This window comes from Botryllus schlosseri, chromosome 6, assembly GCF_051294905.1.
Source record: "Botryllus schlosseri isolate E-star chromosome 6, Bs_hap1, whole genome shotgun sequence".
Lineage (NCBI taxonomy): Eukaryota > Metazoa > Chordata > Ascidiacea > Stolidobranchia > Styelidae > Botryllus > Botryllus schlosseri.
This window is the reverse complement of record NC_137241.1, coordinates 3,814,416-3,937,534: the sequence shown is the minus strand read 5'-3', so window position 1 is coordinate 3,937,534 and position 123,119 is coordinate 3,814,416. Positions and strand designations below refer to the sequence as shown.

Sequence of the window (123,119 nt, the reverse complement as noted above, 5' to 3'; positions counted from 1 at the left end):
TTGTGACACAAATTCCGGACGCTCTTTAGCGCCCACTAGTGGATTTTAAAATGAGGTATGAGCATTGTCGATCAATATGACGTCACACCAGCAATGCTTTGTCCATCGACTAGAGGTGGTCACGACTCACGACCCGGTTCAGGAGTATATGCAGTTGTGTGTTGTCAGAGTTAGCGGTAAAGCTGCTGAAGGATGACGAATTCGAAAATGCAAGGAGCGCAATTGTACATCGTTAAGTCATGTTCATGTCACACCGATAAATTTATTTATCAGCCTAATGCCGATGCCCACTGCACCACTGAGCTATATAAACACCGCACATCGAGTGGTTTACAATCTTTTATGGTCGCGACTCCACTTCCAATTTGCTGTGGTTCAGCTTCAAATTTGATAAGCTGATTACTAGTTAGGTCGGCGCATTTGCCCGGACTTAATAATCACGACCTATTTTGGAAACTGATTACGTTCAACATATTCACGAACCTCAGAATAACGGCAAACTACCCCGGGTTTACAGCCACTATCTTTGAATAGAGCATCCAAATGGTCTAAACCAGTGGTTCCCAACCTTTTTTGACTCATCGCCCCCTTTTCAAACTCCACACCGATAATCGCCCCCCAAATATTGGGAACCGAAAAATGGGCATACAGACTGAAATCACCGGCGAGTTGACTACGAAAAAAGGTCAACTTTTCGGCTCGACCTCGAAATTACACTTTTCCAGCTAAATTTTGGTGAGTTGACTAACAAAAAAGGTGATTTCTCCGACTTTATTCCAAAAGGGCCGTAACAGAACTTCGTCAGCTCCCCCCCAATACGTTGGTCTTGACCCCCTCCTCCATAGGGTGATAAAGCAAACTTCTGTACCCCTCAGATTCAACTCCCGCGATACCTCTTTTACCGCTACTTCTCGACACAAATTGTTGGACTCTTTAGTTAGTGGGCCTAATTCGCGCGAAGCGCGAAAAATTTCTATCATTCATGTTTGAATCGGTCAATATGATCGGGAATTGCATATATATTGCTGTCAATTTTTATCCTCTCTCTGCTCATATGTATTCATATTAACCGGTAAAGCTGAGTGAGGTGTCTTGGAAAATGTAGGGCCCGTAATTAGTAATTGAACATATTCGGGCGGACCCGTGGGTATAATGACTTCGTTACGTAATGACATTTCGTGGCCTGTCTGCTATGTCAAAAGATATTCAAATCGCCCATACGTACTAAACTAAAAGACGCACACGATTTCAAATTGGTATTTCTGCACTGGCAATTAATTTTTATCTGCGAGATAGCATTTTTTGTGGGGTTCTGATTGCCAGGACAGTAACATTTGGCGCCAGCCATTTAGGCACCTATGGACAATTAAATATATATGTATATCGTATATATATCGAAGTCGGTCAGCATAAAGGCAGTCTTTTTCCGCCAAGGTTTTCTCGTTCTGGCACACTTCTCGGAGTCGCATGTTACATGGCCTGAAACTTCATATGTCTTGGTGCGTCATGGTGTGATAATGGCTGACGCCGAGATGCCCATTTGTATAACTCATGGGTATAAATTCTTGGAGGAATGGTATCCCATAAGCAAGAAAAATGTGACCACGAAATGGCGCGCAGCGCGAAATTTTTTTGGAAAAGTTACCCAAATTTCCAAAATAATACTCTATAATTAATGTTAATTCACGAAAAAATTGTGGGCCCCCTTTGAGCTCTGGCCGCCCATGCCCATTGGGGGTTTGGGTGTGGCAGTTACGGTCATGTACGTTAATATAGCCATTTCAACGCACCATCGCCCCCCTATCGCCCCCTTCGTCCATTTCACCCCCCCTATCACCCCCTTGGCTATTTTCGCCCCCCTGGACCGACAAATCGCCCCCTGGGGGCGAAATCGCCCACGTTGGGAACCACTGGTCTAAACCGACTCTATGAATATACCGTTATCTTGTAATTTCTACTACAATTAAACTGATTTCTGTAAATGAATGCTATTTTTATTATTTTTGATCGCAGTTTTTGCGAGGGTGGTAGTCCCCATATTAAAACTAAAATATGTGATGCTAAATCACGCGCAGCGCGAGGAAAAATGTCATTTAGGTAGCATAACTCTGCCCAAAATAATATTGTTGATCTTGATTTACGAAAAAAAATTATGAGCTTACTTCAAGCCTTCAAAATTCCGGACATTTAGGCATATTTTAGAAATTCCTCCCGGACGCAGTTTTAACAGTGAAATTCCGGACATGTCCGGGAAATTCCGGACGTATGGCAACCCTACTGTAAGCTGCTATCCGTAGACCAGGGACTTGCCGTATACTATCGCAGACTAAACGGACAGCTCCTCATCCTGCACCAATAAAGGAGGAGTCATCAGATCCCGGGCAGTGAGGTCATATTGTGAATTGTGATTTCGGAAAAAGGCTTGGTAATGTATATTGTGTAGGCCTACGCACAGAATAAGCTATTCACGATTCATCACTACCTAAAACAGCTTTAGCAATGGCAACTACGTTCTCTCCAGGGACAATTCATGAATTGGCCAATGATCCAGACACTGACAATACCCGAGACGCTAATAAAACCTCTCGTCATGTCCTCATGGATAGGTCGATAAGTGACAGGCTACAATCATCGCGTTGTTGCTGACTTTCCCTGTCGATGAAAGGAAAGTGTTATGTTCTTGATCTTGTTTGAACAATAACTCATAGGACGAGGTTTCAATATGAAATCAGTATATTGTACAGCAGAATAACTAGAGACAGGCGACGCGATCCAGAGTGTAGTCAGACGAAAGACGTTAAGGTTAGAGAACAGAACACAAGGGTATAAATACAGGCACGAGGGAATGATGATTGACGGTAATTATACTAATCCTAGACAAATAAGAGAAAAACGACAGCAACGTACGTAAAATGCACGGACATAACAGTCCTGCCCTGTAAGTTAAAGCGTAGGCTACAAGTTAAATTACTTTGGCCGATAGAAATCAGTTTGTTTCCTAATTCTAACCAATGATTGGAAACTACCACGCCCCTTAACGCTATATAAAGATGGGTTCGCAACAGAGATGAGCATGGATTAGGATTTGAAATTGCCGGATTTTGTTCTGAATGGATTTGGATTGGATTTACCGATTTTCTGGGAGATTGATATGCCGTGTGGCGAATGGTGACAAACTTTATTCAGGTCAGTTATTAATGTACTTGAGAGGTGCAGCCATATGCTAAGTTATCTTAAATCAAGAGAATTGTTGGTTGCGAAGGAAAAAATTTCAATTCCTCCCTAAATGACCTTCACGGTCTTATCGATCATTCCTATCTAATACCGAATACTGTGCAAGCGTATTTTCTGTACCACCACCACTGCCGTGTGCTATGTATTTTGGTTGGATGAAAATAAAGACTCTCTCTCGCTCTACATGAATTGGCATTTTGTCTGAATTTCAAGTTAGAATCGGATTAGGATTGGATATGGATTTGAATATTCAAAAGCCATGGATTTGGATTAGGATTTGTCGTTTCGGATTTGGGTTGGATTACGACAGGGGTTCTCAACCTGGGGGCGCGGGAGGCTCTCAGGGGGGCGCGAGAAATTGACAAGGTCTGTATAAATTGTGACTAAACATGTGTTTCACAATCATCCTGGAATAACGACTGTTGAAGATAAAACTTATTTCGTATTCTAGAAAGCTTGCCAAACTCAAACTCCAGCAGTCGCGCTCAACGGAGTATAGGCTGACTTCAACTTCATTTGAGCAAATTTTTTATATTCTTTGAAGATTTAGAGCAATTCCTACGTGTAAGTCATTCATTACTTTATAGCTTTGGCAGTAGCCTAAATCTCGGTGCGCTAGGTACCGCGCAAACAAGATCCCGCGCCTGTCACGTTACCATTACGTTAACTATTGAACGTTTGGCGCTCACGTTACCATTGCGACATTCTGTGAACAAAGGGTAGCGATGAGCTGACGTTTCTGATGACGTAATTGAAACGTCAACTTTAACCACGTTGGTCCTGACCAGCAGCACCGTAACTGCCGCACCCCAAACCCCCCAATTGGGGGGGGCCCGAGCTCGAAGGGGGCCCAAAATTATTTCGTGAATTAGCATAAATCATAGAGTATTTTTTAAAAATTTATGCAATTTTTCCAAAAAATTTTCGCGCTGCGCGCGCATTCCAATAACCGTTTATCTATATTATTGGGTATTGGGCCATTACCGCGCCACGACTCACCAAGATATACAATCAAGTTTTAGGCCATATAACATGCGACTCCAAGAAGTGTGCCAGAACGATCGGCAGCGAGAAAACCTTGGCCGAAAAGGTCTATGCCCTTATGCTGACCGAAGACTTCGTTATATATACAAAATACATATAGGTTTAATTGTCCATAGGCGCCTGAATGACTGGCGCCGAATGTTCCTGTCTTTGCAATCTGAACCTCACAAGACAAATACCATCCCGCTGGGAAAAAATTTATGCCAGTGAAGAAATACCAATTTGAAATCGAGTGCGTCTCTTAGTTTAGAAGACTACGTTTGGGCGATTCTATATTTTTTTATATAGCAGACTGGAAGTCACGAAATAACATCATGTAACGAAGTCATATCAACGGGTCCGCCCGCCCGAAGATGTTTAATTATTATTTACGGGCCCTCCCGTTTTCAAGACACTTCACTCAGCTCTACCGGTAAATCTAATCACGTGAGAAGAGAGGACAATAAATTGATAGCATAATATATATGCAATTGCCGATCTGATTTTATCATAAGTTATCGAAAATTTTCGCGCTTCGCGCTGGCTGACCATACAGTACAGAGGATTTCGTGACAAACGCGAACAACGTGATGGGGGTGTCGTTTTATCACCCTATGGGAGCCAAAGACCCACGATTTTGGGGGCCTGACGAGGTGCTGTTTCGTTCCTGCCAACGGGTAGGCCTATACGCCCGAAGATGTTTAATTATTATTGAGTGGTCCTACCTTTTCAAACACACCTCACTCAGCTCTACCGGCAAATCTAATTACGTGAGCAGAGAGGAAATAAAAATTGATAACAATATATGCAATTCCCGATCATACTGTCCGGTTCAATCATGAGTTCTAGAAATTTTCCGCGCTTCGCGCGCTTAGGCGACAAAAGCTGATTCACTAAACAAACTCCCAATTAATATGATGAATAGCGGTACACAGTGTATAGCCATAGGGGGGTCTGGGGGGCGAAGCCCCCCAGAAGTTCGGTCTATATCCCTATGGGGGGCCCAAGACCAAAGTTTTGGGGGGGGCCTGACGAAGTGCTGTTACGGCCCTGCTGACCAGACATGGGGTGATTACTTCATGAATGTAATCGATTGCGATTACGATTACTTGTGAATCCCGCGATTACGATTACGATTACGATTACAGCAAAATCAGGAAGTAGTCGATTACGATTACGATTACATTTCAAATGTAATCACGATTACTCACGATTACATTTGTTTTCCTTCTTAGAGAACTAATTTCAGAAGACATATTGGGAGACAATATAAGGCTTGCGATGAAAAGGTCTAATGAGATAACAGCTTTCTTTATATATCATGCGTCATTTGCTTGTTACGTCATAATGTACCCATTGCCCAACTCTATGCAGGACTATTCGTCGCACCCAACGATTTGCATTCTTGCCAGGTCCGTAACTACAACACCTCAAACTCCCGGAAGCGAGCTTTAAGGGGACTCAAAAGTATTTCGTAAATCAACATAAATTATTATAGAGTATTTTCAAGAGAGTTTTTTAACTAGAAAATTTTCTTCGAGCTTCGGGCTTGATTTTGAAATGCATACCTCTCCCCCTCAAGAAAAAAAGCATATGCATAATTTATAGGAATAGGCATTTCGGTGTCAGTAGCCGCGCTCTGTGGGCGTGACGAATAGTCCGGTACTTCCAATCCGAGCCCAACAATGCAAATGCCACCCACAGAGGAGTGAATACATAAGAATTTGTGTGTGCGTCTCACGAAAGTTTTTTTTTTATCTGCTACGTTTGGGCGACTACAGTATCTTTTGATTATATAAAAGACGGGAGGTCACGAACTAACAACATACAATAAAGTAATTATAACAACATACCAGATGCTATAGTTATGAATTAGGTGCCCCAGCTCTACGGATAAATCTGAATGAATAGCAATATAATGCAATTACCAATATTATTGACGAAATATTGTCATCAACTTGAAAACTGACACCCTATGAGGCCCCAATACCCAGGGTTGTAATGACTCGAGTCTTGACTCAACTCTCGAGTCTGACTCGAGTCGCGATTTTTCGGTGACTAGACTTGACTCAAGTCATATTTTTAAATGCGTAAATTGACTCGACATGCACTCGATTCATTTTGCATGACTCGAACCAAGTCATATGACTCGAGACTAGAACGGCCAAGACAGACATTCCATGTAACTTCGAAGAATAGTAAATGTTACCACATTATTTGTATTTCGTCTATCAGTTCTGATACTTGGAAATACGGCCGTAAACTGTGAAAACTGATGAAGATTACTATATTATGAATACGAGCCATTCTATATCACTCGAGCGGAGTTGGAAAAAGTGGGTTAAATCGGATTGACCTGAAAACTGATCTGTGAACATAACGACTTGGACTCGTACTCGAGTCAACCACTATGACTCGGACTCGACCCTATGCTAGCTGACTTGGACTCGGACTTGACTCGGGGATGAATTGAAAATGACTTGACTTGACTCGAGTCAAAACTATAAAAGTGAGATTGACAATGTGACTTGGTTACAACCCTACCAATACCAACGTTTGGAGTGGAGGACGAATTACTGTTTTGGTTCTGATTGTACCTACAACCAATGTTCCCTCTAAGCTGCGCACGTGCGCAAATGCGCAGTGCTGAAACGGTCTCTGCGCACAGAAAATCTAGGCTGCGCACAAAAAATCCGAAGTGATGACTTTTTTTTTAATCGTTGCGCACTCTTGTCCAAGGCACCGCGCAGGCGCTCAGACTCGGGAAAAATGAGAGGGAACATTGCCAGCGGTAAATAGTGCTGTCGCTGAAGTCTGAAACCGAGGTAGGCCCACAAGTGCGGTCTGAAAAGGCAAATATTGCGCTCCGCGAAGCAATAAGAATTTGCAATCGTGTGCGACTCACGAAAGAGATTTTTCTTTTACTATGGTATCGTACGCGTGAGCGATGCTGATATCATATAAATAGCGCAATCCTTTGTGGGAATGGCGAAATAACATGGTTTAACAAAGTTATAAATAACAGTGGGCCAGCTCGAAGTTAACTGCGAGAACCCTACCAATAGTCTTCTCCGCGTGGCATGAATATTGTGTAAGATTTACTGTACAATTACATGCCGCGAATTTTCGAAGTCATCACTTCCATCAGGCGAATCTGATCACGTATGGTGATATAGGATAATATGCAGAATATGCAAGTACAAGCACCAATATTGTTGAAAAAATCCATCCCTTTGCAAACGTTGATCGGGAAATACAGCAACTATATGCACGTAGGGCGTTGCATTAGATCAGCTTCTCAGCAGCACAAATTTGTGATTTTATTCGATTCGTTTGAACGGGTATCTTCTGTCGATAAGGTCATACACTGATCTTGTTCTTGCTTCAATCAGACTTGAATATTCGTATCATTATATCTGACTGTATGTCTTGATAGTAATGAGTGCATTGCCGGTATTAAGACGTCACATCAGTGTTTTAACGCGATAGGCCTACATCGATCGCATGTATTGATTTCAAGTGCGTTTTCGTGCGTACTGTATGTCTGTCTTCTAGTAATACATAGTATGTCACCATATCGTCGCAGTGGAATCAAAGTGACTTATGTCCACATTTCAATATCTTTTGGCATAGCAGATAGGAGGTCACGAAATAGCATGAAGTCATTATACCAACGGGTACGCCCGAAGGTGTTAAATTATGCTTAGGGGTCCTGCCCTTTCCAACATATCTCACTCGATCAGTTTTACCTGTAAATGTGATTACGTGAGCAGAGACAGGATTAAAATTGATAGCAATATATGTGTAGCGTCCCCGATTCGGCGATAACTGCTTAGCGGGGACGACGTAACAGAGTGTTCGGGTTCCGGAACCTCTCCTGGCGACGGACGGTTGTTACTACACCACACGAGCCCAGCGTTGTACCATATAAATCAGTTTAATTTCATAATCCAAGGCGAATCTTCAATACAGCCAAATACGCCAGTGTACTGTACACTAGTACACAATACACACAGACAATCGTTACTGCTCCATCCCTAGCCAAAAACCACGTGCCGACCGCCGAACTTCAGCGAATATTCTATGCGATTCTACGAAGGAAGCGCGAGTATAACAAATCAAGTGTGACGACACAATGTAATTACTGGACTGTTACAAATCGAATACCAGGGTTTTCACACTACCCTCACCTTTCTTGATTGGATTTTCCCTACAAAAAAATCCAAATCACACAACAAGACCTACCAACTAACCAATACTGCAAAGTAAAAGCTATCATCGCTAGCTCATCGAATCACATACAGTATTAGGCCTAGTATACAAATCTATAGCACTTCGTTCCACTCAACCGATAGAGAAAATATTAAACTACAATGTCTGTTTCGAATTCGTCATCCCCGCACAGTCCGATTTCTACAACTCCTTCACGTCACTGCACCGATTCGCTCCTTCGACGTTGTCTGTCTCGCTCCCCGAATGGTCAGCCTCAGACACTCAATAAAAATCCCGTTGGTCGCGAATGGGAGGAAGGATTTCCGCAGCTCGCACCAACATCCCTGGGCAACTGAACTCTCACGTGCCCTCAGCGCAACACCATTCTCACGCTTAGTTAAGAAAACTTCGGTAGACGCATCATTCTCCTGCTGCTCGGTCTCAGGTAAACACGAACCGTTGCTCTCAACGACCAAAACCGGCCGTATCGTCGAATCAATCCCGTCCGCAGCAGTGTTACCCCGGCAAATGTCCGTTTTCCTGCTTTCCTCGTCGTCACGACAGCCAGAACACGGCAGCTTAGTCTCAGGCATGCTTGACTCCTTGCCTTCCGCGACCAGTATCGCGCATGTCGTCGACGCAACTCCATCAGCAGTGCCATCCCAGTAGGTGTCCGCTCTCCCACCCACGTCATCGTCACAGCAGCCACCACCCTGTTGCTCAGTCAAAGGCAAGCCTGACTCCTTGCCCTCCGCGACCGATAGCTCACGCGTCGTCAAAGCAGCTCCAACAGCAGTAGTGCCATCCCAGTGGGTGTCTACCCTCCCACTCACAGCGTCATCAAGACAGCCACTACTCTGTTGCTCAGTCCAAGGCAAGCCTGACTCCTTGCCTTCTGCGACCAATAGCGCATGTGTCGTCAAAGCACGTCCATCAGCAGCAGTGCCATCCCAGTGGGCGTCTACTCTCCCACTCACAGCGTCCTCAAGACAGCCACTGCTCTGTTGCTTAGTCTCACTCTCCGGCAAGCCTGAATCCTTGCCTTCCGATTTCCGCTTCGAAATGCTCGTTCTAGCCGAAAGAAGCCCTGTCCGGCTGTCGCGTACACGGTCAATCCCAGCGGTGACTCCGGCCCCTTGGTCCCCTCGCTTCATCCTTTCATTGTATCCGTTAATGCACGCCTGTACCTTGTCCGACAGCTTCTGTAGAACATCCCTACGCCACTGCTCCGTCATGGCAGTCTTCCAGTCCATGTCGTTCCAACCGAACCGTCACTTTAAGAAAAGGTCCTGGCGTGCTCGCCAAGTTTGTAGCGTCCCCGATTCGGCGATAACTGCTTAGCGGGGACGACGTAACAGAGTGTTCGGGTTCCGGAACCTCTCCTGGCGACGGACGGTTGTTACTACACCACACGAGCCCAGCGTTGTACCATATAAATCAGTTTAATTTCATAATCCAAGGCGAATCTTCAATACAGCCAAATACGCCAGTGTACTGTACACTAGTACACAATACACACAGACAATCGTTACTGCTCCATCCCTAGCCAAAAACCACGTGCCGACCGCCGAACTTCAGCGAATATTCTATGCGATTCTACGAAGGAAGCGCGAGTATGACAAATCAAGTGTGACGACACAATGTAATTACTGGACTGTTACAAATCGAATACCAGGGTTTTCACATATGCATTTCTCGATGATATTTACCGATTTGATCATTAATTATAGAAAATTTTCACGCTTCGCACGTTTAGTTGGAACAGCCACTATACGAAGACCTGACACAGATGATTAGTAGCGGGGGAAAGCGTGCAGCCTGAGGGGGGTCTGGGGGCGAAGCGAAGCCCCCCAGACGTTCGGTTTATCACCCTATGGGGGCCTGGTTGCGCACTGTTGTCCAAGGGCCTGCGCAGTGAGTTGGCGTATTAGCGCAGACTCGTGAAAAATTAGAGGGAACATTGCCTACAACCCACGCTAACATGGTGTATAACTGGATGGCTATGGCAGCAGGTATAAATGTCGAGTGAAGAATTGTGAAATAACGATTGGCGCCCGTTTTAAGTAGAGTCATATGAGAATAAAATAAAGTGAACTTAAAATTCTACCTTCCACTTAATACAGATACTGCAAGCTGCCGCTACGAGAAACGGCAAAGAACGTCTTGGTTATGATATATATCAGCGCGCAGCTGTTGATTTTAGCCTTCGTAATGTTTTATTTGACGAGTACGGTCCGGTGTGCGTACAATACATACGTATACTACATAGATAGGCCTACTGGTCGCCAAGCAGCAACGGTCAAACTGCGTTTAACTAAGCATAACCAAACAGCAATACACATAAGTTACTATTTGAAACTAGGCAGAGTGGTGTTCAGATTATTATCTTGCGGAGAGGTAGTGGCGTCTGGTGTGTGTTGATAACCTGATATACAGCATGGCTTACACTGTTCTAACAATCAGACAACAATGTACATCGAATATATATTTACTACGTGTGGATACTTCTTACGCAAGGACGAGCAAAGCTAATACTTCTGACGTAATAACGAGCAGTGGGGTTTGAAAATCAACCGCTTGCGCTATCAACAACCTGGTATAATATCTCTTCCTTGTTCACGAATGTTCGATTATGTTATTTTCATTGAACAAATAAAAAGTAATCGCTCTCTCACAAAGAAATCGATATGTGAAGTAGTCGATTACGATTACTTTGGATTTTTTTTTTGAATGTAATCGATTGCGATTACGGTTACTTGAAAATGCTGTAATCGTCGTAATCAATTACGATTACTAATCGCGATTACCCCATGTCTGGTCCTGACCACGTTGCTATAAATGCTGTCTTTCAAACTAGACCTCTTAATGCAATAATACCGAGTCACAATACTTCAGGAACAATGAGTTTATTGCCAATAAAAGATAACAAGTCGTTAGGCCCAGTTCTACACACAGTTATAAATGGCGCAAAGAGTGGAAGGCAAGCATTGTGCAAAATATTCCAACACCAATATTGCAATTTTGTATAATTGATGTACTGAGCTCGGAGGTATAATTAATATTACAGAATACATGCAATCAAACAAAAATCACAGGACTAACATATCAAGGTATAACCAACATAGCAATATACTACGACGCCAATGATTCAAATATAAGACACACTTTCATATTAACCAGAGGTGTTAAACTAAGTACCGTTGATTTTAGTACTCAGGTTTGGCTACTTGCACTACTTACTCTAGTGGTGATGTTATACCACTTCTACTTCACGTGCTATTAGGAAAAACTATACCGACTTTTTCATTTCGGATTTTGTATGTTTAAATTAGTTTTGTGACATATGGTTGTCGTTCGCACAATGACTTGTCACAATTTAATCAGTAAAACAACAATAATGTCAGCAACTGAATTTATATATTCTCGAAAAATCGACGTAGCATCATATTAGTCACTAACACGAAAGCAACAGTTTCAAAAGTGGCTACCACTTAACAACTGCTAAAAGAATGCGACACCTGGTCCGAATCGAAGTTTTCAAACTACCAGCTCAAGTACTTTCAATGCCTTCATTTCCAACTATACTAGTTTTAAGTACCAAGTAAATTTAACATGCCTTGGATATTGCTAGCTCTACTTTTGCAACAACGCTTCACCTCCTTAGACAGCAGAGCTACGACAAATTTGACTAGCAATTATTGTTGGATTGTACCTAGATGTGTCTAGATCAGTGGTTCTCAACCTTTTTCACCTCGCGGACCGGTAAAATTTCAAAAAAAATGACTGGCGGACCGGTGAACTTTCAAAATTGAATTAAGCCAAAATGTTAAGCATGCAGCCGTTTTTTGCAGTTATATGATGCTAGAGAGTGACATTTGGAGGGTTTTGATCGTGATTAATTATATCTTCACGATGGCATCCATGTGATTTTATGGTAGTCAGTCTGCTGAGTCGATGTAAAATTGCCTAATCCAGATAAAGCGTGCTACCGCCGAGAGTCGTTTACAGTCTTTCGTGCCGAAGGCCGTGGGTTTAACCGACCACGCCAACTCGAATAATATTCTTCTCCTTGACAATATCGATACAAGAAGCGTTTCGAAGTCGAACCAAGCACCTTGTCGTGCTACCTTGCTCATTGCCCACTGCCACCGGACGCATAGGCTAGTCTGGCAACTACGAATACAATGCGTGACGCAAGAAAACACCTTACAGTAACTATACAGGCAATCCGTGCCGAAAAAGCACTTCGTCAGCCCACCTCAGAAAGCGTTGATCTTGTGCCCCACAGGTCGATAAAGCCACAGTTGGGAGGATGTTTTCACCTGTACTTGTGAGCACATTCATTCTACTCATTGTAAGCAAAGAGTTTAAGTAGCTTAATCGCGTCAATAGCGAAAATTTTCCACCATCCATGACTGAATCGGTTTTCTTGTTGCCGTATTTTTGGCACTTCTTTCGGAGTCCCATGTTAGCCTAATCTTCATTATTATGTGTTGGGACGTCATGGCGCGGTAATGGCTAACACCCAAATGCCTATTTCTATAACTCATGCGTATTTCTCGGAGACGGGCACCTAATATGCAAGACATTTAGTGTCACTCAGGGTGGGTTTCAAAAAGTTGTCTTAATTTAGACCTGGCTTAAGGCCAGTGATTGACTTGCTCAAGACGCCAGACGTCGGCGGTCTTAATTCGGTTTCAAATGTCAATTTGGCGCCGCGCTCGGCCAAGTCCGTTAGTTGCGAGTAATTACTGTCTACTTCGTCGCTGTAGCGAGTTCAACACGGAACCGAGGCCAGTTGTTATTGTTTTGAGTGGCTTGCTGATGTCGTATAGTATGGTAGCGATGCTGTGAAGGAATACGGAATTGCTCGAGTTGTTGAAATTTACGGACGGATGATCAGAACGGAACCCCGAGGAAGTATCTGGCAAATGATCAGCACGTTATCGCAAAGTATTCGAAGAAATAGTGCGGCTGTGATACCGATTTTTGAAGACACAACTGCCCAGCATTTTGGCATATTAATTGATGAAGATTATGCTCTTGGAGATGCTGAATATCCACTGAGGACTTATTACTCACGCCACTATTATGCCCAAGAACTTTGACCGAAAAAAGTCACTATTGTTTTCATGCATATCGTTACCCTCTGGCAGAGCGCAGTGCTTTGTGTTGAAGAAAATATCTCGCGCATTGGCTATATTCAAGGAAGAACCTCAGAATATCGATATGACAATAGCCTGCTTCTGCCTTTACAATCATAGCAATGCTGACAAGGCAGATGGAGCTGAATTTGATGACATACTGCAACTGGAAGCGTTGACCGCACTCCCACAGTATCGACTCCTACAGAGAAATCTGCACGACAACGCATGATCTACATATTTTTGCAATACATTTGATTACATTTCAAAACATACTCGTGCTTTATTTCTTGTGACACGTTAAAATGAGGTAAAATGTGCATTATGGCTTTAAGTAAGTTCAAGTTCATAAATTTGGACACAAGATAGCGAAGTTATTGCAAGGGGCTTGGAAAACCGGAGCAGGCGAACATGAACGGCTGTACAAAAGACATGTTTTGACTCTAGATTCGGCTAGCGTCAAATTAATGTTGTTCAGCATCTTCTATAATTATTAACGTTGAGACCATGCTCAACTTGTTTCATTCTCTTCTGCTTTATCACTGATTTTCAAATCTTCGCTGCTTCATAGTTGACTTCGGGCCTGGACTTCAGTGAGCTGTTGGTAGAGATATAACTGATAAATTTCGAACGAATTTTTTAAATTTTATACTGTTGCTATCCATACAAAACTCAATAGTCTATTGTAATACATAGCATCAGCAAACTATACGAATGTTAATAGCAATAATATTAAGATAATAATTAATAGCAATAATAATGAGATAACAAACAGACAATTGATGGCCTAGTAATGAATGCAAACTTACCTTGATTTGGATGGAAATGTTGCCCAAACAACTAGCAGATGCAGCTCCCAACTGCTACTCCATAAGTTGGCACATCAGATGGGTCAGCATCTATCACAAAACAACTTATCAAGCATGGTATAAATATGAATGGAAATGACATACTTACAGCCCAGTGTTCGTATCATGGTGCGAGGAACTGGATAAAGCTCGAGCAAAGTGCTTTCAGAAAAACCTTAATATGAAAGGAACTGGATATTGGTATGCGCATTCACACTCACATATACGGATAGATAGATAAATACCTATTTGATGGCTTGGCATCACTGCTCGTTTGATTTTCTCTGTGTTCCAAAAGAATGGTGCTATCATTTGTTTCACAGCCTGCAGCTCACTCTGGTGGCACATTGCACAGCTATATAATAATTTTTACATGGACTGATTATGCTACTATGTCGATACTATGACTGGGTAGCAAATCTGTGAAAATCAATGTTGAATTGACATATATCTAAAAACATTTGGATTACTGAAGCGTTAGCATGTACTGCACTTTGAATATTATTGGCATATATAGCATGTACTGCACTTTGAATATTATTGGCATATATCACTTCACATCAATGGCCCCTTTAAGCTGCATACATGCGCAAATGCGCAGTGCTGACACGGTTTATGCACACAGAAAATCTGAAGTCATGACCCTTTTTTAGTCGTTACGCACTGTTTTCCGAGGGTCTGCGTAGTGAGTTCTTGAGTGTACGCACAGACTCGTCAAAAATTAGAGGGAACATTGCTTCACATCTATAGCAATTCACTAACAACTTCATGCAAAGTCATGTCATTTTTCTTTCCGAAACTTCTGGATCTTTATCCAGTATGCTGAAATTCGGTGCACGTGCAGTGAACGGAATATCAATACAATGCTGGTTGAATAGACACATATTAATCAAAGTTCCATGTAGTCGGCACTATTCTAGAAAGTAGCAGTTGAACATATTTATGACAATGCTCATAGGGGTGGAGCGAAAATGGATATTGAGGGGAACCCTGCTATCAATCACAGTTGCGTGCAAGTGGTGCAACATTGATTAGGCTCAACAAAATGAGCATGATACATATTTTCCATTTTCTGGTGATGCGTCGTGTGTTCACTTTTTGGCTATAACCACAGCATAGCCAAACTGTCAAAACGTCAACGTGCCTAAGTTAAAAGACGTAACCAGTCGAGAAAACTATAATGATGAGTTGACGTAGCATGTAGGCTATCAATAAAGGATCTGTTGATCTGCCGCAACCTAAAATCTCATCTTGGGGCTTCTTCGATACATGCACTATATTAACTGATGTTCCCCATGACCACTGATCAGCATCATTACCCGTAGCGGATTCGTATCGCTGACCTTTCTTTGCCAAAATGGGCGGGATTCGCAAGTCCAACGCTAGGCACCTTTACGCCTTACCCCAAATATCACTTCCCGTGTCTCGTAACCATAGTCATATCATATTCGTAACCGAATCGATTGGAGCCAGCGAACGCGGGTTATGGTGGTCATGGGGAACATTGCTTGATACTATATGGTGCGGTTATGGAAGAAGTGCTGATGTGTCCTGTGTGCCTCAGGGCTATGGCTATCCATTTGAATTGAAATCCGTTCAGCATACGAAGACCCCTGCAGCATTCCACTGTAAATCCCACTATAACGGTATATGATACCAACTTGTCACGTTTGTGATATAAACATTGTTCCAAACTGCCTGACATCAATATAAAATGATCTAATCTGATTTGCCAAGCTATACATCAGAAGAACGGCCAGTATCCTTCAACAAACAGCACAACAGTTATCAGCACTGTTGACTTCAGCCTACCCCCTAGCTGGCTTGGATATCTGTCTTAACAAAGCGCACGCTGGAGGGGAAATCCCCTCAAGTCACAGTTTTGAAACCGACTTCAGCCTGAGGGGTGTAGCTTAAGCCCGACGACGGGCCTAAGTCGACTATTTGAAACCCACCCTAAATCGCGCAAAGAGCGAAAAGAAATCGAAAAATGTTGGAAAAAGTTTCAAATAAATACGCTATGATTTATGTTCATCATGGTTGTAATGACTCGAGTCAATTCGTGTATTGACTCGACTTGTTATCGAGTCGTTGCACATGACTCGGACCAAGTAATATGACTCGAGACTGGGTCTACCAAGACAGGCATTTCATTGCAATTTCGAAGAATAGTAAAGTTATCACGCTAATATTATTTCGTCTATCAATACTAGTAGGGCCTACTTGAAAATGCTACCTGAAACTGTTAAAAGTGACGAAAATGAGAATATTATGAATGAGAAGCATTCGATATCACCGAGTAGAGTTGTGAAAAGTGGGTCTCACATGACAGTAACTCGAAACTGAAAAGTCCACACAATGACTTGGACTCGAGTCAAAACACTATGACTCGCACTCGACAGTCTACTCAGTGACTTGAACTCGGACTTGACTCGGTGCTGAATTGAAAATGACTCGACTTGACTCGAGTCAAAACTAAAAAAGTGAGATTGACTTGTGACTCGTAACCTTATGACTTGGATACAACCCTGATGTTCATTTGCAAAATAATTTCGGGTTCTTTTCAAGCTCAGCCCTTCTCCAATTAGGCGGTTTAGGGTGCCCCGGTTACGGTCCTGCACAAAATGAATGAATCGAAGACGAATGCTCGCGCAAACTACGCTGTTTAGCGATGAGTCAGCTGGTAACTGTTCTGTACTTGTCGCTCGCATGTCGTCAAATGACACGTCTTGAACTTTAAGTCAAATCGAACATGTTTCCAGCCCTAGTGTTACCTCAAGAAGTTCTGAATCAGTTTAAAATTTGATTTTTTATTTATTTCATCAATAGGACAAGGCTTTTACATTGAATCTTGAATTTAAGGTATAAAATTGTAATTTACCTGGCGGACCGGCAGGAATGTCGTCGCGGACCGGCGGTTGAGAACCACTGGTCTAGATAGACAGGACATTAGTAATGGAGAAGCAGGGATACTTGAAGAAACACTTGGCAGCAAGCTAATGGCAAGATATTAATACATAACAAATGAAGAAACTGCGTAGCCTGTGTTAGCACCATCACAAGTAAAATCTTTAAACACTTTACCAATTTACGATACTGTAGGGTTACCATATTTTGGGAATCTGAAAAGAGGACACTTAATAAAAATTTCCGGACTTACAATACAGCAGTAACATCCGGTAAAATTGGTAAACATATTGCGAGTTTGTAAATTGTTGACTGTAAGAAGAAGGTCATCTTTCCGACTCGATTTCTGAATTACACACTTTCTATGAATATTCATTTAGATGACTAAAACAAAAGGTCGTTTTTCTGGCACAACTCCTGTAAGACCCACCTAACCGGTACTTGAGCTTGCTTTATCGCAGTTAAATTTAACATACATCTACGCAACATTTTCAAAACGTGGACAATGACATTTGGGCGTCCTGCTAGGACACTTTAAAAAAGTAATCCTCTTTCAAAGGGGACATATGGTAACCCTACGATACTGACAAATAAAGAAATGCAAAACTGCGTAGCCGATGTCAGCGAAATCACTTATTTACAGGTTTCCTAAGTACAAATATAAATGAGCAAAGGTAGCAGTAATGTCATGCTTGGTTAAATGCAGGCAATTACACCAGTACATATACAGATGGTGCCTGGATGTCCGCTGTTCACCTTATAAGGTGGCACTTGGATGTAAGAACTGTATGACGTCTTCTTTGAGACTATTAAACGTAACTTTCAAGCTCACTAGTCCACCTCTTTCTTCTCAAATGAGCAGCAGCTCATCAAAGCACACCATTTATCATACCTGAAATCAAGAAGTCACAGTTGGTAAGTCAGAAATAGATGACTAGCTAGCACTATATCACATCAATTTAATGTACAAGAGCTGTGTTGGAACAGCTAAACAAAAAAAAAACAGAATCACATGTTGAGAATATGTAAGAAATGGTGTTGTGGGATCAACAGTGTTAAATTCCCCACTATTTCAATCTGGATGATTTCACGAGTCCCATTAAAACCAAGTTTGAAAAATGCATATACCTCATCCACGGCGAATTCTTCACTAGTGCGTCCATCCTGTGGTCTTGATGATTGCTGCAAGAAGTTCATTGTTATATTCTAGGTCATGGTAGGACAGTAAACCTATACGAAGAACTTGTAATAAGAATCCAATGTATTTAATCCTGTTCAGCAGAATTACTTTAGACAAGCAAGCACCACGCCATTACTATCCAGAAGGCATATAAACAAAGGAGAGTAGATCACAGAACAGAGGGTATAAATACAAAGCAAGGCACACGAGAAAATGATGATTGGCGGTAATTACTAAATAAGATATGACACCAACATGAATGCGCGATCATAACATTAATTGTTATTTAATGCACCAGCACCTATGACTGATTTTTTTTTTATAGTCGAGGGATATCAGAATGATTAACCAACAGCAAACTGTACCTTCTTGAGATAATGAGGGTAGGACTTGAAGACTTCACCGATGTGCGTTTCTCTTTCTCCGTTACTTTGCTGTGGGTCTTTCTGCATATAGCTACAAGAAGATAGGGTTGGAGCTAAGTTAATTACACCTTGTACTGTCTGGGAGCGTTTCTCCAACTTCAATACTCACATATCAGAAGGCTATAGATCATTTCATGGTCTTTGACGCGATGCTTATGCTTTCCTTTTTGTCCGTCTTTGGAATACTGAGCAAGTAGAAACTTGGTTGAAATTTTGTCCAACACGCCTCGAATTGTGGCGGTCACAGTTTGTCCACCAACCAACGACAAATATACGATACCTGGAAAACCAAGAAATCCACAAAAAATTATAAAAACAGGTGGCAACAGCACTCTGTCAAATTATATCATGACCAATTCTAGTTGTAACAGTATTTTTACAGTGAATGAAAAACTACACCGAGAGTCATTTAACTTGGTCAGCTGGGAAAAATGTTAGCAATTGTATATCGAAAATCAATGGGTTTGGTAATTATAACAGCTACTTACTGCGGCATATTTTGCTCCCCCTGCTGAAGTTCCTCATCTATGCCTTTTAATTCATCCACACTAGTTGCAGGTTTCTTGATTAAATACTCAAAATTCTGCGTGCTTGACTGCGATTGCATACGCTTTCCAACATCTTGTCGAACGAGATACGCTTGATTTTCATCTACTTTCTCCGAGATAGTTCGAACACAAATCAAGATTTTCTTCATGATTTCTAAATAAAATTAAAAGTCATCTATACCGCACATTTGACAAACGTACATTAAAATCATCAATTATTGTGTAACGACATGGCCATGAATGTCTCAAAGCTCGACCCCTTATAATATAAATTTGAGTTCTGGGAAGCGTAATATGTAAAAGTGAATCAAATGCCACTTCCTATAGAAATATGAATCTCAGAACATACCGTCATCCGAATAGCCGTTTCGCCTGTGGAATACACTGTCGGTAGACATTTCGAACGAAGAGCAACCTAAAATAAATAAATAATAATTGATAATGAATATTTGATAATTTTACAAAGCAAGTCAACATCTCAGTCTGAGAAGAAAATGTTGAACAAACCTTCCAAAGTTGTCTCTACTTGGTGCCTCTCGGGACGTCTTGGTGTTGAGGTGACTATAGAAAGAAATACATAGTCACCTATCGAATTATTTTTCAAATTGTAATTCAACAGACCTGCCCGCTTTTTCTTGGATAGGAACTGCGAAGTTCGCTTCGAAGTTGAGGCAGACACAATGAAACATCAGATAACATAATTGTTGGGCGGTCATCCGTGAACGAGCTCTCATAGGGAGTTGAATCAGAAAGAGTGGCAGGAACAGCCGTTTCTGCATGCAATGGAGTGACATCCTCAAATTGATCCAACATTGTACTGTTACGGCCATCTGTTGATAGAGTAATTCATGTATTAAAGCAGGCATGAGAATGATGAAATGTTGACTTGGACTGGGAGCTATTGTAAGAATGAGCAGAAGATTTCATCTTATTTATTGGCTGGGAGAAAAGAGCTTGATTCGAAAATTGACATCACACAAACATTATGATGCCAATACCATGTGATTCATGAAACTCAAATCCAAAACTGAATAAAATCAAACACTAATTACTTGATACTGGTCTATTAATATCTTCAAACTGTAAAATTTCATCGTTTTTGTTAGTTCAAGCCTGCTTGATTAACCTGGTCGCAGCAGTCCATCTCCTTCTGTAAGCAACGGTAATCGGTGTCTTTTTCGACATTTAGGCATACTGAACTATAGCTGCTTCAATAGAGTAGAAAATTAATGAACCTATTAGAGTCCACGGTTTGCTGTGTGCATGTCACGACCTCATGATCAATAGAAATCTGCATTCTACCAAACACTAATATTTTTGACATGTTCACAAGGAACACTGATTGGTGATGGTCAGACATGTCATTGTGGATAAGGAAGCATACTTGCACATGCCATCAATTAATAAGGAACAGATGAATACTATACTCGAGAAATCACGCATGTACCTACGGCTGACGATACGACCGACAGAAAACTACGGTCTATCAAGTAACCGTATGCCTGAACTATGTTTTTATACGAAGTATAATTATAAATTAGCATGCAAAGTTCAGTTTACGGCACTCCGCTATAGCTATATGTTCTTGCTTCAACATCAGTTAACCGCGATTAATCCGCGAACTCGACTACGCACCGCACCCTCAACTACAACCAGTAGAAGCGGAGTTATGTGAGTTTTTCGTTGATAATCGCGGATTATCCACCGAACAAGGATACTCCGAAGATTATCATCGAAAAACTCACATAACTCCGCTTCTACTGGTCGGAATTGACTCAAATTTGTTTTGCAACGTCTTTGAAGACTGCTCAACAATTTCACGGGGTTGGCAGAAAAATTTGGAATTTTTTTTTTAAATTTTCCATAATAATCTTTACTTGGATCTGCGGAGTCCTATACTTGTTAGAATCGAGTGAAATTTGGTGAGCAAGGTTTTCTACTGCAACCTGACGATTCAAGAGGCGACCGGCTTGAATCGAGAAAAAAAAGTTATTTTTGAACAGCCCTTGCACAATGAATGAAAAGTAATAGAACATAACATAAAAGGACAGACGACAAAATGAGATAGCATATGTAACGGAGGGCGCAGTCGACAGGCCTATATCATATCGCGGCGCAGCTCTCAAGCTCTGACTAGTATTTATTCAGTACAATCACTATAGTGCGTGTCGCGGGGTGTTTTATTTATGCGCTTTTGATCCGAAGCAAAGAAGTGATCGAAATATTCGGGACAGTGACCGCAGTGAAACTTATATTAAACTTGACAATCACTAGTTCCCGCATTCTAGACCAGATGGCAATGAGGCCATGGCCAATAGCCATGCTTTATATTCCTCAACCTCCGTTATCATATCGAACGCATCTTGCCGGCGACGGCGTTATTGGTTGTGAAATTCGAGATAGGTGCGTAGGCCTATACCGGCGTCCACGTGACCGGGTCGGAGCGTCCGATCAGATCACGTTCTCCCGGAAAACAGGTTCTCAAATTAGTTTCTCTCATTGGAGGATCATATCACCTCTAGGCCACTACACAAAATGTAAATAGCGACAAGAAACTCACAAAGATGCCGAATTACAATAATTTTACCAAGTGCCTTGTAGCTCAGGATGAAGTGCGGACGAGAGTGGGAGTGTGAATGCTCGATCGCTTGCGTGTGTGATTATCTCTTACTACTATCTCTCTCTCTAGTAGTTTCCCTAAACGCATGAGCGATCTCGTCTTCTCGTTGTTGTGATTGTGCGACGTGCGTGCATGTATGTATGTATGTATTAGCACCCACGTCTTGTGAGTTATTGGAGCAATAGGGATTAGGCTAGTCCAGTGGTTCCCAACCTTTTTCGACTCATCGCCCCCTTTTCAAACTCCACACCGATAATCGCCCCCCAAATATTGGGAACCGAAAAATGGGCATACAGACTGAAATCACCGGCGAGTTGACTAAGAAAAAAGGTCAATTTTCCGGCTCGACCTCGAAATTACACTTTCCAGCTAGATTTTGGTGAGTTGACTAACAAAAAAGGTGATTTCTCCGACTTGATTCCAAAAGGACCGTAACAGCACTTCGTCAGTCCCCCCCCCCCCAATACGATGGTCTTGACCCCCTCCTCCACAGGGTGATAAAGCAAACTTCTGCACCCCTCAGACTCAACTCCCACGATACCTCTTTACCGCTACTTCTCAGTACAAATTGTTGGACTCTTTAGTTAGCGGGTCTAATTCGCGCATAGCGCGAAAAATTTCTATCATTCATGATTGAATCGATCAATGTGATCGGGAATTGCATTATATATTGCTGTCAATTTTTATCCTCTCTCTGCTCATATGTATTCAGATTAACCGGTAAATCTGAGTGAGGTGTCTTGGAAAATGTAGGGCCCGTAAATAATAATTGAACATATTCGGGCGGACCCGTGGGTATAATGACTTCGATACGTAATGATTTCGATACGTAATGACATTTCGTGGCCTGTCTGCTATGTCAAAAGATATTCAAATCGCCCATACGTCTAAACTAAAAGACGCACACGATTTCAAATTGGTATTTCTGCACTGGCAATTATTTTTTCTCTGCGAGATGGCATTTTTTTGTGGGGTTCTGATTTCCAGGACAGTAACATTTGGCGCCAGCCATTTAGGCGCCTACGGACAATTAAATATATATGTATATCGCATATATATATCGAAGTCGGTCAGCAGAAAGGCAGTCCTTTTCCGCCAAGGTTTTCTCGTTCTGGCACACTTCTCGGAGTCGCATGTTACATGGCCTGAAACTTCATATGTTTTGGTGCGTCATGGTATGATAATGGCTGACGCCGAGATGCCCATTTCTATAACTCATGCGTATTATTTCTTGGCGGAATGGTACCCCATAAGTAAGAAATAAGTGACCACGAAATGGCGCGCAGCGCGAAATTTTTTTGTAAAAGTTGCCCAAATTTCCAAAATAATACTCTATAATTAAGGTTAATTCAGGAAAAAATTGTGGGCCCCTTCGAGCTCTGGCCGCCCATCCCAATTAGGGCTTTGGGTGTGGCAGTTACGGTCATGGACGCCAATATTGCCATTTCAACGCGCCATCGCCCCCCTATCGCCCCCTTCGTCCATTTTCGCCCCCCTATCGCCCCCTTGGCTATTTTCGCCCCCCTGGACCGATAAATCGCCCCCTGGGGGGCGATATCGCCCACGTTGGGAACCACTGGGCTAGTCGATGCAACTGTTCTTTTGTATTTCAGTTTGATCATTTATTACGGTATTTAACCTATGAATAAATGCAAAGTTGCACATTGCGCAGCAATGGCCAATACGCTAGCGGCTTGCTCTGTTTCTCACCTGCTCCCAGACGGCATGGTTGCTTCACAATACCAAACTCCGTTACAATCCAACAGTCGATCGAGGATGATTTTGGGGGGTTCCAGGGCGGCCACGAGCAGAATAGAATTTATATTTTCGCAATCAGTAGGCTACCGCGGTAGCTTTCAATTGATACCCGTTTTGTCAAATTTCGCGTTCGGCAATCGGGTCAAAAAATTCCGTCAATTGCCTTTAGTAATATCTGCCAGGGTTGTAACCAAGTCACAAAGCTCCGAGTCACAAGTCATTCCCACTTTTATGAGTCAAGTCCGAGTCAAGTCCGAGTTCAAGTCATCGAGCAGAGGTTCGAGTCCGAGTCATGGTATTATGACTCGAGTCCGAGTCCAAGTCATTGTGTTGACTGCTCAGTTTCCAGTTAAAGTCTGTTTAAACCTACTCTTATAACTCTGTTTGGTGATATCGAATGGTTCGCACTTATAATATATACTACTTTTCCTCACTTTTAACAGTTTCTGGTCGCATTTTCAAGTACCAGTACCAATAGACGTAATCCCAATAGGGTGGTTACTTTACAGTTCGTCGAAATTACAATGAAATGTCGGTCTCGGCCGGCTGAGTCTCGAGTCATATGACTTGCTTCGAGTCATCCGCAATGACTCGAGTCCAAGTCGAGTCAATACACAGATTGACTCGAGTCGAGTCATTTCCGTATTTTGAGAAATTGACTCGAGTCAAGTCGAGTCATCAAAAAATCGTGACTCGAGTCGAGTCATTACAACCCTGATATCTGCTTCTTAAGAAGATCTCACCAGGAGAACAGGATTCCAGGTTAAGTATAGCCAACCAGCTAAACCTATAATAGGCCTACTATGGTTAGCTACACCTCTACTCCCAGGAACATAATATCTCTGCAGCCGGAAGTACAGAAGAACCACTTGAATAGCTCGTAGAAGTAGAAATATTTCGTCACCTACCAACTCTGAGTCGGCAATAATAATAATTGCGTAGGGATGGTGTGAACCTCTGAAAGGTTCAGGTTCGTGTGAACGCGAACCTTTTTGAAAGGTTCTGTGTGAACACGAACGTGAACCTCGTGACGTCATATTGCTAATTCCAACCCTATCTTCCAATGAAGTGATAGCCTATATTAATGTACATTGTACACGATGCCTAGCGAAGACTCGGTCCACATAATGCCACAATGCTGAAGTACATATCGGCGTTTTAAACGTTGCTAAATGTATCAACCGCGGTAATCAAAGGATATAATAATTGCATAAAATCAATGCATTCCGTCGCTTTGCCAACAATTTCGACGAGGACTTACCAAGGAATATAAGCTTACGCCTGAACGGTCTTAGCCAGACCAGACGGTGTGTTCGGAGTCTGAGTATTGCTACATTGATATTGAGCAGAGTGTACAACGGGTTTCTATACTCGCTACCGAAACCACAAACAACAACAAGATATGCAGCAGTAGCAAGCGCCTTAATCGTACGGTAAATATATGAAGTCAAGATTGACCCCGTACGCCCGTTCGATTTTTTTACATCAGAAGACGATATGAATGTCATTGATTGGTTGAATAAGCATCATTCGCTGACTACGTATATATCGCTCGTGATGTTGTGTGATTGCGGGTCAAGCTCACAGCAGAGAGTCACTAAATATTCACAAACGGAAAGCTGGTTATTCCGAGAAAATTTTTGCAACAAAACAAGTAAAACTTTTAAGGTTGTCGAGGTGCATGGTGCATGCTCGTTTAGCGTTGATTTTTTATGCTGCCAGCACCATGCATGAAGTGACCCGCAGTTGAAATGCAATAAGTTTGAGTCAAAGATCTTATAATGGAGTGAAAATTACAATTTACCAAAAGGTTCACAGTGCAGAACCTACCAAGGTTCTGTTGTGAACGCGAACCTCTAAATTTCCGAGGTTCACACACAGAACGCGAACGTGAACCTCACGTTCATACCATCCCTAATAATTGGTGGTTTCTTCTCAAAATTTATTCACGGGCTCCTTGTATTGGTTTATTAGCAATTTTTATCAGTTCATTACACCACGAAAATGCCATACAAAAAGAGAAAGGAAGATGTCGAAGCGACTTGGAGTAGTCTTTTGAATCAGACATCCAACTTGGCCTATTTAGGCGATGTAAAGAGGAGGCATGCACACTGAACGAAAAGTCAAAGAAGATAGTATCGAAAAAAGCAAGCGACAAAAAATGGTGTGGCATGTCATGGAAGACGAGATCGATAGGCCAGGTATCTTGAGGATGGAACAGTATTTATTTAGTAGTAATTGCTGGTATTTCGACTTGAATGTGGACATGCATGATAGAGCTATGATCTTTTCGGTCGAACATATGATATTTGGACGACGTGGACGCGCGTATGTTGTTCTCCTGCGCTTTTGAGTCCGAGGTAATGAAGTCATCGAAATATTCGGGGCAATGACCGCACTGGAACTGAAACAAAGTTGGTGTGGCCCGTACGAAGCGTTCCTGCTCGAAACCTAGGTCAGTTGACGTTGGTCAAGTTGCAAGCTTGTAACTTAGTCGCTCTACCACAGCTCCGTACATATATACAATTCACCTACGATTTATCTCGCTATTTTGATTGCATTTAATTTTTTCGTTATTTTGTTGCCCAACTTTCCGCTGTTCAGCCCGTAACAGTTCAGTGTTCAACTTCTTTATAAAACGAGAATCAACTTATTACTGCATAGCTTTTGCACTCCATCAATAAAGTTGACCGAATGAACATTGTAGCACATAGAATCTTATCACTGTGTGTTATATTTCGATTGCGATTCTAATTCAATAAAACTGTCTGCCTGTATATCATCATTCCCTGATCACCATCTCATGCTACAAAAATCAATTTTTTTGACAGGACAAACCCACTCAGAGGCAGACACAGTTAGAAAATAGACAGGAATATTTGGTCTCGGCCGTCAAGCAACAAAGAAAGTCAAACGGTAAAGAAGTACGAAGCGGTGCATGCTGACGTCGTGAATGCGAATTTAAATTGCAAAATGCAATCAACGAGAACTGAAACTTCATGGAAATGAAGCAGCATATACTGCGGCCATGATGCGAACGGAGAATCATCAGTACAAGCTAGTTTTCTTCATTATCCGTAAAAATTCCGCTTCATTGATCTCTCCGTCTCCATCACGGTCAGCTTCGTCAATCATCTCTTGTAATTCTTCATCAGTGAGGTTTTCCCCTAATTCTTTCGCTACTCGTTTCAAGTTTTTGAACGAGATTTTACCGGTTTCGTCATCGTCAAAAAGCCGGAACGCTTTCAAAATCTCTTCCTTCGAGTCCTTTTCGCTCATTTTTTGCGTCATCATTTGCAGGAACTCGTTGAAGTCGATCATGCCGGCGCCGTCCTTGTCCACCTCGGAAATCATTTTCTTGATTTCTTCCTTCTTCGGTTCGAAGCCGAGCGCACGCATCGCGACTTTGAGCTCTTTTACGTCGATATTTCCGGATCCGTCAGCATCGAATAAATCAAAGGCTTCGCGAATCTCTTGCTTCTGTTCTTCCGTTAATTCGGCGCGGGCTCCGCCTTTTCTCTTTTGGCCGACGGTCTTTTTGTAACTGCTCGCCATCGCTAAAGGGCGTTGCTGTGTTGGAAAACGTCGACTCGCTAGTGTAAATAAGAAACTGGAAGATATCTTATGCATGTTATCGATATTGTTCATACAGGTATTGCCTTGCGAGAGATTTGTATGATATTGGATGTGGTGTTGATCAATTATTCATTATCTCTGCGCGCTGTGAAACTATTTCACACACGAGTACACTACGCACAAACCTCTCGCTAGACGCAACAAAATATCAAGGTTGGTTTTTTCATTTAGTAAATTTAATTTTTTCCGATAGCAACACTTTACACAGGCATTGAAATAAACTCTAGTATCAATTTTAATGATTCAAGTAGTGAGGAAAGTCAAGTAGAGAGCAAAGGCCATCTGAATTGAAACACTTTTTGCGCTTACAATAAATAATTTGTAAAATATATTATTGCTTCGTTCTTGTATCACAACAAAAGGGCTTCGCATATTCATAAAAGCAACATTTCTTTAAAAAATTGGACCAGCCTGCCACGTAGTCACAGTAAATTATGTCATTTTATGGTGCCAACATACCAAATCATGTATAATCAAGTTTAGCAGCCATGACATCTTGTTTGTAGTCAACAGTTGTAGGCCTATATAAAGGTATCTGCAGGTTTTCAGATTTTCCTCCGTAAGCATGACATAATGAGAGTGAGACTAAAAACTCAACTCAAATATAAATACTTGACTTGAAATTGAATTACTTGGGTACCTGTACTCCCGAGTGGAATTGGTGGCAAACGTCACGCGCAACTTTTCATTTAATTCTTCAATTATTCTATGGAAGAAACCCTTCTGTCACGCGCAACTTATTGACGAAAACAACCACTGATTACAGTCTGGCATGTACTGAATTTTGTCTAGCCCTAGTAAAAAGGCGTGTAGAATGGTTGTATGGATGCATTGAATGTTGAATCAGTAGTAGTAGGCTATAATAATTTCAGAGAACTTATTTCAGTTAGTATGCAATGCGATGTTCACTCTTATTATATGTTCTCCCTTGTTATATCAGCAGAAAACTAGTTATCTATTATCCGGCATCAATTAAATAAATAAAATGGGCTGTAAGCAGGTATTTGTGTGGACTAATACCTTGACATAGGTAGCAGAACTTATAAAACAACACAACTCCAGGAATATACCATAGCTGTAGGGTTACAATGGTGCAAGATTGACGTGAGGAAGGGCATTTCTTTGTGATGCAAGGGGTAGGGGAGGTGTATCTAAAATGGCACAGCAAAGTAGAGATCCCAATAGGCCAGGAAGGTTGGTGTGAGTGTGATTACATTGCATGTCAAAGACAGTCAGTCGTGACATGCAAAATAAGGTCAACTACCATAATGATAGGGCTGGGGGTTAGCGTGTTTAGGGTAGGGGCTGAGGGTCCTTAGGGTTGTGATTAGCGTACTTTGGGCTCACGAGGGGTTAGTCCGTCCAAATTACCCAACTGTAACCCTCAACCCTAATGACGAAAGTAGGCCTATATGCAACACTGTGCTTTTGGTTCTTGCCTACATGCCAGATGGGAAACAGTGTTTTTGACAGGCTTACAGCAATAACTTGCGTGCCACAGAAGGGCTTCTTGCTCTGAATAATTAACGGTAAATCAGCAGAAAATTGCATGTGAAGTTACCAACAATTCCTCTCTGACCTTTATGGAACACGGAATTTTGCTTATGAAACCAAGGATAAACTAAACTTAAACCTTGTAGCATAACTACGTCCTAGGAAAGAACCCAGCAGTTCGCTTGTTTGGAATCGGTGTCCTGTGCTCACACTATATTTTATTTTTTAATTATTTTTTATTAAATTACTTCAACTTGGAAAATCATTGGTGCTCACCTGATATATCAGGCAAAAAGGCCAGCGATTCCAATCAGGCCAGTTCGCAAAGTGCACCGACCCTATGATAATGATAGCAAACCTTCCGACTTTCTAATTGCAACATGGGTATTGGACTGGTGCCTTATCATCCCTTGCCTATGCAATGCGGTGTTCATTCTATACGCAAGACACCAATCCTCCTCAGTCAATCACCTCAACATTTAGTATTCGAATTAAATATGTTACAACCCACAGTCCGTACAATATACGCCATACGGTATTCATTCGGTACGGAATGGTAGCAGTTCGTATAGGTGAACACAAGTACAAGACGATTGGATTGAATTAAATTAAACTTACTTCCCTATAGTCAAACACACACACACGGAATTTAGTTCGGTACCAATGCCAGCGATATCGGACCGCACAATGTGACAGTACTGCAACCGCAACACAGAATCTACAAATAGCCCATAATCCAATTTGCTGAATTGACCCGGACATGTGATCATCAGGATCTTAACGACAAAATTAATCGCTACGGGCTATCACAAATAAATCCATACGTAGGCAAATGGTCTTCTGATCGAGAATCTAAGTTTCCGCTCATTTTCATTTTCCTGACAACAAATAAAACCGTTGGTAACGAAAATTTTGATTGGATATCGTTACCTTTGACCCCACCATATATGGCTCAACTGCGTCGCTGCAGTGCGGTGTCACACAACTTCAGATTATCCGCGACCACCTCTAAATTTGGTAAGGTGATTACTAGAGAAAAAATTCAACACCTTCGCCCATACCTACTCACGGCAATCATTCCACATTCTTTGGATAACCTTAGATTGAAAACATGTCTATTACATTGTTGGGATCAAGTCACTACCTTCGAGTCACGAGTCATCTCCAGTCATTGCACATTTTGACTCGAGTCAAGTCAAGTCAATCGATTTTCAAAGGTGACTCGAGTCAAGTCAAGTCACTCGTTTTTTGGAGGTGACTCGAGTCAAGTCAAGAGTCAAGTCACAATTCAAGTCAAATTGAATTTTCGAAGTATGAGTGATCATTCAAATTCATTATATTTTACTAGCTATGTTAAAGAGATCAATTGGTCATTTATCTTGAATCAAATAACGAATATAAAGTTATATATACATGCAAAAATGCGTTATATCGCTCACGCACACGTCGAACTGCTAATAAAATACGTCAGTAACTGAATAGCTACATCAGGGGTGTCAAACATACGACCCGACAAATGATTTCATTAGGCCCGCGAAGAAATTCTGAGTATATGTTGAAATTGCGTGATTTTATCCAACACATTTCTCGAATTTGTAGTAAGAAATATTACTAATAAATATTCCTTCAAGATAGCAAATTCCGAGTATGTTCATAGGCCACATTATAACCACCCGACAGCGGAGTTGTGATTGTAGCCATCGTCTGGAAAAAGTCGCTGACATTGACACCCAATTCCGAGAATGCGAAAAAGTGCATATATTGAGTGATGAGTTAGTAACATTTTGGAATCATTTGACTGGTGCGGCCCGCGAGTGATCTGAATATTTGAATTCAACCCGCGACGTCAGTTGAGTTTGACAACTCAGAGCTACATGCTACATTCTCTTATGATCAGCCAAAATAGAGGATCGAATACGAAGCCTTGAGAAGATGAGAGAAATTGATATCGTACAATATACACTAGCAATCTATCTATTCTATACACATCCGTGAGGATATAAATGCATAAAATATATTTGTTCGATTTAAATCATACAAGTTGGTAAAGGTGAGCGCCGTGCAATGTAAGGACAGAACCGTCCAATAAACAGCGATACGTTGCTATTAAATTAATCTGCTACTACGACAATGCAAGCTGTGATCATTTCGTTTGCGGTTAGTGTATCTGTGATGTAACAAAACAATGTAGGATCAGTGATATGTACAATCAGTGAATGACTGGTTGCTCTCACAAGTTACAACGGCATATCGTGAATAATCCGAACATGCACAAAATACATTGATTTAGTCGACACCGTTTACTTGATGACTTGAAATTGAGTCGAAAATTTTGCTCCGAGTCACGAGTCAATCCACATTTTTGAAGCGCCGAGTCAAGTCAAGTCATTTTTGCAAAGTGACTCGAGTCAAGTCAAGTCATTCGAAAAAGTTGACTCGAGTCAAGTCAAGTCATGACTCGAGTCATCCCAACACTGGTCTATCATAGTTGATTGAGTCCCTGAAGTAGCAAAGTAGCGTAACCTGGTAGATTGTAGGTAATTGCTGCGTTATACTCAACTTGGACGTCAACTTCTTGTAAGTTCTTGAACCAAGAGATTGCTCGATACAGAATTTATTCGTAGACGTTTGCGGTGTAGCGTAATATGAGTCTATAGTTTGATACGAGATAGACTCGATAGTTGTGCAGTCTCTCGGAACAAGAGAGTGGCTTCGTGCAATATTGCGTAATTAGTAGTTTATATAGCATGCACATTGCACACTGTGTAGTACGTGATATATTTATAATAAGCTCCATGCTCATTATTGGTTGGGTGTTAACTTAAACCCTTAAGTTGCCGAGCAATTGCACTATAAACCGTTATGCCAACTCCAAGTTGTTTCGACACCTTCCTATCTTTTCATTGTATCGCAGTCTTGTGATGTTTTTGAAACGATGAAAATATTAATAAACCTGATTGATTGATGCCAAATCCAATAACCTACACAGTCATCACCAGAGCTGGTCATTAACGAAGTACTTTACTTGTGGTACTTACTCAAGTAAATCTGATTTCCACTACTTCTACTTCTACTTCGTAAAATTTTTGATCTACTTACAAACTTCTCGCTATTTTCAGTTTGTCAAGTAGAAGTAGTGTAATCCTCTAATCCAATGGTTCCCAACGTGGGATATTTGGCGGTCTATAGGGGGGCGAAAATAACGAAAGGGGCGATAGGGGGGGGGGGCGAAAACGGACGAAGCAGCCGAAAATAACGAAGGGGGCGATAGAGAGCGATGGCGCGTTGAAACGGCTATATTGGAGTCAGTCGAAAAAATGACCTTTTCTTTTAGTCAACTCCCGAAAATTTGCTGTAAAAGTGGAATTTCGAGGTCGAGCCAAAAAGTTGACCTTTTTTTAGTCAACTCGACAGTGATTAGAGTTTGCATGTCCATTTTTCGGTTCGGTTCGGGGCGATAATCGGTTTAGAGCCTGAAAAGGGGGCGAGTCGAAAAAGGTTGGGAAATAGGGATGGTGCGAACCCCTGAAAGGTTCATGTTTGTGTGAACGCTAACCTTTTTGAAAGGTTCTGTGTGAACGCGAACGTGAACCTTGTGACGTTACATGACGACATATTGCTAATTCCAACCCTACATTTCAGTGAAGTGATATACAAAATACCTAGCGACGACTCGAGCCACATATTGCCACAATTTTGAAGTACATGCTGACTTTTCAAACGTCACCAAATGTATCAACTGAAGCAATCGAATGTTATATTAATTTCATAAAATCAATCTTCCGTCGCTTTGCCACAATTTCGACGAGGACTTGCAACTGCAAGGGAATATAAGCCGGGCCGGACAATATATTCGGCATCTGACTTTCTACATCGACAGTGAGCAGATTGTAAAACGGGTTTCAATACTTGCTACTGAGATTACCCCATAAACAAGTTATACAGTAGCCTAGCTAACACCCCAATCCCACAGATTTGGTTTGTATTACACAATAAACATATTCAAATCAAGATCGATCCCATACGCCTGTTGGATTTTTTTTACATTAGACAACGACGTAGGCCCATTTTTTATCACAATTACAATGATTGGTTGAATAAGCATTATTCGCTGACTACATACTGGTTGAATAAGCATCATTCGCTGACTACATACATGTAGTGCATCTCGTTCTTGATGTCGTGTGATTGCGGTTCAATCTCACAGCAGCGAGTCACTAAATATTCATAAATGGAAAACTGAATATTTCTAGCAAACCAAAGCAAGCAAAATTTTTGGCAATGTGCATGCTCTTTAGTGTTGAGTTTTTATGCTGCCAGTGCCGGGCAGAGAGTGGTCCAAAGTTGAAATGCAAAGACTTTAAACCAAAGATGTTATAATGACGCGAAAATTGTAATATATGAAAAGGGTTCACAGTGCAGAACCTACCAAGGTTCGTTTGTGAACGTGAACCTCTAAATTTATGAGGTTCACACACAGAACGCGAACGTGATGAACCTCACGTTCGCACTATCCCTGGTTGAGAACCACTGCTCTAACCAGAAAGATAGCCTGACGAATTTTGGGGCTGTTTTCGCGGAGTACCATAACATTTGATCTTTGTAAAAGTTAAGTGAAGACCAGAATTTTCGTCGCGCTTCGTTCACGCTACATATATGAAGTGACAAATATGTTTTCACGAATGTATCGGTGAATATACTTTAGGTAGCGGGTTGTGTGGTTCCGTTCACGCCGGATTGTCGCCCATATCAAATATTTCATCATAGTAGCCTAAATATGGCCCATACGTTTTAAACAACCGTTTCACAATCTAGCAATTCATATCGTAATCTAGCAGCCCATGGCGTGTGTCCTAATCTGGAAAAGTGCGGACTCAGCTCCGACTTTTTTGTGCGTTAGACCCGCTTTAGCAGAACACCGTTCAAACTTTCTGGACAAGACATGAAATATATTTTCCGCTTTTTGGAAGTAGTATTGGTATTTCTCTTTCAATTCCCAGTATCATACTTCAAGTTCAAGTTCTAATTAGTTTCAATTTTTTTTCTGGGGATCATGCATGATGAAGTATAAACGGTAGTAGTAAAAAAGTATAAAAGTAGTAATGCCTCTATTTTCCGAAAATATGGCTTCACTATATGACATTTTTACGATCTGATAAATTTTTATTAGCGTATACTAATCGCTCAAAGTGTTAACACCGCATCCGATACAATTTCTCCGTATTGCTCTTCGACTAAACTACGGGCCTTATAATATGGGGGCGGGCGACATGTCATGATATGCTCTAAGACGGGGTGTTCGAGTAAACCAAGGATTAGTATCGCATTTTCATATCAACACTATCATTTGCATCACATGATGCGGACGAATGGTTATGCTGTCAAAAAATTGATACTCCCTGGGATGCATGATTAAGAATCAAGCTCTCTACACCTTCCACATTGCTCAATTTACAGCTTTCGACCGTCCATGCGAACGAATTACGACCGTTTTCGCAACTACTTATCAGAAACCCACCCTGGCCTACGCGCAGTAACCGACCCTCTCTCCCGCGCACGTGCGAAGTTCTCGTCATAAGACATATTTTGAGCAGATATTATCACACCTTGACTGCGCAATGCGCATTCCTCGAGGCTCGATGTAGTGTCTTAGGACCAAGCAAGAAAGACATGCTCTGGAACTCCGCGCTGTAGGACCACAGTCACCAGACATGATATCTGTCCCTGGAATGTGTACAAAGGATGCACGACCAGAGAATACCTTTACACGATGTATGCGATATCTCAATATATGCACAATGATATCTGCACAAACTTCTGAATCTGTAACGTTTGGAGACCCCGATTCACAGTTCCCACACGGTAATAGCAGTTTAATTCACAGAGCATAGTTTTACAGCGAACCTGTTGAAGTGTTCGGTGTTCACTGTTCAATGCTCAATTGCTCATTGTTCATAAGGGCTGTTCAAAAATAACTTTTTTCCCGGATTCCAGCCATTCACTGATTAAATTGTCATGTTACCTTAAAATGCGCTGCACACCAAATTTGGTTCAATTTTAACAAGTATAAGACTCCGCAGATCCAATTAAAATTTTTAATTTATCGGAGAAAATTAAAATAAATTAATTTTTTTTCTTCCGTCATCCTCATGAAATTGTTGAGCTGTCTTCAAAGACCATGCAAAACAAATTTGAGTCAATTCCAACCAGTAAAAGCGGACTTATTTGAGTTTTTCGTTGTTAATTCTCGGATTACCCACCGATCAAGGATAGCATACATAACAATATATCTATAGTTTTATGTCAGCCTGCAACAATAGCAACAAAGTCAATTAGTCAATACCCGAAACAAGCGAAAAACTTCGACAAGCCATTGCCAGTGCTTTGCCATTACGAACAACTTTTAAACAAGTGACAGGTCCACGTTGTTCACAAACTTTTGCAAAGTTCATGTATCAGCTCCACAGCAGTCACTGTCTCGCATAATTCAACTACCTCACCTCTGAATCAAAAGCCCACAAACTACCACGTGATCAGGACGGATCACAAGAAAACGCATCGCTCTATCTGCTCTACTGGACAACTATCTGACAGCCCTCAACCGTTTCCAGTCCGCATTCAAGTCGAAATACAAGCAATTTTTACTTCACGAATGCTAGTTAGCCCTCAAGATTACCGTCCTCGATCTGACATCAACCTGGCCTAATAACGCATGTTATCCCGTATTTCTTTCCATTCAGTGTACACTGTGCAATGTGCATGCCTGTTGTTAACATCGCCTAGTTGGGTGTATGATTTCAAGGAATACTCCAATTCCTTCGGAGACCTTCCTATCTTTTCATTGCATCGCAGTCTCGTGGTTGAAACGATGAAAGCGGTAATAAAGTGATACTGAACGCTCCCAGCGAACTGAAACAGCAGCAAGCGACCGCGCACGATTTAAGGTAAACTGAACACCTCGCCAAAAAGCACACGTAACAAGTAAATAAATCAACAAATCCTCTAATGTCCGACGAAATTAAGTGTTATAAATTCAGAGAAACGGTTGACTATTAATACTGCAAACAGAATCCCGCAGCTTCGCAACGGAAGGCTCAGGCATTCTTCGCGACCTTCACCCCCGGTATAAATGCCTCGACATTTGCCTTGCAGTAGAAACACTCTCTTGAGTTCATTAGCTGATGACGTATACACGCTCTGGAAGGAAATGAATACCGTGAGCCAAGGCGGGAGTACCAGACCAGACTTGGACGAATGGAGAGTTCTAGTTGTCTAAGTAGACGGATTAGACTGAAATGAACTCGCGGATACTCACTTGCAGGAAGTGTGTCCGCAAGGTATGAACGTGACGGATAGTTCGTTTGCGTAGCATATCGGGCACAAGTTGTCCTCATCCATGGGCTGTAATTGCACGAAAATCGTTGGCTATCAAACATAATCGCGGCGAGTGACTTATAAAAGTAACGTGTAGAATTGCTGAAGAGTCAATACACGCCAATACGCTTGGATAGCAGCGGAATTCGCGAAATAACTATCGAAGCATACATATATTCATATCGAAACACCATTGTTGATATACACTTTTATTTTCCATTCTCTACTAGTTGCTGACGATAACCCCCGACGGGTGTCAGCCGAAAATATTCGGGTTTATCTCCCCGCGAATATATTATTCAACTGTGCACCGTAAGTTCAGTGCTACCAAGAGAATCTTTAGGCGATGGTGGCGGTGCGTAATTCGTACAAACGAAACACGTCAAATGTAAGGGACCCTTATATAGAGTTACCATACGTCCTCCTTTCGGAGGATTAGCCCTCCTTCTTCACGTTTTTGAAAATGTCCTCCGAGGACGCCTAAATGTCCTCCTACTTGGCAATTCGACCTGCTTTACAGCTTTTAGAGCTGAGATAGTGGATGGATTCGAGCGAAAATGGGCATAAATGACGTTAAATAGGAAATTCGTGGTTCGAATGAAAGTGACGACCTTTTTTTTAGGCAACTAATCAGAATATCGTTGAAAATTTACCATTTTTTCCGGATTTTACTCCAGTATTCTAAGTTCAAAAATTTTGAAAAAGTGTTTTCCTTTCCCGATTCCAAAATATAGTAACCTTATACAATGGAATAGTGCATTCATATTGAAATATGAATTTACTGTTCAACGATACAAAAATAGAGGCGTCTTTCCGTGAGGATAAAATAAATCGAAAATGGCCATCACCTTTCAAGTCGAAAAACACAAATTTTGACATCAATCGAATTGGTTTCAAGTAAGGATTAGATTTTTGCTCGGTTTGTGATGGGAATTAGCGCGACGTGTCATTGCTAATTGTGATTTGTATATTAAACTTTGAAATATATCTACACCATCGTCCACATAGGATATGCGCGCGACGTTTTGTAGAACGTCACCAAGACACGCTGCAACACAACACAGTACGTCACAGGCATATATAAACGGAATAGCCATTACCTCCTCATCCGCGTCTGTCGACTTGGACAGCTTATGAATGCGCAGGACCGTTTCCATAGCTTCCTGGTATTCTTTTTCAGAAACTTCTTCGCCTGAAACAACAGGGATAGGACATTTGCATTTTTGTCCTCGATGTTTGTGCGGAGCATGATGCACACACACACGATCTGTGCAAATGCATACCACGAGTGCATGATGTGGTTATGCCGCTGGACAAGGAAGGCGCAGAAATAGCCTTGTAAGGCTATGCAAGTCTTGCTCCACCCCTCAATGCTAACCCGGAAATGTCGAGCGGTCAAACATACTCAAGGGGATGACCTACTTGTACTATTTACTCAACTTTTTCTGTGTGTAAGCTACTTCAAATTCTACATAAAGTTTAGTTATATCAAATTACTTTTTCGAGTTCGGATTTTGTAAAGTATATAGTCGTAATGGTATGAAATTATCATATAGCAACTGGGATAAATAGCTTCTGTACCCCGGTATATGAATTTCTTTTCGAAAATTGTACCTATTTGTAGTGCCATTAATCGATTACAGTAGTATTTTCCCGGAGAAGCTATAACTTTAAGATTTCCACCCCAGAGTCCCGGGTCCAGAGGATAAAATAGCGCGAATGAGATAAATCTGGTTTTCCCGGATCAAGATGCCCGGACGTAGCAACTCAATCGCGTATTTACAGAGCTTTTCAGGATTCGCAGTGAACTTACGATTTTTCAGAGAGAACCCTTCCGTCGTCATATTTCTGGGCTTTAAGACGGCGCTGGACGTGCTCGGCTTGTCCTCGAAAAGCGTCTGAGATATGTCCGAGAAAGGATCATCGCTGATCAGCGCTCCGATAGCTTCGATGTTAAAACCTGAGTCTTTTAACAGGACAGATGTGGCGCGTTTCGTCCTGAAACAGGAAAAAGTTTGAGAATCAATCGGCGTTAAGGTCATGAACGCATCGTAAATAATGCAGCAGTAACTCTAAACTCCTCAGCTGAGTATCTGTGACTGACTGCGCTACTACACGAATCGTTAAGTAACCTCATATCGTGAAAGCTGCACCGAAATCAACACTGGTAGAGTATGTTGCTTCAGTCAGTCTCAGGGGTTCCGCTGGAAATCAAGACCGCATACACAACTCATCATACATATGATTCGTGATAACACGCCCGTCTGGACCGTCATTGGCTGCAGGCTATTAGGCACGATCAGCATTCCAATTGTGAATAGTGGTACGTCGTGCGCATTGGCGTACGCAGGGGAGGTTGAGATTCGTTGGGCCGATTATATCTCCAATATCTATAAGCTCATTTGCAATTCAGCAAATCGTATCACGCTGTTGCGTTTCGACGGAACAATACGATGTCACTTGCTAATGTGAAGCCTCGCATTTCAAATTAGTATCTGAAATGGAACAGTAGAAGCCAAACTGATTTGCAATGAATATTCAATATACTGTTTTCGATTTGCGTGAAATCGCAATGGTTTCGTTCTTCTAACACTCTGTTTATGTACAGTTCAATCTGTGCACCAGCAATCTACAGTGCGGTGATGTATTGGCTATTTAGTTTGATTTTCGTTTTTAGGGTTCCTCGAAGCCTTACAGATCAGCGTAAGGTTCCCTAGGTTACTGAAGGTTAAGAGCCAATGCATCATCGGAACCGTCAATAAGCAATTACCGAGTCATTACAGTCTTATGTTCCCATTACGCTTCTCGGCTATGCTGTTTTCTTCACGCTCGGTCAAGTTCAACGCAACGCGTAGTCATACGCACGTACGCAGATCTACTTACTAATAGGTCGCGTATCATATTCGCGAATTGATATCGCTACGTAGCGTGTTTTGTATTGAAATACGGCTCTTCAAAGGAGCGCGGAAGAATGACAGAATCGCGAAGCACAGTAAGAAAAGTCGCGGCGCAAACAGATCAGGCTCTAGATAAGATAAAGTCTGCGTAGAACGGAGTTATTTGAGATTTTAGAAGAGGATAATCACGATCAATTGATCATTCAAGTGCGCGATCGCGCTGAAAGGACAGACGATTAATTTTTGTGCGTCAACGAGAAGGCAGTGTTTTTCTATTCGCCAAAAAGCATAATTCGACCTAGATAAGTGAGCTTTGCTGAAGATTGACTTATCAGGAAAAGACGCTACATTTCACAATAAGATGTTTAGTATACCTATCACGACTGTAGATGATACAGGAACCTCTCAAAACTATTTCCGCAAGTCGAAACGCGTTCTAAATGTAAATGACTGTACTTAACGTAGCTACGACACTCTTACAAAGCGTACAGGTGTCAGGCGTACGTTCAGGTTCTGATTGCGTGTATTGCATCGCGAAATCTTGATGCGACTGAATAATATACTCGTATTGAAATAAACCCGAATATTTTAGGCTGACACTAGTCAGGATAAACCATCAGCTACTAGTAGAGAATTGGAAAGAACATTGTATATATCAACAATCGTATGGCGAGTGTCAGCCGAAAATATTCGGGTATATTTCAATATGAATATATTATTCAATTGTATATTGAAGTTCTGTACCTCAAGAAGCTCTTGAAAGCCTGCTACTTCATGCAAATCTTGAATTCATCAACAGATACCTTTATGCCAGTAGGATATGGTTATTATATTGATGGAACGCACGCGATCGTTTGCACATTGTTAGCTATATGTTCATTGCATCTCGTATAGCGTATCGTATATTATATGTGTCTCGAGCGTATGAAATCGCAACAGCAATAGTTTTACATCAAATTGCAGAGGATATGATTAATTGTTTATATATGTTCCATTTAAGTGTGGAGAGTAACTGCGCATTGTCACCCTACGCGAATCACTAGGATCCCCCCTCCTCCCCCCGGCAGCGGCCATACAGTTTCGATCAGGTGGTAGTGAATCGAGATGGTAGTTAATCGAAAAGTCAATACCGCAAATAGGCGCCCGAGACGTTGCTAAATTATTAATCGAAAGAATATCATATTTCGTTGGACAGGGATTTAGTGCCGCCGACGACGCGGCGTTGACGCTTTTGTATCAAGCGTGAAAGCCGTCGAGCACTTTATGGTTTAGCGAGATTTCGTATGTCGGAGGTATGGGGTAGTCGAGTCGAATATCGATAGTTGCAGGAAAGGAATCGCACACAAATAGAACGGGATCGTCCAAACTTGGATTAATTAGCGAAATGTCGCTTATCTAATCTAATTAGCGAAATGTTTCTATGTTCTCATTATGATTAAATTTCTAGTTCTGTAAATGCTACGGGGTGTCAAGTACTGTATGGTGATAAACGAGCTAAGCTTCCCGTATAGACATTTGCAACTCTCATGCACATGCTTTTGAGAATGAACTATCTTTTGCTCTCAACTTGATTAAATGTTGAAGTTCTCGCGGATCTAAACAAATTTGGAAAAAAAATTGTGTATCTATAATTTTAATTCTAATAAATAATTTTCGTTAAAATGCTACATGAGAACTGTATAGTGCGAAGCGAGCCAAGATTTCTCCACAGACATTTGACATGAACTGAGTTTTATTTCATTTTTCAGTTTTTGCGAATTAATTCAGCTCCGGTAATTCTGATTTCAATCTAATTTGTAAAAAACCGCGTAGCTATGATTATAATTCTACTCTGATTTGAAAAAAAATGTGCGGCTATGAATCTTAATTCCTATATAATTTGGATGGGCTGAACACTTTCTATTCGTACCAAGTTTGGTATCATCTGACTGAGACGACAATATCTTGAAGATGGTATTATATTGTCAGTTTTGACATCTATTATATACACGAGCGACCCCTGTCCTGTAATATATAGTGGGAGTGGAACAGCTGGCCATGGTTTCACCTCTGATCACCGATATTTTACGTCCACCATATAACGTGCGGTAAAGATGCGCTTTGTAACCGTGATTCGGTTGGGTTTATTTATATTTGATGAGCAAAACTTCGAACCGCGTTCACTGTCCACCCGACACTGACGCGATTTTACGAGGGACCAATGGAGTCATCCGCTAATAAGTCAAGATATCGAGTGTATCATGATCATACTGCCCCGTGGAGGTTGGAATCCCCAGTGTGACATTGATACACTAGCGATATGACGTCATGCATTAGTGAATCGTGTAATTGTAACACAGGGTCAAGCTTGTACGCCATTGTGGGCGTAAAACACATAAACTTCCCGGCAGCCGTCATATTGCAAATGTTAGGAAGTTTGGCGTAGATATATGAGCAATGCGAGCATGCGGCGTTTTAGCAAGTGAATTTAACTTGGAGTTAGGTTGAAGGGTTAGTTTGGGGATTAGAAAGTCACAAGCTTGAGTGTCGCATGCTCCAATGTCGTTTTTTCATTGTGCCGCACGCTCAAAGGTCAAGCAACCACAATGAGCATCCTCTCACATTCAAACGAAAACAGGGCTCGGTCTTTGTCCGTCCGTAGTAACTCGATTCCGCAACGCATTTAACGCGACGGAAAGCAACTCCAGCCCATGTAAACGTAGGTCAGTTCTAGATTTCAAGGAAGCAACGATGTTACTATTCGCAGCCACCGTTTTCTCCATAAATGATTCAGTAAACGGGCCTTCACGGGTTTTACCACGAAAAAAAGCGCTCCATATGGTCGACTTGGTCGTGCGACGAATGACATCGATCATTTCACAGTGGAGCAGGACGTAGCATAACATCGTATCATACTCATATCATTAGTCATGGTAAGTGGGTTCAACTGCACTGTGTCCTTTTAGATATGTTGAATCGCATAGATATATTTGTAAAGAATTGATGCTGGAATACCTGAAGGTGAGGAATGAAGTATAAATGAATCCTACAATTGAGCCAGTTGGTGATGTTACGACTCAAGATCAGGGAACGACGATAGGGAATCACTTGGACAATTTCCATCCAGGTAAACCAGATGTTGATTTGTGTCATGTTTCAACAGCACAGAATCAGTCCGCTAGATTTCGTTGACTTTATTGGTTTAAAAGTTATTTATTACACCAGCTGCACGGGAAAACGTGAAATGGACAGCAATAAACACAATGCACGCGACTGGTGTCACCTCGGTATCATTAACATTCATACTGCAACAAAATATGCATGCACATTGCACATGTACTGGACAATTTGCATTGAGCAGAGACAGCTGTTCCCGACCGTTACAGTTATCAATCATTTTTGAGCACCGATATAGCACTGATGAAGCGATGTGGATTGTGGAATAAGCAGTAAGCACCCTTACTCAAGGTCGGAGTCATGAATTTACCGTAATCGCGCATAACAATACCATCTTGACCGCCTCTCTGGCTGGACGAAATTTATATCGACACCAACTCCCTACGGGGCAAACGAAAATGTACACCGATCGACAATTAGGTTGTATTGGAAACAAACGTGTTTCTGAAAAGAGTTGAGCTTTAATATATCCCAATTTCTGTTGGCGACGAAAGCAAATCATATAGGCTAGCTCCGAATTAAGTCGCTGTTGCTTAGAGAGCGTTGATAGCCAAAGTTATAAGGCCGATGTACCATCCTATGTACTTGAAGAGCTTCTTGGAGGTACTATAATTTACAAATGCATATTCTGTGTCAGTATGTGATCCAGTTTTACCTTACAGGTCTGACCACGTTGGTTAGCTTCACCGTCACCATACTGCTTATCACCATCTACCTATACTACGAAGATCTGCTGCAGTTTCTGAAGAAAAAATGCACCAAGAGGCGCCCGGTAGCTGACGGCGTGGTTGACAACGCCGCTAAAAACGGCGTGAACGTCCCGGGCACTAGCGCAACACTATCGAATGCTTCCTTAGAGCCGGCGGTGGCTTGCGAGTGCGGTCAGGTCCACATATTAAGGAAATGCCTTAACGAAAAGCAGCTGCAGCCGTACCAAACACTATTCTGCCACTTAATATCGAGGGAAGAGAAGGAAATGAAATACGGTGCTGTCGTGAGCACATTCGCCAAAGATCACCAACAGGAATTGCCTCAAAGCTCGCGACTACGCGAAGATCGTACTTGGACTGAGTCAAACAGTACAGAGTCAATATCCGATACAGGGGTACATCAGACGACCAGCAACGTGCGATATACTAACAATGCTAACCCAGGAAACAGTTTCCAACAAGGAAGTCACAATGATTCCACAGTAGCTTTCTTAACTAGTAAAGAAATTTATCAAGCTGACAATTGCACGGAAGTGTGATGTGAACCAACGGTGATGATTCAATCGAACTCTACTCATCTGGCTCTTTGCGTTTTGAGTTGTGATCAACTTCTTGCCTTATAGTTCAAACTTTCGTACATAGAACTATTTCAGCCGTTATGTTGGATTACATAAAATGCAAAATCTCGGCGGCTTCAGTTTTAGATATGATCAGTGTGTGCATCATCGCGTGATGCGGTCGTAAGCCGAGAAAAATAGATGTCAGCTTCGGATCATTTGCGAATTACTGTCTACGATTTACAGGTCAAGCAGTTTGGGGCTGATTGACGGCATTATCGTTCGCTTCCTATGAACCTTTATACTTGTAGAGCAGCGTAAAAGCAATATGCCTAATATGGCACGGATGAAAACAGTAAGGACGACAAGATTAAATTATTACCAACGAAAAAGGAATTGTGCATCTAGTTGTGAAAACAGAGGTTGGAGCTTTACACAATAGATCCCTATTATATATATATTCTACCCATAAGAAATAGAATAAAAGCAGCTGATATGTTAACTTACACCACCAAGCCATACTACGTACAATGTGTGGGTTTACGGTGACGCGCGGACTGGACATGAAATTGGATATAATTTGGGAGCACGTAGAGAAAATAGCAGTATTCAGCAGCAATATGGTAGCGCCTCCCCTACGATTCATAGCCCTACAAGTCAGAGAAGTTGTTCAGATTCAACCGATCCCATTACAAATACTTTAGCCAAGATTTCATAGTTGTTCCATAAACACATTAATATCTGATCGACTAAATTATTCGCGTTGTTAATCAGAGAAGACGTAACGTATAAATAAGTAATACACTTTCCTGTCCATCTCATGAAATCTCCCTTCAATAAACACACGAATACCCTCAATTATTGAACAGGACGGATGGTAAATTGAAAAACCGCAAGTTTATATCAAGACGAACTTGAGAACCCATCGTAAATAATATATCTTGTTGACGGCGGCGCTTGCAACAGGCACATCAGCGTCGAATTAAATCGTGTGATTCCCCGCGCCGACTTGATCCGTCAACACTCAACAGTCATTAACGCGCGATTAAACTATGACCGCCATCCAGCGCAGCAGCAAGCAAACAATTAGGATTACATATGGGACGAACCGATTAGCCCAAATACTAAGGTATATGTTACATCAACGTTGCAGTTCCCAATGACCACGGTCGTAACCAAGTCACAAGGTTCCGAGTCACAATTCAATTTGACTTTTATAGTTTTGACTCGAGTCATTTTCACTTCACTACCAAGGCAAGTCCGAGTCCAAGGCCTCTGGAACGGGTTGAGACCCGAATCATAGTGTTGAGACTCGAGTACAAGTCAGAGTTCATTGTTGATTATTGAGTTCAAGACGGGAACGACTAACTTCTGTGAAACTCTTGGGTGATACCGAAGGCTTCACATTATAATACATTCATTTTCTCATTCTGAGCATGTTTAATTGTTTATTCAAAGAGATAAAATATGGCTTATGCGCCTATTCTTCCAGTATCGGTCCTGATACACGAGAATGAAATCATGTAATAAAGAATGCCTATAGTCATAAACTTTGTCGAGCTGTGCGCAATGAATCGAATACAAGTCGAGTCAATACGAAAATTGACTCAAGTCGAGTCGAGTCAGCGAAAAATTGCGACTCGAATCGAGTCATTACAACCCTGTCGATGGCCCGCATAGTAATAATTTACGCACGCAGAAAAGGCCGTTACTGTATGCTAGTCGGACTTCTGGCCTAATTATAGTGACTACTATTTCCTTCCATGCTCATAAATGAACAGTGAACACACTCACAAGTTCAAACAGTATACCATTAACAACAGTCAATTACAACGTGAATACTAATAGATTACAGAGATATTCGAGCATTTTAGATATAGGTAATATGCATAGCATAGGGGAGAGAGTGAGAGTGGTGACGATAAGCGCCTACCAAGCAGTCGGATCCGGTTCGATTCCCGTCGGAGGTTCATTTGGGCTCCTCTTCTCCCGCTGTTGCCGTTCTTACAGCGAAAAAAAAGCCCAGAAAAAAGACCCGAAAAAAAAGAAAGCACTCACAAGGAATGGAATGAACTAGTAGAAAGGGCCGCGGCTTCAAAAAGATCACCATCGAAAAAGAACTGTGACATCGGGCACTCTAGGCCAAGGTGGATGTTTGAGTAAAGGATCGCCACTGATGCGTGTCGTTCGACATCCTCCTATCCGTTCGTTACATTGCATTGTGTCTTATCGCCTTGTACATTGTGTGTAGCTTGTCGAGATGAAAATTATAACCCAATGTATTGTATTGTAGCAAGACAGCAAGCTACTGCACAAAGCCTTGTACTATTGTGACGAATCCGAAATACAAATTGATTCCCAGTCCGACAGCAAAGCTCAGTGCGCGTGCCGGTTGTGGTATCCTCGCCAGATAGATCACAGTGTGCGCAAATCGTACAGCGACAAAGACCTGCGTAGTGCACACAGCCGTAGCAGCGTTTATAATTGAAACAGTACGTAGCAGACTTGGACAACTCGATAATTCTAGTTGACTGATTAAACTAATTAGGTCGAAATGTCGGTAATCTAATTTGGTTTTCCTGAAAATTCTAGAGGAGAACTGTGTAGTGCGAAACGAGATAAGCTTGCTTTACAGACTTTTGCTATTCTCATGCTTACGTGAATGAATTCTGATTTGATATGATGTGAACTTCATTAAATTTCCAGGTTTTCGCAAATTCAGTAATTCTTATTCAAATCAAATTTGGAAAATACTATGTAGCTATAAGTCTAATTTGGAAAACTGTATAGCTATCTAATTTCGAAAGTTGAAAATTTTAAAGTTGTCCAAGTCTGGTACGGAGGTCCTGGTTACTAGGGATGGTGTGAACGTGAGGTTCACGTTCGCGTTCTGTGTGTGAACCTCGGAAATTTAGAGGTTCACGTTCACAAACGAACCTTGATAGGTTCTGCACTGTGAACCTTTGTCATATATTACAATTTTCCCTTCATTATAACATCTTTGGTTGAAATTTATTGCATTTCAACTGCGGGTAACTCTATGCATGGCGCTGTCCACATGAAAAAATCAAATACTGGACGAGCATGCACCTTGACAATGGCCAAAAGTTTGCTCGAATATGTAGTGACTCTCTGCAGTGAGCTTGACCCGCAATCAATCTCACAACATCACAGCGAAACAGCGAAATACACTACATGTAGGTAGTTAGCGAATGATGCTTATTCAACCAATTAGTGAAATTGATATCGTTGTCTGAGGTAAAAAAATCTACAGACGTACGGGGTCAATCTTGATTTCATACGTCTATTGTATAATGAAAACCAAATCCGTGCGATCGGAGTGTTGGCTACTACTGTCTAACTTGTTATTGGGTTTATATCGGTAGCAAGTCTACAAACCCGTTTTACAATCTGCAGAATCAACGTAGCATTACTCAAACGCCGAATACATTGTCCGGTCTAACCTAGACCGTAACCTTATATTCCCTTGCAAGTCCTCGTACAAATTGTTGGCAAAGCGGCGGAAGATATTGATTTTATGGGATCATATGGTTGCCCCAGTTGATACATTTGGCGACATTTAAAATGGTAATATTTACTTCAGCATTGTGGCATTGTGTGGCCCTAGTTGTCGCTAGGTATCTTGTACATTAATATAGGCTATCACTTCACCGAAATGTAGGTTTGGAATCAGCAATATGACGTCATGAGGTTCACGTTCGCGTTCACACAGAACCTTTCCAGAAGGTTCGCGTTCACACGAACCTGAACCTTTTAGAGGTTCACACCATCCCTACTGGTTACGCTACCTTTATAAGGACCCCGGCGGTGAGGGGATCTGGGTTTGTGGAAAGGTAAAACGGAGTCACGATGAAGAACGGTACCAAGTTCTCCAAATCGTTGAGATGCGCCGACCTCGCCTGTGATAAACTGCACCATCAATTCTCAGTGTTTTTATCAATAGTAACGCTGTATTCCGGTATCCGTCTCAGACTACCGGTATATGTACATCAGGGCTGTTCAAAAATAACTTTTCATCTGTTTTCAACGGTTGGTCGATAAAAATTGTTTGGTTGCTTAAAATACTGCTGTCTGTCACTCGTCAGGGTTAATCGTCAGCAACTAGTAGAGAATTGGAAATTGTACATCAACCATCGAATCACAAAATATGACGTCAATTTCAAACATTTTGCTGACGGTTCTGACGAGTGTCCGCCAAAAATATTCTGATTACAATGAATATACTATGCAACTGTATATTTCACTTCTATACGCCCAAGAAACTCTCCAGTAAATTTGAAAAGAAGTTATTTGTGAACAACCCTAACATGCATTCAGAACACCCACCCTTTCAACGTGCGGTTCTGTCCTAGTCAAATACTGTCGCCTTTCTGCGTTGTCACGAGCCAGAAATTTAGCGTCCTCGCTCTTAAACGACTTGAACACGAAGCGAAAAATCGCAGTTATAGGCGACATCAGCATCAACTTCACCACGAGCATTCCTCCATATCGCAAAAAATCCACGTACGCCTCGTTGTCGAAAGTGAACACCGACATGGTCGTAAAATATAGCTAATCTGAAGTGTCGCGCCGACTTTGTCGAGCGCCTCAGCTATATCAGTCATCAAGCACCGCAAATTCGCGCAGTCATCAAGATAGTGATATTTGTGTAATAAATTAGGTGTCGTAAAGCAAACACGACATCTCGCTGCGCCTAAACTTTGGGTTATCTGTTTGATATGCGAGGCATAGTCGGAGAGAATCTTCAAAAGCATTGTTATCTCTCTCCCCGAATTTAATTGCGATTGCGTATGCGGCAGATCGGTGAATGGATAATTGGAAATCGATAACTCCAAGTGCGGCTTTCTTACGTCACAATATCATCGAAATGAAAAATATACAAATGTCACCCTCAAAGGTCATGTCGCGATTGCCTTCACGAGCTCACTCGATACCAAAAGATTTAAGTTAAGACGTAATGGTGGTTTATTAACAAAATCGCTGTCACCAAACTGCACGGACGATATGCATAGCCATATATACGTTCACGATTATTCCCGGCACATAGGTTAAACGGCGTATAGTCTGTCGGAATCTCTTCAGATACGCGACGGTGTGGATGACCCTCGTAAAGGCGAACACCTGACAGAATAGTCACTTCATAACACTAGCGTCGGAAAAGTTTCTGAGCAGACAACACACCTTGAACAGATAAGTGGCCATGCCAAGGTCTGGCTTCGTGGCGACGTAGAGAAAAGACAGCAGAATAAACGGGACTATGTTCTCCAAGTCGTTCAAATGCGCCGCCCTAAACTGAGCAACATCCTTATTTTAATCTGATCATTCTCAACTGAAGGCAAAATAACTCGCAAGTAGCATGGACCTACCCGCTCAAGTCTTGGCCTGAAGTGCTTCGATTTATCTCGGATTTTGGTGCCCGTGACCGATTCCTCGACTGTTATTCCGGACGCAAAATACCGGCATATTGTAATAATCGGTGTCATAAGCACTAGTTTTAGTAAGGCAAGGCCTCCGTACTTGAGGAAAGCGGTAAAAACCTGGTCGTCGAGCGAATAAACGGCCGACATCCTAACATTGAAAGCGAAAATCTACTAAAATCGATGAAGAAGTCATCTTTGTTTACAACAGCACGCGGGAACTATGAAGTTCATTATTAGCGCATAATCGAATCTTTTTGTTACTTATTGCAATATCTCGAATCTGCATAATCTCATTCTAAGGTTGCAGACATACAGCATTGGCATATTTTAACGACAACTTTCAAGACCTTGGCGTTTTTGTAAATAGAAAGGTTATTCAATTTGCTTCCGAGATTAGCATGAATTTTGTTGAAAGCAGTTTTAGCAGGATAGCTATTTACTTCAGGACGAATGTGACTTCTCATAAATATACAAACGAAACTGAAAACTTTCGGCTGACACTCGTCAAGGGTTATCATCAGCAACTAGTAGACAATTTGAGGAACCATTGTATATCAACAACCGTGCCACCAAATATGAAGTCACCAGCATGAAATTTCGACTAATCGCGGCTAAGATATAGTTCAAGATAAATGTACTATTTATCTACTATTTTACACGAACTCCTTCTGTAGGCACAGGGTTGGTTGGGGTATTTTGATAAAAGTCGACTCCAAGGCACCCAAGTAAAAGTGTGAACGGCCTCTCCTCTCTATTTAATTGTATATTGGAGTTCTGCACCTCCAAGAAGCTCTTATAAACATACGAGGTCAGACACTACTGGTTGGAAGCTAGTAGAATTCCAGTTTGAATATAGGATTTAAGGCGCAAATATATGTTTTTGAGATTTGTATCTTTTTAAGGCATTTATTTTGATGCAGGAAGGACTATGGGGTATTGGAGGACCATGTCTAAAAACCCAAAACAACGGGTGTGCCTGAATTTCTGCAATAATACGTGGGACCAACGCGTAAAGCAGCTATACAATATACATTGATACATGACAATATAAAATGCCATTTCGTAAATTTTGACAGAGATTCTGGCATATATTCTGTACGAAGAGCTGGTCATGGCCTGGTCACCCTGCCTCATTCCCACAAAGACGGAGCACTGTCGTTAAAAAACAACCAGCCGACTAGAAGGAAGCAGTATATTTGCTGCGAGATATTTTTTCGGAAACACATTCCCTTCAAAACGAGTACTTGATAAGTTGCACTATCATATACAAATTGATGATCAGCCCGGCAATAAAACCCAGTCCCCTGGCGGGCTGCGGCACTTTCCCGACGTACGCGATGGTGTGTACGTAACGAGCAACCGTGAATACCTGGAAGGCAACCCGTGATTGTTGGTAAGTCATTACCAAGTGTGACCGATAGGGTTGTTTAAAAATAAATATTTCCATCACTGAGTAGAATTAAAGAGTGTTCTCTCCAATTTTACTTTGAACCTGGTGAAATTGTTGGGTTGTCTACAAAACGATGCATGGCAAATTTGGCTGAATTCCAACCGGTTGAAGCGTAGTTCTTTTATCAAATACCCATTAAATTTGAAAAAGTTATTTCCGAACAACCCTATAGTGAAGCATCACACAGCCAACCTTGAACAGCAGAGTAGCCGTGGCTGCGTCTGGATTGGTCGCGATGTACATTATGGCAATGATAAAGAATGGCAGTATGTTCTCCAAGTCGTTCAGGTGTGCAGCTCTGACCTATGACGCACGCAGTACGCTTGTGGTTATTCACGACAAAAACATTGGTGCGACGAATCTTACCCTTTCTACATAAGCATCCTTGCCCATCACCCTTTTGATCTTGTCTTCATCGTTGCCAACTAACCCAACTGCGTCCTCTCTCGAAGCTACTGCGCCTTTTAGATACCGCGTAAGCCCCGTGAGGGGGCTCATCAGCACTGTCTTTGCCATTAACACTCCCCCATATTTAATCAAGGCAGCGAAGGCTGGGTTATCAGGAGAAAGAGCAGACATTTCGCTTGTAGGTTACCGGCGGAATGGGTGAATTTGCACGATTAACGCGTGCGGACACGGCGTAAAGGTAAATCAGTAACCGCGTCGATGGCTGTGTTTGTCTTTGTATATTCACGTTAGCAACCACGGCCGTTTCGCAAGAAAAGTAACGATGTGTCAACATCGCATCGAGAACTGACAGATTTGCTATTACAAGTATGATGTTTCGACCACAGCAAAGTCCCAGATTCTGTGCTGCTGATTACATGTGATAAATCATATCGCTCCAAGAATTCACTCGTATTTTCCATGTAAAACATACATTGTTTTGGTGATCAAGATAGCCAAAGACTAATGAAATTAACTGACACCAGCATTCAACTTCCGTCATCCATTCCGTACAACAACTGCATAATATCACACTTCATTCCACGTATATATTTGTATAATGCAGCCGAGCTGAAACATCATCACTGTTAACTAGAGACAGTATTAAGGCCCACAAATCGTGACTACAATCCGAAAAACATTTTCTTGAATATTTCTATCGCCATGTACGTATTGACCGCCATTCCGGCCGCGAAGCACAGCGCCCGAGACGGCTGCGGCAGTTTTCCGAGGTACGATACCGTGTGAGCGACTCTAGATCCAGCGAATATCTGAATATACGAAAGGAATGAGAAAATAGCCACGTTGGAACGTAATTCATACATTACCTTGAATATGAAAGACGCAGTACCCGGGTCTGGACTAATGCCGATGTACAGAAGAGCGAGTAATACGAACGGGAACACGTTCTCTATGTCATTCTGATGGGCGGATCTTACCTAGATTAAAAAAACTCGTATTCCAAATCTCTGCAAATATTGAAACGGCTCTACCAGACAAGGTTGGACAACTAGAATATTTTCAGATTTTTAATGTTGGATAGGAATCAGAATTATAGCGACACAGATTTTTTTCCAAATTAGACTGTAATTAGAATTGCAGGAACCCATATTTTCCAAATTAGACTAGAATTAGAATTTAAGCTACAGTTTTTCCAAATTAAATTAGAATTATAGCTACACAGATTTATCGAAATTAGCCTAGAATTCGAATTACAGAAACACATAGTTTCCAAATTAGAATAGAATTAGAATTACAGGAACACATTTTTCCGAATTAGACGAATTAGAATTTAGGCAAGTTTTCTCCCCAAATTAGATTAGAATTTCACCTAAATTATAGCTACAGTTTCATCAAATTAAATTAGAATTATAGCTACACAGATTTATCGAAATTTGCCTAGAATTAGAATTACAGGAACACATTTTTTTTCAAATTAGATTAGAATTAGAATTTGAGCTCGTTTTTTTCCAAATTATATTAGAATTTTACCTAAATTAAAGCGACAGTTTTTCCAAATTAGATTAGAATTATAGCATTACAGTTTTTGCGAAATTTGATTAAAATTAGAGCTACACAATTTTTTCCGAATTCGCTTAGGATTATAACTACACCGTTTTTCCAAATTATATTAGAATTGAGTTACTGTTAGAATGAGAGCTACGCAATTTTTGCCGTATTAGATTAGAATTATAGCCGCAGTGTTCTTGCTAAATTATAATTACTGAATTCAGGAAAACTTGTAAATTGCATCAAGTTCGGTTCATATCAAATTATTTCCTTCTCATAAGCACGAGAATGACAGATGTCTGTACAGCAAGATTGGCTTGTTTCGCACAACGCACTTCTCCTGTAGCATTTTAAGGAAAGCCGGAAAATATTTCACAAATTAGATTACCCACAACACTTTGTTCTAATCAGTCTAATTACACCTTGAGAATTATCTAATTGTCCACGTCTGACAGAAGCATAATTTACCCTCTCGACTTCGTCGTTTTTAGCCAGGAATTTCTTCTTCAATTCCTCGTCGTTGCCAGCCCGCACGGCTGCATCTTCGGGAGTCGGTACAGAATTGTATTTGATACGGTAGAAGATAGTTATCGGCGACATAGCAACCGTTTTAAGCAGCGCCAGACCCCCATACTTCACCAACGCCGCGAAGGCCTCGTTTTCCAAACTGTACACGGACATCGTACTGCAGTCTACAATTGCCAACGCCTCAACCAGTGAAAGCAATAACCCAACGTACACAGTGGTTTATACGCGTCGGAGCGTTCTCAGTGTTGCGTACGATATCTCGAGATAAAGGCCGAGAAATAGGATATCTTTCGAAACGCCGCCAACCTTATCCTAGGACCTAGGTAAAGACATTCATTCGGTCGTAACAAAACAGCAATTTGTCGTGCGCGCTATTGAAGAGGATTACGTCTCATTCCCGGCGTTAAATTAATGCCAACGGGCGTTATAGTTGCGTTCGTAATAATGACGATGCATATTTTGCATAAATACCTGCGTTCGTAATAATGACGATGCATATTTTGCATAAATATTGCGTCTGCGCCGTCAAAACCAAAAAAGAGACCATCACAATCATCGTTGACTTGGGGTTTAGTGAGAGCAACCCTGTCAATATCAGTCACTTCAATTTCGAAACGGACAGCTTGGTCCTCCATCGCTCGCGGTATCTTACTATAAAGAGATGTTTTGTATGCTGCTGCGAACTATCTGCACACCAGTCCAACTATCAACTACACACCTCATCGGTAATCTACGCGGAAATAAAATCATTACACGGTTTCCTTTTCAATCGTGTCATCACAGAAATAGCAGGCACAACGGAGAAACACAATAATCAGTAAACACTGGGCTTCATGACTATAAAAATCGACCCAAAATCACATTTACACACTGAGTATTTCGCTGCGCGGCATTGCAGAAAGCAGTTCGATCCCATCAGAGTTTGCAACTAGAAGATTTCAAACTTTTCCAAGTTCGATTAGAATCTGGATTATATCCGCGGTTTCTTTAAAAATTGGATCAGAATCGGAATTAATGCTACAGTTTTTTTTCCGAATTAGACCATAATTAGAATTACTTCGCATAAACTTGGATTGAGTCAAGTGCAGTCCGTATCAAATCAAAGTTCAATATCATAAGCACGAGAACGGCAAATGTCTGTACAGCAATCTTGGTTCGTTTCGCACTATACAGCTCTCCTATAGCATTTTCAGGTACATCAGAAATTAGATTGAAACTAAAATGAGAGAATAAAAAGAATTCACAAATAAACTAGAAGATTACCGGCATTCCGCCGTAATTAGTCTAATCAGACGGATAGAATAATAAATCGTTCAAATCTGTCCTCAATACAGTTTTCTGATGACTTCGCACGCCATAAGGACATTCACGCCGAACCCCACCAGGAACGCCAACAGCCTTGACGGCTGCGGGAAACGGAGCAGGTAGACCACAGTGTGCGCGTAACGGGAAATTGCGAACGCCTGAAAGACGTAATTCAATTACAGGATTCGCATTTCGGCATAGATTAGGGTTGCCATATTTTGGAATCGGGCAAGGAGGACACTGAATTTGAAATGTAATAATGATAATGATTCTGTACACATCACATTTAACATGCCGAATTTCGTAAGTGTGACTATACCGACGATATGCGCAGTGGAAAACCCTAATTAGCTGCAAACAGCGCGTGACACGATATAAAACGCTGGTAGGTTTTCATTTTCGTCCAGCGCGGCAGTACAAATTTCGAGATATATACCGAAACCGGATCTGACGCAGTTTCAACAAGAATGATTTGTGACGATGTGGTTCTTCGCTGTTATGTGACCAGAGTAATCTAATGTCCAAACGAACCAGGGCCGTGAAAACCTAGCGGTGACATTACACAGGTCAAGCGGGTACGCTAACCTAAAGATTCCTGTACATTCCGACCGTGATTACAAGACATGTCAGTCGGTGCAGGCCAACACACAACCAACATTACTTAATCAGTGAAAATTCAATCCACTCACCTTAAAAAGCCACACGGCTAAGCCAAGCTCCGGTTTCACCGCTACGTACATCAGTCCCAGTATCAAAAACGGCACGATGTTTTCAATGTCATTGGCGTGCGCCCGTTTGACCTGGTAAAAGCAATAAGCCATTATCTCCCGACATCACACACACACAAAACAGCCAGCTAACAAACCCGGTTCACGTTATCGTTCGGCACCAGCGCCCGTTTCCTCTTCTCCGGATCCGGGTCGTTAAACAGCTTCGTGTCCTCCCAATTCATGAAGTTATCCAAAGCAAGCCGGTGCGCGATCGTGATCGGCGACATCGCGATCATTTTCAACAGCACGAGAGCGCCGTAAAACAGGAACGCGGCGAACACCTCGTTTTCGACGGTGTACATGTGTTTGTACATGGTTATAGTCTCATGTAGAGTTATAATCTCTTTGGAGAAATACAAAATCTCAATCGTGTACCTCAGTAATTCGGTGATTGAATATTGGGATTCGGAAGCAGTCGCGTATGACATTACGACTTCGCACGAGTATGGTTGAACGCACAGTTCAAAAAGGTACCTTTTATGCGACCACAAAGAACATAACGCGAGTTTTACATCACATTAAAGATTGTTTTGCGTTTTTTTTCGACCGTACCCATTTCATTGCACTTTGTGACAATGCCGCGGGTTAATCAATAATTCACAAATATCTCATTTCCAGTAACATGCATAGCTTAAACTTTACAATACAGGATTCGTACGCTCAATCTAGCTTCAAGGTTTACAAAGTGGAAAATTGTATCGAAACCAAAATTCCCGTTGATAAATTACCCTACTGGCAAAAAGCGCACGACTTCAGCACTCGAAAATGTGATCTCTCCCTACGCGAATCATTACAATTAATATAGATTCGACTGCTCTACTCCCAAAGCCTTAATAACAACATAAGAAATACAGTACTCTGATTGAGTCGGACCACGATACAGAACACTTATCAGGTCGGTTCAACGCAATAACGGCTCAAGCCGATACAATTTCGCTGGTAAACAGACGCCAAATTAATACCAGACGACCGCATCAACTCTGCCAGTCTGCGCTACGATATTGCCAATACAGTGTTGCTCATAGTTCCCGCCAAATCACTCTCTCAGGCACAAAGCGCGCCGGTCGATTCTATTGGTTTTCAGCGAGTATCAGCCCACTTTTACGTGCAACATTAACCCGAGAGTCCTAATTCGAGGACTAGTGTACTAGATATCATCGCGGTACGGAAACGTCAGGCCTCGATGGGAAGTCCAATGCTTCGAAAAACGAGCGATGAACACTTGAACAGCCTTGCGGCTTAATTACGTAGCACATGACGAGCGTCACGCGTACAAATTAGACCGGCTGATCTGAGCTGCAACATGAACTTACTCTGTGCACGCCTGCACGGTCATCCGAGTTGAAACATAACTCTATGCACAACCATATTTGTAACTATTCATATTCACGGTTCTACACCCGAAACGTACGTAATGTATGGATCGATCACGCTGATCTACGCTGAAATCAGCACTTCCTCTGTGCACAAAATCAGCCAAGGTACAATGCAAATCTATACATTAGCAACGTATATTTCCTATTAGCCTGCGGTGATGCTCTGAACTCCCGCCGCGCGAGCTGGTCAATTTGCACTCCTGAAGAGTCGCAAGTGCTTCGGTTCAAGGCGCCAAGGCACAAACATAATATAGCGATGAGAAAGAAATCAACTAGCCTGGCAACGACGCGGTTTCATTTCACATCACAAGACAACACAAGATTTCATAAGTAGACTTCGTACATCTTGGCTACGGCGGCCGTAACATTAGATGCGGCAAGGCCCGTTGTAATCTGCATGCTGACATCTCGACTGTAGCAAGTTTCGAAGTATCGAAGGATTTCTAAGCTGCTCTTCCCTTACGCGGCTGTTCTTGCGTCTTGCGTCTCCACAATAAAATCACAAAGACAGCCCAAAGATCAAGACCGAACACTGTTACGTCTGACATTAAGCCGAGCCGGATGATACATTGATAGACCGTACTTGGTCGGATCGACATCCACCAATCTGTTCATTACATCGCATTGTGTCTTGTATATCGTATAATACATTGTGATTGTGTGCGTCTTTAGTGGATGAAAATACAATATAACGGCCACCGAATCCAAGCCGATAAATAGTAACGACTCGATTCTAGTCTGACGGCTCACACAGATCGCCAAGAATTGCCAGCTATCGTTCAACTCTGTGCATCAGGACACGACAATCAGGACTCTTTCAAGTGAGAAAAAAGCAACCCAAAGCTGACAGCTACGAAACGCACCCAAGAACCTTTAGTCATTACCGCATTTTATAGAGATCAACCGATAGCACATTCAGTAACTACGATGGCTGTCTATGTCCAACGTGGCTTTTCACACCACAGTTATCAGCAATGAAAATTAGTAAGGTTTATACACACACCACTTTACAATCACGATTGTAACTCGTGTGGTGGGTTCGCAATTCAAAATAACCGGCACTAATGCTGCCGTTTCAATCCGCGTTTGAAGCTATTCAGATACATACTTCGTCATGCAGCACACACGTCGTGTAATTCATCAAATATATTGTGTCGTGATCTGGTTTTGTCAGTTCGATGCCCGCGCTGGACAGGCATTTCAATCTTCAAGCTCTATTCTGCATCTTTATTTTCTCATAAACCAGAGTTTAGTTTTTTATTGGGCACGGACCCTTGAATGATCTTGGACCAGGAACCGCGAAATTTGGGAAACTACGACTAAAAAAGGTCATGATTTCCACCCTGACCTAATCATGACGCCTCATATTGATATCTGAACTAATTTTTCTTGAAAAGCTACCTGACGACTAAAAAAGGTCATCACTTTCGCTTGCGGCATTGAAAAGAAGACAAAATTAGGAGGTTAGTCAAAAACAAGGACAGACTTCATAAAGGATTATGTAGTTTTATAGTTGTATTCTCAATATTGGCCTTTCATAAACACCCTAAAACTATTCCGCAGACCCCAGGATAAGAACCCATGCATTAAACACACTTATATTAAAACGTAAAGTTTCTGCAGCAAACATCTAGCATCATGAAGGATATTGTAGTTTTATAGTTGAAGTCTCAAAATTTGCCTTTCGCAGACGTCTTAAATGCACTTATATTGAAGAGTAAACTTTCTGCACCAAACATCTTGCCTCACACTACTAAATAATCTGAGATCATCTGCACCTGCTCTGTGATAACAAATACTGCGTACTCACCAAGACGTCTCTTCGCGAACCTTCATCATGCTGACAAGAACCCCGGTGAGAGCAATTAGTAGCGGATAATGTACGACACTTCGCAGTCCTGGAATGATGAAATAAAATCAGGATGGAGTGTGACAATTTATTCGTAAGACACAGTGGGCAGACTTGTGCCAACTACTCACTTTTCATAATGCGCTACGGGGCTACGCCAATGTTAGTAGTGATGACTCTGAACTAGCAATGGATGCAAGAACATTTTCTAGAACATTTTCTAGAACCCGCAACTAGAACTAGAACTACTTAAAAAGCCTTTAGTTAGTTGGCCGTATACTAATTAGATTGTCAGCTTGTACAATGTACATTTCTGATGGTAGGTGCCGGTAATGGTCTGGAGGTAGACTGTCAGTTCACTACGCCTTGTTATCAAAGTTTGTAGATCCATGCGGCATGTAACTGGTTCCCAAAGGATATCTATTCTTTACAGGATTTAAATCTCCAAAATAAATTTAGAACATTTGGTTGTATCAAGTTTTAGGGTCACAAAATAAATTACAAAATAGTTTACAAGTGATCTCAACAACGGTCAATGTAACTGGTATAGACTGGTATAACTGGTCTTCGCAATCTATACATGGTTGTAGCTACATTCAGGTGTAAATCCGAAGCAATCAATGCCAAAAATCAGCTGAAAGGGTCGTCAATCTGTGAATCTGAAAATGTTCCAAAGGCTTAAGGCCTGATTTAACTAATCTATGATAGAGCTTGAGCATGACTAGGGAGATTTGGGACGCGCAGAAAAATAAACGAGGATTTAACACTTTCCTTGATTTAGGAGCTTACATCATCACTCAGTTTCTATACGTTTTCAATCTCTCCTGTTTTCTAGCTACAGTTACGCACAGGCGCCCATAGAATTACAGACATCACATACAACAAGCGCTATTCGTACCTGGATGATTACTGAGGACGACCTTATTGAATATGTTATGCTTCTTCGTGACTCGGCCCAGAATTTGATTCACAACCTGCGAAACGCAGAAATGTTTGCCATCATTACAAGGCAGTAAAAAAAGCAGAAAGCACGATCAAAAGAAACACGTCCCACACAGAACTGACATAGCACACAGGCAATACAAACGCCTCACCCGAATCAAACTATTCGCAAGGACTTCCGACTTGTCCCACTCGTCCCAATGCAAATAAACCTCGGGCGCCAACGAGACCGTCAGCTCCAAAACTCTCAAGAGAGACACGGAGATTTCGAAGAGCATGTCGACGATGCGTACTTGTCGTAGAGATTGAGCGTCCAGCGCGGACAAGAGACCGCCGGACGCGGAAGCCGGCTTGGAGCCTTGCAGGTGAACCTTCGAAAAGTAGAATGTCGCGTTGTCACGAGTCGTCGTCGCTTTAACACCAGTCAAATTGTCATGAAGGACCAACCGAAATAGCCGTTTCATCACGTTAAATCAGGATCGCAGGGTTGTATCGACTTGTACTAAAGTCATTGAGCAATAACTTGGACTCGAGTCTCAACACCGACTTGGACTCGAACCTTTGAACCCTGACTTAGACTCGGAATGACTCGGTTGTGAATTTAAAATGACTTGACTCGAATCGAGTTAATACTATGAAAGTAAAGTTGACTTGGGGACTTGGTTACAACCCTGAGCAACTCTGACTATTTTCACCACCACTGCCAGTACTTACCTCCTGCATTTGGCCTATGAACTCGGAGAAACACCAGTTGAGATGGTTGATGATGCTGTGGACAAAGTTCGACGTGAGCTGCTTGTCTTCCAGCATCACTTCGCGCAGTTGTTTCAGCAACGGTTCGGACACGTATGGATCTGCAATGGAAAATATTAAAATGGTGGAATTTGCCACGAAAATATTCAGAACACCACTCTACTGCCGAGCATTCCAGTAACGATTGAATAGTATGTTCTTATTGAAATGAGCCCGAATATTTTCGGCTGACACTCGTCAGGGGTAATCGTAAGCAACTAGTAAAGAATTAGAAAGAACATTGTACAGCAACAATCATACCGCCAATTCGAGAAAAAAATCGCCATCTCAACATCATCACATGGGTCACAGTGATAGTGGCGGCACGTTTCGGGTTCCTATTGACTAGAGCAGTGGTTCCCAATCTTTTTCGACATATTGGCCCCTTTATCAAGCTCGACACAAATTTTCGTACCCGTTAAAATGGACATATATACGGATAATTTATTCATCCAACTCTGATCGCTGGTGAATTGACTAAAAAAAGGTAATTTTTCTGAGTGGATGCTCGAAAAACTGGTTTCCTAATCTAATTTCCGATGAGTTGACCCTTTGTTTTAGTCGACCTTCGCGTCATATGCAGAATAAGCCGTCACCACGTGCATCTTTCGGCCGCGTTAATTAAATACATTTCACATGACGTTCTAACATTTTCGCACCCCCCCCTCCCAGTCGCCCCCGTTGGTGGAAAGTTTCAAAGACTTCAAAGATTGCCCGAACCATTGCGCCCAACCCTATTAGCGACTCATCTTACCTTTGTACATCGGGAAAGCACAAAGAAAACACATACCTTTCTCTCGATTCAGGAGACGCTTAACTTTTGCAATATATGGCGGATGGTCGTACCTCAAAGCGAAGCCCATTCCCTGTGATATCAAAATTGCAAATGACGCATTTGCCTCGAACACTCGGGAAACAGGGTTCGCACACATCGAGAAAGCAAAGAACACAGTTTCAATATAAGACGCAGGAACAGCGTGATATGATATGGCAATAGCATGTAGTGTAGACAATATTATTCCACAATTCGCGCGTAAAGCGACCAACTTTGGAGAACGTGCGTTAGCCAAAACATACGAATGATATAGGGTTGTTCGAAATTATTCATATTCAACTGGTTATTCGAAAAAATGGTTAGGTTTGCTAAAAAACAATGCATCAAATTTGGCTCAATTCCAACCTGAAGAAGCGAAGCTATTGGAGTTAAAAAATTTTGAATTTGTTAAAAACAATTACTTTCTTCAAATTTTACTGTTAACTGCAAGCAAAAAATAATACAGTAGTTACGATGGGAAATTCTCTAACTAGTAATTATATAACTACCAGGGTTTAAGGGTTGCCATATTTTTGAATTGGGAAAAGGAGGACACTTTTTCATACCATAAAAGTTGGATTACCGGAATTGAGAACAGCAGATTTTAAAATTTTTCCCCGAAATCTTGTGTTGAATAAAATTTAAAAAAAAGGACATCATTCCGACTCGACTCCCGAATGACCCACTCGAAAGTTGGCATCATCTTATTTTGCGTCATTTTTGGCGTGCTTTAATCGACCCTGTCCATCAGCCTAGCTGTCAAAGCTGTATTTCAAAAAAGGAGGACAATTAAGCGTCCTCGGAGGACATTTTCGATTTCCTGAAAAAAAGAGGACATGTGGTAACCCTGTAAAGACTACTATTTTGAAATCCAAGGTTTTGAATACCGACAACACCGCTTCTACTGGTTGAAATGGCTTCGAGTTTGGTGTGTTGCGTTTTTTTGGCAAACCTGAAAATTTTATCAAAGATGTACCAAAATCTGAGGACAAAATGTCATTTCCGAACAACCCTGCCGCTCAAAGTCATCGCTGCAACTGTAACAGTTCAAGATCGGCGATAACCGCGAAAACCGTTTAAAACGAATGACACGCATATTGTCAGACTAGTTAGAAACGCACGGCTCGAAAACCAATACTTGTCGCAAACTTCCACATCACATAGCCTGCACTCACCCTCCACATAGCGGCGAGTATCCTGTGCCCCATGCTCACCCACGGCTTATCCTCGTCATACGCGGTCAGCAGACTTTTCAAGAGTTTTTTCTTCCTACACGAAAACACCTCGCCGTAATACCATGAGACAGCAAAAAAAAACAATGTACTCACTCTTCAGAGGGCATGGCCTCTATCGCTTTTACTTGCTGCGGATAGGTTACAAACGAAGCCAACGTGTTTGCGAGCAAAGTTTTGATATCTGCATGAAAAGGAATGATCGCTATCTAAGTCCAGAGTTCCAAAGACATCTAGATATTTAGCATTAAGCTCGTTATTTACTTATATCACACATTTACCAATTTATGGCAAGTGTATTCTATCCTGTCTTTCTTCCTATTCTAGTTGCTAATAGACTAATTGGAGCGAAATGTCGGTAATCTTATTTTAATCTAATATATGAATTGTTCGTGTAGCTATTATTCTAATTCCAAACTGATTTGGAAAAATTGTGGATCAATAATTCTAGTTCTACTCTAATTTGGAACACAATCTGTAGCTATAATTCTTGTTCCAAGCTGAGTTCGAAAGGCGGGAAATTTCTGAAGCTGTCTAACTCCGTGTCGAAGTCTAGATGGCAGCGATAAATATCGTGAGGACCCACCCGTGTGAATGATCCTGCTGTCGCAATGATGGTGGCTCAGAAAGTTGGCAAACTTGAGCAGAACCTGCTGCTTGTTGGGGAGTAAATCGATCGATTGCGTGGGATGGAAATATTCGCGAAGGCATTTGAAAATTCTGAACGGTAAGCGTCGGCGTGAGAGTCAAATCAGAAATGCGGCAGTGAAACAAAAATAAGGTCATGCAATCGAATAGTAGGCCTATATACATTTTGAAATAAACAAAAATAGTTTTGACTGACACTTGTTGGTGGTAATCAGCAAGTAGTAGAGAATTTTCAAATACTAGTAATAATAATATATTCATATTGAAATATACCCAAATATTTTCCGTTGACACTCGTATTGTAATATTATTCAATTGTATACTGTAGTTCTGTACCTCCAAGAGTCTTTAGAAAAAAAAACGTGCTTGAAGTAGGCATATTATCGTGCGGTGCGTTAAAATATTGTCAAACACGAACCTAGTAGCTCCGGTTAAATAGAAGTCAGGTATAAACGCAAATAAAGTGCCTTTGGCGGACATTTTCTCCACAGTATTCAGCGAGACTTGGTGAAGCCACCACAGGTTGTGTTGTGATTCCTGAAAAACAAAGAAATGTATCACTACAGTGACATGTCAATTTCATTTTTACCCACGGGGAACAGGAGTGGACAACGTGAAACTGATGAAATTGGCAAAAAAAAATTGATGAACAATGGGAAGAGCTCAATTGCATGTATTTTGTTCAGTGAAGCGTCAAGCAGAAATACATGAATACACTGGCCTTGCTTTTTAAAAATCAACCGGTCCGAACAGTCCAGTCGAGACTGTTCCAGACGTTAAGACAGACATGATAACACAACTTCTCAGCGAGCAACACTTAGGGCGGAGATCATAAAGGTAGCTTATCCGGGAGAATGCTAATCGTCTGATTAAAACTGTTAATCGTGGCGCAAAAAGTGATACAAGATTTCGCTCAAGGATTATTTCCAGTCCTCGGGTGAAACTTTTAATCCAGCAAAGTAGGTTGCAGCGATTACCAGTTTCAATCACACGATTAGCACGATCTCCGTCTTTTTATCGTATTCTCCAGTTACATTTTTCTTTGTACACCCTACACGAAAGGCTGAAAGTTTCAATTGGAAAACTCACTGGTGCATAGGTGGTCGCTTTCAGCCATTCGATATTCCTATGAATCCTGGCGACGTGCTTTTGAAGCAGCTGCTTCGACTGCTCCAACGCCGTCTTGATCTCGCCAAACTGCAAACGCAAGAAACGCATGACTCTGGTCAACTATGGAGTTTCGCAAAGGATATTTACCGTCGGATTGGCGCTTTTCTTTAGCTTGGCTTCGGCCGCTTTCAGATTCTTGGTATATTCGACGTGTTTTGTACGGCTCGAACAGAGCTGAATCAAGATGACACGATTATTATCTCGCCGGGCGCCTTTAAAATCAGCTCGTTACCCCATCTCTAGGGACGGGCAAAATCAAACCGAAGCTCAATTCGAATTGGACACTGAAACTTTGGCTCGAATAGAATCGCAAGTTTTGATTTGAGATTTGAGAATTCAAATTTGAGATTGATAAACTTTGATGCATTATATTTATTTGTTTCAAAAAAATAAACAGCGATACTATCTCATTGCACTGTATTTTTAGGATAATTATATCGGATGGTCCCAGACTGTGTTCAAGATGAGACACCAAGCAATTCTTGCTCATTACGCCACCAATTCATCCTAAAAGATGAATCAACTAGCAACATCGTGAATAAAATATAATAATCATGAAATAATTCACTTTTAAAAAGAATTTGTACATCATATATGAATTTAAATGACATCGAAAACCAATTATCCATGGGATCCAGCAACAACAAGAATTTTGTTATTATTTTGACTTGTAATGTCATATCTGGTCAACTACTAGACAAATATTCTATTGTGTGTGCCTTGAACAGTAAATTTTAAATATTACGAGGCTTTCAATGAAAAAGCCCTCTGATACCCACGTCCCAACTTACCCCCATGACTCTGTCTCATCTTACCCACAACACCTCAATTATCTTATAAACGTCAATAAAAAATTTTCTGTCTATTACTTTTCAGAGGTAAGTGCATGACTACACTGCTCATATTGCACTTTACCAGCTCCAGTAATGTTGTTCTATAATATGACGTACTATGATAGGTATGCCCTTACAAACATGAATTCACATAACCGACATAGGCTATGAAAATATAGTTTTGGGCATTTTTCTGCCCAGCCTCAACTCTGTTTGTCTTGTTAATATGGTAGGACTATAGAATGACATTATGGGAACAACATAGTTGAAGGAGTCTGTCCATCAGAAAATTGTTCTATGAAAAAATTGCATGTCTCATCTTGCCCCGTGTCTCATCTTGGCCCCCTCTCCCCTACAACGCATTGATAAGCGCACGTATTTAGTTGTTCACGGTAGATCAGGGAGTCGCTAATTAACAGCACTTCCGGACTCGTCGACAAGGTTATCATATGCGTATAACTGTTAACATTAGGATGTTGTATAAGTATAATATAATTATAATAGAGTTAGATTACCGGCATTTCGCATTAATTGATCTAATTAGAAAACTAGAATTATATCTATATATCTGGTCCATAAACAAGCGCATCTCACCTTATCCATTTGCTGATGAATGGACTGAGCATAAAGCATCAGACACCCGTCGGTCAGTTCCAGCAGGTGCAGGCAAGTGGGCAGCCAGTTGTTGTCGTCGTCGTCGATGCCGCGTTTCCTGGAGACGGACGGCGCGCTCGTGTTGCTGATCTTGGAGCTCTGGTTGAGGAGCGCGCGCGCCAGCCGCACCATGGGGTTGTACGATTCGATGTCGGACTCTGATGAAAAATCGAGTGGGCAGCCTTACGGAAGCGTTTGATCGATTGGCGACCGAACAGAAATGGTCAAAGTGGTCATATTTGGTGTTCCAGTAGAAATGGAAGTAACGGTGCAACTTTCCAAGTAGGCACCAGTTTAGGGCAAGAGAGAGAGAGCTATTTATTTATTAATTCAACCGAAAAAAATCACATTACCTTATCAATAATGATAACAAGAAACTGCAGGGCCGTAACCAAGTCACAAGTCAATCTCACTTTCATAGTTTTGACTCAAGTCAAGTCGAGTCATTCTCTATTCACCGCCGAGTCAAGTCCAAATCCAAGTCAGCGAGCAGAGGGTCGAGTCCGAGTCCAAATCATTATGTTTACTGTTAAGTTTTGAGTTCAATCCTGTTTAACCCACTTTTTTCAACTCTGCTCGAGTGATATAGAATGGCTCGCATTCATAATATAGTAACATGGTGAAGTAAAAAAGTAAGTATTCCAGGATGTTTCACCTAAAAAATCAAAAACTGTACAAATAGATGTAGTACAAAATGATAACCACAATGATAAAGAGCAATTGAATTTCGAAGTTGGGAGACTTGGCCTTATACGAAGGCGGCGACCCGATCACCATTTACCTTCTTCGGACACCAAGGTCGACAGCGACGTGCCGGGGTTGCTTTCCAGAATTTGAAGAAAGGCGTGATGGTCCTCGCGCCACGCCTCGGAATTGCTGCCGGGTCTATTGCGAAGGGTCACGTTCACCCCCTCTTTCTCCAGCAGCTCTGAAAGCAAATCAGTCGCTGTTGGATTGGTCTTAAACGCACAGGTCTCGACCCAAACTTGTGTGGCGCAGTTGCTTTTTAGGTCCCCTGGTTGGTTCCAGGCAAGCGAATCAATAGTCAAAAACATGCAAAGATTAAAATTCTTGAAAACATACACACCACGGCCCCACTTTCAAGAATCGCTACTCCGTGCTAAAACCCATTTTCCTTCAAAATTGCCTAACAATTTCACAATATTACTATATATTGACTATTTCGTTGCAGCAGAATCAGAGTAGCTTACCGGTATGTCCATGATTATTTTTTGGCCATATCGTGGTCATGGTAATGTTAGTCACATTGTGTCAAATAAAAATCTTACAAAAACTCGATTTTCCCAAGATGTTAAAAATGGACATAAGCTACTCTGATTCCACTGCGATTATTTCTTTGAGCTGCAAGATTTTAGCGATATGAAATATCATTTCAATCAGGCGCAAGTTGGGAGTCACTAATCTATTGTGCACCACAGATGAAGCTAGTGTTACCTCTGTGCTCGTGCAGCAGATGAGACGCAAGCCCGCCGGCGCGTTGCGTGTCCGTGTAGGTCAGCATTCCCGAATAGAACAACTGAGGCGGCAAATATCCCTCTGTACCAAGAAAAAAATCACGCCGTCAACGACAAAGCACGGTGGAACGTACTTTGATCCGATTCCACAAAGAGGGGGGAGGTCGCCGGGAGGGCAACTGGGGCCTACCTTCGGAATATGTGACACAAGCCCTACTGCGTTTCCTCGTGAACTGTTTCTTAGCCGGTGGCTCTGGACCTTTGACATGCTTATCTGTGAACATTTGGATGTAACACGACAATGAAACAAAATCGGGTAAGACTCATTCCATTATAATTTAGCAAAGTTTGGGACATATGTAATGCATGCCCTCAGAATTGTCCAATATTTACAAATGTTGTTCTTTTATTGAATTCTGAGTAAAAATAGAAGAATTAAAAAAATTTCAGCGATTCAAAAATAATGCAATTCAAAATTCTCTTGCCACTAGGTGGCGCTGTATGCAAAAATCTGCAGCTGCTCACCGTAAATACTATTATAACCAATCAATAATTGGAAGGGCAATTTTTTTGTACGTAATTCCATGGTGGAATAGAGTACAATTTAAATATCCATGAAATCCACGAGTTTGTGCGTTTATGTTTTTTTCACGCAATTTTCAATAACCTGTATTGAGATTATATTCTGAATAAACTATGGTTGACTGGGGCCAACCACGATAAAAAAAATCCAATTTTTCATCAACCATACTGCTTCAAAGTACATTTTGTAATTGTTTTTTCTTCTGTAAACTGAGCACTACGTGGATTTTCAAGTCCACACCCCCCCCCCAATTGTTTTTCAGCGAATTTAGAGCGAAAAAGTTGGTTTTCTTCAATTCCTTGGCCCCGAAATCGGATAATTAGACATTTTAATTGGTTCTCTACCATAATTAAAGCAATAAAGTATTGATTTTCAGGATTTTTGCATGTAGCGCCACCTAGTGACAAGATAATTTGGAATCGCATTATGTTTTGAACCGCTGAAAATGTTTCAATGTTTTCTATCTACCCAGACTTTATAAAAAAGAACATTTGCAAATATTGGACAATTCCGAGGGTGTGCATTACAGCCCTTGCTAAATTACAACGGAATTAGCCGTAACTGCAGTGTAGGCTTTCTGTAGTGACATGATCTGCCCAGAAAGCCTTATGTAACCGGCCGTCTAATTCCATAAAGCAAAATGACAGGGTAGCCGAGATTAGGGAGCTCATCAATGTTCCTTGTTCACGATAGGCGGGGACAGACTTGCGCAATTACCGTAATTTTCCATGTATAATGCGCAAAATTTTCACGATTTTTTGCCTAAAATAGGGGGTGCGTATTATACATGGGTACAACAAGCCTTGAAAAAAATCTCCCTCGATAAAAAACTTGAAATCACACCTATCTTCATTATTGTTTCCAATCGCGCATCATTCGTATTATAGAGTGTAACGCGCTGCCAATTAGTGGGAAGCGTGTTGCCAATTAACGAGAGTCATGTGCACAAGCACGCGATCTCCTGCTGAGTTGGTTTGCCGTTTGTACGCGAGCGAAATTAGGTCACTAATAGACACTCGCGTGCGGCAATTCTCGCCAATTCATCGCGTCAACGACAGGCCCGAACAATCGCATATGCAATTTATACATATACAAGAGGCCATGTGCGCAAGGTATAATCGCTTGCGTAATCAGTCGCATCTCCAACAGACCTGTTGCGCATGACATTTAGCCTAGGCGCAATCGCATCTGTAATAGGCATCGTGCGCAAGATGTCGGTTCGTTGGCCTAAACTAACTCGCCGCCGGCCTCGCAGGCTTTGGCTGCTATATACTGTCGTTTAGAGACAATACCGTTAATTGTATAATGATTAGCAATCGCATCTGTAAAAGGTCTCCTCGTGCTCAAGATGTCGTGTCGCTAGCCTGAACTATCGCGCCGCCCGCCTCGCAGGCTTTGGCTGCTATCTACTATCGTTTAAAGACAATCCCGCTATTGTATAATGATTAGCGATCATTGTGTAATGGTTGTTCAAGAGTGACATCGTATACGAAATCGGAACTATTCATGTACTGAAATGCAGGGTGCGTACTATACATGGGTACAGGCTTTTTCCCAGAATTTACATGCTATTTTAGGGGTGCGTATTATACATGGGGGGCGGGGGCGTACTATACTTGGAAAATTACGGTAGATAATTCCAGTTGTCTAATTAAAGCGAAATACGGTACCGCTAATTTAGTTTTAATCTAATTTGTGTAATGTTTCGATGCTCTAATTCTAATTCAAGTCAAATTTCTGGTTTTCCTGAAAATGCTACAGAACTGCACAGCGCGAAACGAGCCAAGCTTGCTGCACAGGTATTGGTCATTGTCATGCTCGTAAGATTGGACTCTGATTTGATATGAACTGAACTTGATATGATCTCCGAGTTTTCGCAAATTCAGTAATTCTAATCCTAATGTAATGTGGTAGAGCCTGTGTCTCTATAATTCTGATTCTAGTCTACTTTAATAAAAAAGCTTTGCTATAATTCTAAATCTAATTTTGAAAAGCTGAAAATTTTCTAGTTGACCCAATAAGTCTGATTTCACCAAGCCAGGAGCCTATATTGGTCTACCGAAAAAATGTCGAATCATCCAACAAAGGCCACGCATTAACTCAATATTCGAAAGTGTAAAATCTGGTAGCAGCAGATGCTTCATTCCGAAGCACTATGCTCATAGATTTTGGCCAGAGACTTCCAATCTTGGGCCTACACACGATCAAATAAAATATGTCAAAATGAATATGCAGCTATAAAAAATGGGAGAGGTAGGATGACGCAGTGGAGTGCAATGCAGCGAAATTTAGAATTGTGAAAAAGACGGAAACTATAGGTAGGCATGCAGTATTTTCTGCAATGGATTTAATATGATGAATCGGTGAAAGAGATTGTAGTAATGCATTTCACCCAGGCAGCCTCATTCCGAATATGTTGTAGCTAATCAACTTTACCACTGCCAGTAAACAAAGTCATGTTTTAATAGCCACATTCGATCAGATATCCGATAATTTTCAATGAAAATTCACCATGACACCAATGAAAAATGATTGGCTAACTATAGACGGCCCGATATTATTTCACATGCAATTATATTCTATACCGATATTGCCGTCAGCCGACTCTACAGTTCTGTTTGAGGTTGAATCGTGATTAACAAAGCAACCTTCCCCCTTCATTAAACGCCAGCCTCTACAAGTTGGATTTAGAAACAATTCATCAACATAGTGATTAAACTAGGTGTTAACTAGTTATTCAAAAAAAATTACGAAATTAACACTCTCAAGTCTGATATTACGAATTTACAAGCTTGTATGTTGACGTCACAAATCGATAGACACTCTCAATTTCGATTTTCAATAATAACAAGCACAGAACACATTAACAGGATATGAATCAGACGCTGTACAGTACACATAGTGGGGGTGCTAGAGGTTGATAAAAACAAGTTGGCATTGTGACAGATCAATGTATCAGTCAATAACACAGCATTGGTCTCTATTGAGCTTGCATTTCCAGGTGGATATCGACTGAACCGGAACATACACTTGAATATACGACCTCTGGATGAGAATCACACTTGGCGCGATGACCGTCAAAAGTTCCAGCATGAAATTCCCTATCGCGCTAATGGTTTCAGGTTTATTTGTGTGATATACCAGTATTCTTGGGGTTACAATTCAGCTTAAGGAGCTTATTGTGATATATATCATTATATAGTAAATAGAAACATCTACATGGAGAACGAAGGAGTTGTCACGAAGTAACTAGTTTGCTTTTGAGGTCAAGAATTTTGTGAATACTTATGATGTCAGAATGAGCAAGACTTGAATACCTAACTCAAAGCCACAAAATGTGTCTAGAATGTCATGTTCAGCAGTAATGCCGCGAAATAATCATGCATGGGAGATATATAAAGCAAATACATTTCAAACCCACCGCTGGCCGGGGTGTAGTTCACTTTCGACACGGCCGAATTATCCCACAGTTGCCTCACGACGTCGATGATACGTTGCACGAACGAATGCATTACCAGTGGGGAGCATAGTGCATTGTGCTCCTGTCAAAATCGCAAATGTTAAGTCACACAATCGCAACACTGTAATTGCTTGTTACCCACCCGACTAGACGACGTGTAATTTTGAGCAAGCTTCCTAAACTTTTCTGCAAATTCTTTTCGGGGAGTGTACTAAAACGAAAGTAGTCGGGCCAAATATATATGGCACTAAATTAGCTATCATAATGCTCGTGAACTTTTGCTTACATTTCCCTTGTCCTGTACATCCAAGAAGGCCTTCAATATGTCTCTCTGAATGTCTTCGACGCCTGCAGAGTCGCAAACAAACCAAATGAACAGCACGTCATCGGAAAGTCAAAATGAAATTGCATGCGGCCAAAAATAAAATTTCAAATTTTACCGATTATTTGCGAAAATTGTTAGGTCGGTTGGAAAAAAGATAACCCACCAAATTTGGTACAATTCCAACCTGCAGTAGCGAAGCTATTGGAGTTACAGAAATTTGAATTTATATTTAAAAAATGAAAGTTTTATTGCAAATTCTACTGGGCAAGCCATGAAGTTGTATAAAAAGCAGTGCATAGCAAATATGGCTCAATTCCAAACGGCAGAAGTTACTGTAGCAAAAGGTATGTGAAATAATAGTATTTACATTGGGTGGTTCAAAAATTAATAATGAAACACAAAAAGAGTTGGTGTACCATCTAAAAATAGTGCATTGAACCTGAACGCTCTCGTATTCGAAATTTCATGCTGGTGATGACATATTTTGTGATACGGTTGTTGAATATACAACGTTCTTTTTCATTTTCTACTAGTTGCTGACGATTACCCCTGACGAGTGTCAGCCGAAAATATTCGGGTTCATTTCAACATGAATATACTATTAAATTGTATACAGACTGTCCCAAAATCGCAAATTTTGCACTCTTTTGCACATCTTTGCTTCTATGGGCTGGAATTGAGCAAAATTTGAACGAAAGAATTTTCATGTTTATTAATAAATTAAATTTCCAACTCTAATAGCTTCGCCTCTACAGATTGAAATTGCAACAAATTTGGCGTGCAACGTTTCTTCAACTAGCCCAACAATTTTCTCAGAAACATGAAATAAATTTAAAAAATAGTTTTTCAACAACGGTAATGAGCCTGCGTTTACGTTTCCGATAAACGACTTCCGGATTTCTGACTATCTCTCACCTGTAATTCTCTCTTTCAGATTCCTCGACGTCAGATTATCCAGGAGGCCCGAGTTGGGCGGCGGCTGCTTTATGTGGAACATGTGCGGTATCAGGTCTCTCTTCTCCCAAGTACAACATTACGTTAAGGAAGGTAGCAGACGATGCATAGCGGTAATTAGTGAGCGGCATGATACTCAACTATTGCAGATTTCAAGGTTTGAAATTTACTCAAGTCTGTTCAATCTATATAGAAAATCCGGTAGAGCTATATTAGCAACAGCAATAACCCAAATGCATTCATTGTTTAGTCACAGCTATTGGAAGAATTGGAAAATTTTATTCACAAACTAAATAAATACTGGGACAAATCAGGTACGGATTCAACAGTCTGAAAAAGGTCAATTGAGCAGCCCTGGTATCCAATGGCCCTTACTAGTTGATAGTAATCTTCCAGGAAATGTGGGTGAGCATTGTACATGTTGTGTCGCTGAATTAGTCGGAGAGTTTGTTTCGATAAAGAAGCCGACTGAAAATTAGATTATAACCTAAATTTCATTGCGATAGGTTATATGGCAAGAACTCAGAGAGAGATGCGTCATCAACGGCATAAATCGCATTATGAACGTGACAATATAATGCAAGCCAGCAACGATTAACTTCACAGCTGCTTTTCAGCATGAGTCAGGCAGATATAGTTGAGTCATCTGGTTTAAAACACCCAATTCATGGTTCATTTGACAAATCCGCTGAGATGAGTACCATGGCATACATAAATTAGTCAGTCCATTATTACTATTTGAAATTGAATTGTTAAGGACAGGCCAATACACTCCAGCCACGGCACATCAATAGGCTAATATAATACAAAATAATACTAAAATTACCCAAATAAAAGATAATGCATAAAATGACGGGTTGATGCTACTACCCAAAGCTCAATTAGCAACTATCGTATATTTCCATGTATTAGATAACTATCCTATTCTCTCTCCACATAAACTATTCTTCCAATGATAGAGGTTAATTATACCTTTGTTTATGAGTATTTTTTTTTTTTTTTTTTTTTTTACGGCTCTCCGTAACCGCTGCCTTTTGGCGATCCTCTCTTAATTTAGGGTTGCCTCTGGGTCAGGGTCTTGATTACACATTTTTGTTGTTTTTTAAGGTTTTGGGGTTTTCTAAATAAGGTGTTTGAATTGTTTTCGAACTTAAATAAAACGGTTTCTTCTTTGTAGTTCACTCTATTTTGGTTTCAGTGGTTATGGCGCATTGCCATGTTTGCTCGTCACTGGGGAGTAGGTTTGCTTGCACCTTAGTGCAACCAAACACTCCAATGTTTTGAGGTTGGTGTTCTCATCATTCTCGTCATTTGTTTATGAGTAGCACCTTAATACAACCAAGTACCCCAAGACACCCACATAATTAGCAATTCTATAATTATAGCAGTCATCCTTTGACATGTTTAATAAACAAGATTGATGTTTGCCTATGAATAACTCAATACAACCAAGCACTCCAAAAGACAAGAGAAATTAGGAATCCCAGAATTGATCAAACGTAGACTCAAGGCTAGAGTTGTTCAATACTAACGTTTTCTTTCAAATTCCACTGGCTAAAAATTGAAAATAAATTGAAGAATTTCCTACCGTGAATCACTATTTATTTGAAATCCAAGATTTTGTGATCCAATAACTTCGTTTCTACTGGTTGGAATTGAGCCAAGTTTGATATGCATCACAACGTAACAATTTTACAGAATAGGCATTAAAATTTGAAGAAAAGAATTGTCTTAATAAATCTAAAAAAAGTGTTTTATTAACCAACCTAACAAGTTTCTTGAATAGCAATAAAATTTAAGAAAAATGTAATTTTGAACAAGAGACCTATTCTGACTACGGCGTTTCAAGCACGAGAAAATATACTGAACAAGTTCCTGCACAAAAGGATATAACGCGTATTCCAGGAGTTGAGATTTTGTCGTTGGGTGCCTCGCGAGTCCGAGGAAAAAATTCAAATACTTCTTTTGTGGCCGGAACTCGGGATGAATATTCGACACCTTGTAATGCCGGACGACGGCGTTGAGAAGATGACAGACGCATTTCTTGGCGACGCGTTTCTGTAACACATTTCCGCGTAACGTAACTAGGAGTGGCCACAATGATTTGGGCAGTGAGAGATGAGTTTTCCTAGAACTGAAATTATACTCTCCATGGCACTAAGTGACTAAGTGTTGATTTACCAACTAGAATTATAGTTCCGACCTGATACCAGGGTTGTCATGACTTGAGTTGCGATTATTTGGTGACTCGACTCGAGTCATTTTCCGTATTTTGATTTGAGTCAATCTGTGTATTGACTAGACTTGTACTCGAGTCATTGCGCATGACTCGAGAATCGGAAGGTCAAGACATTTCATTGTAAATTCGAAGAATAGTAAAGTTACCACACTTTTGGTATTTTGTCTATTAGTAAGTACTGATATTTGAAAATGCGACCAGTGAGGAAAATTAGTATATTGTCAGGGTTGTAACCAAGTCACAAGGTTACGAGTTACAAGTCAATCTCAGTTTTATAGTTTTGACTCGAGTCAAGTCGAGTCATTTTCAATTCACCACCGAGTCAAGTACGAGTCCAAGTCATCTAGTACCGAGTCTAGTCCGAGCCATTATTTTCACTCTTCAGTTTTGCAGTTCAATCCTGTTCAACCGACTTTTTTACATTTGCTCGAGTGATCTAGAATGGCCCGCATTCATAATACAGTAATTTTTCTCGGTTTTATTAGTTTATGGCCCTATTTTCAAGTATCAGGACTGGTTGACGAAATACCAATCATGTGGTGACTTTACGATTCTTCGAAGTTACAATGAAATGTCTGTCTTGGCTGTCCTAGTCTCGAGTCATAGGACTTGGTTTGAGTCGTGAACATTTGCACAATGGCTCAGGTACAAGTCGATTCAATATTTGAAAAAATTTGAAATTCTTGAAAAAATGACTCGAGTCGCATCGCCAAAATATTGCGACTCGTGTCGGGCTCGAGTCGAGTCATGACTCGAGTCATTACAGCCCTGGCATTGTCACAAAGTGCAATGACATAGAAGTGGTCGTAAAAACACCAAATCACCTTTAATGTAATGCAGTTGTAGAACTGGCATTATATTCTTTGTGGGGACCCATAAAAGGCACTTGTTTCAATTTTCCCAGACTCGAGTACGCGACTCAAGCCTAATACTCGATCTAGAATCAAATCACTCAAGTACTCAAATTTTCCCAGGAGTAACCGTAACCAAATTGCCAAAAAACATACATAACCAATTTGTCATCAAAGAGAATGCGAAAAGCCGGGTGCGATACCTCTAAAAACATCCAGATCCAATCCAAAACTTGAAATAGCAATGCGGTAGAAAAAGCAGCGTTGTACAAAAACGGTAGTAGAGCAGATTCGACGACGTAACATTCATGCTGTCAAAGAACAGAGACTCGTCCGTAAACTCAAACTTTGCGGCAGATTTTCAAAAGACAACTCACCAACGACAAAGACAGTCTCTTGAAAATATGACTCGCGATAATGCTCTCCGTCACTGGATCCAGAAAAGCGGCCAGTTGCTGTAGAGACGAACATGTACAGAATAATACTGAAGAGGTAGATGCCAGCATACTTTGCTTCACACTGGTTTGCTATCCAAAGCAGCAACGTTGCACCGATTTAAATATATTCCTCAGAAAAACAGGGGCAATTGACACCAAGTCTACAGCAATACACTACAGGTCGCTGTGTGTTACTTTCCAAAGATATTACATAGACATTAGACATTCAGTTTCAAAAATAGTACATTGAGCTTAAGTCATCTGTTTGCCTCTATTGCTCAAATTTTCATGTCACATTAGGTGATATGATTGTTGATACAGTGTTGTTTCCAATTCTCTACTAGTTGCTGACGATTACCCCACCCCTACTGAATGTCAGCAGTAAATATTCGAGTTTATGCCAATATGAATGTATCATTCAATTGTATACTGAAGTTGTGTATCTCCAAGAGTCTCTTCACATCCAGTTAAAAACATCAGTTTTATCGAATTTTAAGCTAACGTGTTGCTACAGCTTTCAGATTCAAATCTTAACTAAAATTGCAAGTCTTCGCAATCGACGTTACTCACCGTTTTCTCCGCTTTCACGTTGAGTAACATACTGAGGCTTTTCACGAGATATTCCGCGTTGGATAATGTCTCAGGCGGACCCTGAATACGAATCGCAAAATAACTCGCTCCGAAATTAGAAAAAAAATAACCACAATGACTGCCAGCAAATTTACCAAAACCGGACTGAATTTCAAATTTCGACAGGTTCACAAGCCCCATGAACCCGGCCGGCTGCCGCATACCTGTATCGGAGAATATCCTGGGATCGGATGCTGCATAACGTGCGCTCCGTAGTTCACTTGCAATACCTCTTTGTACGCGACGCTAAAGGCCGGAAAGTAAGCGATTCCAGGTCCGGTTGGTATGTCCTCGAACGCGACGCCGAGATGCTTGCCGTTCCTGCATACAAACAGGCGTTCGCGTGAATGGAGTGATCTCGGAGCCAGAGATGGAGGTAAAATCACTCACAGAGAGAAGGACACCTTTCTGTTGTCGAGATCCAGGAAACACGTCACGACGTCGTTGGCGTTCCAAGTCTGAAATGGCAAGACGCGAAACTTGGCATCTGTTTATTTAATAGCGACCAGATAATGTCTTTTGCTCAGAGGTGATCAAAGTAGTCAAGAAAGCTACTCAAGTAGAAGTAGAACTAGCGACAAAAAAAATCTACTAAAGTACGAGTAGAAGTACTTGTTCCATAAGCCCCCTAACACTACTTGAAATATAAGTAGAATTGACTGACTTCAAATCGACTCAAGAAGTAAGTAGTTGTGAAAACGATCGTAATTAGGTCGCCTGGATTGTCAAAAGCTGCAAATTGAGCTATGCGAAAGTTGCAGAGCTTGATTCATATTGATACACCAGGAGGTATCCAATTTCCGACAGCATAAGCGTTCGTCCGCATCATGGGATGAAAATGATAGACAGCCCGTTTTAGAAAATATCATGATATGGCGGATTCCCCCAAATTATAAGGCCCGAAGTTTATTCGAAGAGAAATACGGAGGTCGGAGAAGTTGTGTCGGATACGGTTTGAACACTTTGCGCAATTAGTAAACGCTGAAAAAAAGTAGGGTGGATGGTAAAAATGCCATATTGTGTAGCTTTATTTCAGAAAATTACTACACTTGCTTTCATACTTCAACATGTATGACTGTTCTCCAGACAAAAGAACTGAAACTAATTAGAACTCAAAGCACCATACTGGAAATTGAAGGAGAAACATAAATGCTACTTCTAAAAGCGGGAAACATTTATTGGTGCCAATGGGAGCACTTGTTTAATATCGAGGGTTTTTAGGAGAAGCGCCCAAATATGAATACAAAATGCATCTCTGCCCAGCAGATCAATATGGAAGCATCGTCATAAATATATTGAACACGGCTAACGCGCAGAAACTATACAAGTTCATTGCACATAATAACCAGGCAAAGATTTCTGTCTAGTCATGGCGTTATTACCCGGATAGGCTATACCTTAGTAAGACGGTTGACAAAGAACTGACCAAGTCAGAAAACGATTGTCACGCGGCTCACAAGACACGATTGGTAGAATTGGTTACTATACCGAGGTAAAGGTCAACGTTTACATTGAGCTAGGAACACCTATGTCATACTGCATGAGAGTACAGTACCGGTGATGGAAGTTGGCCTAGAGATTACCCTATCTGCTTTATGTTTGACATTACAGTCACTGCATTAGGTATGGGGCTAGGCAATAATTCTAATGTATCAAGTCAAGTACCGGTAGTGAGAGGATTGAGTGCTGAAAATACTCATTGCCTTTAAGAGTTAATTTATCAATGAATATTACAGTTTCGATAGTACTTTCCACCACGTAGAAGCCTTTACATCTCGATTGGTCATATCGCAGCATACGAAACACGTAGTGCATAGCTATGCCCTATAGTGGGAATGACATTTCTGCGAGGTCTCCATCAACCCACAGCATTGCCACAAAGCGCGACGAAATGGGCATGGTCGAAAAATGTAGAGCAGCCACCATACACTTGGTGGTCGCATAAAAGGCAGGGTTGTAATGACACGAGTCATGACTCGATTTTTTGATGACTCGACTCGATTCATTCTATCAAATGCGTAAAATAACTCGACTTGTACTCGAGTCATTGTGGCCGGCTCTAACTAAGTCATATGACTCGAGACTAAGACGACTAAGACAGACATTTCATTGTAACTTCAAAGAATAGTAAAGTCACCACATCATTGGTCTATCAGTCTGGATACTTGGAAAATAGGGCCAGACTCTGTCAAGACTGAGGAAAATTACTATATTATGAATGCGAGTCATTCTAGATCAGAGAGCAGAGTTGAAAAAGTGGCTTGAACCGGATTGAACTGAAAACTGAACAGTGAACATAATGACATAGACTCGGACTCGAGTCAAAACACGATGACTTGGACTCGACCAACTACTAGCTAACTTGGACTCGGACTTGACTGGGTGGTGTATTGAAAATGACTGGATTTGACTCGAGTCAAAACTACAAACGTGAGATTGACTTGCGACTCGGAACCTTGTGACTTGATTAGAACCCTGATAAAAGGTACATATTTCAACTCCCACCTCCGTCACTGTAATAATGTACCGTAATTTTCCATGTGTAATGTGCAAAATTTTACCGATTTTTTTTTCTAAAATTGGGGGAGCGTATTATGCATGCATGGGTACAACAAGCCTTGAAAAAATCTCCCTCGAAATATAATTTGAAATCACACCTTTCTTCATGTTTATTTTAATCGCGCATCATATTCATATTCAGCCATCATGCCCCGCAATTCGTATTATCAGTGTTACGCTCTGCCAATTAGCGAGAAGCGTGTTGCCAATTAGCGTCTGCGTTGCACAACAGCAAGCCATCTCCTGCCGAGTTGGTTTGCCGTGTTTGTGTGCGAGTAAAATTGCTGCCTGCGCAGCAATCCTCGCTAATTCATCGCGTCAACGACAGGCCTGAACAATCGCATATACAACACGCCACGTGCGCAAGATGTGATCGCTTGCCTACACACTACAGTCGCATCTTCAACAGACCTGGTGCGCACGATATATTCGTTGGCCTGAGAAATCGCATCTGTAATATGCCTCGTGTGCAAGATGTAGCTGGCCTGAACTATCGCGTCGCGAGCCTCGCAGGCTTCGGTTGCTGTCTACCATCGTTTAGAGACAATGCCGTTAAGTGTATGATGATTAGCAATCCTTATGTCATGATTGTTCAACAGTGACATCGCAAAACAGAATGACATCGAATACTAAAGCATAACTATTCATGTACTTCGAATGCAAGGTGCATACTATACATGGGTACAGGCTTTTTCCCAGAATTTACACGCCATTTCAAGGGTGCGTATTATACATGGGGGCGCACTATATTCGGAAAATTACGGTAATGAATAACACTCAAACACTGGACTCAGCTGGAAGCCTAATACTGATACAGAATCGAATCACTCGGGTAGGCCTACTCTCTTTTGCCCATCCCTCATTGTGAGTGGGTTGCCATCATGAAAGCAATGCAGAACATCATTACTAATAGCAAGCCATATCCGATTGAAAACATACCTCTCCGTAACGCATGCTGTCCCTGCTATTCCATTTGGCCTCGCGGTAACCGTCAAAAGCGTACGAGTAGGGGGTATCGCCGACACCCTCCTCTCTCGTAAACTTGCAAGACGCGGTACACCATCCGATTTGCAGCAAGCCGGCTGAACCCAGGACCACCTCATACATCCATTTACCTACGACAGAAAATATTGGTTCACTTGACACATCAACAAATCATTAATGTGTATAAATATTGAATAGTGTATTCGTATTGGAAAATACCCGAATATACTATATACTACTACTATACTACTACCATATAACTACTACAAATACACTATCGAATTAACTATTCAATTGTATATTCAAGATTCTGTACCTTCAAGAGTCTCTTCAGATAATTATATATATATTTAGTTTCAACTGATTTAAAAATTTAGAAATCAATATTCACTTCCGTCTCTTTGACAGTTCTCATCAAAATATTGCATGAACCGAATCTGCAAATTAATGGGGAGGAATAAGGCGCTTTTGGTACGTTATTATGCCAGGGTTCATTAGAGCAATATACGAGAAAATGCACATTCAATAGAAAGGAACCGAAGGTAAAATCAATTCACTGACGCGTGTTCAATGTGAACGTTGAGATATTTACAGAGATTAAATATCATTGACATAACACTAGTCAAAGATCGAAATCTCACCCTTGAAAACGCAGCACGTAGCTTTGACGGATTGAAAATTCATGTTTCCAATCACCGTGAAAGGGTCATCGGTTGACTCGCCCAGAGTATGGCTCTGCAGTTGGACTTCGCGAGGGCCGAGTCTGCCGTCCCGGTGTTCCACTGAACGAAATAGAGCTGGTCGTTATAAACGTCTCTTGACAAAGCAGTCAGTAGGGTTATATTTGATACTTGGCCTACTTTCCGTCAATTGCTCGTCAACATTCAAGAATAACTAGTATATTTCTGATGCGGACACTCTGTATTCCATCTTTACGAACCTCATTGCGGTTCTAATGTGCACTGAATTAACACGAAGCAGAAGCTGACATCATTGTGAAAAAGATGAGATGATGTTCTAAACCTAAATCGCAGATACAACAGCTGGACATGGAAACATGCAGTGACTGACTAGTCTTTTTTCACAATGTAGCTACACAATCGCTAATTGGTGTGATCAAAATCTGTAGATCAATATAATTCACAATCGAACAATTCCAGGAATATCCAAACTACCAACAATTGATTTTTTGAGTAGTTCTAGTTCTAGCTGCGAATTTTGAAAAGCGAGTAGTCCTAGTTCTAGTCCTAGTTTTGGATATTCAAAAGTGAGTAGTTCTAGTTGCTCATTTGAAAATAATTAATGTGCCGAACAACTAGTAAGCATGTGCCGTCGTTTGTCGTGCGTAGTCGGGGGTGTTATTTCGGGGCTCGAAATCCTACCCACTTAAAACTTGTATTGATGGTCTTCTGCAAAACCGGCCCAATGGGATAAAAATTGCTTCAGAATTGAATCTAGTAAGGTTTTAGTTGGTTGGTTGCCGATTTTCAAAGATAATTAAGTCTGGATGTAAGTTGTGAAAAGTTAGTTGTAGTTCTAGTGCAGACCTGGGCAAAGTGCAGCCCGCGAGCTATTTTGTGCGGCCCGCGAAAGGTTGCTTGGAATTCACAACATAAAACCTGCTTTTTGAATGACTAAAACCATAGGCTGTATCAAATGAACAGGAAATTCGTTTACTTTGAAGCCTATTCCTTAATATGCCACGATTACGCTGCCTATACGTACTTAGCATGCGTAGTCCACATTCAAAATAAAGGCAATGTGTCAAAGTATGAGTAACAATTGAAGTCACAAGAAATAACTCTTTCCATATAGTTTAGTTCAAACCTTCCTTGTTGCCATTGTCCCATTACGCATTATACGGTATGTGTTTCAATTCCTTACGTGACATGTTTCCAAATCCCTAATTCGTAAAACAAGTCAATCAGTGCTCGCGATTACTACATGACTCTTCATATCTATCACCCATGAAGGATTAACGGGCATGCCAAAAAAGAAAGCTGAAATCAGAAATTCAAAGAAGGTACGATACGACCAATCGAGGTTTACGGACTTCCGCAGTTAGGTTTAGAATTTATAGCACTAAATATCCGCATACTCAAGTCAGAGGTAAACCCATCCTTTCAGTTTTTGCCGAGCATGTCGCTGAAATTAAGGATATTAATTGAAGTCGGTATTATGACAAAACCACGAGACACTCGGTCAAGGGAGGGCGAAGTTCAGAAAAACTACAAGCATCGCTCAATATAAATGCTAGTTAAGCTGCACACTGCTCGGAAGGCAGCGACCAAGAAAATAAGCTTTGTACTATTGCATATACATTTCAGTGCAGTGGTTCTCGAACTTGGAGACGTGAAAGCATCAGAAGGGTGGCGCGAAGCCAAAGTTTATTGAAAAAAATTTTCGCGCTGTGCGCGATGTACCCCAACTTATAGTTGTTGCTCTGTGTATTGTCCGGCTTTGATGTCACAATTCTCTCATCAACGGCCATAATCTTCCATGTTATCAAACTATCCGTTCGGATTGCTAGCATTCTGGTTGCACTTTTTCATATTTTGTGATATCATGATAAAGGGGTGCGAAATTGTTCACTATCCTAAAGGGAGTCGTGCCTAAAAAAATTTGAGAACCACTGTCTTAATAGAAGAATGTGGATAGGGGTCTAAAGAGAGCTAAAATGTATCATGTTTAACATTGTTTCGAATCATGGCAGCAAATAGGTATTTTTTAATTAACCGCCACTTTCTTATTACCTAATATCAACACATCTACTGAGCAGCATTTGATAACAATGTAATTTAGAAATAAAATTAAAATACGCTGGAGAATACAGCTAAAAATTTACAATCTGCCCGCCAACGTATTTATTTTTCTAATTTGGCCCGCAGAGGAAAATAATTGCCCACCCCTGCTCTAGTTTCAAGTTTTGAAAATTGAGTGTTTCTAGTTGCGCATTTTAAAAATCCACGTCTGTGCTAAAGCCCCAGATTCTACAAAGATGTTGATACCAACTAGTAACAAACTAGTAACTACCATACAAAGAAAACTACAATTTTCAAATCATTTACCAACCAAATGCTACACATTACAGTGCCCTAATATCATGACATACTGGGCTAGAGCTCCTGGAACTTATCAACACACATAGGAATGAGCCTTTGACGTTATAGTAGGCTACATGAATTCCCTTTTGAGGGTAATACAGGATCAAATTAGATTACATCGCAGCCCGTGGCTTGTTCTGTGATTGCTACACGACGAATCTTTCGCAAATCTTTATTCTCCATAGAAAATGTCACAATTCGGATAACATTGGTCATGGTCATTGGTCAGCTGCCTCTTGGCGTTAAACACGATTGAAGTAGCTATATACAAAACAATCGCAGACTCAAGGGGCGTAATCACACAGTCGTACCACACTACAGCAACAGTGAACTGAAATTAATATCTCATCAGGCTTGAATTGTTCACAACATTTCGATATCTCGTGAACTACAGTAAATATTGCTTAGAGTTCCACCAGCAAGCTACTTGCAGTTAATTCTAGAAATATTTTAATCTACTTCCTACAAGCCATCAATGAGACATAAATCCAATGCCAAACACAAGGATTGCAGCAAAGAACAAAATACCTTCCCAGGTAATACAAACATATGTTAGCAAAAAAATCAAATGATCTGATATTGTAATACAAGCTGGTCTCAATGACAAGCGCATTTTTGGGCAGTATCGCCCAAAACTCAAACTGAGCTTTGTGATTAGTCATATTTTTATGCTTATATAGAAACAGAAACGTCACGACTCACGATGTCCATTTTTCAAATTTATACAAATCAATTTTTTGTAAGATTTCCTATTTTTTTCCAGCTATATCTTGGCTGATTTCTGTGTTTGTCACCTTGCTTCAAAGTTAACCATGGCCAAAAGTAAACAAAAAGTTGATTTTATCAACGACAATATATCTAGAGTGGTCTTTTTAGGTGTTTGGTCCAGGGGCTAAGCCTACATTAAAAATACTGATTGAATCCTGAAATTTTCGATCTGTTATGAGCTAGCAATGAATTGGGTAGATTGGTGTGTGTTTGCCAGCGAAATCTTAAACGACGTACATTCGTATTCTTGACTCTTTTCTCTGTCGACGTCTTTAGGGTCGACCTTTTTATCGGTGAATAATCCTTTCAAGATAGAACTTCGCTTTGACGAGCTGCCCGAACTTGAGCTTGGTTTGTCTGCGATAGAAATTATGCTATTTTGAATAGGAGAAAGGAAATCATGCGGAAATCAAATTGTATGGTTCGAGCTCCAACAAAAACGATCGAGTGAAGTAGCCAGCAGGGTTGTAATGACTAGAGTCGCGATTATTTGGTGACTCGACTTGACTCGAGTCATTTTCTCAAGTATGAAAATTGACTCGACTCGAGTCAATTTGTGTATCGACTCGACTTGTACTCGAGTCATTGCGCATGACTCGGACCAAGTCATATGACTCGAGACTGGGTCTACCAAGACAGGCCTTTCATCGTAATTTCAAAGAATAGTGAAGTTATTACACTACCATATTATTTTATCGTCTATCAGTACTGGTAATTGAGAATGCTACCGGAAAGTGAACATTAAAAGTGAGGAAAATTAGTAATTATGAACGCGAAGCATTCGATATCACCGAGCAGAGTTGTAAAAAGTGGGTTTTCACATAACATTATCTCGGAAATGAACGGTCAACACAATGACTTAGATTTGGACTCGAGTCAAAACATTATGACTCGGACTCGGCACTCTACTCTGTGACTTGGACTTGACTCGATGGTGAATTGAAAATGAACCTGAATTTCGCTCTAATCTAATTTAACAATTAGATTTATCTAGATTTACAAGCATGGAAGCAACAAGTTCATCAACAAAGTAACGTTGACTGCTTGATAACACTATTAGCGACCTACATAAGTTCCAGCTAACAATTTTGGACATTATAGGCCCACACACCAACACGTTCAGAACTGGAGTACAAACACATGTTCAAGAGATGTTATCCTGACCTAAGAGACCACAAGGCTTGTTTAAAGAAGTGATCGGCTGAAGATGGTTAATGATGGTGCATTGAGCATGACATGTGAACCCCTGTTCAAGCTCAACCGTCTTCATCATACGCAATAACTAACCAGCAGATAATATCAATTCCGGCTTGGTGCCCTCCGGGTTGACCAGTACGCTGGTTATATGCTTCTCCAGGTTATGGAAGCCAAGTGTTTCCGAGTGACTGAAAACATGAAAAAAACGTTTTCTAATAAAACATATCAAACACATTAAAAGCACTTCACTACAGGATACAGCCCAATTCAGTAATGAACAGTTGAAGGAATTCTAAAAAAAATCCAACACTCTCCACACTATAAATCAACAAGTATCCAACTTCCTCAACCCATACTGGAGTGAAATATATTATATGACACAGAAGCAAACTTGGGCAACTATATAATTATAGGTATACAATTCGACTAACTGGAGCGAAATGCCAGTAATCTAATTCTAATCTAATTTGAGATATGTTCCTTTGCTCTACTTCCAATTCTGATCCAATTTGTGAAATGTTTCCACACTCTAATTTCAATTCTTTGGAATGCAATAACTGGTTTTTCAGAAGATTCGACAGGACGCAAAACAAGCCAAGCTTGCTGTACAAAGATTTGAATTGGTTTGTCCCATGACTGCACTGAGGGCTTGATCAAAGTTCGAATGAAGGTCCCCCTTACTGCAATTATACACTTACAGACTTATGCATATTTCTTTACCATATAGATTGGAACAGACAAATACTTTTTGATGGAATCAACCTATGAACATCGACAGAGATGTTGAATAGTGTATGTGTTTTGGTACAAGCCTGGAGCTAAACAATTTTTAACACAACCAACTGAATATGTGTTATAGTGAGGAGAATAGAAAACTTCAGACATTTTCTCAAAAAAACGATGACTGGCAAGGTTGTAAATGCTAAAATAGGCCTACCCAATAAGCTACTACCTACCAGTGACCTACAGAGTACAGACTACAGATCATAATTATTCCCATAAGAATATTGTAGTAGGCTATTGATGACATCCTCATGACTCATGCAACACTGTCTATTGTCCATATCCGGGTTGCTTTAGCTTATAGTTACCGGTAGATGGAAAATAGGTACTATGGTTCTGCGAAGCATTTTCAAGGGGTCAGCGAAGATTCCTAATTTTCAAAATGCTTGAAAACCGAATTCGTATTTTTTAAATAAGAGAAGTCAGAAGAAGTTTCGCTGCACTACTGCTAAAACTTCAGGACTCACATAAACAGAATGGCCGTCTGAGATGAATATTGTACTACGCAAACTCGTTTTGATTGCCTAATTGCCAACAGCCTACTGATACAAACATATTTCTATTTTGAGATCTTTTGTTAGGGTTTTGGAAAGAAATTATTTGTAAAATCCATTTCCTCTTGTGATATACGTGACCGCTATTCCATAATGTCTTCAAGAGCTGCTAGATAGAAATGACTAGGCTGGACGTTATATGTTAATTTAAAATATGTTTCTCAATTTTGACGCCATCTAGCCCGTTATGCAATAATACCAAAGGCGTCGTCAGGAGCGTTGCGCGTTATTATTACATTTACCTTCAGTCTTCACATATATTTCTGAAAATGGATGTTCGGCATTCGTTCATTTCAAATTTTGTGATACGATTGTTGATATACAATGTTCTTTCCAATTCTCTACTAGTTGCTGACGATTACCCCTGACGAGTGTCAGCCGAAAATATTCGGGTTCATTTCAATATGAATATATTATTTAATCATTTCAAATCGACGGCGCGGATTTTCAAAACACGACCGCATATTTCAATGGAAATAATAAAAGTCTTCCCAAATATATTATTTCCAAGAAAAGTCATTTTGTTGCAGTTTATCACTGGTCTACAGTTAACATTTGCGCAAGACATCACGGTTGCATATAATTAGCTAAATTTAAACTAAAAATCGGAGGGTCCGTGGGGGTCTGTGACAGTCCAAAGTGGTCGAGAACCACTGCCCTGAAGTATATAATCACCTACAACAGGAAAATGCTAAAGATGAAAATTCTAGTCTCATTCATTTCTAACAGAAGGCTACACAAAGACATCTGAAGAACACAAATCATTATTTGACTAAGAACAATTAGCACTGGAAATTCGCAAAATTATGATTTTAATGTACCCTTGCAATTTCAATTTGAATAGCAATAGTGGACAGATCCTTTCGTTAGAATCAATAGATTTCAAGATAACTTTATGCCCCGAATTCAACCGAAAGGCAAATCTTGATACCATCTCCCAGGGGAATGATTATACCATGTACCAAGGCGTTTTCACTACTTAAAAGCGACTATTCAGTTGTCAGGGTGGGCAAATGAGCTGAATGGATCCACCAGCAACCAGGTAGTTTGCAAATGACAAGCAAACCACAGCTTGTACTGCTGTTTAGTTCTCCCCCAAAATGTTGAACGCCAAGCAAGTATATTCATTCACTGCTGTCTCATGTGGGTACACAACAATTAGGAAAATAAATGTCCATTTCAAATAGGCTACCTTTTGAAGGAGGTCTGCTTTGGGTAAACCTTTTTGGGGAATACTTTCGATAATATGACATTCAGCTTGTCGGGAGGACCTGCGAAACAAAAACGATACAACTTTTCAACATAACCTGCAGGCATTCGAACCACACAAATGATGATCAGCCATTGTCTCAAAAGGAAGAATTCAAGGACAGTTGCAAAAAATGTTAGACAATATGTTTGTTAACAATGCCACTAACTACGGTTTGGCGATAAAATCGTGACGATATCAAACTATGAAAGAAACATACATCAGTATGGCTTATTGAAACTTTTACAGGTGTTCAAATGCAAAATTTCTAGTTTATTTCATTACTAAGCCTAGCAATGGCTGTGAAACTGTCAAATAAATGCTCTGCAGTTTTGAAAATGCACCTTGAGCTAGTTGTCATCTCTCTCCTGTTGCCATGCTTGAATTATGTTCAATTGGGCGACATGTTGCCAACATTTTTTCAACATTACAATAACCTATTAGCAATTATATACTTACTGGGGCACACCCATTAACCTGTATGGAGTCGGTGTCCTGTGCTCACACTATATTTTATTTTATTATTGTTTTTTATTAAATTACTTTAACATGGAGAATCATCGCTGCTCACCTGATATATCAGGCAAAACGTACCGAGATTCCAGTAGGGCCCATTAACAATTCAAAGATTAAAATTCACATATTAGCTAATGAGAGCGAGTCACTAATGCCACAACAGATAATTGCTTGCCAAGATGCTAAAAATAGTCCTATCAGTTTCCATTAGATCTAGAAGCCCAATAAACACTGCAAGTGCTGGTAACTTGTAAATATCATGAGTAGGACTCGAAAAAATTTGATTACTTACATATTTTTACATCCTTCAACTTGCCCGACTGTGTTGACTTGATGCTGCACGTAGCCATAATGCAACACACTCCTCACACAAAGCAGTGGAACACTGCTATCACTTTACCTAATTGGTATAAATATACAACACCGAAGTCGACTATTTTATTTATTCTATTAAAAGACAACAATTGAGCGGTTGAGTATCATAGATACATCAGGTAACAACATTGGAGAAGCAAGTCAAACTTGCTAATATAAACGGATTTCAAACATGTACAGGTTACATATATATATTTTAGGTGGCCAGGTCAAGTTAACGGTGCGTGTCAAAACCAGACATCTTAATTTTAATATGATAAAACATATATCAGGATGCCACATCACATGTAGGCTATAGGCTACACATTACAATCGTATTTCATTATGATATTCCGCAATTAATATTTTCAAAACGCTCAGATTTGGACAACTACAAAATTTTCATCTCTTCTAAATTAGATTGTCAGAATTAGAATTATAGCTACACATTTTTTTCCAAATTAGATTAAAAATTTGCACAAACTTGGACATTGTATCACGTTCAGTTTATATTAAATCAGAGCTCACTCTCTTAAGATCAGCAAATGTCTGTACAGCAAGCTTGGCTCGTTTCGCACTATACAGTTTTCAGCATTTCAAGAAAACCAGTAAGATTTCAATTGAAATCAGAGCATAGAAACATTTCACAAATTAAATTAAAATTAGAGCAAAGAAACATTTTTGACAAATTAGATTAGAATTAGATTAACGGCATTTGGCTCTAATTAGTCACATTACACTACTAAAATTATCTAGTTGTCCAAATCTGCCGAGATGTAAATAACGAAATAATTTCAAGGGATATAACATTTTTACACTTCGAATTTCAAAAATTGAAGCCCAAATTAATAATGTGATTATGAAAAGATGGATGAAATTCATCAACACCTAACAATTCCGAAAATATTCTTCTCCTAATCATGAAACCTGTAAACAGTCCCTTAATGACGCTTTCCAACATATCGTAATCCACAATAAATACAACTTTGTATGTCACCACTATCTAAATTAATATATACCCGAGGATGACCAAGTGCAGCTTCAACTGTGGCACCATCACAGAACGCCACTCTACCGTCAACCTCTATGGGAGGGATCTCGTCTACCATGTCCACAGCCCAGTTTTGGTTAACAGTCTTCTTTCTGTCGATGAACCTTTGCCTTCTCCAATCTTTTTCTTCAAAGAATTGGCCGGTGTGCGTTACTTCTTCCGTCACCGTAGGTGGATTATCGCCGCGAACAGCTTTGAATTTTCCATCGACGACCACGAATTTTGGTTTAATTGTGGAAGATATCGCTGATTCAGTGGGTCCGACATCGGACATGTAACGAATTCCACAGACAGCTCTGCGGCTAATCCGTAGAAAATTCATGTCGATTGTGATACCTGGAAGGAGATGGGATTGGATGGTCCAACTAGTTTATCGTTCCAATAAAAAGGCTATTGGAGCTGCCTTCGCAACACATTCACGCCAAAATTATTCCCAGTTCCTGTTCACCAGAATACAATCCCAGTTGACTTTGCTTTGACCACTTCCGGTTCTACAAAGGAGCTCCGGTTGTTAAAACGAAACCCGTATGGTTGAACGAGTCGATGAAGAAAGAGAGAGAGAGAGAGAGAGAGAGAGAGAGAGAATTCTAATTGATCAACATTCATTCGGTAGTTGATCCATCATTGGTTGATCCACAGCCTATGGTTATGGCTATGGTTGCTTAATTGGCTCATTCATTCATTTATTCAAACATTCATTTATGTCTATTGATTTGATGACGTTTAATGATTTGATCATATGTTATAAACAGGGTTACCCTGAAATCCGATACAGATTTCACGTCTGTTATGGCAATTTTAGTTGTCTCTGTACGATCGCCCGACTCTCAAAACTCTAAAGGAGGAGCAATTGCTAAAAAGTAGGACATTTAGGCAAACTCGGGGGACATTGTAGATTTCTTGAAAAGGGAGGACATATATGGTAACCATCAGAGGTTGTCAAAGTAGTCAAGAAAGCTACTCAAGTAGAAGTAGAAGTACTTCTTCCATAAGCAACCTAAAAGTACTTGAAGTAGAAGTAGAATTTGCTGGCTTTTAATCAGGGATATATATATCCCTGCTTTAAATCTACTCTAGTGAGTAAGTAGTTTTGAAAACGGTCATAATACGTTCGCATCGACTTTCAAAAGCTGCAAATTGAGCTATGCAGAAGGTTCAGAGAGCTTCATGTACAATGCATATTGATGCATCCCATAACTTATAAATTTCTGACAGAATTAGCATTCGACCGCATCATGAGATGCAAATGATAGTTTTGTTATGGAAATGAGATACTAATCTTATGTTTACTCGAACATCCCGTTTAGAAAATGTCATGGCATGTTCCCTCACGCATATTACTGCCTTTAGTTTGGTCAAAGAGCAATGCGGAGAAGTTGTATGAATACGATGTTAACACTTTGCGCGATTCATATACGATAATAAAAAAATGGCACGACGTTAAAATGCCATATGGTGTAATTATATATTCGGAAAATAGAGGGCAATGCTAGACTTGCTTTTAAACTTATACATGTACGTTCTCCGGACAAAAGAACTGAGACTAATTAGAACTCTAAGTAATGATACTGCGACTTGAACGAGAAATACCAATGCTACATCAGAAAAGCGGAAAATGTAGTAGCCTACATGTATTTTGTCGAGACAGTCTAAACGGTGGTCTGCTAAAACAGACCGAGCGCTCAAACAGTCAGAGATTACGATATGGTTGGTGTGCTATATTGCAAAACTGTAATTTCAAACGTTATGATGAGCCATATTTACTGTAATGAAATATGTCATGTGGGCGACAATGCGGTGCGAAGGGAACCAATCAACCTGCTACCTAAATAATATTCACTTTCGTGGAAACAAATTTGTAACTCCATATCTACTTTGTGTGAAGCGCGACGGAAATTCTGGGTTTGACTTGAATTATTTTTAAATTGAAAGTGAGAACTCCGTGAAAACAGCCCGAGGATTCCGCAGTTTCTTTTTCTAATTGGAGGGTTACACTACTTCTACTTGAAAAAATTAAAATAGCGAAAAGTAAGTAAGCAGATCACAAAATATTATGAAGTAGAAGTAGAAGTAGCGAAAATTCTATCTACTTGGGTAAGTACCAGTAGTAGAGGGAAACTACTTGAGTACTTCGAAAAAGTAGAAGTACTTCGTTGCTGGCCAGTGACCACCTCTGGTAACCATCGCCATAAAGATATTATTGTCGCTGCAATACTGTCACTGTACAACGTGGAACGCAAGATTGTTTAATTTTTGAACCTTGAATTTAAGACCGCATGGTCCACCGTCGCCTCCCAATCCATAGCGATTTGCCTGCTGTATTTGTTGGTGAGATGAATAATATACTGACTGACTGGTTGCAGATGGCGCAGAGTCCAGCACGCGTAGCGCGGTTTGCGAATTATAATCAACCAAACTGGGGTGATTTGATGATTTCGCATTAAGAGGGAGAGATATGGTATTCTTTTTCGCCTGCACCATCGAGATGCTTTGACGGCGGAGATGCGATACGGCCTTTATAGTAAGGTCATCTAGTCTACACCCCCGGTTTTTTCTCCTCCATGCTATCCGTGATTGCTGAGCGCCTAGCAGGATAGCCGCAGATATCAGTTTTTGAGTCTTTGGTCTGACCCGGCCGGGGATCGAACCCACGACCTACCGATCGAGAAGCCGGACGCACAACCATTACACTATCTCGCACGGCAACTGCACTGTTTTTGTACCCAACGTTCAAGTTGTAATTACAGTGTGTTCGAAATTATGATTGCTCCAATGCTCCATATTCCGTATATTTATAATTGCATTTCGAATTTTCTTCCGGATAAGAATTACAACTTACAAGATCATCATCTTGCCTCTATTAGAAATTTTATTCTTTCAAAAACATCACAAATTTAGAATAGGCCTACAATGAAAAGATAGGAAGGTGTCGAAACGACTTGTACTAGTTCTCGCATTTACAATTAGTCTACTCCTTTCTGCTTTCGTCGCTGAATATTTAAGTATCGACATCCTATGATGTTTATTAATTCAATCATAGCCCGAAAACTAGTGTCTGTCGACGAAGAGTGCACGGAGCTATGATCCCTCCCACAAACGAGGTCTCTGTTAAGCGTTTCTTGCGACGAGTGACTAAATGCTTGTTATATTCATAAGCCTGCCACGTGGGGAAAATTGATCGACGCGGTGCGTGTACGAGATTGATTACGTTAGGTTCTATATAGCCAAACATATGTGATGATTATTACCAGTCACCAATTCTGTTCGATAACATAGGAGGCCAACATCCAAATCGGCTATTTGTCTCGGGGTATCCGCGAAAGTTGACGATCAAACAATCGAGTTTTTATTTCATTTGTGTAGTGTTGTCATTCGCGTTTCTCTCTACCAATCATCGTCGCTAAGTAGTCGAGATAAGACAGAAAACCTGACACCCATCAACCCATCATTCCTATGTTAGTTTGATATCCACGTGAGGTACGTTTCCTGATCTGCAACCATGTTCCCCGCACACTATCCTACAGGCTACCTGGCAAATAGACATAACTGATTTGTGTTCAACATTGCCAGAGTTGTGCATAATTCCATTGGCAAAATTATCACGCATTGCTCCACCCTCCGTCGAATATAGTTCAACTCTTCCATGTATGGAACGCCGAAAGAGCTTTCATATGTTCCCTGGTTAAGTATGCACCTTAATAACATGGACGAATAACAGGTCCCAACAAGTGGAGAGAGTGAATTCGAATCTTTTAAAATTAAAAACAAGAAACGCATACAGTGAACTGGTGATAATTTGAAGAGCTGCGGGCGGCGTCACGTCGATCGACTCAACACAGAAGCCGCGTCCGCCCAGCTAGCTTCGTCAGCTATTTCGGAGAGGGCGACGTAAGATTGATTTGCCAAGTCACGTTCAATCATGCAATGCGACCCGAGCGGGTTCAGCGCGTTTTTGTGTACGGCGGAGGCGGCCTGTTTGACATCAAAGGCGTGGGCGGCGTCATGGGGTGGTGGGGAGGTGGATTCGGGAGAGGTGTGTATTCGTTAACGTTCGAACCGTCGAGATTGTTCGGATTGGACGTGCCGCTAGTTCTTTTCGGTACCAACGGGGTAGACACGGTATTGCCCGTGCTGGCGTTGTTTTCCGTACCTATTTCGTCTTGGAAAATAATGGGCACACCTTTTTTAATGCGGGATGTGTCTTGCTGATCGGTATTAGCGGCAAACGGGGAGGACTCTTCCGATTTGCTTCCCTTTACTTCGCCCTTATTCTTAGACGAAGATCCTTTCCGACATTTGATTACAAGAAGGACGATGATCACGATGAGACATAAAATGATGACTGCGATTATGACGATGGTGGTTGTCTTTCCTTGAGCTCCCGCGGCCTCCAAGTCTGGGGTCTTTTTGGTGGAGGGTGCGTCAGTGGCGGGCGCGGCTTTGGGACATTTGTCTGTTCTTTCCAGCGTGAAATGTAATAACGCGAAATTTGCGTCTTCGAAGCTGAAAAATGAATATACGATTATATTCGACATTCCGTGCCAGTCAGTGACGGGTGGTCGTGAGTTTTTATTACTTATACTCTACAGATGTGGACAAAGCAGTGGCGGCTCGCGACAATATCTGGTGGTGGGGCAAGGGCTGCAAGCGACTTTTTATTAAGATGACGTCACAATGGCGTTTTCCAACGTAAACAAGTAACTTAATGATGGCACAGTAACATGAATTTGCCGGCAACAGTGATTTTATGTGCCACGAGAGGTCCGCCGGTGAGCTATGACTTGAAGTGTGGTAACTGCGTAAACGGCGTACGGAACAAAGATTCAAACACGGTTCATGTTCGCACTAGACCTGGAAATGACTATAACTCGAGAGATAGCGTAAGCCTAACTGGAAAGGTCAACGAGTTCGGACAGATATGCAATTGTTATCTCATAGATTGGGCCTGTCATATTGAATCCAAAACATTATTCTGAAGAACTAAGAATAGCAGCCTCAGAAATTCGGTCTCGGTACAGCATAGGAGATTTTGGCCTTAAAACTGGAGACTGTAACACGACACACACGGCTTTATTACTGTCTATAGGTCTGCTGCGAAATCGCCTTTGGAAAACATATTTCCGAATAAATACGTGGATGAAAGCTTTAAACTTAGTACACTGTTACATGGCATCATCGAGAAGTGGTCTCATGGCCCTTTTCGGTATGGTACACTGTCAAAATTAATGCGAACAGACCAACACCGAATTTTGCGCAAAATTTACTGAGGAATAGGCTGATCAAGTGATCAGCTGTTAGCCGCCATCGAAAACTAAATAGCTATCGCGCTTGACAGCAGGGGGTTGTGAGCAAATGCCTTGAAGGCCACAATTTCACGGTGAAATTGACATTGGAGAATATAATATCGAAGTAAATATTTGAATGCAAACTGAGAATGATATCATATCATCTCAGTTAACGTTACCGCAGATACGCCGGCTTTTGCGTGAAATCCGCAATGCGTTGTATGCTAAAGTGTCAGATCGGAGCTCATCTCTACCATACTCGACCTTGATAACGAAATTACTGCCCTAATCACTGAGTATCAACCTTGAGACTTGGCACAGCGTTCGATACTAAAACCAAGACATACCATGCAAAAGCTTATGACGGATCTAGGAAAGGAGCATCGTTAAAATCAATAGATACCAATACCGGCTTTGCGTATAATCTGTTAGCGATAAATGACGAGTCAGCGCACACTCGAATTAGGAAACGAAATTACCACTAACCCAGTTCAGTGACAAACTTGAAACTTGGTACAGCGTTCGATACTTACCGTGCCAAATTTCATAACCGATCTCAGTATTGAACATCGTCAAAATCAATGGATACCAATACCCGCTTTTGAGTAAAATCTGTTTGCGATACATGACGGATCAGCACACACTCAACTTCGGAAACGGAATTACTGCCCTAAACTTTAAGTAGAAACCCTGAAATTTGGGGCAGTGTTAAATACCACCATCACGACATGACATACCAAGTTTCAAGAGTTTTCATGGTGTGAAACACCATCAAAATCGACCTATACCAGCAAAGGTCGACTAAACGCGTATTACGGTAATAGAGTTCAGATATAGATACGATTGTTACATCACACCTTAGGGGCGACCAGGCATATTTGCCCCGCTTGCTCGGCCATTTTACGAATAGGAGAGAGTAAATCACCGTTTCTTTATTGTGCGCGGCTTTGAGAGAATAGACAGTGAAAGCTTGTTATGAGCGCTACCGAGGCATGCCCCGGCTAGGCATTCGCAAAGCGAAAACACGGAAGAGAATTCGATTTTCGCAGATACTTCGCTATATATGGGCATTTACAAGTGAAAGGATAAGAAGAATACGATTTTCGCTGTGATTTCGCTATATATAGATTGGTGTGCGTCTATAAATGGTAAAGAATTGTTATTGAACAGAATATTAGGTAGGGCAATGCCCCAGTTGCCCTATAGGACGAGCCGCCACTGGGAAAAAGAAGTCATCGCCGGCAATCAAGTAGAAGTAGAAGTAGACGTAACTGATGACATTAAAATAGTTGCAATCTTCGAAATTATATTCTGTAACCACGGAACAGGGGAAATTTCCTAGCTATGACAACGCTCATAAAAGTGATACCTACGTACGTCGTATACGTATTTGTTATTGTTGATATACAATGTTCTTTCAAAATCACTACTGGTTGCTGAAGATTACCCCCGACGAGTGTCAGCAAAACATATCTGGGTTCATTTCAATATGATACGACTAACACATTACGCTTGCAAAACACCTCGCCCTGCCAGCCGACAATCACGTGACGACACAAATCAAACTTACCTGTTCACAACGCTTTGTTTAATTTTCATTTCATCCAAAAATACCACCGATCCCAATTTCGCGATACCCTTATCCGGGCAGGGCTGAACCAAGCCCAACGTCGTGTTGTACCAGGTGACAACGACAGAGCCTTCCCTCAATGGTTGCAGGTAGATGTGTACAGGCATCGTATCGTGAAATATCTCGCCGATGAGCCGCACAAATCTCATACGATCGGCTGATGTAAACGTCTGAAAAACGCACGATTTTATTGCAAGACAATTATTACAAATCGGGCATTAGGCGGTGGGGGATACCAGATTGACAGACCATACTAGCTCGTTTCCACATTCTTCTATCTGTTCATTGCATCGCATATTCGCATTGTACATTGTGTGTCCTGAACGGGTAAAAACAATAGAACCACCGACAACGCCACAAGCCACAGTCATAGATTGGATTGCCTAATTTTCTATATACGTATAGACGTTATTTACCATATTTTCCAACGGCATAACGGTTGAGAACCACTGAGCTAGAACCGGGGCCGTAACTGCCGCACCCGAAACTGGGGGGCGAGCTCGAAGGGGCCAAAACTAATTTCGTAAATTAACACAAATCAGCCTTTCTTGGATAGATATAGAACTTTTTTCAAATTTTCCTCGCGTCTTGCGCGATTTATTGCCCCTAGCTGTCTTGATATTAATATGAGTACCCCTGTAAAAAAATCATGATTTATATAGTTAGGCATTTCGGCACCGGCCATTACCGAGTCACGACACATCAAGACGTTGACAATGACGCTTCCGCTAACATGCGACTCTGCAGAGTGTACTGCCAAAAATATCGGCGGCGAGGAAACCTTGACCAAAAAGGACCATCTCATGTTGGCCGAAACCGATAAATATATATGTCGAATTTTCTCTGGTTCATAGGCGCTTAAATGGATGGCCCCTCATATTCGTGTCCTGGCAATCTGAGCACCAAATTACCAATGTCATCCGTAGAGAAAAATTATGCAGCCCGTGAAGAAATGCCACTTTGATTCGTGTGCGTTGTACGGAACAAGTTCTTTAGGTCTGGTACGTTTTAGCGATTCCTTGAAGGCCACGATATAACAACACGTAACAAAGTAACTGATAACAACGGGCACGCCCGCAGATGTATAGGACTAAGTATGAATTACGGAATCTATATTTTCAAAGATACTAATCATAGATTTGACAGTAATATATGCGATTCCAATTTCATCAACTCAATTCAACGATGGATTTCATTTTTTTTCGCGCGACTTCGGCAGTCTGCAGCTTTCACCGTCGATAAGAAGAACCCTCGATGCAAAGGGGAGGCCCAAAACCGGCGTTTTTTTTGTGTGTGTGTGGGGGGGGGCAGACAAAGTGCTGTTACCGTACTGATTAGAACATCTAGTGTAATCCGCCGTGTGCAACGACATATCATTAATATTGAAGCGGTACCCTACGTATAAAGCGAAAATTTCATTCCACCAAGTTACCTTCAAGTTATAATTCTTCAAGGTCACCGAGAACTCGTGATTCGGTTTCCGAACACCTCCGACTTCCCCCTCCACCAGAACTCTACTCGTCAGCAGCGCGATCCGTACCCCGTCCTTGTTACCAACCGACAGCTTTCCCTCCCACACTCTGTGCGTAGAATTGTACGCGCGAAGCTCCTGCACTTCGCCTGTGGTTGGCAATAAATACAGCGAACGCGCGTCAGAATCAAACGCTACCCACGGCGCCGGGTTTGTCAAAGTTATCTTCGATTCCGAACTGTACCCGTCAATTTCAGACAAGGATTTCGGAGGTATCTGGTATTCTGTGGGCGCTCCAGTTTTAATTAATATCTCGGGCAGTAACTGCGTAGTTATAACAATAGGTGAAGTGGATAAATCTGTCGATAAACCTGTGGTTGTGCTCGATTGGGTAGGTGCTCCTGTGGAAGATATCTCGATTTGAATGGTCGTGTCGTCAGTAGGCGGTAGAGTACTTTTAGCTTCGGTCGCGGTCGACTGTGTCGTAACAGTGACAGTCGTCGTGGTGAGAAATGTCGCGCACAGGCCGTAAAAGCGGATCGTTATGCTTTTCAGCCTGTACTCTGGCCGAAAGCTTTTAGCGAAATCTTTCTTAGGCTTGTTCCTCCCTACAGCAGCTTCCTCTCCTATCATCAACACGGCTGCGTCACGTATTTGCGGTGCCTTGCAGATTTGACCGTCGTTTAAGGACGAGTCGTACCATTCCACGAATCGAAGGCCGGCTTTGTTAAACCCGGTTTTTGTCATGACAATTTTACCGGGCGTTTTGCTGCTTTTCCCGGTCGCGTTTGCTAGTTTTCGACCGAACGAAGCGAGCAGTTTGTTATCGCTGTCGAAGGCTGGCGCTTCCGATAAGACATAAGTGAATTTATGGCTCAGTTTGTCGGTCCTCGGGACGAGGTCGACGGTCAGCGTGAAGGAGAAGCTCGCTGTTTTATCACCAGAGTCACGCGCTATCAGTAGGAGCGGACGGTTCGCACTGAAAATAAGAAGGAACGTATACGTGAATAGGGAGATTGGAAGGCATGGAAGCATAGGATTTAAAACAATGCTTTCAACCACGAACCAATCACAACCAGCTCTTCCGCGAAGTAACCAAAAGAACTAAACTAGCGATTGTGTATGTGTATATACAGATAAAGAAGATCGCCGGTTGATAATGATGAATGGCTCAACTTGAAACTCACGAATGAGGAAATGCTGTTCAATCGTCAACAAGCAAGGTGAAATATTCAATCCACACCGCCAGAAAGGGATTTCTGAATTCTCAGGTAGATTCTGTTTTCGGGCCTGAATGCTCCTGCACGCTCTTTTTATATCGCTATGCGGCAAATAATTAACCAAACTGTTTTATAAGTGGCGTACAACTCATTTGATATCAGTTTTACGTGAAAGCCAAGAAAACTCGTTACGTTTCAACGGTAAAAGCTAGCGACACTTGACAGCGTATTAGCGTCTAGCGAACAGCGAAGTCGCAGTTCCTTCAAAAGAAACCAAACAATCAAATTAAATTTAGTGGCTTTGAATAGGAAACTTAATCGCCAAAGTTCAATACACCAACGTACAACGAGAGGAATATAAAAAGGCACAGCAGGATTACTCAATACTTGAAGTTTTTGATGTTTGCTTTTGAGTCGAAAACTCTCGTGCATTGCGCGTCTAGATACTGATGCGCAACAATACTGAACAACAAAAATTGTCGCGATTTTGGTGTGTTAGTAAGCCAACAGAAATAAATCAATATGTCTTACGTTCGTAGTTCGCCCGAACTCATCCAGTTCGTTTGTGAATCACTTGATACCAGACTTAGTTCGCTACGGGAAAAGGGTGTGTGTGTGTGTGTGTGTGTGTGGGTGTGTGTTAATCATACGTAAAACTGTACATCAGAGTTTGACTTTGTCAAATTGATCGCCAATTTCAATCATGCAGGGCTATATATAAATAAGCATGGAGCCCAGCAAAAGAGGGTCGCGGATAAATAATGCTTTATATCATGGGACATCAACCTCACGCAGTCAACAACATTTTTGTAATGAATCGTGTTTGGTAGAACTGCGTTGCGTACAATTACTTCATTTGCGCCCGTAAAAACGTGGCATATGCCAACATTAGAAATGCATATATTTCTCCCCACGCGAGCCTTGGGTCGTGAGATGTCATTAAGACTCAGATTAGGGTCGCGTTCTGAAAAGTTTGCATCTTACTGATTTAGCACTGTATTTACACCCTATGCTATGGTAGATATCTGATAAATACACCTGTTTTCCACAAACGGAGTATACTTTTGACTTTTGAAAGTTCACAGCAGAGGGGGATAAGTGACGAAGTACTTTTACTTACGCGATTACTTCGACAGAACTTTACCTATTTTTGGAATTCTACTTCTACTTGAGTAGCCACTACTTTGACCACCCGTGTTGAGAACCGCTGGTCTGAATCGCGCAAGAAAAGCTATATCATACGTCGCATTTCGGTCGGGCACTCCGTACATAACGTGAGATTTCGGGTCGTACTGCAGCCAAGAGTCATCGTCCTGGACTTTTTGCAGTGTGACTTCGTCATGCAGCTGAAAAAGAGAATACTATACGTTGCTACCTATTGCCATGACCGCTGACTTCCTCACGGTGTCAATTGACCAGTGGTGAGCGTTATAGGGATATTAAAAATAACGTTTTCTTCGGTATTTACCAGATATAGTTGATAAAATTGTTAGGTTTGCAACAAAATGGCTTCATATCAAATTAGGCTCAATTCTAACCTGTACAGAATAGAAGGTACAGTCTTAGTGAAAAGAGTGCATTTCCTTCCACCCGTGTAGTCGTGTACCACCCCTGATATACGAGTGTGGATATACAATTATACACCCATGTCACACGAAATCAGAACCTACTTCCGACTTATACTGCGGTATAAATCGAGTACACTTTAATCCAAATGATGCATGATTGCATGCACGTAATATCGTAGGAACTAGGAAGGTATGCACTTATGGCCGCGATATAATTCTGAGTTGGGTTCTGTTTTCCTGTAGCCTACCACCCTTCTCGGCCCCCCGGGCTAAGCCACTGTTAGCAGTGAGGACTCTGAACTAGCAACGGCTGCCAGAACATCACACAACACGTGTTTCTAGTTGATCGGCAACTATAAAACTACTCGCTTTTCAAAAGCGGCAACTAGAACTAGCACTACTCAAAAATAAGTAGTTAATTCGCCGCCAACTAACTGGATTGATAGTTTGTACATTTCTGGCATCGACGCGATACAAAATCAATGGATTTTCATTTGGACTTGTGACTCTCAAACCCAGAACAGGATTTGGATTTAATATAGTAAATCTGCACATCTCAGCCACAGACCTCAACTGTCATGTTGTCAGTCATTCCATCTTCCCTGTCGTAAAACACGTCGTTTGGAATCGCAAACCCCATGAACGTGTCCAAAGCGGCATTCACGTTTTCCATTCCGAAAAGCAACATCGGCGCGTCGTTGCCCAGCTGTTCTTCCGGCATGTCTTGCGTTCTGGACGGGCGCGCGTAGCGGCCAGACGCCTCGGCCGGGTCGCGTCCGTTCGTCGCTGGACTGTCCGAAGGAGCAGCGATCGCTGGTATCTCGGGTTGCGGCGAAGTCTTGATTTGATCGGAGCGGCTGTTTGGCGCGTTGTCTTGGGATGTCTGGTCGGTTTCGGTAGCCCGCCTGAGAATGAACGCTGTCATCACAGCCATATTTGTACAAACTACCTTTCTGGATTATCAAAATAAGCAACTAAAACAATAACTAGAACTACTCACTATTCAAAACTCGAAACTAGAGCTATAGAAAAAACGACATTTAAAAATCCGCAACTAAGCAATCAAAACACAGATTACTATAGTAGCGAGATAGCGTAGTGGTTTAATCCGCAGTTACAACACCAATGGATTGTGGGTTCGAGACTAGAGAATTCCTACCTAAGTGTTGCAGTTTTATCTAGGCTCCTTACGTGTAAGCGGTGTCCTATAAAAGCAAATTTCGCGTTATTGGGAGGGGCCGTTCACCCTTCCACTTGTGTGCCTTGGAGTCGACTTTTATCAAAATACACCAACCGAAACTATGTCAACATGAGTTCGTGTACCACCTGGGAATAGTGCACTGAACTCTCTCTCATTCGAAGCTTCATGCTGGTGACGTCATATTTTGTGACAAGATTGTTGATATACGATGTTCTTTCTTATTCTCTGCTAGTTGCTGACGATTATCTCTGACGAGTGTCAGCCGAAAATATTCTGGTTTCATTTCAATATGAATTTACCATTCAAAAGCCTATAAGTGGGCCATGCTACAAGGAATAAGAATAAAGAAAATTCATGGCCTGGTGTAAATGACCATAGTAGTCGACAATAGGGCTGGGCAAAATCGAGTAGGCCTACCTGAGTGATTCGATTCTGAATCACGCATTACGCTTCGAGTTGAGTCGAGTATTGGAGTTCCGAGTACCACTCATTATGACGCAATAACAGTACGTAAGATGTCCATGTTCAAATTTGTACCTTTTATGCGTCCACAAAGAATATAATGCCTGTTATCCATCAAATTAAAGATTGTTTGATATTTTTTCGACCATACCAATTTCATTGCGGTTTGAGGCATGTTGCGGGTTGATCATGACTTCAAAAATACGTTTACAACCTTCTGAAGTGGAAACTAGCATCAAAGCTATAATTATCGTTGATAAATTAACTTCATTGGCGTGGTACGTATATTTTCACTACTCGAAAAAATCGCGTTCCAATACTCGACTCAGATCAATAGAATGAATACTATATTTAGATTCGAGTACTCGAATCATTGTGCCCAGCCCCAGTCGACAAACACCAAGAATACCACAAACAAACGAACTATAGATTCCATTCCGAAGCAATTCATTGCGTAAGAAGAATTGCATATGCTTTTGCGAAAGCAGTATCGTGCTGTGCATATTTATACCAATTATTGTGCAGACAATCAGCTCTCGCGACTCAAATCATTAATATTTATATACTAGCATCATTTTTCCCAGTAATAGTGTTAAATCACTAACCGTTTGCGACGAAGCACTTCCTCGCTCTGTACCGAATTAGTGATATACCACTCCGTCACGTCGTATCCGGTAGCTCGCGCCAGTGAGCCGTCCACAGCGTAAGTTTCCAAGTCATCCAGTACCGGTATATCTCCGATCATCTCCGAACTGCATCCGAGAGGCCACGACAAAGTCACACTGGATAACGGCGCTCCGGATTTGGCTACGTTTCCAGGTCCAGATAAAATGGGAAGTTGCTGAGATCTTCTATCGGTGGCAGCGTGATATATAACGTCAGAGGATGGAACTGCGAAGTATTTTTCAATCGCGCGCACGCATTTCAGTCGTTCCATATGACTTAAGTCTGCGGAATTGGTCTGAAGTACGACACTCGCGATGGTAACGGGCTCATTTTGTGGGCATCTCACAGAACTGTCACTATTAGTATAGAATTCACGTTGCTGGCGATAATCCGTTTCCATTTCAAAGGCTGAACCTTCTGACAACACTTCTACCTTGCAAGGAATCGTGACCCTTGCTTCTGAGGCCGATTCGGCGTTGAAAATGATGAGATGTAACTTGTGAATTCCTCTGTGATGAAGAAGAGGGACTCCCTCCAAGGAGCCATCGTCGTTGTAGACCATCCATTCGGATCTTGACAGTTTGCGGGGCGGGAAATTAACCTGGAATGTAGGTGATGTTTTAGGGACAAATTGTTTGCAATAAGTTAGCGAAATCGGACCTGATTGCTGCTAATGCGCATGTAAAGTGTCATATGGTTCTTGTGTGGGGATAGGAAAGACTTGTACAAACTATCAATATAGTTATACTAGTGAATCAACTACTGGTTTTTCATGCAGTTCTGAATTAAGTTGCGGATTTTGAAAATCAGGTAGTTCTAGACTTCTAGTTATCAATCTAGTTGCGCATTCAAAAACGAATTAGTTGCCGAACAACTAGAAAATATACGTTTGGGGTGAAGTGGCGTAACCACAGAGGGTTGATTTTGGTGGTCGAAGCCCCTCTCATTTGAAATGCCGATTGTATCCCCAATATTTCTTAGCTCATTTGCAATCTAGCAATTCGTAATATCAGTTATTAGTTAATACTGTTTTAGTTAGTTAGTGTCGGGGTATTAGTTTTAGTAGCCTCAGGGCCGTAACAGCACTTCGTCAGCCCCCCCCCCAAAAACGTTGGCCTTGGGCCCCCCATAGGGTGATAAACCTAACTTCTGGGGGGCTTCGCCCCCCAGACCCCCCTTTGGCTCTCCGCTTTTTGACGCTATTTCATATCTCCATTGGATGTCCGTTGGGTGAGATGGATTTTGCCGCCTAGACGCGCGAAGCGCGAAAGATTTCAGTAAATCATGATTGAATCGGGCAATATTATCGAGAATTAGATATATATTGCTATCAATTTTGATCCTCTCTCTGCTCACGTAATCAGATTTACCAGTAGAGCTGAGCGATGTCTGTTTCAAAACGTAGGACCGCACAATAATAATTAGACATCTTCGGCCGTATACTCGTTGGCAGGAACGAAACAGCACTTCGTCAGCACCAAAAATAACCCGCACACAAAAACTTGGGTTTGGGGTTCTCATGGGGTGATAAATCGACCCCTGATCACAGTGTGCGCTTTTGCCACGAAATTAGCTGCACTCTTTAGTGAGCCATCTCGAAGCGCGAAAATTTTCGATAATTCATGATACAATCGGCCAATAAGATCGGGAATTGCATATATATTGCTATCAATATCTTGTCCTCTCTGCTCACGTTATCAGATTTACCGGAAACTGTGGGGCCCGTAAATAATAATTAAACTTCTTCGGGTGGGCGGACCCGTTGGCATGACTTCGTTACATGATTTTATTTCGTGACCTCCTGTCTGCTATATCAAAAATATAGAATCGCTCAAACGTACTAAACTAAAAGACGCACACGATTTCAAATTGGTATTTCTTCACTGTCATATATTTTTTTCCTGCTGGATGGTATTTGTCTTCTGAGGTTCAGATTGCCAAGACAGGAACATATGGCGCCAGTCATTTAGGCGCCTGTGGACAATTAAACATATCATTTTGTATATATAACGGAGTTTTCGGTCTGCGTAAGGGCAGTCCGTTTCGGCCAAGCTTTTCGCGCTGCCGATCGTTCTGGCACACTTCTTGGAGTCGCATGTAAGAAGTCCTAAATCGTTATATATCTTGGTGCGTAGTGGCGTGTTAATGGCCAACGCCGATATGTCCATTTCTATAAATCTTGCGTGTGTTTTTTGGGGGGGGGAAGAGTACCAAATAATCAAGATATTTGGCAACTTTAAATCGCGCCCGGCGCGAAAAATTTTGGAAAAAATGGCATAAATTTTCAAAAAATACTCTATAATTTATGCTAATTCACGAAATAATTTGGGGCCCCCTTCGAGCTCGGGCCCCCCCAATTGGGGGGTTTGGGGTGCGGCAGTTACGGTGCTGAGTAGCCTACTAGTTCTAGCAGCGCATTTTGAAAATCGGGTAGTTTGTGCAAGTCTAAACTTGCAACCACAGGCACAGAACCAGCGCATTAAATTCAAGTCAGGTATTGATTGTATGCTCTTGGTGCGATATTTATACCCTGATAGCACGAGCAATACATTTCAAATCGGATCTATATGGACAATTGGACATCAGGGCTCTTCAAATTTGGTTCAATTCCAACCAGTGGAAGCGGAATTATTGCCCTCGAAAAATTTGGATTTGAATAAAATAGTATTTACGGTGAGCACAACTATAATAAATAAACAAAGAATCGGTCACCGTAAATACTATTTTATTCAAATCCAAATTTTTCGACGGCAATAATTCCGCTTCCACTGGTTGGAATTTAACCAAATTTGGTGAGCATCGTTTCTATAGACAGCCTAACACTTTCACGGGGTAAACAGGAAATTTTCAAATTTTTTATTATTTATTTTTATATAATAAATAGAAACTTTCTTCTCCTGTAGCAAAGCGGTTACTGGCTGGAATTGAGCCAAATATGGTGTGTAGGCTTAAATTAAGTAACCTAACAATTTTATCAAGTAGCCAGTACGATTTGAGAAAAAAAGTCATTTTTGAAGAGCTCTATTGGACATGGATTACGGATGTCGATAAGACTTGGAAATTGTGTTCATTAATTCAGCCTGATATGTCATGGACGTGGTTATACTGAAAAGGTCGCTAGACGCAAAGTGCCACGGCGATGTAATATGATGTGTTCCTGGCGGAGACCAACTATGCAAACATGTCCGCAAGTAATGTCCCTATGTTGGTGCTACATTCTTTTTGGCACAATATTCATCGAAACAGGACTGTCGCAAAAAGGACATCGAGCTACTTTGCAAATGCCAATTGCAAGCAGACGCGATCGTAGGATTGTTCGGAGGCTTAAAGGTAACTGAACAACGAACTGAACAATGAACATTCTTGCGCAAGCAGTATGTTTGATTGTTGACACGACATATTGAACGACACGTGTTATGTTCAAGTAGCTCACACGAGTGTTAGAATGCTTTTGGCAGAGTGGTCTGGACGCGTATGTAATGTTGGAGTATGCGGGACTATACTGAACTGATACTTGATACAGCAACTACGCGGCTGTCAATTCAGAGGCGTCCGCGAAATGGTATTATTGATTGCGGCGAGGAATCTCATCCATCAAGCGCACGCGGACGGCACTTTTCTCGCATTCAGCGGCCAGATAAGGACAGGAAACGCGATTTTTGGATTTGCATTAAAAGCAATTTGTGATTGCCCTACATCAGACCTGGGCAAAGTGCGGCCCGCGGGCCAAATGCGGCCCGCGAGGTGATTCCGTGCGGCCCGCGAAAGGTAGATTGGAATTCAAAACATAAAACTTGCCTTTTGAATGACTAAAATGATAGGCTTTATCAAATGACCAGGAAATTCGTTCGCTTTGAAACCTATTCATTAATATGCCACGTTTACGCTGCCTACGTAACTGACATGCGTAATCCAGATTCACAATGTACAATGTGGCAAAGCATGAGTAGTGAGTAGCAATTAAAGTCACAAGAAATCACCCCTTTCATATAGTTCAGTTCAAACCTTCCTTGTTGATATTGTCACATTACTCATTATACGGTTCGCGTTTCAATTTGCGACGTGTGATATGTTTGCAAATCCCTAATTCGTGAAACAAGTCAATCAGTGCTCGCGATTACTATATGGCTCATCATATCTATCGCCCATTAAGGATTACCGGGCATGCAAAAATAAAAAGAAAGCCGAAAACTGAAATTCAAAGAAGGTTTAGAATTTAGAGCTCTAAATATTCGCATACTGGAGTCAAGGGTAAACCCATCCGTTCAGTTTTTGCCGATCATGCCGTCGAGAATAAAAATTTTAATTAAAGTCGGTCTGATGACAAAAGCACGAAACACTCGGTCAAGGGAGGGCAAAGTTCAGAAAAACGACAACCTTCGCTCAACAGGAAGGCTATCTAACCTGCACACTGCTCGGAAGGATCAGGTACCAAGAAAATGAGCTTTCTACTATTGCATATACATTTCAGTGCAGTGATTCTCGAACTGGGAGACATGAAAGCATCAGAAGGGTGGCGTGAAGCCAAAGTTTATTGAAATTTTTCGCGCTCCGCGCGATATACTACCTATCATGTTTAACATTGTTTCGAATCATGACAGCTAATATATATTTTTCAATAAACCTTCACTTTCTCATTACCATTACACAACACATTCACTGAGAAGCATTTATTAGCAATGTAATTTAGAAATAAAGCTAAATTACGCTGGAGAATATCGCTAATTTTTTCCACTCGGCCCGCCAAGGTATTTATTTTTCTCATTTGGCCCGCGGAGGAAAATAATTGCCCACCCCTGTCCTACATCGTCACAATTCGCACGTCACAGCCAGGCGCTGTCGCCCATAATCAAACAACTACAAAGTTTTTAGCTTTTCGAAATTTGATTATGATTAGAATCAGTTAATTTGCGAAAACTTAGAAGCCGAATCAAGCTCAGGAAATATCAAATCATATTAGCTCATTCGATCGTTTCGCACTATACAGTGCTCCTATAGCATTTACAGTAAACCCTGAAATTAGATTAGAATTAGAATTAGAGCAAAGAAACATTTCACAAATAGGATTAAATATTAGATCATCGACAATATTATTAATTATAATGATTGTAGGGGAGTAGTGAAAGACGAATTTTTTGGAATACCGAAATTCTACGAGCCTTTTGCACTAACAGTTAGATTATTATTAGGGCAAGTTTTAGTTGCAGTCAAGTTCGTGGAAAGTTGAACTTCTTTTTTACAAAGCTGCACTATAAAGTTGCATTTATGGACAAGTTCCTTGACATTATTGGGGTATGAGACACTCGAATCGTTCCGTATCCAATGAAATGTCGCAAAACTCGATGTTGGCGACTTCAACAAAATCAATATCCTGAAAAAATTGACCCAGTGAACATATAATTTTCGACGGTCTAACCTGAATGCACGTCGAACCAGAAAGGACCTCAAACTTTAACGGGAGCGAAATAATCAAGCGGTCTATTTACGCATAGTGACAAATATTTCCAGTAAAAAGTTGGTTGGATAAAAAATCGGAAAAATATTTCACAATTTCCATGAAAAATTGGAAAAGTTGCAACATGTCACATGAAAAAATGAAGAAAAGTTGTGAAGAGTTGCAATATAAGTTTCCTCCAAACGGCCTAAAACGCCAAATTACACAACTTCTGAGTATTTAGGAAGCTGCCAGAAGTTGTAAAAGAAAGTGGAAAAGTTGCAAAAATTTCCCCTAGTGGATATCAATTGGAATCATAGTTTCGATGCTCTTACCCAACATAAAGCCTTCAAACCTCGATTAGTCGTATCACGTCATCCAAAAATATAATTCAACGGTACGGACGTTAGTAAAAGTGACATTTCCATACTCGATACACAAACGAATCAATCGGGTACTCGATTTTTCCCAACCCCACGAGATGTAAACATCCTTAAAGCTACGTCACGAAAATGAGATTACTCGCAAATATGTCGGACACCGTGCCATGGAAAACGGACTTGGTTAACTCTGCCGTTGTGTCATTTTAAATCGCAAGCGATCCGATTAAGAACCGGATATATTCGTCGGACAGAGCCTGCGATCAGGTAACGAGACAGATATAGGATTAGCGCGGCACTCAAATTTTGCTAAATCTCCTTAAAGCCATTTCAATTCCGCGCTTTCGATCAAGTATACCGCATTCCGGTTCATTCGTAACACTCTGTCAGGAGCGTCATATCTCTCGACGATAAATCACCGTTTATGCCAAAGACGTACGAATCGGAAACAAGAGGATTTGTCTCGGCTAAGAAACGCCTATGATGGCGAAAGTCAGGCTATTTGAGGTCGTAATAAGAGCGGAGTAACGGTCTCTCGAAATGGCGTCAAAGTACGCTCATGCAAAATTAGCGAATGCAATGTTTTCTGCGCATGATGGCGAAAAACAAGATAGTTAGCAACGATATTCTTCTACTTTTTGATGTGCGTCTTGTAGTTACAGAACTTCAATATACGATTGAATATTTAAATACACTTTTTGAAGTATGATTTGACTACACCACCCTTTTTCAGTTCGCGATAAACTTTTGAGTACTTGTTTTATTGAGCGACCCACAATTAGTTATGACGATCAAACAAATTGAAAAAAATAACGAGAAAAAAACAAGCAATATAAACATATGCCATTCATTAGCCAATAGTGCGAAGGTTGCGTTTCCATCTTAGATATTATCAGGTCAAGTCTAGGCTTAATTGGTTTGATTTTCCAGATCAGAAAGTATCCGGTTTTACAAGTATGAAGTAAGGATTCTTTATATGCCTGCAGAACTGAAAACGGTAGAAGTATAACAAAATCATACCCCCTTGAGCAAGTAGGTGGCGGAATCTATTGGAGTGCTATGGACCACCTCGTAGTGTAGCCTACGATTACTTCAATCAACTCCGCGCAAATCGAAGTACTTTTATATATCCTATACCAGTGGTTCTCAACCGGTGTTCCGCGAAACCCCCAAATTTGCAAAATGTGTGATACCCTAATTTCAATTTTTCAATTAGAGAAATCACGAAGCAGTTTCGCTTCATAACTGCCAAAACTCAAGGACTCACGCAAACAGAATGACCGTTTGAGGTGTCATATTTCACTGCGCAAACTCATTTTAATCGCCAAATTGTCAATAGCCTACTGATGCAAACATATTGCTGTTTAGAAATGTTATGTTGGGGTTCCGGGATAAATTCGCTTGCAAGAAAAGTCCATTTTCTCCTGTGATATACATAACCGCTGCTACATGGAAATGAACATATGTTGGGTGTTATATTGGCGCCATGTATGTTGTGATCAGACCCAACGGTATCGTCGGAAGCATTATGGGTTATTATTACATTTACCATCACCTATCTTTGTGTAAATTAATGGATTTTTGGCACTCGTTCATGTCAAATCGTAGGCGCGGATTTTCGAGGCACTGCAGTGTGTATATTTCAGGAAATGCAATCATATAGAATTCGCTTTGAAACAATAAACGTCTTCCCAATTTCAACATAAAATAGTATATGATGTTTATATCCAGAAATGGAATTTTACTGCTGTTTATCACTAGGCAACGGTTAATATGCACAAAAGACAGATGGCGGTTGCACGGTAATAGAGCTGAATTTGAAATAAAACTTGAGCGGTCCGAGGGGGTCTGTCACGGTTCATAGGGGGTCCGCGAAGACAAAAAAAAGGTTGAGAACCACTGTACTACACTCTACACTCGTGACTTGTGGTGAAAACAATAGGATTGGCGCTGTCAGTATTGAAATATCTACCCTTTATTGACATCAACATGGTGTTCTCCCATCTGTGTCTAGCGAAATGGCCAGTGCCTATCCGGATTATGTCCTGGCATTATCTGCGCATTATACGCAGGGTATTTTCATACAATCGACTTAAAGAGATTTCGAGTAGACACTAATCTAATTCGTGTCATTAAGCCATATCGTGTAAGTCCTAACAATTAGATTCGGATGACATTTGCGGAGAGCGAATTACTGACATTTCAGTTTTCAATGTTTTACGACTGTGTTAGATACACAACCTCATCGGATAATAACAGGGATATATATTAATCATCCGCAGGCTAGGCGAGCTTCGTGTTGTTATTTTGGCGTTATGTCTTTTCATTATAATAACTATGCGATGGATGCAGAATTTAGTAAACGGATTTTACATCCCAAACCATTCATTTTAAAACATCGTACTGGAACTGTTACGCACATTCATCATTGACCTGTTTCCGAGTTTTCACTGTGGACGACACCTAGCAATGCTTGACTGGGATAACACAGTACAATCAGATCTGGTCAACTAGGAAATCTCCAGATTATCAAAATCAGATTAGAATTACAATTATAGCAACACAATTTTTTTTAAATTAGACTACAATTAAGATAGGCCTATACTAGCTAGTAGCTACAAAGTTTTCTTTTTCAAATTAGACTAAGAATTAGAATTATAGCTACAGTTTCTTCGCAATTAAACTGGATTTAGAATTATAGCTACATTTTTTCGAAATTAGACTATAATTATAATTATGGCTACATAGTTTTTCCAAATTAAATGAGAATTAGTATTATAGGTACCGTTTCTTCGAAATTAGACTAGATTTAGAATTATAGCTACAAAGTTTTACCGAAAAAGAATTATAATTATAAGCACGGTTATCTGAAATTAGACTAGAATTAGAATTATAGCATATATTTTGGGAATTAAATCAAGTTCAGATCGTAAAAAATCAGGATTCATTCCCTTAAGCATGGGAATGACAATGCCTATTCAGCAAGATGGATTCGTTTCGCACTATACAATTGTCCTGTATAATTTTCAGGAAAAAATGAAATTAGATTACCGGAATTTCGTTCTAACTAGCCTAATTATACAACTAGAATCATTTATAGTTGTCCAGGTCTGAGTGCAATATTCGATGAGTGTTGCACACTAGATAATATACGTATTATTCCGGCTACAATACTCTAGCGACGCCATAATTTATAAATAATTGAGGACGACAAAGAATGTCTGACTTTTGTCGTATTCCAAAACGTCTTGTTGTGCCTTAACATTATATGCCGGTAATTGTCAGGGGCATTGTTTGGATCGCCTACAAGCGCGTATCGCTTTACTGATGTTCCCTGCGCACGTCACTCTCGTACCAACTCATTAACTATTTAAGAAATAAACAGTTTCGAATTTCAAGCAGAAACAATGAACAGTCACTATACACTATACACTCGACTGATCTACAACAGTTAATCGTGTCAGGGACATGACGATGATTGGATTTCAAGGAAAGCTTTGGGGGCTTACATATTGAGTGACGCGTAATTTGCGGAGATGGGAAACGTGTGTTTGCGAGCGAAATACAAAAACAAGCGTCCGGCAACATGTACTGAGTAAAGGTACGTTCACAAATCACCACAAATGTCAGCAGAAAGTTACAGCAAATCTGACTAACAACGTTATGTGCAGATTGACAAAAGGCACTCTGTGCCGCAACGTATTTCTCGCAGGACAAATTCAAGTGGACATTGTGCGCTGTTGTGTATCTTCTAGTTTCGACTTCCGAGTCAACGGCAATAACAACGCAAGGTCCCACGAATTAAGCCCACGCGGATTCATTACCGAACAATGTTGGAATTACCGGGTTACATTTTTCACGTGCCAGTCATCAACGCCAAGCACGTCGATTGGAACGACGTAGATGTATCTCAGTGAATATGAACCACAACTAATCTCATGCGAGCGAGACCTTCCGGTTGAAAGCCTATCATCAGCAGTCTTATAAATATGATTACCGGTACAGGTTTGCGACATGACTTGATGATTATTCCGTCATCATCGATGATATTCATTAACAGAAGTAGCCAAAGTAACGTCACCAATTCTATGTACAAATAGAACTAAACAAAGTACGTATTCGTAGTGTAACTTTGCCTAAATTACTGAAAACTCTAAATAAACTTATCGAAACGACAGATTTCGCGATGTCGAGAGAAGGCCGTTCAAACTGTAATTTGTGTGCCTTCGAGAACACTATCATAAAAAAATACGCCAACCAAGTATGTGCCCGCAGAAGGAGTTCGTATACCATCTAACAAGCATAAGCTCTCTCTTCGCCCCGATTATTCGAAATTTCATGCCGGTGACGACATATTTTGAGATTATTGATATACAATGTTCTTTCCAATTCTCTACTAGTTGCTGACGATTACCGCCGACGAGCGTCATTCGAAAATATTCTGGCTCATTTCAATATCAATATGGTATTCAATCAAAAATTAGAGGCAATAGTTTAAACTCATAACCACGTGAGTCAGTAGTTATAGTTTGCAAAACGTACTTCGTTACTGACGGCCTCTGTTCATCAATGCTACCATAAGAATCGCTTGCTGACCTATCCTATGAATATTGTAAAGAGTTTCCCGGAGGTACATATTTTCAACATACAATTTGATAGTATATTCATATTGAAATATACCGGAACATTTTCGGCTGACACTCGCCAGAGGTAATCGTGTGACATTCTACTATAGTGGCTGATGAATATCCCTGAAAAGTGACAGCAGATAATACTTGGGTCTAGTTCAATATAAATAAACTATTCAATTGTACAGTGTATATTAGGGCTATTCAAAAATAAATTTTTCCCGGATTCTGGGAATCAACTGGTTAAATTGAAAGGTCGCCTAAAAAACGCTGCACACCAGATTTGCCCCGATTACAATTGGTAGACGTGAAGGTACAGCAGTTTGAATACTTTGAATTTATAAACTCAATTTTTACACTCATCCCCGTAAAATTGAGAAGTTGTCTAAAATACGAATGAACAACAATTTTTTCTCACTTCCAACAGGTAGAAGCGAAGTTCTTGCAGTTGAAAATCTTGGGTTTGCGAAAGTAGTATTGACGGTGGTCGGTGGACAATCCCAGAATGATGAAATAATCTCAAATTACTTCGCTTCTACCGGTTGGGATTGCGTCAAACTTGTTTTGCATCGTTTTTATATAGACAGTAAAATTTCAAAAATAAATTTGTATAATAAGTTCAAAATTTCACATTTACCAGTTAAAATCTAGTCAAATTTGGTGTGCAGCGTTTTTTAGACAGCCTAACAATTTCATCAATGAATGATGAAAGTTATTTTTGAACGACCCTAATGTACATATTGTAAAACGGTTGAAATGGTAAGAATTTCCAATGCTTCAACCCGATAACTTATGATAATAAACATAAAACCGCGTGGATATCAGATACTTATCGATGTAGATACTTTTATCGTTACAAATCTACCATATATTACACCGCGATACACTATACGTACAATCACCAATGGATGCAATGAGCGAATGCCAGTAAACGACAATCGCCCATGGCGAAGTCTCGAGTTCGGTAGAGTGCAAGGTAAGACGGAGTATTAATCACGTAATTGCCCTTAAATACATAGCATGGCGCCAAAGCAATACAAACAAGAATAAAATTATATGGATCGCAGTTTGGCGAGGCGGTCTTTATTGCATGGAATCTCAGGCACGTCGCCGGTATCAACACAATGAAAGGGACCAAACCCAGCCATCTCCATAAAACGTAAATAATTAACCACGCGATTGAAGGTACATATCTCTGACCAAGGGTAATGTGTTTTTAGTTCAAAATTCAACGCGATGATCTGTCCGGTGAATAGCTCTACGGACTATATCTCGTAATAAGAATGCGTCGCGTCAACATTGGAAATAATAGGACTGCGAGAGAAATACGAGGCGTTGAAGGTGGAGGCCGAGTACAGGATCCTTTCATCCGCCAGTATAATATTTTACAATGTGAGGCGTTACATATAAGTAATGTACCACACAGTACCAATGTACCATACCCGGCGATCGTTACCTAATATGTTTCGAAGTATGCTCAAATGCTCATAAGAGGTATTACGCGAGTAGTGCGAAGTCCGCATGTATCACAGCACGGGGGTCGTAAAACTGAAGGCATTTGAAATTCGAATGTACGTATGTACGAGTGAGCTGTAGAGTTTTTTTCCAAATTAGATTACAACTAATGAATTTACGAATGAAGTTCAATTCATATTAAATCATTCTCATAAAAATGAAAAATGTCTGTACAACAGCAACTATACATTTCTCCTAGCATTTTCATGAAAACCAGAAACTATATTAGAATTAAAATGAAAACACAGAAACGTTTCACATACTAGATTAGAATTAGAACTATAGCAGGAAACATTTCACAAATTCTACTAGAATTAGAGAACGACATTTCTCGCTAACTGGTCTAATGTCCATGTCTGTTCGAGGTATTGAATTTTTCAGGTATCAAGAGCTCGTCTACATCCTTTTCGAATTCCAGTTTCATATAAAAGGTCAGTTTCTTGGCTCGTATGTGGTAGGGGTAGTAATAATGACGCATCAGCGGTGGCGAGATAGTGTAGCGGTAAAACCCACAACTACAACACCAATGGATTGTGGGTTCGAGGTCGACTAATACCGACCTGGTGTAAATGACCACAGTAGTCGACGAACACCATGAATACCACACGAACAACAGCAACAGCAACAACAATGACGCATCGGCGGTCATAGACAATTTAACACGCCGACATTAAAAAGCCTTGCCAAGGTTTCGTTAATGACACTTTCTTTTGCGATTCCAATAGGATAAAGGTAAAAATAACTACGACAAATCGCACGCAAGTTCAATATTGGATTCCATCAGTACCACAATCGATAGCACTTTCCGCACGAGTTGCACATTGTCCAGCAAAGTCGATATTTTGAAACCACTGTTAATCGCATTCGCAGTATTGTACGATTATCCGCAATTTGATTGGGAAATAGTGAGGTCAGTTCAAATCTAGTCAAAGTCACAGTCCAGTTACCCCTGACACCCGAACATATTCGGGTTTATTTCAATAAGTATACACTATTCAATTGTATATTGAACATCTGTGCCTACAAGAAGCTATTCAAAGTCTTCTGCATTTTAATCCTTCATGATACATAAACGGGTACAACGGTATAACCGATCGGCGCGTTGCTTTTCCCACGCAGGAGAGACCACTTTAAAACGACTTACAATCGCGCACCGCGACAATTACCACGCCAAAAAAAGCTCACTGCCTTATCGTAAGATACAATAATGGGAAATGATGTCGTGAGCAGATAAGGGCCGATAACTAACAGTATAGCGCGATAACCCCACGAACTATACAACGACAAGGATTGCGGACGTCCTGTAACCAATACCAATATCAAGGATTGGGTAATTCGCACGTGTCCGTCAAGCAATCATCATGACATTACATGTCAGACACTGCGAAATTCGTCAGGCTTCTCGGCGTCCACGAAGGTGCCGGGTACGGGAAGAGGCGCCACAGGATATTACACCAAATGAAGCGATAATTGCGGCTTTTGCGCCTTATATATATTGCGCCAATGATGGACGCTTCCGACTGTCTGTGCGGAATGATGCAATCGCGACGGAGCCATTAGAAAGACACCAATTCGAGTCGGATATGTTAACTAACTTTGGCGACTGATCGTACAGGTGTACTGTGTATAGTAGGGGTGTTCAAAAATGACTTTTTTCACAAATTGCACCGGGTACTTGATAAAATTGCAAGGTTACCTAATTTAATCCAGCACACCAAATTTGGTTCAATTCCAACCAGTAGCCGGAGAAGAAAGTTTTATATTTAATATACAAAAATGAACGAAAAAACTTTCAAAATTTTCTGTTCACCCCAAGAAATTGTTAGGTTGTCTATAAAACGATGCTCACCAAATATTGCTCAATTCCAACAACTGGAAGTGGAGTTATTGTCGTTAAAATTTTTTGGATTGAGTAAAATTGTAATTATTTATTAGGTGTGCCCACCGTAAATACTGTTTTATTCAAATCCAAATTTTTCGACGGCAATAACTCCACTGCCACTGGTTGGAATTGAGCAAAATTTGGTGAGCATCATTTCTACAAATAACCTAACAATTTCATGAGGTGAACAGAAAATTTTGAATTTTTTCAAATTTATTTCTACATGATAAATAAAAAAAGTTTCTTCTCCTGTGGCAAAGCGGCTACTGGTTGGAATTGAGCCAAATTTGGTGTTCAGGCTTAAATTAGGCAACCTAACAATTTTATCAAGTAGCCAGTACAATTTGAGGAAAAAAGACATTATTGAACACCCCTACTGTATAGTACTAGTCAACCCACGAGATTACTATACCAGAAAACCTTTCATAAGAACAGAGGAACATTTCGTGCACAATTCTGCTACAATCCCACTACGTTATCTCGCAAACAACCAGCTCAACTTACCCTTAATTTGCTACCCGGAGAGATCAGATTTCGGTCGAAGGCCTTGATCTCTTCAAACAGAGACCGGTTGAAATGATGCCCGACCACCGCGTAAAGATGCATGCCTTTCGGCGTAATGCCATCAGGAACGCGGCCAAGCAGTCCTGACGCGTCGTCAACAGCGTACTTGGAATTAGATCGAATTCCATATCTGTCCAGATCGCGAGCAGAACAGCAAATTGTCAGTTGCAAGATAATAAATATATTCCACAGTGAAACAGTACGATTCGTCGTAGGCCTTAGTCTCGGCGAGTTGATGTGTAATAATGTTGTTCGTAAATTCAATCGTTCCGTAAACCAGGGTCCACGCTTTCCAGGTGAGTACGTTCCGTCCATTTTCGGTGCCTATACTTACATATGCACTTCACTCATTAACTCCAGTCATATTGCGTTGGACGCGATAAATAGGATTTCTAAAGAAAAAACATCCATTCGAGGTCATCTGATTCACCATTTACATACCGCTTTATCCGGTCAATACGATTTCATCCTCTGGTAAAAGCCAGCGCGCTTCAAGGTCGCGAAAGAGCAGCGCGCAAATGCGATCCCCTCTAGATCCAGGTTAGGTAATAATTAACTAAGCAGAGGAATTTACGCTGATGCACGATGGGATTTGCTAGCGCGCGAACATAAATATACAATTCGCGCCAGAACGGCACATGTTTTTCGCGCTGCTTGCTGTAACTAACGACTGCCATATGATCAGAACGGAATGCATGAAAAACCATCACTCTATCAAGTATGAAAACCTTATGGGCGGAACAGCCTCTCGCCGGCTATCCGATAGTCGTCGAACATGTCCACTGTCCATGTCCATGTCCATTGTCCACATTCAAGTCGAAATACAAGCAATTTCTACTGAATGAATACTACAGTCAGCCCTCAAGATTATTGTACCTCGATCTGAGATATCAACCTCGCCTATCGACACATTCGTCATTCATTTTTATCGCTAGTCCTTTTATGTAATCCCTTAATTTCTTTCCACCCAGTGTGCATGCCTCTATTTACATCGTCTAGGCCCAGATGGGTGTCTGACTTCAAATACTGCTCCAAGTCGTTTCGAGACCTTCCTATCTTTCCATTGTATCGCACTCTTATGGTGTTTTGAAATGATGAACTTTATTAATAACAAACTGATATTGATAATGTACCAATCGATAATTCCATGCACCGCCACCGTTGTCCAGGGGTGAGCGCGCACCGCGCTGTGTGTGCGAAAACTACGGTTCCCAAAAGCGATTTGAAACATTCTAACTACCTTTAACCCAAGATTACCTTTACATTCATCTCCGGACAGATCGTTAAAATATTAATACCGCCAGTCGATGGGCACGCACACAAATAGAGGAATGTATAATTCCAAGTTATTTGCAGAGCCTGAATACTCGACAGCGTCATCGCGGCCTTTCGTTAATATTATGTTATTTCGATGAGAATAATTTTTGGAAGTAAGCTATATAGCCAGGTGTAACAGAAACTCTATCGTCGAATCATATATATGATATTAGTCTATATACAGCACGGATTACACCAAATACATGTGCTATATTCGGTGGGGAACATTCAGTTCATTGTACACTATACGTGTACTGTACGTACAGTCCTTGCTTATGGTATTAATGAGATACTCTTGGAGTTACAGAACTTCAGTATACTATTGAAGATATTCGTGTTGAAATAAACCCGAATATTTTCGGCCGACACTCGTTACCTAGGAGTAATCATCATCAACTAGTACAGAATTGAAAATAACATTGTACAACCGTACCTACATCCATATCATTCTGTGTGGTTGTATAAACTAGATTTCGTACTGCGTAATGGAAGAACCCTGTTTAGACATGTGTACCACAGCTAACACTAAGCCCAATCGGTCATCTGTACCCGTATTTGATGCTATGCACGTTGCGTCTCGTGTTTTCAACTGTGCTGTACATCTTTCGATGCGTATTACGGACTATTTCTGACTCAGACGTGATCCCTTGCTAATCAGCTGGGGCAGAAATTCTCGAACGCGGGCGTTACAATGGAAAACGCTCCTACCGCGGCCAGTGGTAAGACGCTCATATCCTAATCGAAAACCACAAATAGACCAGCTTCTCGGAGGTACAGAACTTCACTATACGATTGAATAATATATTCATGCTGGAATACACCCAACTATTTTCGGCTGACACTGGTCAGGGGTAATCATAATAATCATCAGCAACTAGTAGAGAATTGGAAAGAACATCGTTTATCAACAACCGTATCACCAAATAGACTAGGCAGACGCATATCACAAACATATTCCCTGTAATCTACGCGTGCCATATGATCGCTGGGTTGGGTATTCCTTGAGGTTATAAACGACGGGCATCGCGTGAATGCCGTGAGATGTAATTCGCTCGCCGAAATCGTACGCCTACTTTGAATCCGGGCCTTGCGGGACATCGAACCTTCCGGGGCATTATCTCGCATATTACGATTCGCTCCTCCGCTACCCTTTATTTGAGCTCAGCGTGAGGTCGCAGGTTTCTGGAATAATCGCAAAATGACTCAAGACGGCATAATTTTCTTCTCGTTTGCCCGAAACCGACACCCGGTTACATTGAAATTTCCCATTAGCCTACCGCCAATGTTTTGAGTTGAGCTATGACGTGCCCGTTCAACATCGCCACAGAAGTGATGCGACGAAGAAATCGACTGAAGCTCGTCGAGTCTTCAGTAGCAGACTTGGACCACTAGATATTTATAGTCTCCCAATTAGATTAATCAGAGAGAAATCCCGGTTTTCCATACTTATAATCTAATTTGTGAAACGTTTCTTTGCTCTTATACTTATTCTAGTCTTATTTCTGGTTTTCTGAAAATGATACAGTAGAACTGCATAGTGCGAAGCGAGCCAATTCTAATTCTAATCCAATTTGAAAAAATGTGCAGCTACAATTCCAACTCGGATATAATTTGGAAAGAAGCTGTGTGGTTATGATTCTAATTCTAGTCTAATTTGGAAGAAACTGTGTAGCTACAGCTCTAATTCTAATCTAATTTGGCGCCAGCTGAAAACTTTCTAGTTGCTAACTACGGAGGAGAAGGCCGAGAGTCAACACGTCAAAACGTATGACTGTGTCATTATCCGTTCCACAATGGGTCTCTTGATGTAGCATTTCTCTTCGTAAAAACGATAGTCCTTAAATACACAAAGTTAATTCAAGGGGAGTGCGTAAACTAGAGCTGCGTTATGATTCCATGGCATCTACACAGTATACGCGACCGCGAATCATACGTCACGACGAGGCTCTGATATCAACAACAGATGTACTACCGGCATCGCATACGAATGATATGATATTGCAGATCAAATTATTCGGGCTATGAACAAAAATTCTTACCGTAACGTTAAAAATATTGAACTAATTGGACAGAACTACGCATGATAATTGATCGTAAACTAATCTCATAACATCCTCATTCCTCATACGTACGTACAGCACAGGCGCGCGAACGCGGATAGATACAACCGTAACTATCCTTTATCGTGTAATTACTTCGCTGACGCGCACACTGCCAGTTTGTCTTCATAATAACTCGATATATGGAATGCGCGTATTCATCGCAGATTGATAAGGATAAGCTCCGTTCAATAATCACTGCCAAATTTGTGAGTATTATTAACGACTGCCGAAATTTGCTACAGAGTATTGCCAGTTCCCTCCTGCTATAATATATACGAACTTGAGTTGATTTCATTTCCAAGTTTTTGCAGATTCAGTAATTCTAATTCTAATCTGTCTCGTTTACTATAGAGTTCAGGTTCAAATCACACTAAATACGCTGGACTACAACCGGCCGACAAGTCTCCGCGACGTCGACATTTATAATAACGGCCATGCATTGGAATCGCTCCCACGGCAGGGAAAACAAATGATACAAGATCGAACACGAGACAACGTAATTCTGTCTCTCTGCTCAGCTGTTCTTCGACTTTCGCTACATGTAACACAGACGACACCGACATACCTCCAGTATATCTGACAGTACACAGTTGCAGTCGATACCAGCAACTTGACACGCGTGAAACGTGTCGTGGCGGGTTGCGTATCGTTGGCAATCGTAAAAGACTTGTGAATTCGTAATGAGCATAAATGTATTGAAGTGGCGATAATAGCATTTATCCATGTGAATGATCAGTCACTATGTAACCGCAAGATGAATGTACAGTACATTGTACATTGTACAGTACATGTAGGTGTGTACGTATACGTGCACGTACGTACATCCAACTAGTTCCAAGCTATTTCTGTGGAGATACAAATCGATTTCATCTTTATTTCGAGGGCGTTGTCAATAATATCCAAACCAATCACGCGTACTCTTTCCTCATCATCGTGACTCTCAAAACAAATCACAAATCCCTCCGTGTCTGAATATGACGATTGCAGCTCACAGCGCAGACCCATAGCTCGCTACAGAAGACGTTGTCGAGCCGTTACCGGCCTGTACCCTTTCTTTGTCTTCTGTTCTATCCGTCGATATATACCGTAAATTATAAAAGCACACGTCTAGCGACTACCGTGAGACATAGCTCCATTTTCTATAAGCACTTCAATATAAATGGTAATCGATGGTCTTGATGATTCATTCAAGCGTGACTCGAGAGTCTCAACGACGAAAGTTAGAAGCTGACAATGCGCCGCTCTATCGTGGAACTCTCAAACCTATATCAAGAGGACAAGAGCTTCTTGGAGGTACAGAACTTCAATATACATTTGAAAAATATGTTCATATCGAAATGAACCAGCGTATTCTCGGCTGACACTCGCCAGGGGTAATCGTCAGCAACTAGAATAGGATTAGAAAGATCATTGTATGTCAATAATCAAAACAACAACATCTATCAATTAGTAACACATCCTCTGCACTGTAGCCACGCAGGCGATCGACAAGTCATCAAGAAGATATTTGAACTCGAGTGAGTGATTCATTACAAATCTCTAACTGTGATTCAACTATCAAAATTACCATCGCATGTTGTGAGAATGTTACAGAAAAAACATGACCAGTAAAAAGTGACCAGACACATCATCGTAGTCATTATGCTTTACTATTATTATTATTATCATTATAAAACACTACAAGAAGTCTAATGTAATGCAAGGAAAGGAACGAACAAACGATACAACTTGGCGAAGTAAAATCAATCAAATTCCTACGTTTAGAGTTGCATTTGAAACAAAAATCAATTTAAAACGACCATGGACCTTGTTTAAAACATGTTTTTTATGGTTTTTTCTTTAGCTATGACGTCATGAATCTTTAATTGCAACGTCACAATGGAATGACATTGGCAATTGAAAATATAGGGTAAATTTGGCTCCGTTGACGAAAAAGGCTCCGACCCCTGTATCAAACGGACCAAAAAATAACTCTGAGCATCTACTCCGTATCAATGGTCTATATCTTTAAGTGATTTAGTTGGACCGAAGGCGTTTCGAGGGCTCTCATCATGCCATAACTTATACATCGACTATATCGGGTGAAAATCGTCCATAGGGTCATATACTACATGTTTTTCGACAGCATCTAGTCCCATCTACGCAATTATGACATAATTATACAACTTTTGAAAAAAAAAATTGAATGGCCTTTTAAACGGTGTTTTAAACATGCTTAAACGATGTGTTTTAAAACAC

The 123,119-nt window shown here is 41.0% G+C and overlaps 8 protein-coding genes across 12 annotated transcripts; 1 reads left to right on the top strand and 7 right to left on the bottom strand.

Moving 5' to 3' along the window:
• Positions 1–16,458: 16,458 nt before the first annotated feature.
• Positions 16,459–21,112, bottom strand: LOC145440955 (uncharacterized). 4 transcript variants are annotated; one of them, XM_080318748.1, is made up of 9 exons: positions 20,985–21,112; positions 20,574–20,812; positions 20,143–20,351; positions 20,029–20,082; positions 19,871–19,936; positions 19,083–19,253; positions 18,914–19,004; positions 18,497–18,550; positions 16,459–18,260 (listed from the first exon to the last, which is right to left on the bottom strand). In XM_080318748.1, the coding sequence occupies exons 5-9, from the start codon at positions 19,917–19,919 to the stop codon at positions 18,200–18,202; spliced, it is 426 nt and encodes a 141-aa protein (XP_080174874.1). In that variant the 5' UTR covers positions 19,920–19,936; positions 20,029–20,082; positions 20,143–20,351; positions 20,574–20,812; positions 20,985–21,112; the 3' UTR covers positions 16,459–18,199. The 4 variants fall into 4 exon arrangements, with proteins under 4 accessions (XP_080174874.1, XP_080174872.1, XP_080174875.1 ...); XM_080318749.1 differs by lacking the exon at positions 20,985–21,112 and adding an exon at positions 19,462–19,675 and having other exon boundaries at positions 16,460–18,260; positions 20,574–20,977; XM_080318746.1 differs by lacking the exon at positions 20,985–21,112 and having other exon boundaries at positions 20,574–20,977.
• Positions 21,113–26,703: 5,591 nt separating this feature from the next.
• On the bottom strand, positions 26,704–73,632 carry LOC145440948 (uncharacterized). The gene is made up of 2 exons (XM_080318737.1): positions 73,609–73,632; positions 26,704–27,509 (listed from the first exon to the last, which is right to left on the bottom strand). The coding sequence occupies exon 2, from the start codon at positions 27,452–27,454 to the stop codon at positions 26,948–26,950; it is 507 nt and encodes a 168-aa protein (XP_080174863.1). The 5' UTR covers positions 27,455–27,509; positions 73,609–73,632; the 3' UTR covers positions 26,704–26,947.
• Positions 36,018–89,451, bottom strand: LOC145440920 (E3 ubiquitin-protein ligase RNF123-like). Of its 2 annotated transcripts, XM_080318693.1 has the most exons (35): positions 88,444–89,451; positions 87,579–87,657; positions 85,140–85,237; positions 84,090–84,209; positions 80,622–80,762; positions 79,936–80,111; positions 76,828–76,895; positions 76,602–76,758; positions 76,378–76,458; positions 75,748–75,825; positions 75,574–75,681; positions 74,172–74,338; positions 72,242–72,351; positions 71,288–71,349; positions 71,144–71,212; positions 70,963–71,083; positions 67,149–67,232; positions 66,939–67,040; positions 66,265–66,411; positions 65,424–65,641; positions 64,084–64,170; positions 63,916–64,023; positions 63,245–63,363; positions 62,765–62,898; positions 62,275–62,362; positions 62,122–62,215; positions 60,923–60,998; positions 60,055–60,194; positions 59,493–59,711; positions 59,297–59,372; positions 58,360–58,447; positions 38,217–38,401; positions 37,504–37,595; positions 36,345–36,430; positions 36,018–36,226 (listed from the first exon to the last, which is right to left on the bottom strand). In XM_080318693.1, exons 1-35 carry the CDS (start codon positions 88,499–88,501, stop codon positions 36,124–36,126), a joined length of 3,939 nt encoding a protein of 1,312 aa, XP_080174819.1. In that variant the 5' UTR covers positions 88,502–89,451; the 3' UTR covers positions 36,018–36,123. The 2 variants fall into 2 exon arrangements, with proteins under 2 accessions (XP_080174819.1, XP_080174821.1); XM_080318695.1 differs by lacking the exon at positions 67,149–67,232.
• LOC145440947 (uncharacterized) lies at positions 40,986–43,851 on the top strand. The gene is made up of 3 exons (XM_080318736.1): positions 40,986–42,186; positions 42,246–42,406; positions 43,119–43,851. Exons 2-3 carry the CDS (start codon positions 42,319–42,321, stop codon positions 43,703–43,705), a joined length of 675 nt encoding a protein of 224 aa, XP_080174862.1. The 5' UTR covers positions 40,986–42,186; positions 42,246–42,318; the 3' UTR covers positions 43,706–43,851.
• On the bottom strand, positions 46,019–51,244 carry LOC145441601 (uncharacterized). The gene is made up of 6 exons (XM_080319504.1): positions 50,981–51,244; positions 50,807–50,917; positions 50,399–50,533; positions 48,071–48,295; positions 47,533–47,643; positions 46,019–46,172 (listed from the first exon to the last, which is right to left on the bottom strand). The coding sequence occupies exons 1-6, from the start codon at positions 51,191–51,193 to the stop codon at positions 46,029–46,031; spliced, it is 939 nt and encodes a 312-aa protein (XP_080175630.1). The 5' UTR covers positions 51,194–51,244; the 3' UTR covers positions 46,019–46,028.
• On the bottom strand, positions 48,691–50,385 carry LOC145440954 (microsomal glutathione S-transferase 1-like). The gene is made up of 3 exons (XM_080318745.1): positions 49,111–50,385; positions 48,926–49,036; positions 48,691–48,865 (listed from the first exon to the last, which is right to left on the bottom strand). The coding sequence occupies exons 1-3, from the start codon at positions 49,309–49,311 to the stop codon at positions 48,728–48,730; spliced, it is 450 nt and encodes a 149-aa protein (XP_080174871.1). The 5' UTR covers positions 49,312–50,385; the 3' UTR covers positions 48,691–48,727.
• Positions 51,590–55,550, bottom strand: LOC145441571 (uncharacterized). Its single transcript, XM_080319466.1, has 6 exons — positions 55,269–55,550; positions 55,093–55,203; positions 54,427–54,561; positions 53,039–53,317; positions 51,889–51,999; positions 51,590–51,831 (listed from the first exon to the last, which is right to left on the bottom strand). Exons 1-6 carry the CDS (start codon positions 55,485–55,487, stop codon positions 51,685–51,687), a joined length of 1,002 nt encoding a protein of 333 aa, XP_080175592.1. The 5' UTR covers positions 55,488–55,550; the 3' UTR covers positions 51,590–51,684.
• Positions 89,452–93,289: 3,838 nt separating the features above from the next.
• On the bottom strand, positions 93,290–119,707 carry LOC145440921 (uncharacterized). Its single transcript, XM_080318696.1, has 7 exons — positions 117,403–119,707; positions 102,999–103,660; positions 101,299–101,635; positions 100,405–100,508; positions 97,904–98,921; positions 96,412–96,641; positions 93,290–94,059 (listed from the first exon to the last, which is right to left on the bottom strand). Exons 1-7 carry the CDS (start codon positions 117,775–117,777, stop codon positions 93,498–93,500), a joined length of 3,288 nt encoding a protein of 1,095 aa, XP_080174822.1. The 5' UTR covers positions 117,778–119,707; the 3' UTR covers positions 93,290–93,497.
• Between the last annotated feature and the right edge of the window lie 3,412 nt (positions 119,708–123,119).

Bases quoted from the DNA above. Each gene is read 5' to 3' on its own strand.
- LOC145440954 (XM_080318745.1), bottom strand. From the start codon at position 49,311: ATGTCGGCCGTTTATTCGCTCGACGACCAGGTTTTTACCGCTTTCCTC. The intron at 49,037-49,110 runs GTAGGTCCATGC...GATGTTGCTCAG, and splicing joins TCAGGCCAAGACTTGAGCGG to TTTAGGGCGGCGCATTTGAA. The intron at 48,866-48,925 runs GTGTGTTGTCTG...CTATTCTGTCAG, and splicing joins TGGCCACTTATCTGTTCAAG to GTGTTCGCCTTTACGAGGGT.
- LOC145440948 (XM_080318737.1), bottom strand. From the start codon at position 27,454: ATGGCGAGCAGTTACAAAAAGACCGTCGGCCAAAAGAGAAAAGGCGGA.
- LOC145440955 (XM_080318748.1), bottom strand. From the start codon at position 19,919: ATGTCTACCGACAGTGTATTCCACAGGCGAAACGGCTATTCGGATGAC. The intron at 19,005-19,082 runs GTGAGTATTGAA...ATCTTCTTGTAG, and splicing joins GATCTATAGCCTTCTGATAT to CTATATGCAGAAAGACCCAC. The intron at 18,261-18,496 runs GTATATGCATTT...TCTTGATTTCAG, and splicing joins AAGAATTCGCCGTGGATGAG to GTATGATAAATGGTGTGCTT.
- LOC145440921 (XM_080318696.1), bottom strand. From the start codon at position 117,777: ATGGACGGAACGTACTCACCTGGAAAGCGTGGACCCTGGTTTACGGAA. The intron at 101,636-102,998 runs GTTAGTGATTTA...GTTCATTCTCAG, and splicing joins GAAGTGCTTCGTCGCAAACG to GCGGGCTACCGAAACCGACC. The intron at 96,642-97,903 runs GTAACTTGGTGG...TGCGTTTTTCAG, and splicing joins TGAAGAATTATAACTTGAAG to ACGTTTACATCAGCCGATCG.
- LOC145441571 (XM_080319466.1), bottom strand. From the start codon at position 55,487: ATGTACAAACACATGTACACCGTCGAAAACGAGGTGTTCGCCGCGTTC. The intron at 53,318-54,426 runs TGAGGACAGATT...CGACGCGTATAA, and splicing joins AAGTCATCAGAAAACTGTAT to ACCACTGTGTACGTTGGGTT. The intron at 51,832-51,888 runs GTAATGTATGAA...TCGTATATTCAG, and splicing joins CTGCGTCTTTCATATTCAAG to ATATTCGCTGGATCTAGAGT.
- LOC145440947 (XM_080318736.1), top strand. From the start codon at position 42,319: ATGAATCCTACAATTGAGCCAGTTGGTGATGTTACGACTCAAGATCAG. The intron at 42,407-43,118 runs GTAAACCAGATG...TTTACCTTACAG, and splicing joins CTTGGACAATTTCCATCCAG to GTCTGACCACGTTGGTTAGC.
- LOC145441601 (XM_080319504.1), bottom strand. From the start codon at position 51,193: ATGTCTGCTCTTTCTCCTGATAACCCAGCCTTCGCTGCCTTGATTAAA. The intron at 50,534-50,806 runs GTTGGCTGTGTG...GTTGCCTTCCAG, and splicing joins CGGCTACTCTGCTGTTCAAG to GTATTCACGGTTGCTCGTTA. The intron at 47,644-48,070 runs GTGGGTGTTCTG...AGTTTATCACAG, and splicing joins CAGAACCGCACGTTGAAAGG to GCGAGGTCGGCGCATCTCAA.
- LOC145440920 (XM_080318693.1), bottom strand. From the start codon at position 88,501: ATGGCTACGTGCAGCATCAAGTCAACACAGTCGGGCAAGTTGAAGGAT. The intron at 84,210-85,139 runs GTTAGTTATTGC...TTTCTATCGCAG, and splicing joins GGAATTGATATTATCTGCTG to ACAAACCAAGCTCAAGTTCG. The intron at 38,402-58,359 runs GTGAGTACGCAG...TTCCTGTTTCAG, and splicing joins GTTCGCGAAGAGACGTCTTG to GACGAAACGCGCCACATCTG.